This window comes from Vigna unguiculata, chromosome 3 (assembly GCF_004118075.2).
Source record: "Vigna unguiculata cultivar IT97K-499-35 chromosome 3, ASM411807v1, whole genome shotgun sequence".
In the NCBI taxonomy this organism is placed as follows: domain Eukaryota; kingdom Viridiplantae; phylum Streptophyta; class Magnoliopsida; order Fabales; family Fabaceae; genus Vigna; species Vigna unguiculata.
The window spans coordinates 53,541,886-53,657,332 of NC_040281.1; the positions used below are offsets into that span (position 1 = coordinate 53,541,886).

Sequence of the window (115,447 nt, forward strand, 5' to 3'; positions counted from 1 at the left end):
AATACTAAAAGTAAATATGTATAATATTTTAAGTTTTTATTAAAAAAAATTATCCTTTTTAAAATGATTAATTTAAAAAAAATGTTAAATGATAAAATAGTTGAATATAACAAATTTACTTAAAAAGGTAAAAATGATAAAAAATTGTTTAATTTAAAAAAATATATTAAAAGATAAAATTGGAAATAGAAATATAGATACAAAAATAGAGAATCCCTTTTATATGTAAGTATAAATATATAGATATAGATTATACATGTCATTTTATTAACTTAAAAATTCACTATATTTATTATTTATGTCATTTATTTAAAATAAAAGTAATTTTTTATTAAAAACATTTAATTTAATATAAATTTTTAATGTAAAATTCGATCAAATTAACCCATAATTAAAAAATCTGAATCCGATTAATCCAATAAATTAGATAATCAAATATAAATTTTAAATTATTAAATTTAAATTATATTAGATGAATAAGGTCAATTTGAACTGATTTAATTAGGGATGACAAAAATATATATGTCCGTATCTATCTGGAGATAAAATTTATGATGAATAATTGGTATCTACATATATTTATTATTTGTGGGTAACAAGTATTTTAGGATAATGATATTTTAACATATTTTTTTGACCAAATTTTAACCCACTTTTTCAATCACCATTATATAATTTATTTTGATTCTTTTTAGTGATGTGGTGTGAGAATTTAATGGTGATTGAAGTAGTCGGTTAAAAGTAGATAAAAAAAAAAAAGAGATTAAAATGTCATTATTCGATATTTTAATATTTGTTTATAAAGAGGTCGAAATATCATATTACTCATATCCGCGAATATTTGTTACTCACAAAATATTAAAATTAAAATTTAATTTATATTTTATTAATCTAATTAAAATTTTATTTAGATTTTATTTTTAATTTTTTTTAATATTCAAAAATATCCATAAATTTTAAATCTATATATATATATATATATATATATATATATATATATATCTTAATAGGATATAAGAGAATAATCTCTTACTGCAAACCAATTTGATCGATCCGGTTTCCATGTTAGATCGAACTGGACTATTTGAGAATGAGAACATGAAAATTTGTTGTAGCATCCGAGGTTGTGTGAATGTGGTATCTGACAGAGTGACCATAAGGAGAATTGGAGTGGCACTGTGTCCCACACCCATCCCATTTTTTCTTCTTTCCTATATTTATTTCTTTTTATCTCTAATATATTATATACAATCAAAATCAACAAATACTAATACTTCACTTCATTTATTCTATTTTCTTAAAAAAAATCAAAAAATTTGTTTGAAGATTCTTTTTAACATCACTTTAAAAATATATTAACTTGATATATAAACTAATTTAAATTTATAAATATTTTTTTTCTTGTTATCTATAATATTTTATATAGAGTAAAAATCAACAAATACTAATTCTTCACTTAATTTATTCTATCTTCTTAAAAAAAATGTAAAATTTTGTTTGAAGATTCCTTTTTATCAACCTGATGTATAAACTAATTTAAATTTACAAATAATTGTTTTATTGTAAACTTTTTATGAAATAAAATTTTGCTTTTAATATATTATATAGAGAAATAGTCACATAATGTTGGAATAAGGTATCCAGACATAATAATTGTTTTAGTAGATAATTTTTCCCAATATATTCTTTGTGTAGTTTATATAATAATTTACACAATATTATTTGTTGTATTTTATATTTTTTTACTATTATGATATGCAGTAAATTGTATATAACATATAAATAAAAAATATTTTGTCATATAAAATTATTTTACAAATAGCATTTTTGAAAAAAGAGTTAGTTAAATTAAATCAAAATTTTAATGTTATCACGTAGAGAAAGAAAAAAGATAAATGAGATAACGACACGTTGTGGGACACTTCAATTAGATTTTTAACAATTAGTACAATTTTGATAAAAAAAAAAGAAAGAAAGAAGTTTTCTCTCTTTCTTGCCAAATGTCTCGGTACGTTCACCATATAGTATAAAAGCAATGTTTTCTGAATTTTTTATTAACACTTGAAGTGATATCTTTTAATGTTTCAGATTTTATCATAATTTAAATTCAATTAGGCTAAATATATAATTATATCATTCACGTATCATAGTTTAACATATTGAACATTATTGTGATATAATATAGAAGGAGTTCACAAAACTTACTTCCGTGTGGCAGTGCCATCCAAAAGTCCAAAAGGCAAAAATTGATTTCCATTATTGTGATTCTGGTCTTCGCGACCCACTCAGCCTCCAATCATTGTTCTCTCCACAAGAACTTTTTTTTTTTTATTTTTTTCTCATCAACAAATATTCACAAGCCACCGTTATTAATATCTAAACATTTTTAGTTGAAAAATGAAGAAACTGGCTTACCAAACAGAGATTACATAATATTTAATATAAATATTTTTGCAAATGAAATGCAAGAATTCCAAGAATGAAGGGTGATGGGGGAACTACGTGTATGGGATCATGTGGTCACGTGTCGCTATCATGTTTGCTAACCACAATGTTGATTCTTACTATGATTAGATAATGTCAATTATTTCACACCCATGAGGCCACTTAATGGGGTCTTATTATTCATATACTATCCAAATGAAGTAAGTGGAAACATTATAATAATAAAGGTAAATAATTATTTATTTATTTATATTTCAAAATTAATTAAAAAATGTCAATTTAGATCTTAAGAAAAAGTTGTCAAAATATCATTATTAGAAAATAAAAGATGCAACTGGCGAAGAGAAAAATGAGATATCCACGGGTGTAAAAAGCATATATATAATGAAAGTTAATCAAAAGTAGAAGAGTGAAGCAGAGAAAATGATTGCAGTGTGGTGTGGGAGTGAGACATTTGAAAGAATAAGAAATGATGTGGTTAGTTAGTAGATTCCCTTTATGCAAAAATGAAAGTAATAGTAAAAGGGGTGTGATTGAAGAAAGTGATATGGAGGCATGTAATTGGGTTTGAGGAAAAGTGAATGTGAAAAGGAAAAGATGATATAAGTGAGAAGCAGAGCTTGGAGAAATCCAATTGGGACTTCAATTGAAAAGGAAATTGGAGTTTTGTTTGGGAAGGGAATGGTGCCTCATAAGTGGACTCTTTTGGTGTCATTATTCATTACAAAACTTCTAGACGCATATGTGACAATTTTCTTTTGGTAAACTTTCATATGCTTGCATTTCTTCTTAGTCCTCTAAAATAAGGCCAAATATTTCTTTCACCTTCATTACACTACGCCACTCAACTCATAGGGTCAACTCTTAGGGAATTGCTTCCATCCACATCATATGGATATCACTACTATCTCCTCAAACTCTCCATGGGGCCTCGTATTAGTGGGTAAAACTTTGATGGAAAAATTAAAAAGGGAAGGAAATAGTAATTGACTTTGAATTTATTACCAAATATCCAAAGAGCCTACAACCATAGACGTTGTTTTCATTAGTCACACGTGTAAAGAAATAGGAAAGTGGTTTTAGTGAGAGTGATTAGATTTTTGTGAAGAAGTACTAAAGCATTATCCAATATGTGGATAATATGATATTTAATTTCCGTGTGAAAATACGTTGATAATCTCCTCTTTTTACCAAAAATTAAAAAAACGTCGATTAATTGGAACGCAATAAGAAAACAGGCGTGGAAATATATAGAGTTGCTTACTTTATTGGCAATTTCCAAAAGCTTAACTTTTGATCTCTTTGACTTGGATTGGAAATGATTCGAATTTGATAGGATGGAGATGTGCCTCCTAACTTTTGTGTTTTCTCAACCTTTTTGTAAACTCTTGAGATTAAGATATATTCTTCTCTGATAGCGACCTTTTCTGTTGAATTTTATTATTCTCCATTACTCTCCCATTATGGTATGTATGCTTCCACTACCTTCACCCACCAACGTTGAAATCAACAAACACTTTCTAAATGGCCTTTTTGGAAGGCACATAACATTGGGCTTAAAATCAAGCCCAACAACATTAGACAAGTCCAATCTATAAGCATTTCAGTTATATTTTTCGGATGGACTGAAAAAGTTTACACCTTTTTTACAAGAAGCTGCTGGATCATGAATTAAGATCGCAGAGTGTGGTTTATAATTTACAGGTATTGTCTACCAGATGTTTATTGTTGTTGCTTCTCTGAAAACACTTATGAGATTGTAAACCATGAATGGTTTTGTTGCATTTTTTTGGAACAGGAAAATAAACAGACAATTATAGAATACGTTAGAGACTTACATTCGTAGTTTGTTTGTCATACACTAAACATATCAGGTCCGCCAGTTGATATACTAAACTTTCTGAAAGAATATTCAACTTAGAATAGAATGAAAATGGCTAATGTGATAGTTCCGCCAAGAATGATTGATGAAATGAACTCCACAGTGACTTTATAGGGAACATTCCTTTCTTTTTTTCTTTTTCTGCTGTAACTGAGGTCACAACTACCAGAATATCAGTGACTGAAAATTTGAAGTTCTCGTGCCTTGTAAAAGAGTAATATAATTTGAAGTCACAAATAAATGGATATAAGTTTAACTAATAATAAAAGTGCATGGAACGAGAATTAATAACTAATATTTAGCAATGTAAACAAAATTAAGAAAAAGTCATTTCTACGCAGTCAATAGCCCTGAAATAGTAAAGCTAATACCATGATTCTCGGAGAGAACAGTGGATACACAAATCAAAGAAATAACTCAATTCTATTTTACACCAAAATTTGGAACAATACATCATAGCATACATTGTATATGGATGGCCATAACTAGCGATAAGTATCAGTGTCTACAAGCTTAAGGCCCCAGCTCATATCCTCACAGTGCCTCACATACGGAACAAGTTCACCTGTGTCAGTTCCTCTCTTGGCCTTGCAATCATAGAAGGGAGGAGCATGGAAACATGGCTCCATTGACATGGCACGCCGACAGGGAGGATCTGGGGCTGTTCGGTTCTCAGGTTTGTACAGAATCCATGGTTTTAAACCTCCAAGCCCCTGAGCCACATAGCCAAAAGTAGACCAAGAGCTTGTAACCAACACATCAGTTAAGCTTAAGAGATACATTTCTGCCCAAGCTTTTTGGTTGTGCATCTGCTTCTGTGTTTGTTGATATCCTTCATGGCTCGGCTGGTAAACACCAACAACTTCTCCTGTCACCGTAGGGTATTCCCAATACATGTCTCTTACCTTTTCAAAATAACCAGAGCTTAAGGATGCCATCAACACCGCTTTTGACTTGGGACTTCCTGATGAATTGGTAGCATCCTGCTGATTGTTAACATCAGGCAAAAGTTTATGCTTGGAAGTACAAGCTAAGATCTGATCCAATACATGTTGAAATGGACCGGGTTCTGTGTCAAACACTCTAATTTGTATCCCCACTCTTTCATCGGCTTTAGCTAAATAAGCTTGATAGTATCTGGTAACAAGTCCCCACACACTGTTAGTGGGGTGGAACAGATACCTACCCAAGAAATGGAAAACTGTTTCTTTATTTGGGAAGAGATCATTCAGCTCCTGCTCAAATGATGGCATCAAGAATAGAGATGGGACAAAGTAATTATCTGTTTTCATCACTAACCAAGGCACTTCCTGGAGAAAATGTTGCTCTTCATCACAAAAGAAAAGCTTATCATGATCATCATAATCGTGGACTATGTGAAGGTAGACAAAAGAAGGAACATTGGAATTTACAACCAATTTATTTTTCAGCATTTTCCCATGACATTCATCAGATTTCTGACTGAAACTATTAAACTGAGCGGTAAGAGGAAAATCAGCAGGGAGAAACCAGGAAGTATCTGGAAATGGCTCACAAAAAAGATCAGCCATATCCACTCCAGGGTCAACCAGCAGAACACGGTTTGTGAGAAGAGCATAAAGAAATGCAGAAGCTAGGGTCAATATCCTATTCCCTAACCCACTAAATGAAATCCATACAACATATTTACAAGGTGAGGACTCCGTAAATTTACCAGACCTAAGTTGTTCCACTGTTTTGTTATAGAATTCAGTGTAAGGTCCACACTGTTTGTGTTGAGCTTCATATTTTCTTAACCTAGAAATGAGGTAAGAAGAAGGGTTTCCCGACAGCCCTTTGAGATGATACTCGGCTGATTGGTATCTGCTGAGACAGGAATTTTCATCAAATCCATCAACTAAAAGGCCACCGTGCAGTTTATCTCGAAGCAACTGAACAGAATCAGAGGTATCATTGTCCAAATCTACAAGTCATGAGAGGAAAAAGAAAAGAAATGTTACAACTTTAGCAATGCGATGGGATAAAAAGGTGAAAGCAGTTAACCCTTTAGCAAGGAAATGAAAAAGGTACCTTGAGTGATTTGAAAGAGAGGGGTGAGTGATGAGGGTTCGCGAAGTGCCGCATCTGAGGGAGGGTCTCGAAGAACAACGGAGACAGAGAAAATAACAGAGCAGAGAACGAAAGTAGCGACGAAAAAAGCCATCAAACGCATGAGTGAGAAAGTGAAGGCACATTTAGAGTCCAAATCGGAGTGTGAGAGTGGGAACTTCTTCATCACAAAAATTGGTGGTAAAACAGTGAATGAATGCAGCAGAGTACGAGTGAGTGGGTGTCGGAGCAGATAGAGTGATTTGGTTTAGACGCCGCAGACCATGATGCGATCGACATTAATTTGTTTGGTTGGAAAGAATAGTTTAATAACGTTGTAATTCTCTCAAAATTAGGATAATAATCTTACTGTTTCTCAAAATTGGATGAAATTACGGAAATGAACTGTCGGTGACACCTTTTTACGCCCCTTTTTCCCGTTACCGTTACCGACTCTGTTCTTGGAAATTTTCATTTTAAAATTCAAACAAAAACATAAATATGATGTCACGTGTTTTATTTTTTTCGGTCGTGCATATATCATGCGCACGTATTTATGACACCTACATCTTCGTTGTTCAAATAAAAAAAAATTATGCAATTTAAGTTAAATTTGACTTTGAATATTAAGATTAAAAAATGTTTATTCTAATTTTTAAATTTCGGAAAAGTATATTTTTAGTCTCGAGAGTTGAATGGTGTTGTTAAAAATGGTAGTAATGTGATCTTTGAAAATAGACAATATCAAAGGTTGGTAGCCTCGTGTTTTACTTTTAATTTCTTCTATTTGTCATCTTATTTCAGGATTGAAAATGTTTTCTTTAAAATTTAAATACTCAAATATTTTTTAAATTTAACAAGGTAAGAATGAGTTTTTTTCAAAAAAATTTTAAAAAATAACAATTTAAAAATTTGCTGGCGGCTTCTCTTCGTTTTTAGATTATTTTATTTTGGGATTTTTGTCTTGTCTTTTGGTTTCTCTTCTAGGAACTCTCAAGTGTCTCATGTTTTTCTAAACAGACACACTCTTGAGTTTCCTGAAATTGATAAATTTGTGAAACCTGTTTTATGTTATTCTGAGTGCTAGATGACGGCGACAAGAAGAAACACACTCAATAGAAATTTATATTTTTTTTTTGAATTTTTTTGTGTTTTTTTATTCACAATACATTAATTATCATTAATTTTAAAATATATTAAAAAAATATTTAAAATATCAATATAATATATTTTTAATATTTAACCGAAAACAACACCAAAAAGTTCGGTAAAAGTTTTGGACTCCTCAATAGACATTAACAATGGTGGTCGGTGATTGTTGAATAGTGAATTAACAAAATTATTCATCTCTTTTATTGGTATAATAAAGTCTCTATATGACTTGGTGAAGGAGTTTGAGTGTTGTTGACGATGATGATGATAAGAGCACGTGATGAAATAATTTTGGATTCAGCTTCAGGTTTTATTGACTTTATTGTTGTCATATTTTTAATAGGGTTCTATGTTTTTAATTTAACCTGAAATTTTTATCGATGGGATTAAATGGGTGAACAAATGAAATATGACAATTACATAAAAGAATAAAAAATAAAAACTCCATATTCAAGGTTACTTACTTTAGTTTATATTTTTTAATTTATCAAATCTATTGTATCATTCACTAACTTTTACAAATTTTTCTCTTTAATTCATCCAAATCATACAAATTTTCCCTTAATTCAAACAACTTATATTAACTCCAAATCCACGTAAATTCAGTTTCCCAAATTCACTCTTCTATCTAAACAAAGCCAAAAAGTCGTTTTCAATGACGTTTGCAGCTCTTTTTATTCTATGAAAAATCAAACAAAAATGTCAACAAAAAGATTCCAAATTATCTCATGAGATTTTATATCTTACAAATGCATCCCAAAATAACAACTTTTTTTTACTTTCACCATGAACATCAAAATGTTATAGTAAAGAATTTACGGGACCCATCAAGTAAAGCTCCCCCTGTATAATTTATAATTGGTTATTTCTTTTAAGGTCTTAATTAGATTTTCCTATTACTTTCCTCTATTTCTTTAATTAATTGATTTTTTTAGTTATTATGTCGATTCAGTAATAATTAAAATTAAATACACTTAAAAATCCTAATAATAGTAAAAATTCAAGCTTTAATTATGAATTAACAACTTTATTGATTATATTGATATTTTTTAAACCATTAATTTTAACAAGATTGTCACCTGTATAAATAAGGCTTTGCCTTCACAATCTTTGTTATGGTCTCAATATATAAACTATTAATGTGGTTTAAAAAAATGCCTACTATCACATAGTCCCCAATTTAAACATGACTATCAATTTGGTTGAAAAACTATTTAGTAGTACATTATCTCTAATCTTATATGTGAGTGATGAAACTATTAGTGTCAACAAAAATTTCTACACATTTAAATATTACCCAACACTGTTATTGAACAATCTTGTTGAAAAATAAATTAAATATTAAACAACTGTTATTAATTCAAGAATATCATTATTCATTATCCTTTTAGTCAATCTTAATTTATCCGTTTAGTCAAACTTAGTTTATGTTAAATTGTTGACAAATTTTATTAAGTGACATTCATAAAGTTATTTGTTGATTGACATGGGTCAATATAGTTTTTGGTTGATATCAATCACAATTATATAAACTAATATTTATTATGATTATTTTTACAAGATAATTAATTGAAAGTATTTTTTTCTCACGTTTTAATCAATATTAATTCAAAAAAATCTCACAATTGAATTTGACAACAAGAAAATTTAATTAATGTTGAGAGAAAGTTTGTTCGATTTAACAATAAAAAAGTTAAATATGTTTTTTGTTCCTTAACTTTAAGTAAATTTTAAAATTAGTCTATTTTAAAATTTTGAATCAATTTAATCCTTTATCTCTCGGAATACGTGAATTTAATCTTTTTAATCAAATTTTGTTAGGTTTATTTGATGTTTCGTACATATTTTAGGATTGTATTTGAGTTGTTTATATTATTTGACACATTTTTACTTTAATGTTAAGTGAAATACTATTATGAAATACGCTTGAAATGTCAAATAAACTTAACAAAATTTGATTAAAATGACTAAATCCATATATTTCGAAAGATGAAAGATTGAATTTGTTTAAAGTTTTGAAATGAACTATTTTCAAAATTCACTCAAAATTAAGAAATTAAAAACATATTTAACCCACTTAGAAGAAATTATAACAAAATATTAAGAAATAACGACATTGGTTTCGTTATAAAATAAAGTAATCATTACAAAAATATATTTAAAACATGTGGAAAAAATATCATGTAAATGTAAGAATATGTTATAAAAAATTATACCAGATGAAGCAAGAGATTACAATAAAGGAGTAGTGAAATGCATGAATTGCAAAAATGAGAAAAAATGAGTAACTTGCTCGAGATAGTTGATGTAAGAAGTGTTTAATAATTGTTTATGGTATGGTTGAGTGAGAGGTGCGGGAGAGAAGAGCAGCATCAACCAACCGTTGCAGATAAGCACATCTCCACCAAACCAAATGCCACGTGTCATTCATCTGATTTTCCATTTTTCATATTACAAAATCCAATCAATTCACACCACAACACACCTCACACAAACACACGCACTCTTTTGTGGAACCATAGGATTGGTAACGCAAACTTGAATTTAGTTGAAGAAGGAGATGGCTGCAACTTCTTCCTTGTGTTCATCCACCCTCCAATCCCAAATCAATGGTCTCCACCTTCACAAAGTCACTCTTTTTCATCCTCCTTCCCTCACTTTCTCCAGGTATTCCTATTCATACTTCCTACTTTGGTGGATTGGGACACCCAGAGGATGAATTTCTCATGAATTTCACTCCTGTGTTTTTGATTGACAATCAAATCAAATTCACTCACTGGGACCCCTTTATGTGATTGTGGGTATTTGTGGAGATAACTGGACAATACTGTTTGTTCAAATTAAAAGAAAAGAACGACCTTTGGGTAGCTTGCAGTCAGATAATTCAAAAGTTAAATGATTTACTTAATGCCATCGTCTTGCATTGTCTCCTTCCTGGTTTCAATTCGTGTTATTTTTATCCGGGAGGATCGTGACAACTATGCTGTTTTTCAACCTGGATGGTTCTGTTTATTTGTACCCATTTCTTTCATATTTGATCATTTTTTGGTAAGGTTTGGGAATCTCGTCCATTGGCTAAAACATGGTAGCTTCAGAGCTTCGTTTTATTAGCCAGCATTTCGATGTATTTATTTGTGGTCTTGTGTTCATATGGAGTGCTAACAACTTTCTTGTGATCGGTACATATTTATGCAGATTGCAGTGCATGTATAATTTGTTAGATATGGTTTGTGCTTTGGGGTATTTGAAAGAATAATATAGCCTTCTTTAATGTCCCTTTTTAACTTTTTCTACTTTGTGAATTCAGGAGGAAAATTTCAACCATCGTGAAGGCTTCATCTCGTGTTGACAAGTTTTCAAAAAGCGATATCATTGTTTCTCCATCCATTCTTTCTGCTAACTTTTCAAAATTGGGAGAGCAGGTTTGGTAACATACTTTACAATGTACTATATTTGATTCTCATTTTATCAAGTTTTCTAATTGCTAGTGAACCCGTATTTTTGTTTTCTAGGAACTAATCATGAATGTTGGAGTTCGTGTGTTATCTTGTCTAGGTGAAAGCAGTGGAGTTGGCTGGTTGTGATTGGATTCATGTTGATGTAATGGATGGTCGCTTTGTCCCAAATATTACAATTGGACCTCTTGTGGTTGATGCATTGCGCCCTGTGACAGATCTTCCTTTGGATGTGCACCTGGTAGTCTTCTAATCATCTATACACGCATACAAATTTAAGCTGATACTGAATCTAAGTACTTTTCTTACTTTTTTTTAAATACTTTAGATGATTGTGGAGCCTGAACAAAGGGTGCCAGATTTTATCAAGGCAGGAGCTGATATTGTCAGTGTTCATTGTGAACAATCTTCCACCATCCATTTGCACCGTACAGTTAATCAAGTAAGATTTCCTCCTGAACTGTCTAATTCTTGAACAAAGTTGTTCCAACTGAAAACTGATACCAAGGAGGCAACTTTGATCAATTGTAAATGAAATAAAAAGATTATCAAAGGAGCTGTACACATGCAATTTGAGATTTTTGTTGTCAAGGACACAGTACTAGTGACATGATGCTGGGATAAATGTCTGAGATTTTAAGTGACAGTAAAGGGATGTCTTGGTTACTTATATTATTAAGGATATCTATAGAATATACTTCACGATGTGGATAGAGCATTAACAAGGCAGTCTGAGGACAGGATAAAGAAATGACTATAACAAATTCTCGTGGTATTTAAGACATCAATTTCCCTGACCAAATTGTTATATTGAAATTGGAGTACTTTTTCGTGAAGCATTTGAGGACGGGAGTGTTTATAACCCTTTGATGAAGCAGAAAGCCAAATCTTATGTCAAGGAAATTCTTAAACCAGGACTGACCTTAGAATGAATTTTAGTATTTTTAAAACTTTTTCAAAAAAGGTGAAATTCCTTTTGCTGTTACATGTTCTTTCAATATTTTCTTGAGACCTGTGATGCTAATTGGTTGGTTTGCTTTGGTTCACCTGTCTCTTTTATCCCTTTCTTGGTTGGTTTGGGTTCATAATCACCTATTATTTAGGTTATGGTAAAATGCAGTAGAAGGCATTGGTCTCTTTATATAATTGGCCAGTGCTATATGAAGTTGCGTACTTCCTATTCATAATGAGGAATGGTTGGCCTCTTCATGCCAGCTAAGTGTATAAATAAATAAATAGATTTTGGAAGCCTTATACCATCTCATAACCTTTCCTTTGTCTGAATCAATGTTTGCACCATGGTGTGAAATATGAGGCCTTATACTTTTGGGTATATCTATTTCAGAGTTGGTTTCTTTTTTTCAGAACCATAAATTGTTATATGCAGTTGTGTTAAAAGCCAGCTAGGGAACTGGACAGTTGAAATTAATCCTTGGTTACATGGAAATTTTCGCACTCCTGCTTTAAATTTTTCTGCTTAATATACCTGACTTCTTTCTCCTGATTTAGGTTAAAAGTCTGGGAGCCAAAGCTGGAGTTGTATTAAACCCTGGAACTCCCTTAAGCGCAATAGAATATGTCCTTGATGGTGAGCCATTTTTACTCCCTTTATTGTCTCCTTTCTTTTCATTATACAATGTTAGCAGTAGTCGTTCTCTCTAATATTTCTGACTTGGGTTCCCAATATTCTAACTGTGGCTTTCTAAGCTTTAACCATGGACCAATACCAGCCCAGTCTGCATTGAGTTTAGAATAGAAAAGTTAGCAAAGCAGTTAGTTAACTTGGAGTTATGTTTCTTTCCTGCATTATGGGTGCAATCTGGCTTTGTGAAACTGTTTCTGTGTCTTGACAATACTTGTAACAGAAAATTTTAATTTATAAACAGAAGACAGAGATTTAGTCAGCAGGTTTAATAGCAGTGTTAGACATATTAGTCCTATGCTTAAAGTTTTACAGTTTATTCTCAAATCTAAGTTCACACATACTATTCCAGTTTTTTGGTGAGTTGCACTTGACTTTTTTGTTGTTATATAGAGCATGTCTTTGTTTTCTTTATTTTTTTTTTTCATTTCTGTGTCAACTGAATATTCAATGAAAGTCAACGAATTTGAAAGATCAAGAACTTTAGTTTTTTTTTTTGCTTAATCATTAAGTACCTTTTGAACTTTCATTCTGCTAGTAACAGTATAGTTCTATATCATGTTCTACACATTTTTGTAATTAGTTTCTTGTTTTAAAGCTTTAGTTCAAATTATATGTATAAAAAATGTTTTAGTAGTTAAAATTTAAAAACTATTAATCTTGTTATGGTGTTGACAGTGGTTGATTTGGTCTTAATCATGTCTGTAAACCCGGGCTTTGGTGGCCAGAGTTTTATTGAGAGTCAAGTAAAGAAAATTTCTGATTTGAGAAGACTGTGCGCAGAGAAGGTATGGTTTTATATTTGTATTACTGTGTATTACTTTTTGTTTTCTCCCTACTTCTATGTCATACATAATTACATCTGTTTTTTGTCTCCCTCTTTGTCTTCAGGGAGTAAATCCATGGATTGAAGTAGATGGTGGAGTTGGACCAGGAAATGCTTACAAGGTAACGTACACATAATCATATTGTCTTCTACATGGTGAACAGAATCTGATTGTGCTCAATGAACTAACTCATCATAAAATATTGGGAAACAGATGATGTGACAAGTGTATCTAATCAATCTGTTTCCGCAATTCAAGTTTATATGTGTACTTTTTTGGTAAATGCACTTCAAATTTATATATACCTCTGTATTTTGGCTAAGTGCTCCATCTGTTGGACGGAACAAAGATTTGGAGAGAAATAATGACGAGCAAGTTCATAGGATTAGAATGCTTTTAACAAGGCATAGTAATAAGAGTGATCCATTTGAGTTGTAAGATCCAATTTTTAGTATAATCTTTTTTGGCAGGTGATTGAGGCTGGAGCCAATGCACTGGTTGCTGGTTCTGCTGTATTTGGAGCTAAAGATTATGCTGAAGGTACCCAAAATAATATTTTGTGAGTTGAGATATACTGCAACGAGTGTAAATTCATATGATTTTGATGATTTTCCTGGCTTCAACTCCCTTGTAGCTATAAAAGGAATCAAAACCAGCAAAAGACCTGAAGCAGTTGCTGTGTGAATGTGTGCAATATTCCACGCTCCAATGTAAGCTGCATTTTCGCAACATAGAGGTCTCTCAATTAAAGTTTGACATATCAATTTTCTGAATGGATGGTTGAATACAAACAAAATTGGCTGCCAATATGAGAAATAATCAAGTAAAATAATTGCAGACCTTGCTTTACGACTATGAGCCAGCTTCCATGTGAAAAATATTGTATAATAATGTTATACTTCTGACTCAATTATCACATGTATCTGACTGATAATTCTGCAATACTGCTTCAAATGCTCATCCGTAAACACAAAATGATCTCATTTTAAATGTCATTCTCACTGCTGGCTTTGCTCTGTTTGAACCTGGCAGACAATATTCATGAATTGGCGGCCTATAGGGCACTATTATGTTGCCTGGCTTGCTGTCACCACTGCCAATTGCTTTTCTCTGGAATTAACTATAAGAAATCAGTCAAGTAAGGCTGCTGCTGTGATGCATAGTTTGTGTATAATCTTATAGCGACAAGTTTAATTCAAGATAAAGCCCTATTCACTGTAGTCTATATCAGCTTGTAACCTGTCAGTTATATTCCCCATATTGTAAAGCAGTTGTGCTTTCTTTGAATAAAAGTATTGAGAAAAGCAACCAAATAAATTATGTTTATTTTTATATTCCATTTTGTTTTGTTCTAACAATATCAACAGGACACTCCTTGTCTGTTGCTCTTCTATATCCTACTCAAGATACAAAATGTGTCTATACACGCATAGATAGGGGAAAGGCACCCTTGAAAAAGGAATAATTTATCTACATGCAAGGTTAATCGTATGTTGTATCAGTGGCTATTACATACACTACTTTATAGTCTTTTGGCAACCAAAAAACTGGCGTCCCGTGCTCAAAATATCAACGAACCTAATTGCTGGAGACAAATTACACATAGGTGCCTACAATTCTTGACCGATAGGCATGTTGCTTAAGAGAATGGTGGTTTAGCTGGCCTGATGGCGACTTTGAAACCAACCACTTCATAAAGAACAATATCAAGGAAGTAACACGACAAATTCATAGGCCAGCAAAATCAATCAAATTTGTTAAATTCTCATGGGCTGAAATTTCTGCTTTTGCACGTTAGTCTTGGATTCTCGTATTTTAAACTAATACGGAACATTGTACAGTGAATTTAAATTTTTTTTAATATAATTAGAAAAATGTAACATGCTTAAGAAAGTAAGAGTCATTCATTCATTCAAATATTAAAGCAGGCCATTTTCTCAATTTTTTTCTCCCAAAACATTTGTTATTGGGCATTGGCTTTCATACCAAATAATCTTATTAATAATTACATCAGATAAATACTACAAAATGCCAAAGTCAACTGTACAAAACTTAATGCAGTTTATAAAAACAAATTATACAACTTATACATCTTCCCATAAAGATAATCTCAGAATGCCCATGGAACAAGTTACACATTCTGTCTGCAGACAGGACAGGAATCATTCTTGACAAGCCATTTGTCCACACATATCAAGTGAAATGTATGGTGACAGCGTGGTAAGCTTCTTGCAATTTCGCCAACTTCAATATCCTGTAAATTTCACTTCTAGATAGTAAGACCATTATATTAACAGTTCATAAAAAGGAAATCAAATGTGGATTCAATTTAATACCTACCCACTATTCTTTTTAATATTAGTATTTTCGAAACCTTCTTACCTATATTCTTTGTTCTTTTATATGGTTTTCACACAGGTAACAAAAAGGGATTAGGACATTCACATATCTTAAAAAATAATGCTCACCTGCAAACATATTGTACAAGTATTTTCTGCCTTCATATCCTTTGAGATCATATGGTGCGGTAACCTCTTCAGTGAATCTCCTGACAATCCTCTGGGTGCCACTAAGCCATGAACATCATGAATCTCATCATAGCCTGCATTCGCGATGCCAACCTGCTCAAACTAAAACGAATGATCATACGTCAAAAAGTGGTCACTATAAAACAGATCACGAGATAAGATAGTCCCAGTACAGAATTGATAATGGACTTCTTAACGATAATGTACTAAGCAATCAAATCAGAAAACATTTACCCATGTACGTATCAGTTATATGTAAATAAGCTTTAACAACTACGCTTGTTAAAACCAAAGTGGTCTACAGACGGGTTACAAAAATCAACAAGCAGTTGAAAGCAGGTATAAAACTGAAGTTGTGTCATTAAAAGACATTAAAATTTAAAGATAATGATGTGCATATACAGCTACAGTTCCGATGACAGTGATATATTACTATAGATGCATGCACCTGTCATTAGTTGGCGAGGCGAATAATCTCTCTACTATATAAAGCGCATATGATTATCGTGCAAACAACTTTTACTCTGTATTGTAATTTTCCATCAACTGGACGTCATACATAGTTGGCAAAGTTCACAGTGCACCGACACACCTCGTTGCACAAGTGAAACCTTAAAAAGGAATGCATTAAAACGGCATCTGTGTTCATAGTCATGAGTTATCAGAATATGCGCATTCACGATTCAAATCTTGTCCGTGTCTACAGATTTTGATTACTGTGCATGATTTGCACTCTGTATTGAGCAGGAAGTTGATAGCGTCAAACTATGGACTGACAATCTAACAAGGTCACGAGTTATAACTTTATATTGCAAATTTGGATGAAGGTACTAGATATTCCTCAATCTAGAGATAATTATTGATTGAGGAATTCCCTGTCCTGCCTAAAGTTTTCCCCCGTCCAACTTGGCTTAAATTTTCAGATAAATATACAAAATCCCTCAAAAGATTTTGGATTAACCATGGTACCATATCTTGATTTGATTAATGTACCTTTTATGGTTGATTTCCTTTACGAAAACAAACTCTCAGCGGTGAAATCTTTGTTTTGCCTTACAACGTCGAATATTTTAGTAAATTATCAAATATATCAGCAGATCACTCTACCATGATTTGCATTCTAAAAGTTTAGAGGCTTTTTTTACGAAGTGATTAGTGATTGTCCTTCTTTTTCAACCTCAATAGTCAGATTTCAATAGTTAAATAGGTTACATGAATTTGGAAGAAGCTGATCAAACTGAGAGAAACCAGTTTTAGTTGAATTGAAAGAAAAAGAGGTTCGTCTCTAATTCAAGAATAGTGAATATCTTCATAATACTAACCAAAAGGAAGAGGAAAAAGAAACTGTCATTTTGCCTGCTTCCATATTGCAAAGGAAAAATATTTAAAACAAGTGCCGTTACTCACAGGCCTTACAGGATTAAGGTTATAAAAAAATTGGCCATACCCAATAGCTCTCAGTATTGCCAATTTAAACATTGGGTGATGCACCAAGGTTATTATAGCAATCCATGGACATATACAACTATTACTTGCAAAAGGTAAATGTGGTGCGAGAGGGAAAGGAAAATTACCTGTAAATTGTAGGCAGTTAAAATGGCAGGTGTAAGGGATTCCTCAACAAGCCTCCCCCGAACAAGTTCTTCTATGAAATCTGCCTGGATTTAAATGTTAAAACATTGACTTAAAACTACGAATTAAGACCGCCACACATAAGGGCTAACTCGCTCTTAAAATGCTACTTAATGAAGAGGCAAGGCATAAAACTTAAAAAGGGTAACCATTTTGTGCCTCATGTTTTTGAAAGTTACAAATCATTTTACTTAGACCAAGGAAAATCAACAATAAAATGACTACCAACCATAGATGATGCTCCCCGTGAGCCAGTTTGTTCCATACACCAGTATGCACGGGAAGCTTCCAACACCTCCACTGAGAGTATAGACCCGGCAATGGCACCCAAAGAAACTCCCCGGAGAAGACCGCTTCTTGTAGCCTTAGCTGCTAAAGCACCAGCTATAGCTCCTGTCATGGCACCAGCTGCAACCATAAAACAGAACATGAGACTAATATAATCAAACATCACAGCTAGCAACACTAAAATAGTGATTACTGGCCAGGAAAACATTCTCCAATCAGATTTTTTTTCCACCCTTGTAAACAAGAGCACCTTCACCAACAACTTCACACAAACCATAAATTTCATTATCACCAATTCAGATCATAAGATTGGGAAAAAAACTTAAATACAAATACTTACGTGCTTTCAGTATTTTCTTAATCAGATTAGAGTTGTTTCACCTGCAAAAACTATGTTGACCTTGATGCAAACAGATATGATATTGATTATTGAATAAAACTCCAATTTGAAGAGGAAAACATCACTAAAAACACCCAAATAACACCATCCAAGTTTTGCGACATAAAAAATGCAACATAAATTTGATTTATGCATGGTACAATTTAATCTTGTTTTTGTATTTTCTAGTAATTAGCAAGAAGCCTCGAGAATTAGACCTTAATAGTCAAAAGCAATTATAAAAAAGACTCGAACTTTAGGGCGACAAGAAGCATTTTATTGACCCCCCATTAATGAATACAAAGCATTGTTATATCCATGAAGGAAAGCAAACAAAAAGGAAAAAATTACCAATGGCAAAACACACGGTGAGGGCCCCAGAAATGGTGCACAATATGAATTTGGGCAAAGAGCGAAATCCCCAAGGTCCCTGGATTATTTCAGTTTCCATAGTGCCCAACCCAACCCAAACTGGGAATCTGATTATATGTCAGAGAGTTGCAAACTGCACGGCCATGGCTGCTGTTCTTCTTGTTGTTTATTGGTGATAAGATGATGCGATGATGATGATGATTGGGATTTGAAAGGATAGGAAACGAAAAATGAATTGAAAGGTGAGGTAAGGTAAGGTCAATTGAAAGAAAGTGATGAAGATGATGGAATTTGATGGTATGATAGGGCTTGGTAAGGTCAAGGAAAATAGTATTACTAAGAAAAGAAATAAATATTAGAACTACTACTTTCTTATATTATTATTATTATTATTATTATTATTATTATTATTATTTTGATTATAGAATTATGGAGAAGTTAGAAGGTCATGAGATTTGCATGGAGAGAGAAAGGTTAGTTGGTCCCAACCAAAGATCGTATTTATTTGGTAATTAATGCTATAATTAATGATAATCCCCTCATGTTCGCCTATCACATAAGTCTCTCCATCATTAATTAATCATAACCTTTTATTTAACTTATATATATTATGATATAAAAACAAGTAAATAAATTTATAAATATTTCTTTTAAATTAACAAAATTTATTACGTACTTGTTCTTTTCCAAATAACAAAAATTAAAAGTGTATTACTGTATCATCCTCTGGACCAACTGACAAAAATTGTACCCACACTTCACATCTCGGGAGTATTTGCGTAACTAACTTCGTTAACTATTATTTCCCTTACCATTTTGTTTGACCTTTATTAAACATAATTGTTGCAACTAACATTTTTTATTCTAATTATCTATAAAGAAAATTAGTTTTCAATATAATTTTAGATATGAGTTACTTACAGTTAAATAATTACTTATACATTAAGAAAGTTATAAATTGCAGAAAGTTTATTTATATAAATAATTTTATTTCTGTTTAAACAATTTATGTACATGAGATTCACATCAAAATAAAAGTTTTAATTTTAGGTAACTCTTATAAACAATAATTATTTTATTGAAAACCTTTTCTTTATATTTAAGTAACTCATTTATATATATATATATATATATATATATATATATATATATATATATATATATATATATATATATATATATATATACTACAATAATATTTTTATTTATTTGTAAGGAACTACTGTAAGCAACTTTTATTAAACATGTTAAATTTCTTTTAATTTTATTGTAATCACATATTTAAAAGAAATTAATACTTATTTTTTATAATTTTAATTTTATTCTTCTTTCTTATTTCCATTTGTGTTTTGTATTAATGAATACTAGAAAAAGTTAGAAGCCATTAATAATAAAGGTTATTAGACTATATGATTATGTTAGGAGTGTCTTATATTAAGAGAAAATATATACATTTCTTGTATTATTCCGTGAATCCCTGATAAACATTTCAGTAAAAAGGTTAATACTATGATATACTACGGAAGGAGTTTTTAATAGAAATAGAAAGGAAATTAATTTCAGAGATGTCCGAGTCATGAAAAAGTAACTGAGATGCAAAAAATGGTTTTCCTAATATCAATGTTGATGTTACAGGGGTAGCTCCTTCTACTACATTCTCAATTCATAATTTGCGTCAAATCATCTGTTGTTAGCTACATAATAAAAAGGGCTAATTAATGTCTTCAAGCGTTGAAGGTTGAAATTACAATAAATTATTTAGAAATAATAATTAACTGGAGATAAAAAAAATATTTCAAAAGGAATATTTCCAAACTCTTATATCATTCAGTCCTATTAGTTGTTTGTATGATTAGTATCATATTTTCTTATGATTCCGAATATATATTTTTATTTTGAAACAAATATTATGAAGATTTGCATGATGGTACGTTCTGATTTTTTCCTAAAACGGGGCACACAGAACGAGATGCATTAGCTGGATAAATTTTGAGTATATTTGGAATAACCAAATCTTAAAAGTATATAGTTTGTAAAATTAGGTGGACATGTTGAATAGTGTAAATTTATATTATTTTTAGGATTTGAAAAAAAGTAGGTTGTCAAATTTAAATTATTCTAAAAGTTAAATATGTTTTTTTTTCTATGTTTTCATTTTTAATAAAAATTAAATATGTTTTAATTTAAGATTTATTTGAAAATTTTATCTGACCATTCAAACACATTTTTAATTAATATTTAAGTCAAAATGTATTAAATATATATAAAATATATTTAAAATATTAAATAAATTTAATAAATTTAGTTAAAATAACTATATTTATATATTTATAAAATTAAAAAAAATATATTTAATTAAAATTTTGGAAAAAATAATTTTTATTGAAAATTAAGGAATAAAAGTATTTTTTGATAACAAGTACTTTTGTAGAGCATTTATAGAAATAAATAATAATTCCTTTTACGAAAATGTTTTAGGAATAAACAGTGACGGTGATTGATACAATGTACAGGTCCTTGTGTTTTCGGTGACTCCGTCAACTTCTGTGACCAAATAGGATGATTATACGTAGGTCTAAATATAACTCTCTCACACACACCTCACTTCAAGTATTTTTTTTCACACTGATTCTTTATTATTATTTTTTTTTAAATATAAAAATTAATTTTCATTAAGACTATTTTATTTTTATATAAATTATTATTTTTTCTAAACATACTATTTATTTGCATTTGAGTACTTCAGGTAACGAAGGTGACATTTCAAAATTTTGTTGACTTTTTAAGTTTTTCGTTGATTAGACATGGTGACAATGGGTCATGAAAAGATACAACTCTACCCAGAAAAATATGTTAGCAATTGTCTTGTTAACATCATATTAGACGTTTCTTAAATTAAAATTAAAAAATTAATATAAATATATAATAGTAGATAATTTAAATTATTTATCCTTCTAGATTAAATTTTAATTATTAATTATAATAAAATAATTTAATATACAAAGACATTAATTAAACAATTACCGATTAATTTATAAAACATTTATATAATTAAACATATATTATAACATATTTATATAATTAAATATATTTGTAATATGTTTAGAGAGAAAGAAAAAGAATTTCAAACATAAGAATTGTTACTTATAGTATAACCACTTTTCACGAGTCTTTTATTGTATAATATTTTTCAGAAAGGATGTTAATTACTAGATTTTTGGCTTAAACTATTTTGTTTGATTTTGCTTGAAAAGTTACAGGTAGGTTTTCACTTTTATATTTGTTTCAATCAAATTGAAAATCAACTACTTATTCTTGTTTTGTTTTTTCAAATACTTGTGGAGGGTTCATTAATACTTATATTTATGTAAGTGTTTCACAAAGTGATTGGTCCCATAAAATTGTAAATATTTGTATAAGAAATTGGTGGATCGAATATATTGGAAATGGGGATTGTAAAGTGCAATTCCTTTTATAAATTTTACATTATGTTAAGTATGATACAAGGTGCAAACGTTATTAAGATTGATTTATTTATTTTAAGTAAAAATAAAGCTGTTCATTTATTTTAGTCAGACAAATCTAATGAATTAAAAAGAAATATATGAGATATATAAAATAAAAATAAATGTATTTAATGAGATGCAATATTTATTTGTTCTAATAATTTGAAAAGATAAGATCAGTTGGATGGATTTAGAAAAAAATGTGAGAAAATGTGTGAATTCAACTCCCCTAATAAAATCTAACGATTAACAAGGTAGAGTTATTTTGAATTACCTCAAAAATCATCGGATAATTGGATTTTTTTTTTATATTAAAAAGGTTGCATATATTAATATTATACAAAACATTGCAAAATATTAATAATCTCTTAACCATCTCAAACTAATATTCTTTTACTAGTATTATATTCTTCACATTTTTAATCATCCACTCAGTAAATTTCAATCATTTTAAAACATTGATAGTTAAAAAAATTAAATTGTTTATTTTATTGGTTTAAAAATGTTCATTGTTTATGCATAAAAAACATCTATTCTCTATAAAACATAAAAAAATATTTTTTGATAAATGCAGTGGTATTATTTATAAAAAAGCCCAGCAATTATATGCTTTTATAAAAAAAAAAAAAAAAAAAAGCTTATAACTTGATCTCCCTAACTAAAAATGTTGAATTTAACCTCCAATCTTCACTTTTTGATCGCGACGAGGGAACGTAGAAATGGAAACGCAACAGAAGAAGATGAAAGACGTGGTTTAGAATGCGTTGATTATTTGTTGAGGTTCCATGTTGATCAAAGGCTCAGTTCCTGCAAAGGGCAAAAGAGTTGTTCAAGAGCACTTGTTGTTCCTATTAGAGAACTGCAACAGCGTAAACGCCCTCATTCAAATTCACACACAAGTACTTCTCAATGGTCTCTCTCACAAGAACATTATCGTCGCCAAGCTTCTCTCCTTCTACATTGCCTCTGGCCATCTCCGACATGCCCACCACCTTTTCGCCAAAATGGACAACCCAACAACCACCGTTTGGAACCACGTCATCAGAGGTTACGCCCGCAGCCACATGCCTTGGAAATCGATGCAATGTTACAGCCACATGCTCTCTGCTGAGGCTCAGCCGGATGGGTTCACGTACTCGTCTCTCCTCAGTGCATGTGCGCGAGGTGGGTTGGAGAAAGAAGGGGAACAGCTGCATGCCACGGTTTTGGTAAAAGGGTATTGCTCCAATGTCTTTGTGGACACAAGTTTGATCAATTTCTATACGAGGCGTGATTCCGTCCAGCGAGCGCGCCATGTGTTTGACGATATGGCCGAGAGAAGTGTTGTTAGCTGGAATTCTATACTTGCTGGGTATGTCAGGTGTGGCGATTTTGATGGGGCTATGAGGGTTTTTGACATGATGCCATGTAGGAATGTTGTGTCTTGGACCACCATGGTTTCTGGGTGTGCTCAGAATGGGAAGTGCAGGCAGGCTTTGTTGTTGTTTGGTGAGATGAGGAGGGCACGTGTGGAATTGGATCAGGTGGCATTGGTGGCGGCTTTGTCTGCTTGTGCTGAATTAGGGGATCTGAAGTTGGGAAGATGGATCCATTGGTATGTTCAACAGTGGTTTGTTTCTAGGAACAAGCAACCGTCAGTGCGCTTGAACAATGCACTCATACACATGTATGCTAGTTGTGGAATCATTCGTGAAGCTCATAAAGTGTTTGTCAAGATGCCTTGGAAAAGCACTGTGTCTTGGACTAGCATGATCATGGCTTTTGCGAAACAGGGACTGGGGAAGGAAGCCCTTGATGTGTTTAAAACTATGCTTAGTGACGGTGTGGGAGTAAATGGAGTGAGTCCTGATGAAATAACCTTCATCGGAGTTCTTTGTGCTTGTAGCCATGCAGGGTTTGTGGATGAAGGACGTCAAATTTTTGCATCCATGAAGCATACTTGGGGACTCAACCCGAGGATTGAACACTATGGATGCATGGTTGATCTGTTGAGCCGTGCTGGATTCTTAGATGAAGCACGTGGACTAATTGAAACTATGCCCTTAAAGCCTAATGATGCCCTTTGGGGTGCCCTTCTTGGTGGTTGTCATATTCACAAGAATTCAGATCTAGCATCACAAGTGGAAAAGAATTTAGTACCCGAGCTCAGCGTTGATCAAGCTGCAGGCTATCTTGTGCTTTTGTCAAACATATATGCCTTTGGTCAAAGGTGGCAGGATGTCATTACAGTGAGACAGAAAATGATCGAGATGGGTGTGAAAAAGCCTCCAGGCAGAAGTTGGATCCAAATTAATGGAGCTGTCCATAATTTTGTTGCAGGTGACATGACTCATAAGCATTCATATTTTATCTATGAAATCCTGTATGATGTCACAAAGCAAGCCAATTTGGAAGGCTATGAATCAGAGATAAATGTTTTCTTGGATGTTGAATTGTAAGAAGAACGTAGTTCTCTGCTTTGTGCCTTCTACCTCTAGAATTAAATCTGTTAGCATCTCTTTAGAAGACCGGTGCTTATTTTATTGTTTTTTATTCAATTAAATCCCAATTTTTAAGTTTTTGGAATGATTTTTAGGTTAAACTATTTAATTAATTTTTAACTTAAAAATCACATAAAGTATTAAATAGTTTGTGATTGTTAACCTCTTAAAATTTTAAACAAATGATGTTAGTTTTCATTTCTAAAATTTGCATTCTAGTTTTAAACCAACTCTAATTCTAAATTAGGAATAATTTAATAGTGTACATTATACGAGTATGTCCATATACTTGTGAGACAAGTCTAGCAATACATATTATGAGAGTTTGTCGATGCATTGATTAGACAAGTCTAGAAATGCACATTAAACAAGACTTTCCATACACTTATTAAACGAGTATAGCAAAAAGTATTACACAAGTTTAATAATACACATTATAGATACACTAATTAGAAGAGTATAGCAAAAATATATACATTGATTAGATGAGTTTACGAACAAATACTTTGATTAAATGGGTTGTCGATGAATTGATTAAACCAGTATAGCAATACACATTAGACAAGTAGTTCATATATTGATTAGATGAGTCTAACAATATACATTAGACAAGTTTTTTCATACACAAATTTGACGAATTTATTAATACACATTAAACGAGTATGTCTATTCACTAATTAGACTAGATTAATCTTGCAATATATATTGGACGAGTATGTTCATACACTAAATTAGATGAGTTCAGTAATACATATTAGAGGAGTCCATCCAAGCACTAATTACACAATTATTTTGGGCATAAAACATAAAACAAGTCATTTCATGCATTAATTAGATGATTCAAAATACGCATTAGGTGAGTTTGTGCATACATTAATTAAACGAGTCTTGCAACACACATTATATGACTTTGTCCATATATTGATTAAATGAGTCTACCAATATACATTACGAGCTTATTTGCACACACATTATATGAGTCTATTAATACATATTAGACAATTCTATCCATTATCTGATTAAGCGTGTTTTGCAGTATATATTAGACAAGTTTATCTATACACATTAGATGAGTGTAGCAATACACATTAGATGGGTGTATCAATGTATTGATTAGTCGAGTCTAAAATAGGTATTGGATGGATTTGTCAATGCACTGATTATACAAATACACACACAAACATATATATATATATATATATATATATATATATATATATATATATATATATATATATATATATATATATTAACTTTCTAAACTTATGAATAATTTTCACATTAATTTTATTCAAAATTTAATTATAAATTTAAACATTTTTTTCTAAATATCTTTTAATATAATATATTTAAATATTTGTTTAATATAATATATGTTTACTAACATACAAAAACCGTGCAAATGCACAAGTTTAAAACTAGTATTTAAATAAAAATTGTATAACATTTATTTAAAAATTAAATTCAATCTCAATTTAAAAAAGGATAAAATTACTTAATTTTTTATATGAAACTGAATTGAACAAAAATAATAAATCTAATAATCAAATTGACTAGTCATGTGACACAATGATTAAATATTTCTTTTATCGTACACCAAATTAAATAAGTTATAAAATTTTAGATTTAAAATTATAAAGTTATTATTTTACATCGGAGTGACACGATTGTCTATGCTAATAAAAGAATTTATAAATTTATAAATTTATAAATTTTTACATTTGAAATTATAAATTTGTTATGTTTATACTAACTTTAATATTTGTCTAAAAATTATTGATATATAAATATTTAAAACAAATTTTAAATAAAATTAAATTTATAATATAAATTTAAATAAACTTAATTAAAAATAATTATTATAATAAAAATATCATTTAATATTTATATAAAATTAATATTTATATAAAAATTAATTTAATCTTAATTTAAATAGAATGAGATTATTTTAATTTTTAAAAAAATTAAAACTAAATTGAGATAATATAATAAATTAATTAATTAAATTCAGATTTTTCACAATTGACAAGTGACATAACTCTACTTAGTTTTTTAAATTAGAAAATAATTAAAAGTTAAAAAATTAAAAAACCAGATGACACATGTTACTTGAAAATCAATCAAACATAATAATTACTGTTACTAGATCGGCAATACATGTGATGAAGTTGAAGATAAAACAAGTACATAAGAGTAAAACAGTATCAGCATAAGGTTTGTGACATAATTTTAGGATGCGATTGTTCTGAGAAATCCCAATGATGTTAGAAGGCAATGTGATATAAACGAAAAGATGGTTGGTTTGATAAAATTGTTGGAAGAAGCAAAGCATATGAGGAGATGAATTCCATATCCACTAACTATTCATTGCTTGGTGTTTTGGTTTACAGTGCAGGAAAAGATATTCCAAGACTGCACCGCCATTGAACCTCATGGTTGGGTTAGTAATAACTTCAACTCATGGGCCTTTGCCAGCCCAATCACTATATAGCCTCATCTTCACCTCAATCAAACAAAATAAATTCTGAATTCTCACAACACAACACTGTTCGGTTGAATTCTTTGTGAATGGGTTCTACCGCTGAAGACCGATCAGAGATTGTGTTCTTCGACGTGGAGACCAGCGTTCCCACTCGAACAGGCCAGGGTTTTGCCATTCTCGAATTCGGAGCCATTTTGGTTTGCCCCAAGACGCTCACGGAGCTCCGAAACTACTCAACTCTCATCCGACCCGCCGATCTCTCCGTCATCTCCCCCTTGTCCCAGCGCTGCAATGGCATCACCGCCGACGCCGTCGCCACCGCGCCGACTTTTGCCGACATTGCTCACCTCGTCTACGACCTTCTTCATGGTATGTTTTGTTTGTTCGCCTCTCTGCTAAAATGGATTCCTTTTTAGAAAAAAAAAAAAAGGTGTATGGTTACGTTTTTTATGTTTGAGTGGTGAATTTTGTGTAGGGAGGATTTGGGCGGGTCATAATATCATAAGGTTTGACTGTGTTCGGATTAGAGATGCTTTTGCTGAGATTAATCAGCCGCCACCTGAACCTAAGGGAACCATTGACTCTCTAGTTTTGTTGACTCAGAAGTTTGGAAGAAGAGCTGGTGACATGAAGGTATTATATAATTTGTAATCATAATAATGTTGGCATGTCACTGTTCCTTTCATGCATTTCTTTCTTTGCGCTCTACTACTTAAATTTGCTCTTTCAGCTGGCTTCTTTGCGCTCTACCATGTCATAACTTTCACCTTTTATGTAACACGCAGATGGCTACTCTTGCTACTTATTTTGGACTTGGACGCCAGACACATAGGTAACATGCTAATTCAATTTTGTCGTATGCCACCTTCGCAATGTATTGAGTTTATCTTTTCTGATATCTGCTGTTTCTGGAGTGCAGGAGCTTAGATGATGTTCGGATGAATCTTGAAGTCCTCAAATACTGTGCAACTGTTCTATTCTTGGTAATTTGCAATTCAAAGTCTTTTTTTTTTCTTGTTTGGCAACACAGCTCAGTTGTTGATGTAACAACAACTTTTGTTATGGTTAAGGTGTTTCAAATCTACCTACAGTTCATCAGCTCTCTGATTGATGTCATCCGGAAAATACTTGTGGTTACTTGAGTCTCTTGGCATACAGCACATTGTTAGAATATAGTATCATTTTTTCTCATTTTGGTCTTGTGACATTTTTTTTGGAGTTGGTGATGCCAATAGAACTTGGCTAGCATGGGTTTGCACATTTTGACCATGATATTTTTTTTCCTTAGTTTACCTGTGATGATTCTTTGCCTTGGTTTTTTCTTGTCTAGTTCTTAAATTATAATTCTTCAAACACCTGGAGGCGGGATGTATTTTCTGGCTTTGAATAATTTATCTCTAACTTACTACTTGACATCAGTAGAACATTCTCCTGTTTGTGTTTTTTAAGGTTGAATCACTGTACGGTCTCCACAAAAAATTCATATACATCACTTAGTCACATTCATTAAAATATTCATGCTGTCTCTGTTTGGAAACGGGGGTATATAATCTATCGTTAGTCTACAATTTACATAGGCAAGATTACCCTACACGTGCCCTAATGTGGGTGGAATCAGGTTTTACTGTGTAGCTTCAGTAGATTACTTGGGTCATTTCCATTGTAAGAGGCATTAGATGAGCTTTTAGTTTATTTTTGCGGGCTTCACTGTGCTACATCACTCTTATGAACTCCTTGCAACTTTTATTCCAATACAAGTAAGACTCACATTTTTAATTAATATTTTCGTTTAATTTTCAGCAAAAATAAATGTTTTTATATTTTTATGACCCAGGGTTTAATTTAAAACACAGGATCTTAAATTTTATACCATGACAGCATACTCCAATAGGAAGTTCTTATGAGATACAAGTCTTAAACATATAGTCCTGAGTATGACTCTTGCAATGGATATATCCTTAGAAAATGTTTGATCGAGGAACCTTAATACTAGCAATGCGTATGCCTCTGAATCAAGAAGGCGTTTTAAGAAATATTTTTTTTCTTATTCTATATAATCTTTTGTATATATGTGATATATTTTGCAGCAGTGGTTGAGAACTTGGTCATAAAACTAATGATAATCTCTGTCCTTACAGGAGTCAAGTCTCCCGGATATATTCACTGCAAACAGTTGGGTTTCACCGAATACTATGACAAGAAGCCGCAGTAACGGGAAATCTCCATCACAGGGGGCCTTATCAAACATTAATGAGGGTTCTGTATTATCATCTCCTGCTGTTGAATCCAAAGACAAAAGTCATCCTATAATTTCTTTAGCAATGAGCGGCCCAAAAGGGGATGCCCTTAATAATGCAGATCCTAATATAGTTCAATCGGATCCTTTTAATTTGAGTGCTCTGGAGGAAGAAATAAAGAGAGAACCCATTAAGTCAGATGTTTCCATGGTGGAAAAACCCATGCAAGAGTCACCTGATTGGGCTTCCTCGTCTTCTGTGTTTCAGCCTTGCAGCACCTCTATTCTTGTTTTAGAACCTGATGGAATATGTGTGCCTTCTATTGATGCATCTCTTGTTCCATCTTTTCAAGGCAGTCAGAGAATAGAATTACTGCATGAAGGTTTCCCATTCCAACTTCATTGTACTGATTTGAAAGTGCGGTTTGGAATAAGCACAAAGTTTTTTGATACTGCTGGCCGGCCACGATTGAATTTTGTGGTTGATTCATCACCAAGTCTATGTAATGTTCTTGATGCATGTGACCACGTTGCTCAGAAGTTGACAGTGGATTCTGGCAGCAGCTCTGATTGGAGGCCTGTTGTCATTAGAAAAGAAGGTTTCTTCAACTATCCTACTGTCAGATTGCAGTAAGTTCTTGAACTTGTTATTTTATTTTATCAACATTAATCACTGCCTCACTTCACATGTAAAATGGTGGACAACTCTAATCTCAAAACCGGGCATTCAGTTTAACATGACCACCGTGTCAGATGGGGTTTATGTCCATTTTCCTGGTTTTTTTAAATCATTAGATTATGCTTTTATTGTTTTTGTGCTGGGAACCTTATGTACTGGGTACCTTTTTTGTTTTCATACTTTATACCATTAATGAAGGGATGACATTAAGTTCTTAAAATCATGAAGTAGGGATAACTTCGAGAATGCCATCAACTGTGAACAGAGAAATCTTTAATCCAAAGCTTTTGCTTTGATGCTCCTAATTGCCAAACAATTAGGATTTCTCTCCATTAGAATTTATCTGATTTCTGTACCATTTATTTTACAGCATACCTACAGCAGTAGTCGCAGACGTTGCCTTTTATGCCACAGAAATATACCAGAAAGAGTCTTCTGGAGCAGTGCAAAGACTTCTCTTCAGTAAGTTTGATGCTGCAGAACTTGGTTCCTTGTTCATGCCTGGGACATTTGTTGATGCCTTCTTCTCTTTAGATCCCTATGACTATCAGCAGAATGCAGGGATTAAATTAGTTGCCAAAAAATTGATCATTCATTGCAAATAGAAGGGAGTTTAAACTCAAGTATAGGTTAATTATTACACGCCAAGGTTGATAGATTAAATATTGGTTATGCTGTAAAGTTGGTTCATTTCATCATACTTGTAGTTCAACTGATATTCACACCTTTGAATTTTCTGGTTACTTTAATTCCATCTAGAATTGCAGGTTGAATATCCTCTCCTGTGGCAAAAGATAGAAATAACTAAGAAAAGAATACGGGATTATTGATTCAAAAAATGAGCCTTTTGTAAAGTGAATGGCTATTCTTTTTCACAAAAATAATGATTAATATTATTTCAATTTTTTAAAAATCGTTTATCATTAATAAATATATTTCATTTTTCACAATGGTTGTGGTTTATAGGCGTAGGCTTTTGATTTATTATTAAATAAGTAAAAGATAAATATAAATTTACATCTCTATTCTTACCTCACTCTTACAATAGAAATGACCCAAGTAACCTCACTCTTACATCAGAGTAAACTTATTATAAAATATATGAAAAAAGGAGTGTACATACAGTAGAAACAAGACTCTATGATCTAGCTTTTACATCCTTCCGGTGTAGACCAAAATTTATTATTGAGTTTGCTTACGGACAATAAATTCTTAAAGTTAAAACAAATAATAAATAAAAAGATCGCTTTCCATCATCTGTACACTAAAAACAACAAGATATTTTTTTTCATTTTTTTTAACGACAATTGTTAGTATTTTGTTGATAAATGAGTTCAACTTAGAATCTCTCATTCTCCTTTCAAACCCTTCAAACTAATTTTACAACTCTCATAATGTTAGTAGGAGAGTTAAAACCACACCCTCGCACATACTTCTTTCAACTTTACTACTAAATCACCTTTTTAAAAATATATCCATTGACATCTTTCAAAATATCCATATCAAATAAGTTCTATTAAAAGCTAATAAATTCTTTGTATTATTATTTTTTTATACTATATAATTATTTCATCTCAACAAAAAGGAAGACCAAAAATATAAGTTCCGATTTAGGTGTTAAATAACAGTTAGTTGAACTAAATATTATTTAATATATTTTTTAATACACTTAATTAGGGATAGCAAAGCGAATAAACTCGGTTCATTTTGGCCCGCCACGCGTTTTGACCCGTAAAGTATGGGTCCCGCAGTTTAATATCAGATTCACTTTTCTAGTCCATCCTGCCTCGTAAATTGGTCCGTAAGTCTGCGGGCTGTCCTGCATTTGTAATGAGTGAAATATTTTTTCTTTTGTGTTGAGAAAAAATAATTTTTTTTTTTATTTTTTTATAATAATTGATATTCATTTTCTATCGAAATAATTGTAATTAGTTTACCTAATCAAAGACAAGGAAAATAACAAGGAAAATTATAACTAAAGTATAATAGCAATATGTCACCTTACAAGACATGTACCTAAAAATACATAAAAAGATATTTTATATTCAAGAATAAAATATTATCTTATATACAATAATTATACATAAACATAATAATAAAAATAAAAATAAAATAAAAGGAACTTAAAGAAACAACAAAATGAATGATGTGAGAACTAAAATAATAATAACATATAATTTTGTAAGCAGGCCAGCGGGCCAGCCCGCCCTGTCCTGCCTTTAGGCTGCACGGGCTACAGGCCTATGTGGGGCGGGCCATTGCAGGCCAGCGGATTCAACATCCCAGCCCGCCCCACGTTTTTTTGTGCGGGCCTATAGGTCAGCCCGCCTGGCCCACCCCAAATTGTCATCCCTACACCTGATGGAATATGCCTTCACTCGTCATGTCTCCTTTACTTCACTTGTTGCAATGTAAAATAAACAAATCATTAAAAAAAATCAATAATTAAAAAATAACCAAACATATCTGTGGTTATATATGAATTTTATAGGGATAATATGGACTTGACATATATGATCGTTATATCTTATAGGGTTAAATATGTTTTTGTCCCTCAATTTCTAGTAAAAATTGGAATTAGTTCCTATTCAAAACTTTTACTCAATTTAGTCTCTCAACTTTAAAACTATGTCGCTTTAGTCTTTTTAAGCAAATTTGTTAAGTTTAGTTAACGTTTCAAACGCGTTTTATAATAGTTTTTTAGTTAACATTGAGGTAAAAATATGTTAGACGGTGCAAACAACTCAAATGATATCATAAAATGCGTTTGAAACGTCAATAAAACTTAACAAAATTTGGTTAAAAAGATTAAACCGATATGTTTTTTAAGTTAGAAAACTAAATCGAGTCAAATTTAGAAGAGAGACTAATTTCAATTTTCACTAAAAATTAAGAGATCGAAAATATATTTAATCTTATCTTATATTTATCCAACAATTGAAAAAAAATAAATTCATATGAAGGGTGTCAAAAAACATATTAAAAACACTTTTTTTAACATACTATTTTGTTAATTAAAATTTATTAATAATATTATTGATAAATATTGTCCAAAGTACAATATATTCGACTTGTTACCATCTCCTTTAGTACTCAGACATTCTAACATAAAAATGTTGTGGCCAAATGAGAGCAAATCTAAAGACCAATATATTATCGCATTTGAATCAGTTCATTGATAAGTTGTTCTTGATGGAAGTTCATTGTATACTCCTCAGCAACTTCACCAACTTAGACGACAAAACTCAACTATGTGCTCTTTCATCACTGTACTCCATTTCTTATTACTAAAATGAATATATAAATTGGATAAGAAGTTTCTTAAATATTATAAAATAAAATGAGAAATTTTTAAATAAGTATAAACTTATTATGTTATGAGAAATTTTTATAACTTTAAATAAATAGTAATTGATTTTAACATTTGTTAATTCATATTTGACAAGTCATTTTACCAACTTAATACGTTACCTTCGAATTCACATTTTTCAACCAAGGTTGATGAAAAATAATAAACACTTAATACCAAAACGTCAAAATGTATTTATGACAGCACTCTATTACCTCCGAATATTTGATTTGTCACTTACTTTCCCTTTCTTAATTCCACGTTGTTGGTTTCACTTGGTTATGGTAAGTATATAGGCGATGAAGAAACAAAAAGGCATCATAATATAACGTTTTGAAAAAAAGAAGAAGAAAAGGAACACGAGTTCTTGATCTTGTAAATTAAGATGTAAAAAACGAATTTAACATGCAAAGGTATAAAATGATATTCTGAATCTTAGATAAATTGAACTACAAACATAGATAAGTGTAAACCATACAAAAGCATAATTCAACACATGGCCATTCTATTTTGAAGCAACTTACAAGTTAAAAATAGTTTTACTAGGAACAATGATACATGAACATGTTTTATTTTTAAACATTTAAATAACATATAATTTCTTTCCTTTCCTTTTCTTTTTCAATCAATCATATAACTTTTGATACCTACATTTTTTTTTTCTCATTAAATATCATTTAGTATTTGTTAATCTATATTTTTCTTGTACTAATGAAAAAGATGACAGTGAGTATTATTTGATTAGGTATCAATAATCTGTCTGTATTTTTAGATATTATTTTTTCATATACTCCCCCATTTATTGAATTGAAAAGGACTTGACATTTAAATAAAATTTTCGTTAATTTTAGAACAGCTCGACATAAATCCTAGATAAGTTCCATACGATGAAACATATAATCACATTTATTTATTCATAATATTGTGGCTGATTTAACAAGAACACCATAAGTGGCTTGAAGAAGAAAAAAACGAACACAATGAGCTATTTTGGTTCCTGGAATGAGTGAATCTGAAAACTGGTTATGTATCAAAAAAGAGAAGAAAAATAGAGGTAGGGAAGATTTGGGATATTTTGGTGAGATTGTGGCTGCATAAAATGAGAGAGATTTGGGAGTGACGTGGCTTTCTCTCTATCTCAAACTAACTATCCATACCCTAACCCACTCATATCTATTTCTTTTTCACTTTTTCAACTCTCTTCTCTCCCTGCTTTCCACGTCATCCCCTACCCTTTTTGCTACCCTACGCCCCCTTCTCTCCCACCTCATCGGGCGCACTTTAGCTCCTACCACCATCTAGTTTTTTTTCTTCCTCGGATTGAAAATCCCATTCCCAGGCACAAAATACTCTCATGGTTGATCTTTTCTCACTACAGAGCCAGAAAAAAATTGGGTTTTTTTTTGTGTGTGAATTGCTAACGTGCGCCGCTTCTCCTGGGCTTTGAATTTTGCTGGTGCTGCAACGATCAGCTGATATGAACAAATGGGCTTTGAATATCATGTGTCTTGATTGGGGTTGTCGTTGCAAGATTTGATTTTGAGGGAGGGTTTAGTGTTGAGTTGTTGTTTTTTCTAGTACAGGGAAGAGGAGTTACGATGGATGCTGAAACTGAGACCGAGGAACTTATTAATTTGAACTACAGAGCAAGTAACTGTGGTGGGAATAATAGTAAGAGTGGCGATGGATTTATTGACAGAAGCAAAATGAGGATTTTGTTGTGTGACAACGATTCCAAGAGTTCTGAAGAGGTTTTTACTCTTCTTTTGAGGTGTTCTTATCAGGGTATGAATTAAACCCCCTTTACTTTCTTTTTTGGTGTCAATTGTTGTCATGATTAAGGGTGATATGTAGTAACAATTGGAAAGATGTATCGGTTTGCTGTTGTTTTGTTAGAAAAAGTTGAATTGAAAGTTTTCTTTGTAGAATGTTTAGTGTTGTCAGAAATATGAAAGGGGTGATTTTGAATTGTTGTATTATATGTATTATTGAGTTACATGCTTTCATTTTGAAAATCAATTTGTGTAATTGGTCCAACTATTTGTATTCACTGGCTGATCTAAATTTTGCTTTTCAACGCTTGTGGACCTTATCCATTTGTTCAAGGTGTACATGAAAGATGATTCTTAGAGGAATATTTAGCTTCCCTTAAGCCTGTTCAAGAGAGTTTCTTGCTGCAACTTTTGAAAATATAACTAGCGTGGATATTTTATGCTCAACAGTTACTACAGTAAAATCAGCTAGGCAAGTAATTGATGCACTGAATGCGGAGGGGCAATATATAGACATGATACTGGTTGAAGTTGACCTTCCGGTGAAGAAAGGCATGAAGTTGTTGAAGTACATAGCAAGGGATAAAGAATTATGCCGAATCCCTGTTATAAGTAAGTCTCGAGTCTTTATTTTCATAAGGAAATTTTTATCACTCTTTATGTTTGGCAAACTATATCCTGTTTCTCATCAATGTTTTCTATTTTAATTTTTTGGGTGGGGGGTTAAGTGATGTCTGCACAAGATGAGGTATCCATTGTTGTAAAGTGCTTGAGGCTTGGAGCAGCAGATTACCTAGTAAAGCCTTTACGCACAAATGAACTATTAAATTTGTGGACACACATGTGGAGAAGGAGACGCATGGTATGTATTTCCCAACTGAGCATAATGGCAATTCACATGAACATGCTTTTAGCTTCTGTTTGCTTCAGAAAAGCATTAGTGTTTAAGATTCAGATATTTTACATAATATTTATAGTATATGTAAACGTGTAAAGTATATGTTTAGTATTTCCTTAGGGTTTTATGGAAAGCTTGGAGAGTATGAATTTGTGATCAGCATTTTAAGGTAAGTTGAAATTGAATCACAGCTGTATCTTACTTGATTATTAGTTGAATTCCTGGTGAAAATATGTCATATGGCTTCATCATATGTGAATAAATGTGGAAAACATTGATTTAGTAGTCATGAATGAGCACAACGTTTCATGGAATAATCATAATGGAATATGGAATGTTGGTGCAGGCTCTCCCCTTCCTCTTGCTTGCTTCCTCATTGTTTATGTGCATTTGCGTATCCCCATTGCATAGGACATTTTTGTTTACTAAATTTCCAATGTTCAACTTAGATCTTCTCAACTTGAAATTGAAATGGATATTTTTCTTCTGGCAGCTTGGACTTGTGGAGAACAACATCTTGAATTATGAGTTTGAACTGGTAGCATCAGATCCAAGTGATGCCAATACAAACAGTACCACTTTGTTCTCTGATGACACAGATGACAAGTCCAAAAGAAGCACTAATCCAGAGACCGTAGTATCAATCCAACAAGAACAAGAGGTAAATGCTAGCAAACAGTATTTAAACAATAAAAGAAAGAATGTAGGGGATTTTACAGAATTGGAAATTGATGACTTTTGTCACCTTGAAATTAAATCTATTATATAAGAAATGGTGTTTTTCTCTAACAACATTGATTACTTTGCAAATTATTCAACTTTTCGAAGTTTTTTTTTTCCGTATTGCTGTGCTTCTATCTGTTTATGAAAGTGAGAAGCAGGCTTGTTCTTGACAGAACCCCTCCTAAACTAACACAAGTTTTTTTCTGAAAACTATTTCTCAGTGATGAAATTTCAATCTAGTCTACCCTGTAATACTAAGATATCCCTAAGAACTCTCCTAATTGATACAATTAAAATAAATAATTTCCTACTCGATAGAATCATCACTAACAATTATCCTATTCGATCAAATAAAAATAAATATATCAGTAATTGATAGGATCTTATATAAAAATTATCCTAATTAATAAAACAATGATCCGAAGATCAAGATCTTGTTAAGATAGGAAAAATTAAAGAAACAAGATAAACTGAAATAAGTCAAGATTTAAATAAAAAGTTATGGTAATCCTAGTTGCTGGTCCACAACACTGTTTTTCTCACTGCTTTCCACCTGAAAAGGGATATTAATTCTGATGCTAGTATTAAAAGTTGAATTGTATTCCATAAATTGATAATCTAAATGAATCATATTGCATTTTTATTTGGTACGGTGAAAATTGAAAATGTAAATGAATCATATTGCATTTTTAAATAAAATCTTATACACCATTTCAGATGTAAGTCTTAATTAGTATCATAAATAAACAGCAGTGCTGAAAACCAAAAATATAACTCTAAGGAAGTTACTAAAATTTGAAAAACATTTTCTTTTTTCATTTACTAAAGACTAGACAACTCACAACTATGTATAGAGCCATTTGATTATGTATTTATGCATGTAGAAAGTGTTGATACGACCCTTGCATAGACCCAGTAATGCTGAAAAGGAGGCATTGCTCAAATGTCTGTTGAGCCAGCTACTGGCGTTTAAGTATGATCTGTGTGATTTACTTCTAATAACTGTAGATCAGAGATGTGGTTACGTGATATATTATAACATTTGTATAAAATTTATCTTTTCAGGTCAGTATTGCCGCCATCACCAATGTTGTGGTGGAGCTTCCCAGTCCTGATGTGCCTGGAATAAGTGATCGCCGAACAGGTATGCTTCTCATTTTCCTTTAACCACTGTTTTCAAAATACAAAATTGTATAATACTTTTGTGCATTATGTTTATTGAATACAATGTATAGGACAATAGTTTGAATGCCATAAAATAACACATAAAACTTCAGTTTTTCCTATCTCTGTGCCCTTGTAGCCAATTTTGGTCCATGTATCTACTGTTCGATTTCTCAAAGAAATACATTTGTTCTTGCCTAATTGTGATCTATGATTACTCACATAGGTACTCCAATACAGCATCCATCATGCAGCAGAATTAATACTGGTAGTTTTCACTTGCACATCTTATTTTGCCTTCTACATTTATAATTTCAAAAATGGGAACGGTTTAAAATGGATCCTAAAGTTGAATAAAATTTGACTGAAGTGAGTAATGGCTTGTTATTTTTACTGGTTTCGCTCTGATTTTCCATCATTTTGCAGGACATTTTTCATCTGGTCCAAAGAAGAGTGAACTGAAGATTGGAGAGTCATCAGCCTTTTTCACCTATGTTAAAGCAACAGCACTGAAGAGCAACATTGAAGAGACTGCTCGTGTTGAAAATACTACTACTGAAGTTAGGGTGGAACATGTGAATCAAGCATGTGGTGAACAGGAGGGTAATGACCTTAATACACATGAAAATGGAGAAATGTTTGAACATCATTCACAAGATGACTTACCCAGCAGCAGCAGTATCCCTGATTCTTTTTCTATTGAGAGATCTTGTACTCCACCTGCATCTATGGAAGTTTCTCAGCAAAAGCATTACAGGGAAGAACATTCTCGGGGAGTAGTGCATCCAATAAATGGAAGTCATGGTTCCGATCCTGCTCAGCATGCTTATCCATATTATATTTCAAGAGTTGTTAATCATGTTATGATGCCATCATCAGCACAAATGTATCAAAAGAATATCCAGGACCTGCAAAGTCATTCTGCACAGTACAATCGTCTTCCCCAATGTCCTCCTCATGCAAGTGGGATGACATCCTTCCCATATTATCCAATGAGCATTTGCTTACAACCTGGTCAGATTTCTACAACTCATTCTTGGCCATCATTAGGAAGTTCAAGTTCATGTGAAGTGAAATCAAGCAAGGTTGATAGGAGAGAAGCAGCACTGATGAAATTTAGACAGAAAAGGAAAGAACGCTGTTTTGATAAGAAAATTAGGTATGTCAACAGAAAACGGCTTGCAGAAAGGCGGCCTCGTGTGAGGGGACAGTTTGTCAGAAAGTTGAATGGTGTTAATGTGGATCTTAATGGACAACCTACTTCCACTGATTATGATGAAGAAGATGATGAAGAGGAGGAAGACAACCATGTAGCAAGAGATTTCTCTCCTCAGGATGCTTGAGAATCTCAAATTGTAACTTTTACCAAAAGGGTGAAGGACCATTGAATTTCTTTCTGCAGTGAAATTGTCCTGTTGAGGACTTGATGCTGTTCCTATTGCACTCTGCATCATCCTCATCAAAACTAGTTCAAACAAACTCTTGCTGGGGTCTCAAATTTCACTTTCTCAAATGGAAGTTCCATATATCTTCCTCAAGGTGTACCTGCGCAGGTCTTGCCCAAGTGGTCGAAAGTATTATTACACTTGTTTAATCAAAACTTTTGGAACCATTATCTTAAATTTACTGTCAAACAAATTTTGCAACCAGCTCTAGCATATTCCTCTTCGTAATATTACTATGTACAAAGTGTTGTGTTATTAAGCTAGTTTATAGCGGAAAAATCCAAGTGTGAATGTAGCTGATGCTGGTTAGTTGTAGTTATTTACCCACTCGAGGGGAGAGTTGGAGGTATAACAAAACCTCTGGATAATGTTACTATTGAAGACTATTTCACTACAAAGAGACCTTCCTACCATGATGTTCTTAGCTGTTACAACATCGACGACTATTACTATCACTTTAACGACTTTAATGTGTTTTTATTTGTCAAGACGTGTTTGATTTTGTCTTGTAGTTCATAGATTTTTTCCTCGACTTTTAATTTCTGAAATTTTATCTTTTATACTTTATCCTTATTATAGTAACTTTGTTAACTTAACATATAAATACACAAAAAGATAAACCTTTTCCGGAAGAAGAAAGTATGATTAAATTTTTCGCTAAATTACTTTTTGATCTTTATTTTTGCAAGAAATATCACAATTGTTCTTTTTTATTTGTCTTAATTTGGTCCTAATTTTATTACGAGTAACTTAATTTGGTTATTGTGATGAGTTTTTTATAAATGGTGTAAAATTTAATGTCACGTGTTAATTTGTAATTTGTTTAAATTTAACATTATTTGTGAAAAAGTTATAGACAAAGACCAAATTGAATTATTCTTACACAAATTAAGATTAAATTGAACATAAAAAAATAATTAGAAAACCAATTTTATATTTAACAAATATAAAAACTAAATGAGTAATTATCCTTAATTTTTTTTACAACATTTCATCTTTCACTTAACAGAATAAAAAAAATCCAAAATTGAAATACAGAATATTTGTTTTAGGAACTGGAAGCCAAATCAAATTAATTTCGGAAAGCAAAAACATATTTAAGACTCCTTTAATTTTTGAAAGGAGTAATTCCATGACAGATTAATCTTTTCGTATTTTGGAATTATTAAGAATATAATAAAAAAATGAGAAACATATTTATAAATAAATAGAAATTTTAGGATGTAGTATAATTAATATAATTAAATTTTACTGAAAATATTTTAATATTCTTCTAAACTCGTGTAGTTCCATTTTTCAACCAGTCTGACAGGACAGCCCTGGTAATTTAAATCTTCGGCCCGACGTTAGAATTCATGTCCGAACCCAAAGTTTAAGACACAAGGGGTTTAACTGCTGTCTCTAAAGTTTGGATTTTGTGGATGGGAGCATCGTATCTTCCTGGGTTAACGTACAGCTGTGGTTGATCATCACTTCACACTGCACTGTGTCTGAAGATTTAGGGTTACAGTACTGCACATAACATGTTTGATGAATTTCAAGGATGAGATTCATGACGCACGTTTTGTTCAAACCTGCATGGAAACGTTCTTGGTCTAAAGCTACGAGTACCCAGAATTTGCAAATACTTTCATTTTCCCAGTACCCCACATTGCCGTCGATATCTGTCTCTCCCCAGTTGCAAGAGCTCTCCAGCATTGTCATGAGCACTGTTGGCGGGCTAGATGATCTGGAGTTGAGCCTAAATAAGTTCAAAGATTCTTTAACTTCGCCTCTTGTAACTCAGGCTATTGATTCTAGTAAGCACGAGGCACACACTAGAAGATTGCTCAGGTTCTTTTTATGGTCTAGTAAGAATCTGAATCGTAGTTTGGAAGACAAGGATTACAATCATGCTCTTCGAGTTTTTGCTGAAAAGAAAGACTACACAGCAATGGATATTTTGATGGGAGATCTCAAGAAGGAGGGTCGAGTCATGGATGCAGAGACTTTTGGTCTTGTAGCTGATACTTTGGTTAAACTGGGAAAAGAAGATGAGGCATTGGGTGTTTTCAAGAACTTAGACAAGTATAATTGTCCTATAGATGAATTTACTGTCACTGCTATCATTAATGCCCTTTGCTCCAAAGGGCATGCCAAGAGGGCTGAAGGGGTAGTTTGGCATCACAGAGACAAGATTACAAGCGCAAAACCTTGCATATATAGAAGTCTCCTTTACGGGTGGTCTGTGCAGAGGAATGTGAAGGAAGCTAGGAGAATTATTAAAGAGATGAAAACGAATGGGTTTATTCCAGATTTGCTGTGCTACAACACATTCCTCAGGTGCCTTTGTGAACGGAATCTTAGACATAATCCTTCAGGACTTGTGCCTGAAGTTTTAAATGTCATGATGGAGATGAGGTCTTATAGGGTTTTCCCAACCTCTATCAGTTACAACATTCTGCTTTCTTGTCTAGGGAAGACCCGAAGAGTTAAGGAATCTTGTCAAATACTCGAAACAATGAAAAATTCTGGTTGTGAGCCTGATTGGGTCAGCTATTATCTTGTGGCAAAGGTGTTATTTCTGAGCGGCAGGTTTGGTAAGGGGAAAGAGATAGTGGATCAAATGATTGGAAAAGGTTTGACGTCAAATCATAAGTTTTACTATAGTTTAATTGGTATTCTGTGTGGAGTTGAAAGGGTAAATCACGCTCTTGAACTGTTTGAGAAAATGAAGAAAAGTTCAATGGGAGGTTATGGACCGGTTTATGACGTGCTCATTCCAAAGCTTTGTAGAGGAGGAAATTTTGAGAAGGGAAGAGAGCTCTGGGATGAAGCTACATCTATGGGCATCATTCTTCAGTGTTCAGAAGATGTTTTGGATCCTTCAATAACACAAGTTTACAAACCTACGAAGCCAGAAAAAATCAGTCTTGCGGACAGCTCAAAAGCCAAGTCTCCACACAAAGTTAAAAAATTTGTTGGAAAAATGAAGATGAGAAAAAAATATGATGCAACGAAGAAGAAGAAAAAAGTTAAAAAGTTTACTTCAAATTAATTTGACAGTTTTACAGTTCTAGTTCCCGCTTTCTTCTTCCATTTTTCTCCAAAGAACAACTAACTTATTATTGTTGCTTGCTTATAATAGATTAATATCGTATTAGTACTACTGCAGGTTTGTGGTTATGAACTACATGCTTTGTTTTTGGATCGAACATCTTGCATGAAAATCTTTATGATCTCAGTTAAACTGCATCTTATTCTATTAGTTCATTAGCGACTCTTTTTTCCTTGGAGCATTGACAATATTTCATACAATAAACCTGGTCAGCTTAGCATCGGAAATGTGCTTCTGGCATCTTGATTAAATTTCAGGGGAAAGTTGAATTCTTATAAAGCTTGTATTTTTCCTTCTGCTTCTACTCTTTACATTTAGAATTGCACTTGTAGCTGGCCAACATATTATTTTAATATTTACAATTTATTTGACATCAGAAACTGGTTCCTCTAGTTTTATCTAATGCCCTGTGTAGTTTAAAATTGGGCAATTGGCATTCAACAGTGAGATTGTAGGTTTAGTTATATTTCACATTATGAAGCATAAGTCTAAATTACAAAGACATTACAGGCATATGTATCCAAAAGGATAATTTAAATACGTATTTATGAGTATGAAAATATTTATCAAATATTATCTTTTTACTTTATAAGAATGCTAGATGGACATGTTGGAGTGTGAACAACAATATCATTGGTCAGATGCGGACATGTACTCATTTTTCTGGTCGTTAAACCTTATAGTCGCATTCAGTTTAAACAAAATCTCTAAGTCTCCCTGATGAAGTATAGGTATGACTGAGTATCAATCCAAGGAGATGACTAAAAAGTGAATCTAATGTTTGTATAGGTCCAGATCAAAACAGATGGGGGAAAAGATTCGAAGAATTCATGTAAACTAAAATGATTTGTAGCAGAATAGGATGATTATTATGCACTATGCAAAGAGCTAATGGATGATGGAATGCTACTAGAATGAGTAAAAAGTGAGAAAGATCAATTAAAACTATTATGAAGATGCAATGGAATATGCCTAGCCACTTAAAATGCAGAAAATGCATGAGAATGATTTTTAAACCTGTTCGATGAAATGCCTCAGAGAACTCAGAATGAGGATTTTATAAATTTGATGAATGAGAGACATGTAAGCTATGTTCTAATAAGTACAAATATGCAATTGGAATGCAAAGAAGGATGCTAAAAATTAAAATCATGCATGAAAATCAAAGCTGGCAGTTTTGACACAAGTTTAAGACCAAATCTGCCTTCCTTGATTACTAATGCAGAAAATGCACATGCAGTGATTGGAACAAGTTGAAAATGATGTTTATGAATGGAAGATGCAAGCTATATTCAAGGAACACATGCAGGGCTAAAAGTCACGTTTGGAACTGAGTTTGACCGATTTACACATATCAAGATCTTTCTAAATGCTGAAACTATATGTTCTACTAACCTATAATGCAGTTGGTGTAGAGACAACGTATTCAACACGTCTGGAATGATGAGGAAAGATGACCAAAACTATTTAATCAGATAAAATGCATACACAACCAAAAATCACACTTGAAACTGGGTTTGGTAGCAACAGGCGTGACAGCGTTCTAAAGTCTGAACTGTTAAATTGGTTTCTATGCTTTACAATGACTTAACTAAGCTACTGATTAGGCAAACATGATCTAAGCTATGTGAATTGACCTAAGAGCAGTTAAATGAACAAAAAGACTAGTGAAATAAAAAATCCCCAATTGGGTAAAATTGCTAAAACAAAACTGAACTGGATTCCTAATCTATTATGCAGAAACTAAATTTACACCAAGCATGCTCAAATGCCAAATACAAATTCAGAGTTAAAATCAGTAACCGAAGAACCATTTGCCTAATCTACACTAACACATCAGATGATCTAACTAGTGGACAATGAATTGCAGTGAATTTTAAAGAAAGCTGTAAAAACTACTAACATAGCAACGCAGGAAAAATAAAGGATTGAAAACAAGGAAATTAAAGAAGATTAGAGAGCAAATTGAAAAGTAATTTCTGAATCAAGATGTGCTCCTAATTGGTGAATTGAACGTTAGAAGACATCTTGTGAATAAGGTCCACTTTGGATCCTTGGATTCTGAAACAGAATTCAAAGATTACAAGTTCAAAAGAAAAGCAATTCTGAATTCAATAAGGAAAAAATTGCACAAACAGATTAAAATGTTATACTCTGAAATTCTAAATCAAATTCAGTAAACTTGCTTTTAGGCAGGTAAAGTTAAGTGCAACAATTAAAAGGGCAATGACAGAATCGAACTATAACTAGACAAGAACATTAAAATCAAAGCAAGAAAGCAACAGGACATAAAAGCTAGAGAGTGAATTTGCAAGAAAAGAAAGGTCTGGTGCAGGAGACGTAACTGGTGCAAGAAAGATTTAAAGAAACTCATACATTGCATTGAGTTTAAAATGTACATAAAATGGAGAGTTATCAGTGTACTTCCCTCAAAGTTCATACCTTTCACGGGAATTTGAGAGAATAACTAATATAAAGTGCATCTCTCCGATACTTCACCCTTGTCAATGACACGACTTGATTATTGTCTTCTGTAGTGTGGTTCTTCCAAGGACAAGGTTCTTATCAGTCAACATTTTGTCTCGATCGCTTGCACATATTTTCAAATTACTTATCTTCTTTATGTTTTTGAGACCCAACTTTAGAAATAATTTTTGAACCTCCTTGTAATATAGTTTGAGAAAGTTATGTTTATGCTTGTAGAAGCTTCCGTATCAAAAGCATCTAGATTCAAAAATCAGTTATTGTAGGAATTAATGGCACTTGCACACCCCATCGCACAATCTCATGTTTCTTTTTTGTCTGTGTTTTTGAGCTTTACTTATGATAGAAGTAAAATGCTCTTTTTTTCCATTTAGGAGGTGAATGTGCTATTTTTGAAACTACATCGCTCATAACACAGTGTTACAAAATGGAGGGAGCAAGCAGAAGATCAAGATCTGAGAACCCCTCACATGGGTCCATGGCACATGTAAGTTAAGCAGAGCGTCAATATGGGGATGTTGTGGGGCCCATTTAGGTCTCACCCACGTTTCCAGTTTCCGCTCTTCAATCCAACATTCCATGACAATGGAAGTGGAATCCACGCGCTTCCCAGAAGATGAGAATAAGCTAAGGACGCGTTGACAGTATGAAGATGATGTCGTAAAGAGGTGCGTAACAACAGTGAAGGGACAAGATGGTCCAATGCCAGAATGTCCTAAGCTGGATTCGGCTCCATCTCGATGCATACTTACGTGCGGTGATTAATTGGTTTCCCCTTTCCTCTATAAATATCCTTAATTATAACATGTTCCTTTTTAGCTTTGGTTTGGCACATAATAATTTTTTGTTTTGGTTGAATCTTTTTTTTCTAGTGAAATTTAAGATTAATATATTTTTTAAAACTTTGGTTTAATAGTCTCTTAATCTAAGAAATGTATAGATTTAGTCTTTTTAATAAATTCAAACACATTTTATGATATTATTTGAGTTGTTTTCACTATATATGTTCGTTCGAATGTTAGTTGATAGTAAAACATATTTGAAACAGGATTAAAAACATATTTAACTTTTTTTAGGCTTAATTATACATTTGATTATTGTATTTGTTTGGTCGTTTCAATTTCGTCTCCTCTTTCCTTCTTTATCAATTTAGTCTTTTAATTTTTTAAAATGGTCCAATTTGTTCAATTTCATCAAGCTCACATTAACGTCATGTTCGTACGTGTCAAGTGTTAATTTGTGTATTTTTTAATAATTTTTTTTAATTTAAATAAGGAAATACATAATCTATCACATGTTAGGTCATGATCATGTCATGTGGGGGTGGGAGTGCCACATATCATTGTAATTGGCACATGGTAATAGTTGTTTTCCATTTAATCCAAATATTTAAAATTTTGATTCAATTTAGTCTTGAAATATTTTAAGAGAATATAATTTTATTCTCTCTAAACTGATACCAAATCAATAATTAATCTTAATTACAATATATATATATATATATATATATATATATGAAAATATTTGTTTAGAATTTATATATTAAATCACTCCACCTAAATACTTAATTTTTTTTTTTACATTTTTACATTGTAATTATTTATACTTGTAAAAAATGATATAATTTGAATATTTAGGTAAAGTAATTTGATATATAAATTTTAAAACATTTATTTTAACATGTATATATGAATTTAATTATTAATTTGATATCAAATTAGACAAATTAAATTGTTTTAGAAAAATAGAAGGATTAAATTAAATTAAAAATTTTAAATATAGAGATTAAATTAAAAAAACTACAGTCATATTATATTAATAATAATGATATAATGACACGTGACACCTGACAATTTATGTTTATTTTTTAAATTAAAAAAAAAACTAAACAAAAAATTATAAAGTTAACACCGATATGTACAAAGATACTGTATTAAATAGGATCAAATTAGATTATTTTTAAAAATTAAAAAATCAAATTAAACAAAAATAAATAAATAAATAAATAAATAATTCAACTGAAACGAACAAATACGAAAATTAAAACAAATGTGTAATTAAGATTTTTTCAAAATTTGTTTTCATAATTTAATTAGTTAAGATTATCTTCTCTTTTGTTGGAGTTAGTTCTTGGACAATATTACGGTGATACTTAACAAATTTTTATATATCCTTTACATATATTATTTTATTCTTTAATTATTTTTAAAATTAATTTTTTAATGATAAAAATATCCTAAAACTAATTTGTCAATTACTTATAAAAAATAAAATAAAAACACTTTCCTTCAACTCTTTAACTACATTCATGCCTTTTGGCCTTTTGTCTCTTTTTAACTTGTCGGATTGGGGAATTAGTTGACTTCTTTTTTCTGTCCAACCAAATCTTATTCATACACAAAACTAAAATACGCTTTTGACATTACAAAATTGTGATGTGTTATAGGGCACCCAATTGCCCAATCTCCTTCCCTCATACTTTTTTATCTACATTCCAACAACTGAAAAATAAATTCTTCATTTCTAGGGACATTAATGGAAATAGTTTTACAAGATCAAGTCATCACTTATAATTGGCGTAGCTTTTTAAATGAATTCAATATTTTGTTATTCTCTCCAAAGCTACCAACTTTTGATTTTGTTTTGTACAACTCTTTTCGAAAATTATCTTTTTTAATTCTTGTAAAATGTTCAATTTTTGGGTTTACTCTTTGTAATATTTTTATTTGGTTTTCATCCCTCCAAAATTTAAATAGTTCTTTTTAGTCTCTGATATTCATTTTAAAATAAATAACTAACGTTTCATGGATAATACGCACCTATACATAGTGTGTCACATGAGATGGTTATTCAACTCATAAGTAGTTAAATAGGACCATGTAATAGTATGGACTAAAAGTTATAATATTTAATTTTAAGAGGACAAAAAATAAAATTTTTAATAGGGACCGAAATAAAAAGCACATTCATTTTACATTGAGTATATATATATATATATATATATATATATATATATATATATATATATATATATATATATAATGTATTTATCCTGCATAAATTGTATGTGAAAATGAAATAAATTATTTACATTGCAAATATATGCAGCATTGTCTAAAATTATTATCTTAAAATGAAATTTTTGAATAATTTTTATAAATTACTAGTTCAAAACCAATTTGACTAGATACATTAATAAAAATACCCCGAGTAGGTATTGTGATTATATAATGTCAATTTACTCTTTACATGGATTGTATTACATATCTAATGAATTACACAAAGAAATATTCATTGATGATACGTGATTTACTTAATATTAATATAAAATTTAGTGTGTATTTGGTTCTTCATCAAATTAGTTATAATTAATTTTCTAACGTAAAATTAATATATGTTTAATTTTCAAAATCAATTGAAAAATAAAAAATTTACATTAAATAAAAAACAACTAATGCTCACTTTTGCGTTGAAAATCAATTTTGAATGCTGAACTAAACACACTTTTAATTTTATTAGCATGTCTACTTTCACATGTTTCATAGTACTTAACTGAATATATATAATTTTAGTTGTTTAAATTTGATAATTATGAGATAGTAATCTAGTTTGGTGTGCTGACTTGTTGATAGATATATATTAAAAAAAAAATACAGTATTGCATCATGAGTATTACTTCAATGATATAATAGTATACTTGTGATATATATTATTAGTTCACCACTACAAACGAATGAATGAATTAAATTAAGTTTAATATTCTATTTATAATAATTTACTGATTTTATAATCTAAACTATATATAAATTAATAAATATAATTTATTAATCATATTCATTTTCAACATGGACTATCATATGAGTTGGTAAATGAAAATTATTGTCTTCATGTTATCATAAGAAAAATTATTTTTGTGAGAAAAAATAATCAGTTAATATAGTGAATAATTTAGATACTAATTTATAAATTAAGAATTATTGATAATTAAAATAAATTTTGTTATAAATAAAAAATTATAATTAGTCTCTAAATTTGTAATTAAAATAGTTCTTCCTATAAATTGATTTCTAAATCGTTTCTAAATTAGCTACCAAGATTTTGAATATCAAATAAATTGTTCTCTAAATTTGATCTATATTTAGTCATTTGGAGATTAAATTAGAGACCGATTATTTTGGTGGTCAAAACCTTATAGTTAGTGTTAGTGACTAATTTATATATCAATTCATAATAAAAAAATAGTTGCCAATTTAAAAACAAATTATTTATATTAAGAACTATTTTAATTATCAATAATTTTTAGTTTATAAATTGATATCTGAATTAGTCACAATAATTAATTATTTTTTATCACTCAAATTTATCATTATTTAAAAAATTTGTTATAAATGTATTATCTGTTGGGTCTTTCGAGGAAGAATCAGTGAGGAGATATAACACTAATCAAATACGAACCCCCTCCATATATAAGAGATTGTCACCATTTTTTAACCTAAAAGTCTTAAGACAATGAGTGTATAAATCTTTATTCTTATAAGATATTCAACTTTCTCATCTTTAATCAATATGAAACTTAAGCTCACACTTGAATTCCAATATTATAATCTATATTAAAAGGACTTACATGTTATTATTCGGTTATTGTCTACCAGAACAAAAATTAACTTCATACGTATTATAAAATCATTTAACTCATTTAACTATGTTAAATTTCAATAATTTCTTAATATTTTTTGTAAAATGAAAATGTACATTGTAATAATTTAACATAATACTAGATATTAATTAAAGTGATAATATTTTTAAATAAAATAGAAGTAGATAAAAGTATTTATAAAAAATATTATTATTTTTCTTATAAATAAAACGAAATACTAAACGTTTTGGTAGATGTAAAAGAAAAGAACAAGATATATTTGATGCAAAACATGATGGTTACCTTATATAAAACATCCGTCTTTTGGAGAGATAAGCATATAAAAAAAATGAAAAAAATCCTTATGTATATTTGAATAAGCCTAAAATAGTGTAGAAATTAATAAATAAAAGGTTAAATACGTTTTCGGTCTCTCAAGTTTCAGTGAATTTTGGAATTAGTCCATATTCAAAACTTTATAGCAATTTAGTCATTCATCTTTAGAAATGTGTGAATTTAGTCATTCTTACCAAATTTTGTTAAGTTTATTTGATATTTTAAACACATTTAATGATAATATTTGAGTTAACATTGAAGTAAAAATGTGTCAAACGGTGTAAATAATTCAAATACTAGTATAAGATGTGCTTGAAACGTTAGATAAACTTAACAAAAATTGGTTAAAAGGACTAAATTCACGCATTTTGAAAAATGAAGGACTAAATTGGTCAAAAATTTTGAAGATGGACTAATTCCAAATTTTACTTGAACTTGAGGACTAAAAACGTATTTAGTTATAAATAAATAATGTGAATATTTTATATCATTCAAAAAATTATTTTTAATACTTTTTAACGATAAAATATTTATTAATTTTTTGTTTCTATATTTAATTTTTAAGTACTTTCTCGTGTATGCATTTTGCACCTGTTTTCTACTTCATATATACATTTTCTATGTAAAGTCATAACGAAAGTGACATCTTTTAAAATAATTATTACAAAAATAATGATTTAACATACAAGATAATATATAATTAAATAACAATATAAAAACTTTACAATAATAGTTTTGTATATTAAGTATATTTTAGGGTTTAGCAGAATAAAGTTTGCTTTTCATTGTTAAAAAAATAATAATATTCTTTATTCAGTTGAAAATTTGAATTGTTGGTATATAATAGTATTTCCATAAACGATAAAAAAAATTGTTTTTTCCGAATTGGAAGTTGCTATTATCCGATTGATAAGTTAATATTTCTCTTATCATATTTAACCGTATAATTTATTTTAAGCGTTTTTAGTTTTGTCCATTTTACCTCTGAGCGTGTCGGAGGCAGGAACTCAACTAAACTGCTGTAAACAGCAATGATGTTAGAAAAGAAAAAAAAAATGTATTAAATATAAATATAAATTAGCAGAAAGAGGGGAAAATATATTTTATTATGATTATTTATAAGTGTTAAAGATCTATCTATCTAAGACTAAGGAAAAGGAAAAACACGTCTTTCTTAGTTTCTGTGTTCCTGCAACCCACCTTCACTTTCATCTCCTTAAAAACAAACCAATGATTTTGTTTGTAAACCTCGATCCGAGGAGACAAACACCCTCCACACTCTAGCCTTCATCCTCTGTTTATGCAGCATTTCGCAAACAACACTTTTTGCTGATTCGTTTCAGGTGAAATTCCCCAAATCTCGTGCCGACATGGGGCAAGATAATCACCACAAGCGCAGCACCAGCAACGCTTTACCCACCTCCAACGCTCGAGGACGCGCCACCGGGCTCCCACGCGGCCGCCAGATCCAGAAGACCTTCAACAACATCAAGATCACTATTCTATGCGGCTTTGTCACCATCCTCGTCCTCCGCGGCACCATCGGCGTTAATCTTGGCTCCTCCGATGCCGACGCCGTCAACCAGAACCTTATCGAGGAGACCAACCGCATCCTCGCCGAGATCCGATCCGACGCCGACCCCTCCGATCCCGACGACCAGCAACCCTTCAACCCCAACGCTACCTTCACCCTCGGCCCCAAAATCAATAATTGGGACCAAGAGCGCCAAAATTGGCTCACTCAAAACCCTGAATACCCTAATTTCATCAGAGGTAAACCTCGCATCTTACTCCTCACTGGTTCCCCTCCCAAACCCTGTGATAACCCTATTGGAGATCATTACCTCTTGAAGTCCATTAAGAACAAGATTGACTACTGTAGATTACACGGGATTGAAATTGTGTACAATTTGGCTCATTTGGATGTGGAACTTGCTGGCTACTGGGCTAAGTTGCCTATGATTCGGAGGTTGATGTTGTCACATCCCGAGGTTGAGTGGATTTGGTGGATGGACAGTGATGCGTTTTTTACTGATATGGTGTTTGAGCTTCCCATGTCTAAGTACGATGCGTATAATTTGGTTCTTCATGGATACCCTGATTTGTTGTTTGACCAGAAGTCTTGGATTGCGGTGAATACTGGGAGTTTTCTGTTTAGGAACTGTCAGTGGTCTTTGGATTTGCTTGATGAATGGGCTCCCATGGGACCTAAGGGGCCGGTTCGCGAGGAGGCCGGCAAGATCTTGACGGCCAATCTCAAGGGGAGGCCGGCTTTTGAGGCCGACGATCAGTCTGCATTGATATACTTGCTGCTGTCCAAGAAGGAGAAGTGGATGGATAAGGTGTTTCTTGAGAATTCCTTCTATTTGCACGGTTACTGGGCAGGGTTGGTTGATCGGTACGAGGAGATGATTGAGAAGTATCACCCCGGGTTGGGGGATGAGAGATGGCCGTTTGTGACACATTTTGTCGGCTGTAAGCCCTGTGGGAGCTATGGAGATTATCCTGTGGAGAGGTGCCTCAGTAGCATGGAGAGGGCTTACAATTTTGCTGATAATCAGGTGCTTAAACTCTATGGGTTCAGGCATCGTGGTCTGTTGAGCCCCAAGATCAAGAGGATCAGAAATGAGACTGTTACTCCTTTGGAGTTTGTAGACCAATTTGATATTCGAAGGCATTCTACGGAAAGCAAGGGATTGAAGAGCTAGTAAGAAATGCTGTTCAATGCTGGTGGTATTATAGACAGAAATTATTTAGAAGTGAAATTTCATTTGGGGACAGTTCACATGTAACTTCTGCTTTTTCTGTTGTCTTGGTACTTCTTTTGAGAATGTTAGGATATAATTCTTTCGTAATTTATCTTATGAGTTTGAGCAATCAGCAAACAAATTTTATTTACTCATCTGCTGTATACTGAGCTTCCTTTGTATTTGGGCTTTTGTGACATTAAATCAATTCACGAACTTAATATACTTCCGTGTCCTCTTTCTGTTTTGTAACATGAGGTAACCACCACTTTCTGTTTCTGATATATTTGATCTGCAGATCTCAAATGTGTTTCCAAATTCCAAGAGAAAGCAAAGAAAATAAAGGTATGATCTTCAACAATGGAAGTTTGTGATAGTTTGTCTGAATTATGATTCGAAGCAAATTTTTATGATACATTTGGACAATGTTTTGGATTCATAACCTTAGTGGTAACAGAGAATCCAGAATGTGAGGAGTGTTCTTTGACATGTAACAACAGAATAAATATCTTATACCAGACACACCAACATCTTTTAACTGCAACACTGTTTTGTCTTGGAGCCAAAAAGGTGTCATTCATTGTAACCGATAGAGCGGCTTTATATGTGATTATCGTGTCTCACTAGGCGCTGCTTTCTTGCACGTTAATGTTATCGTATTTCTTTGTCAGATGCTACAGCTTTCGTTCCGATTATACATTCAGTGCACTGTAGGTACAGAAATAAAACCTTGTATTTTCTTGACGAGTTGTTTTCACCTTCCAATAATTTTTTTCTCTTCCCATTTGCGAGTACCACAGAGCTGAAGAAAACAAATACTTCGGACAGGTTATCATTTATGACTGATGAGCAAAGAATAGGAACATAGTATGGTTATTAATATGCTGTAGAAGTTTTAGTATTAGGCTATTGCCACTTTCTTTGGCACTACTTTTTCTAATAACCTCATTGTCATTTTGTGGAAATGGGTTAATGAGATTTACATAAATTTTCACTTAACAATAAAGCATCAAAAGAAGTATGAAAGTACTCTCGCTGGTCTGACGGTGATGGTAATTCAACACACTCTCGATTTAGTTGGATGCTTTTAAGAGACTCCTAACACCACATCACTTATCTCTGTATCCCTATCGTTATCTCTTGCAAGTTATAATTGCAAAATGAGTCAATTCAATATTTAAGGTGTCGCCTTCATTGTACTAACAAATAATTGCACAGTTGTGGTTTGATTAAAATTCAACTCCTTTTATAGAGTAGAGTAGAGATCGCAATGAGACGCGTAGAGGTTGTTTGATTATATTTGTCCCATTTTATAAATAAAAACTTATACTTATCGTTATTATTATTATCAAATAATGTATATTTCTGATGTGTATCTGTCTTAATTTTTATTAAATAATTTAAAAATAAATGAAAATTGAAACAAATAAAATATAATATTATGAAAATTTTAATTTTGAAAAAGATATAAACTTTTTTCTCATAAATAATAAATAACAATTAAAAAATTGTATTTAGGTACATTTTAAAATAAAGTATCAGATTAACTAAAGTATTTAATAATTAAAAATGATGACCAGTGTAAAAATTCAAGGATTATATAAACACGTTCCATCCGAATATTTTAGTTAACATTGGGATTTCCATTAATTCTCGATACCAATGAATATGGATTTACTTATCAGAAGACAAAGAAGGGAAAGGAAAATACTATAGGTTGCTTGATGTTGGGGAGAAGGGAGGAGCAAAATGTTAGAAGCAAATCTACTATTTCACATCCTTATTTTCAGTGAAATTACTTATCTTTCTAACCATGTCCTATGTGTCTCATTTATTTCTACTCCAACAAACAACTACACATTTAATTTTATTTCTTACTCCTTTTTTTCAACTTATTTCTTCATTGTTTTCTCCGAATTAAGCACACCTAAGTGATCTCACCCTTTTTCCTTATGTTATGTATATTGTATATGCACAACACAAGGTAGTCCTGGTTTCATGTATATTCTATTTGGTATCAGACTATCAGTCCTTTCGATCCAGCTTCATCATTGTTAACCAAGAGGATGCGCTACAAAATTTTCTACATATGATTAACAGTTCAAATGTTTTATTGCATGGCTTTTATTTTGAATAAAAGTATAGGAAGTCAAATGAAAAACCGTAATTCAGCCTGAAAATATATTAAACCATGTAGAATGACACGTTCTATGGCTTGCATCTCAAATATATTAAATAAAAAAAATGGGATTTTCCAAAAAGCTCACCAAATATGGTGGGAGTCATTTAGTTAACATCAAGGGCCTGCACAAATGAAACATGCGCTGAAGATCTATAGCACAAAGAACTTAGCTGAATAACCATTAGTACAGTTAAGAGAATTCAGCCATTTCCTTGCTGATCTAGTCATTGACGAATCATGAGGAGTGGAGAACTTCCTTCTTCAACGTTGGCACTTCAATTCGTCAGCCATTTGCTTTGCAGATGCCAGTTCTGAGTACATGTTAAATCACTCAGCTGTAGCAGGAACATGTGCGAAGAATCACAATTAGTTCTTTTGTCAATTACAACCTAACTCTCACATGCAGAATACAAACAAGTTGAGAAAATGCACACGTAAGCAGTGATATTTAAAAATAGAAAGACAAAAGCGGCATCACTGTTTGGTGAAACTCTTGTTCACCGTTCTTTGTGAATGTGAGCTACCAACCATTTTCACAACCTATAGGCAATCATTAGTCCACTTTCGCAGCCAGAGCCTTGTGACGATCGATAAGTATTTCGTTCATTTGTGCAATCTGGTTCAATAGTTGGGCAATTTTCTGTAAACAGAAGTAACCAGCAATTACAAACGAAGGCCAAAACAAATGAGTACTAGCTAGCATAGTAGTAAAAAGTGTACATATTCAAGAGAATGAATACAAAGAAATGAGAGAAAACATAAATGCATTTGCATAGAAAATCAGTCATTCATGCGCACATACACATCCAATTTTTGGGTAAACAAGGTGAGGTCATTCTTAATTGTAAATTTCCTCCACTCCATTTGCTATATGACTCCTGAACCTTTCTTATCTTGTCACTGTAAAAATTGTTCTGACCTTAAATTTCTTAACCTTAGGTTCACTTCAATCCAAATATTGTTCGTTTTAACTCCCATGGGATGTCATAGTTCTATTCATTAAAAGGAAGATAAAGGTGTTCACAAATTTCTCTTTTAACCTTGATTCCTAACCAATTTGAGGCTTTTTAGTGAATGAAACAAAGCAATCACACGATTAATACAACATTATCACATGCCACACAACAAACAGGTTGTTGTCTCTTTCCGTTTTTATAGGCTTAACTATCCTATGGTTAACTAGTACACCCAGAAAAGCTAACATGAGCTAAAACCCATAAAAATGGGAAATTTTATGAAAGAAAAGAAAAATACCGAACCTGTTCTTTTTGCTTGACGATGGAGATGAGACGAGCTTCATTGGGTGTGAGGGTTCTCTTCTTCTTCGCGGCGGTGATGATCCAGCAGAACATTAAGAGCGCCGCAGCGGGAACCCCAATTGACCAAATTGCCCCTTTGTTCCTGAAAGAGGAAAGCTTGGAACGAAAGATCTGGAGGGCGATAGTGGTCCAGCCGCGAATCCGAGAATGGAAGGGTGAGGGAGAAGGAGGTGATTGGGGGGTGTGGTGGTCTGAATGTGGTGAGAGAATTTGGAGGTTTTCGTGGTGAATTGGGGGAAATACCAAATCGTCTTTGTTATCGTGGATTGACCAATCATTTGGATTTGGAAGTGGTGGAAGTTGAGGATCCACATTCCCCATGCTTCTTCATTCAACTCAGGAATCACAATTGTTTTTTTTCTTCTTTTTCTTACTTTCTCATTTTCTTTAATTCATTTCATAAGCTCTCCATTGCACTCCACTGTCAGCTTCTTCGCAAAATTTTGAATGTAAACAAACACACACAATTATTCTTTATTTTTTCGCATGTTTAATGCCGCAAATTTTGTTTATAATAAATTGGTGATATTTGATAATTCAATCATAATAATGCAATTTAAATAAATAAGGATTCAAGGTTGTATCAAATTAATGATAAAGATAGTTTAATCCACTTTTTTTTATCCACTTTTAACTCACTTTTTCAATCACTATTAAATAATTTATTTTGATTTTTTTAAATGATGTGATGTAATTAATCTAATGGTGATTAAAGTGATGGGTTAAAAGTGGATAAAGTATCATTGTCTTTAAAAAAATTCTCTTTCTGAAACCTATGTCGTTTATTACGATACAAATGTAATGAAAAAGATAAAAAAAACCTGAGTTATAATATATATATATATATATATATATATATATATAATTAAATATGGTTCCAAATTTGAATAAATTGATTTAAACAAATATTAAAAATTTAGTTTTTATTTATTCATCTAGATCAATACATTCATCTGATAATACAAGACATGCATATACGTCTATTTTAAAAATAATATAATATAATATATATATATATATATATATATTAAAAAATATAAATTTTTTTTTAAAATTATGATAAGTATATGATCATTAATGTATGAATATAAATTAAAATTATATATATTAAAAGTTGTCAAAATAAAAAATTATATCATTATTAATTTATAAATTAAATATTTTATTAATATTTATTAAAATATTTTATAATATCAAACACAAGTGAACCAAATCGAAGAATTGATATATCATATATAATTCAATCAATTTATATTATAATACTAAAAATAACAAAAAATAGAATGGTCATATTAATCATTCAATGTAATAATAATATATTAATGTGAAGATAGATAATTTGTTTGAGCGGTAGTGATATTTTGACGTAATAACTTAAAATACACAAACATAAAAACTTAACATAATAATATTTTTTTTTTAAATTAAGATCCTAATATGTATTATTATTTATTGATGCAGATTGTTGAGTTAATATATTTTTTAGAAAAATTATCTTTTGACTAAGTTTTTACGATGTTTGACATGATAACACTTTAACACTTTAGATGAAAAAAATGTTTAGTGTCATTTGAAAAGAGAGGAGAAATGTTTTGTATAACTTAAAAAAGAAAACTTTGTAAAATTTTGTCAATTTTTTTTTTTTATCAAAGTATCATAGTCATATTTTATAAGGGGTAAAAAAGTATTATATAAAAAAGTATTATATTCCTTTTGTTATTTTGTTTGGGTCGGAAAAATGGAAATACATCTTCCTACCAAGTTTGAAGTCAAATGTCAAACTACCATGCCTCTGGAAGAATATTACAAACCCAGTAATTAACAGTGTCAAATTACAATGTTCTTTTAAGATATTTTTAAATTTTGTAAAAATTGTAAAATGCATATTATATTATATGATTATATATAATAACACAATTAATTTTTTATTTCTCAACTTTGTAGAAATGTTGACGTTGTTGAGGACTACTCCCTCTCATACTCAAAATGAGAAATTTATGCAGATTTAAATATAAGCAAATTTTAATTTTCTAAACTTTATCTAATGTTACTATTTGAAAAATACATCTATTTTTAAATTTAAACATTGTTATCAATAAACATAACTTCAAGAAAATTTAGAAAAGTAATAATACTACTAGTATAAAAATAGATAATTTTGTTTACGGTTGAGTGCAAAGGTATTGCCAAATACAACAATGACTACATATTACGACTCATGCATCAAGTGTCCAATAATTACCTAAATGGACCGCGAAAGCCCAAGATCCCAAGAGGTGTGAGCCCAATTTAGGAAATTTAGAGTCTTTCAACACGGAATCATTCTTAAAACGAGTGACGGTAAATCAATTTGTGATTAGGATGACAAAGCAAACTAGGCCATAGATCAAATTTTTATTTTTGAATATAAAATATAATTTGTAAGTTAAAAATACTTATTTATCATAAATTTGAATCATAATATAATTATATATTTAAAAATATGATTTTACTATAAATTTTAATCACACAAAATAAATATTCATGTTGTGGAATGTCAATCTAAATGGTAGTATTTCTTAAGAGCAATTATCTCTTGATCATCATGCGAAAACATTATTTTTTGTTTGTAAACAGATTCCAATTTGGATGTTACTCGGTTTGTATTTGCTGATTGATGAAATCTGAAAGTATTTTAGGAGAAACGTCCATGGTTAAGTCCAACGTTCTACGGATTCTAACAACCTTTCTAACATGCAACCAAACCTTCTTCTTCTTCCTCTCTTCTGTTTCTGCAACTGTTGCATGCACCCTCTCCATACATAAAACCATCTTCAATGTCTTCCTCCTTTTTCATGTTTTATCTCCACCCCTTCCATCACCCTCACTGTCCAACCTTAGCAATGGGTGTAGAGAACAAAGGAACGAGATTGAAACCTACGTTTATATTATTCCTTGTCATTCTTCACCTTTTCCTTTCCACCCTCACCAAATGTTCTTTCACACCCCATGTTAACTATCTCCTTGATTGTGGCTCCTCCCACCCCACTCAGCTCACAGATGGAAGAACCTTCAAATCTGATCGTGAAACCATTTCTCTCCTAGCCACAGATGAAGATGTGCAAATATCACTTCACTCAAATATCTCCCCTTTCGTTCCTTCTTCATTTCTTCCTTTGTATCAAACTGCAAGGGTTTTCCAAGAGGAACCCACCTACTCCTTTTACATATCAAAAACTGGTAGACTTTGGGTTCGTCTTTACTTCTTCCCTCTCTCTAACCCTTCGTATAACCTAACAAGTGCTGTTTTCTCTGTCCAAACTACTCACCATGTGCTCCTGCATGAGTTCTCTGCCAGGAACAATGACTCACCTGTTTTCAAGGAATACCTTGTTAATATTTCTGATAATAGTTTTTCCCTCAAATTCAAGCCCAAGAAAAACTCCTTTGCGTTCATCAATGCAATTGAGGTTGTCTCAGCCCCTGACACTCTTATCTCGGATTCAGCAACTGCACTTTCCCCACTTGATAAATTCAAAGGCTTGTTCAATTCTGCTCTTGAAGTATCCTACAGAATAAATGTTGGTGGTCCCACCATAACTCCTGACGACGACACTTTGGCAAGAACATGGGAAACAGATGGTTCATACAACATCTTCCCACAGGGTTCTGAGACTATTTCTGTCTCCAAACAAGGCATAAAGTATCCTCATACTAGGGTTACACCTTTGATTGCTCCCAACTTGGTTTATGCAAGTGCTGTACACGTGAAGAACGCTACAGCCACACGACCGAATTTCAATCTCAGTTGGATGGTGAGTGTGGATAGGAGCAACTCTTATTTGATAAGAATGCATTTATGTGACATTATTTTGAGCAAGAGTCTTAATCATTTATACTTGAATGTGTACATCAACGGGATTGAGGGTGTGTCAGTTTTGAATCTATCATCGCAAACCAAAGCTCTAGCCACTGCTTTTTACCAGGACTTTGTGTTAAATAAACGAGATATCACAAACGGTTCCATTTTGGTTCAGGTGGGACCGACCCATCTTCCACAAGGCACGACCGATGCAATTCTGAATGGATTTGAGGTGATGAAGATTAGCAACATCGCAGACAGCTTGGATGGTTTATACTCTGTTGATGGGAAATACAAAGGGCCATGTTCAACATCCATGGAAATAAAAATTTTGGCTTATGTTGGACTTGCATTGGCTGTGACAACAATAATGTTGCTAGTAATAACTTGCATAAGGTGGAAAAAGAGGCCGCAAGGTGTACTCCTTCCTATCCATTCCCCTATATCGTGTTCAAGAAAAAGCAGTTGTGGAGGGTCAACAACATCCAGTTCCCGCAAGAGCAATAAACATGGTCATCGTGTCACCCCACAAGGGCCTAAAAGGTTCTTCCCCTTCGGTGAAATGCAACAAGCCACTAATAATTTCGACGAGAATAAAGTAATTGGTGTTGGAGGCTTCGGGAAAGTGTATCTTGGAACGTTGAAAGATGGGACAAAGGTGGCCATAAGACGAGGAAGTGGTAATTCAGAACAAGGCATCAATGAATTCAGAACAGAATTGGAAATGTTGTCAAAGCTACGCCATCGCCACCTTGTTTCATTGATAGGTTTCTGTGATGAAAACTCAGAGATGGTTCTTGTGTATATGAGTACATGGCTAATGGCCCTTTTCGTTCTCACATCTATGGCTTCGACCTCCCTTATTTGTCATGGCAAAAGAGGCTTGAAATATGCATTGGTGCAGCTCGTGGGTTGTACTACCTCCACACCGGCGCAGCTCAAAGCATCACACACCGTGATGTGAAGACAACAAACATACTCTTAGATGAGAATTACATTGCCAAGGTTTCTGACTTTGGTTTGTCAAAAGTTGTCCCAGATGAAGCTCAAGTTAGCACAGCCGTGAAGGGTAGTTTTGGGTACCTTGATCCCGAGTACTATAGGAGTCAACAACTAACTCAGAAATCTGATATATACTCTTTTGGGGTAGTCGTATTTGAGGTATTATGTGCTAGGCCAGTTATTTGCCTAACACATCCAGCAGAAGAGATTAACTTGGCTGAATGGGCAAAGAAACAACATAGAAGAGGAGTGGTCAATGAAATAATTGATCCACGTATTGTTGTTACTATCAATCCTCAATCGCTTAGTGTTTTTGTGGAAATTGCTGAGAGATGTTTAGCAGATCGTGGTGTTGATAGGCCTAGCATGGGGGATGTGTTGTGGCATTTGGAATACGCGTTGCGCCTACAAGAAGCTGCCTCACGAATTGATCAAGTTGAAGATAAAGACGCAAGTATAGACACAAACGAGGATAATTCTGTTTCGTTTTCTGAGATAGACAACTTAGAGGAGAGGTAGAGTTAGATACCTAGGAAATAAAAAGAGGATCAAATCCAAAGTGACTACTATGGTCATGCAAAATAATGCAGGCCCCAATTGGATTTAGAGTCGGGAATTTTAGTTTCACTATAAGAGCCTACTCTTTTATTTTCTACCTACTTTCTTGATTGATCGTGGTGCAAAAAAATATCAAGAATATGAAAAATTTTGTATCTCCATTGTATTTACAAAATAAATACAACCCTAACCCTAGCCAACTTCCCATCATTTAATCCCTACGATCTCCGGTTATATACTAGTTATTTTATTCATTTTTTAACCTGATATAGGATTTCAGACTCAATGAGTCATAATGATGTTTTCCTCATAAAGTTTTTGGGTTATTTTTATTTACATATTAATCTTCTTATTTCCTGAGCAACTAATTGTCTTACTCATTTTTAATTGATATGGAACTTCGTACCAACATTGTTTATGAGGTCTCTCTACTTGTATATACTAGTCATCTTACTCGATTTTACCTATGTGAAACTTAATACAAACTTTGAATATGCTTAAATGTTATTCATCTTACTCATTTTTAACTTAAACCCTAGTACTACCCCCTTCTACTTATATATTTATCGTACTAATTTTTAGTACGAACAACACAAAAGACTACAATATGCAATGGAAGATATTGACATCTTAATTATTACACAACAACTTGATACAAAGGTTATCAAATTTTACATATAGTATAGGAGAAATTGTTACATATATTTCATAATATCTAGTTTTATTTAACTATTCACATAAAACATAATTGATATTATTATACTTTTTTATAAATTAGAAAAAACAATCGTCTAAATTTATGTTTAAGATTAAGAAGATTATTGTATTAAGCTATGTAATTTTCATAAATTACTTTTCAAAATAATCAAATTAATGACTACACTGATTTTTTTTTAATTGAAATTAAGCTAATTAAAATATAATTTGTCATTTTTAATAGTTGTAAGATTAAGTGTGATACAAATCATCGTTTTCAAATTGAAATTATTTCAATTACAAATAAATAATAATTTATAATACTATTATCCAATCTTACATAAATTATGATATCAACTTGTATTATATATAATTAATTCTATTACCACTAAAAGGCAACTTATATTGTCATTAAAGTAACTCATATCACAGTAAATTTAATTACTATTAAAATCGTATCATAATTAATTTAATTCCAGCTAAACCGTGAACTTTTTAAGAAAGTAAGTTGTATATAATTAAGTACACAACAAAAATAAGTTTTTGATAAACTAAACTTTTACCAAAAAAAAAAAAAACTAACATAATGAAACATGCTTATGTTGTGAAGCTGTGACACAATATACCATATAAATGTGCTTTTAGAGTAATGCCCTTTCATATAGTTGAAACACACTTCGGATAATTTAAAAAAAAAAATGAGAAAAATGGAGATAATCTTAGAAAAAAAAAACATGGAGTGAAAATAGCAAAGCCCTAAAGACCCATGAGGCCATAGGAGAGAACACTATTTCGTTTTGCAGGTGGAATATTTGCACTTAAAACTGTTTAACATATTTCGATGTTAAGACTTATTTCATTTTGCATCCAACATATTTTGTTGCTACTTTTAATAAACATTTTACATTTCCAAAAAATCTATTAAAAAATAATTGAGGAATGAGCTTTACATCTTAAAAAGAAAATCACGTTTTTCCGTAAGTATTACAAAGAAACATTTAATTGAGAGATATTTTGAAAAAGTAGGGGTGTCGAAGTGAGCTAATCCAACTCACACGGATTGGTTCACCGCGAGTTGAGTTAAAAATGAGTGAGTCAATTCGGTTCACTTTATGGTGAGTCAGAAATTTTACAATCGAGCTTAACCTACTATAGGTTGGTGAATTAAGTGAGTTGACTCATTAACCTATATTAAAATAAAAAAATATTTCTGTAATCATTTTTAAATATTTAAATTTATAGGATGGAAACAATTGTCTTTTTTTGCATATTGAAATTTGTAGAGAAATACCTATAAATACAATAAAATCAAGGTTTCTTTTTCTGGTTCAAAGATAAAAAACAGATTTTTCTAAAAATAAGTGGATTACGAAATAATTAAACACAATCCATCTCAAACCTGTATAAGCCGTGAGTTAAGTTAAGGTTAAAATACTTCATTCGTCCATGTTTTGGTTGAAAAATCTCAAATAGGTCCTAAGATTTTTTTTAGTCTCAATTAGGTCCATATTTTTGAAAATGTGTAACAATTAGGCCCATTCCGTTAGTATAGAGTTAACAGTGTTAAGGATATGCCACGTGTCAGCTTCTCATTTTTTTGAATTTTTTATTTTTTTTTCAATTTTTTTTTCAATTTTTTTAAATTTTTTTTTAAAATTTTTTAATTTTTTTTTGAAAATTATTCATGCCACGTGTCACATCAATATTGTGCCACGTGTCAAGTCAGTAAGTCAGTAAGGTGACACGTGTCAAGTTATTGTTTGAATCTCAATTTGGTCCATATATTTGTTATTTTAATTATATTTCAGTCTATTTTTTTTTAATTTTCAATTTCATCATTTCCAAATTGAGATCAAATTTAACTTTTATATAAATTTTATAATGATATTTTTATTAAACATTTCAATAATATTAAGTTTATTTTATATTTTGTTTTAAAATTTTAAAATATTTATTTTAACTTGTTACAAAATTGTTTTAAATAATTTATATACAAATGTTAGAGTTGGTTTAAAATTAACAATTTTATAAATTTAAATATAAAATTTTAAAACAATTTTGTAAAAAGTTAAAATAAATATATTTAAAAAAATTTAAAAAAATGGACTGAAATGTAACAAAAATAACAAATATATGGACTAAATTGAGATTCAGACAATGATTTGACACGTGTCATCTTATTGACTTGACACGTGGCACAATACTGACGTGACACGTGTCATGAATAATTTTCAAAAAAAAATTCAAAAAATTCAAAAAAAAATTAAATTTTTTTAAAAAAATTCAAAAAAATTCAAAAAAATGTGGAGCTGACACGTGGCACATCTTTAACACCGTTAACTCTATACTAACGGAATGGGCCTAATTGTTACACATTTTCAAAAATATGGACCTAATTGAGACTAAAAAAAATCTTAGGACCTATTTGAGATTTTTCAACAAAAACATGGATCAAATGAGTATTTTAACCTTAAGTTAACTTAACCTATTTTTGTTAATAATCAGAAAATTTTGCAATTTCTCAAAACATATCTGACCCATGTTAGGTTTACAGAAGTGATTTTACTGTGAAGATACAAACACTAATGAGACCCAAAACAGATTAATTTATAGAGTCTAACCCATGTTAGGTTTATAGAAAGGGTTTCACTAGAGAGATACAAACACCAAACAACAATGAGACATGAGCTCAACCACATAAGACATTAACATCACTTTCAACAAAAAACCTTAAGACAATTAATTTATGTGTCTACACACTTACTTGAACCCCTTGCCAAGAAGACCAATTTTAACCATAGACTCTGATACCACTTGTTAGGTCTATAGATGGCGTACCCCTTGTCAAGAAGACTAGTTTTAACCATAGACTCTGATACCACTTGTTAGGTCTATAGATGGGGTTTCACTGGGAGATACAATATCAATTAGATATGAGTCCAACCACATAAGACATTGAGATCACTTTCAACCCAAGACCTTAAGACAATTATTTTTATCCTTATATAATGTTCTATTTTCTCATTTCTAACCAATATAAAATTTATATTTACACTTAAATTCTTACCAACTCATCATATCTCTACTACAAATTTCAATATTAATCAAATATAGCCAAAACTCATTTAAAAGATTATGGTATCATCTTCCATTCGAGACGTTCAAATCTTTGGATATTCGATCATACATCGTGGGAATGCGTGTTCACAGTACCTCCCAGAAACAAATACAATAAAGTAGTCATAAAGTTTTTGTTGGGTTAAAAAATTATAATATTTTTCAAAATTAATTCATAGATAAAAGTTTTTAACTAGGTCAATGAAAATTTTAACATTAATGCTTTATTTAGGGAAGAGGAGAAAAACAGGCACAATGAAAATAAAGTAGTAATGCAAAATAGAATAAAAAAATATAGTATAAGTGAAAAATGTTTGTTTGCTAAGAAATAGAAATAAAATGAGAAGAAAGAAAGCTAGAAATAAGTAAAAATATAAATAATATATTGTTTTAAAAGTAAATTATTCTATCTCTGTTTTTCTCCTCCCTTTACCTCATACTGTTTTTAAAAGATTCTTTTTTTCACTTATAATCTTTACCTCATACTAAATCAAATAACATAATTAAACTTTAACTGAAATTAATTAAAAGGGTTATAATTGAAACAAAACCTTCCTAACCACTAATTAAAGTTATAATTAAAATAATATCTAACTGTAACCTAATTTATAATAAAAAATAATAAATAGTAAAATAAATAATACTGATTGCTAAGAAATTATGAGAGAAGAAATGATGATGAGTTCACTATTTAACCTAAGATTGGATGTTTAACTTATCAAGTGAGTATCAAATCAATCACAAGTACTTATTCTTACATTGAAATATTTAGTCTTAGGTATAGTAAATATTCTGTATCGACTAAATATATAATTAAATCATATTATAGATAATTATACACAGTTATGTATAATAATGAAACAATATATACTTTTTGTGCGTATAATGCTTTGTTAACGAAAGAATAGACATAAAGTAAAACACACCTTACACAAACAAAAAATTTGCCAAAATTTTTCAATTCAATTTAATATTTTGCAATCTTATAAAAGTTAAATTTCAATGACATTACACTATATTATTCCTGAATGCATGCGATATATGTAAATTAGTTTGTGTATATTATTATCTATTAAAAATGAATAATTAACAATAATAAATAATTAAAATATTTGTGCTGAAGTCAACAATAGGTTAGTATAAATGAATTAATTTGTGAATGAGCTTCAATTAAAAAATTGGCAAGAGTTGAATGTAACTCAAGTGCAATAAATGGTACATTCCAGTGCCGCTACGCATCACTTTTTCTAACACTTTAACCATACATATATTAACACCACTCAAAAATATGTTCAAATGTCCCAAACACCATCTCAAAAAGGCTAATTATATATTTTTCTTCACCATCACGAAAACTTGCTAGATTATACATTTCAAGCATTATTTAGTGTGATTAGTAGCTCTAAAATTGAATAAATTAGCATAGAAAATTCAAAATTTGAAGCCACAGGACCCAACCAAGGAATACATTACTACATAATAGAACAGAAATTCTTTAAAAAAAAATAGCATTCGCTAATTATGTCAACTTCGACCCTTTATGTTTGTCAATATTGTTTAGATTGGTTTTTAGACAAACATGATATATAAAATAGACCGATTAAATTAATTTTTAACTATAAATAAAAGGAACCGACACTTTGTTTGGCGTAAATATAGAGGTATTATTATAATGCTAATTAAGTCTAAAATATTTTTTGTCTTCTTAACGTTTCCCTTTTCTTTTTCCTCTACATAATAAGAGAAAGAGGTCCCAAGCCAAATGTCTATTACTTTATATTCAACCACCTAATTGCAATTAAATTTCAGTTGAAATGTCAACAAATATGTTGACATCTTAACAAGGAAAGAAAGTATAACTAAAATACTTAATCTGATTTAATGAGATAATATTCTTACGTACAATAACATATATTACGTCCATCAAACAACTTGTACCAAAAATTAAGGTCAAACTAGTTTCGCTCACCAACTAAATTGTTCCTACTCACTCCATATTCACTATTCATTCTTTTCATTGTTCATCAATGGCCTCAACTATGATACAAAGGTTTAACCCAACCCTACCCCACAATCGCTGATATCCTAATTCCATAGCCTTTCCCTCACATCCAATTTGTGTGGCATTTTAATTTGTCACGAATCATTATGCATGTGATTTGACGTTAAATTGTTCGTTTAGATTTATAGATGTATCATATTGCTATAGGGTCCCTTTCCTCTAATAATTCTTGATTTTTTTTTGTCATTTATTAATATTATGGTATGGCTTACAAGCTACGTATTGCTCACTTATTATAAAATGTGAAAAAGGACCAAAAGTCGAAAATTGGGTGATGGTCCTACCTTGAGTGGCATGCCTCAAATCACTGGTTTATATCAATTTTCGTTGTATGCATGTTACGGCAACTTGGGTTAAATTTTATACTCCTTCTCCATCAAGTAATGGATTTTACTTTATATTTTCCACTCATGTCATAAATTGCTCTTGAAAAGTTTTAATGACGCTTTAATTACAAGGATAATGGTAGGGCCAAGATCGAGTGTTTCATAATTCAGTCTGTGATCATTTCTATTATATTTGTAGGAGTCGGAAAGGGGTTGTGGCCAGAATGATAATATACCAAATAATGTGCAATTTAAGCAATCTAGAAAGAAAGAAAGAAAGAGAAGTAGCTGCTCTCATCATGAAGACAAAAACAAAAGACCTTTCATACCAAATAATGTCCATTTTGGCTTATTGGAAAATGCTAATAAATTAAATGTTGACACCCTCTTAAACCAGAGGGTGAGATTTCGAAGAACACAAAGCAAAAACCAGAATGTGTCCAAAGGCTGTGGTAAAAACAAAGTCCAAACAGTTCCACCTTATGGCAGTGGTTAGATTGTTCTTGTTGGCCTATCTATTCATTCAAAACACCAACCCTTAAACTCTCTATCTAACCTACCATTGCCAAAAGAAAAGGCAAAACTCATTTAAGAAAAGATAGGACAGAAAAAGAAACACCAACACCTGGCTCTTAGCACTTTTGATGAGTAATATAGACTCCATTTTGGTGAGAACTGAGAAGCCACCCAAATCCTCTTCCATTCCCTCTCCCTCTAGTGGCAACCTTCCAAACGAACAACTCCAAATGGAAGTTTCATGCAAGATTCTCAGAACATCAATCCACAGTTTTCTCCGAAACTATCATTACTTCACCTCAACAGCAGCTTTTCTAGCATTTCCTTTCTCAGCTTCCATACTCCTCTCCCAAGCTTTAGTCCCCACCCCTTCATCTCTTTTGCCTCAAATCTACACTCGCTTAAGGATTCTCTTTGATGCTGCTGGCTTCCCTTCCTCTTCACAATTCTTCACCATTCTCAACCTCAAGGTTTCTCAAACAATCACTTCTTCATGTCAAGTTTTACAGAGGGGGTTTCACCGGGGAGAACAACACCAATGAGACCTGAGCCCAACCACATAAGACATTGACACCACTCTCAACCCAAAACCTTAAGGCAATGGGTTTATGGGTCTTTATTCTTATATAGTGCTCTACTTTCTCATTTCTGGTCAATGTGGGACTTAGACTCACACTTGAATTCCTAACAATCTCCCCCTCAAGGGTGAGTCCCTTCAACCACATTGGTACACTCCCCCTCCAGCGGAAGCTGCCCAACCACGAGTACTCCTTTTCTGCCCTTTTCAGTACCGCCGTTCTTTTTAACGGGACACGCTTACCTGGAACCCTTATCTGGGACCCTTACCAGGAAGACTTTCGATACTAGGACCATACTGGTACTGCACTCGTCTGAGCCGGTATTAACCATCGGCTCTGATACCACTTGTCAAGTTTTATTAACGTGGTTCGGCTACAATGTGTATGCCTACGTCCACGACTACACTAGGAAGTATTTGTATTTTTGGTGTATCTAAAAGCTTTACATAGAGTCTCTTATATAGTAAAATAGAGAACCACATCTCACTATTCTAAGCGATGTGGGACTAAATCAAGCACCATAATTCTAACAATTCTCCCACTTGGGGTTTGATTTACATTACCACCTAGTGTAGTGCCTTCATCATCAATCTTCTCGAAGGCCAGTTGAGGCAATGCAAAGCCTCAACTTAGTTGTTGTGACAGTCTTGGTCAACATATCAGCTGGATTCTCTGCACCTGGAATCTTCAATAAAATCAAATCTCCATCATTTATCAAGTTTCTGATAAAATGATACTTCAATTCAATGTGTTTGCATCTAGAGTGAAGAATTGGATTTTTAGCAAGACAAATGGCACTTTGACTGTCACTGAACAATGAAGGTTCATCTTGCCCTTTTCCTAATTCTTTTAGAAGATTCTTCAACCATATCATCTCTTTTGCTGTTTCTGAGATAGCTATATATTCTGCTTCAGTGGTTGAAAGGGAGACTCTTCCTTGAAGTTTGGACTTCCAACTGATAGCCGTGCCACCCAACGTAAAAATATAACCTGTTGTGCTCTTTCTACCATCCAAATCACCTCCCAAATCTGCATCAGAAAACCCCTGTAAAGTGAGATTACTTTTTTTAAAGGACAAATGCATCTTTGAAGTGCCCTTCAAATATCTCAATATCCACTTCACGCCTTCCCAATGCTCCTTTCCGGGATTGGATAGAAACCTGCTCACAACTCCCACTGCATGTGCTATATCAGGTCTGGTGCAAACCATAGCATACATCAAACTCCCTACTGCAGATGCATATGGCACTTTAGACATGTGATTTTCTTCTTCCTCTGTCTGAGAAGATTGCCTTTTCGAGAACTTTAAGTGAGTTCCCAAAGGTGTATTCCTGGTTTTAGCATTTCCAACATTGAACCTGCTAAGCAATTTTTCAATATATTTTTCCTGAGATAAATTTAGAATACCTTTAGATCTATCCCTGGAAATTCTCATACCAAGAATTTGCTTGGCTGGACCAAGATCCTTCATTTCAAAATTTTCTGACAATTGTTTCTTCAACCTGTCAATTTCTGCCATATTAGCACCAGCAATCAACATGTCATCAACATACAAGGCAAGAATGATATAACTATCAACATATTTCTTCACATAACAACAATGATCTTCTTCACATCTGTGAAATCCTGAGTTTCTCATAAACTCATTAAACTTCTTATACCATTGTCGCGGTGCTTGTTTCAACCCATACAAACTTTTATGAAGCTTGCATACAAGATTCTCTTTGCCTTGTACTTCAAAACCTTTTGGTTGTGCCATAAAGATTTCTTCCTCAAGATCTCCATGTAGGAATGCAGTTTTCACATCTAACTGCTCCAGATGAAGATTTTCTGCAGCTACTATACTCAAGATAACTCTGATGGTAGTCATCTTGACAACAGGAGAGAAAATTTCTGTGAAGTCAATTCCTTGTCTCTGTTGGAACCCTTTCACTACGAGTCTGGCCTTATATCGTTTGCTGCCATCTGGTTCTTCTTTTAACCGATAGACCCACCTGTTTTGCAAAACCTTCTTTCCTTCTGGAAGCTTGGTTAAAGACCATGTCTTATTCTTCTGAAGAGACTTTATCTCATCTTCCATTGCTAGCTCCCACTTAATAGATTCACCTCCCTGCATAGCCTCAGCAAAATGCTCTGGCTCACCAGCATCAGTCAACAACAAGTAATGCAATGAAGGGGAGTACCTTTGTGGTGCTACAATGGTTCTGCTAGACCTTCTAGTCGGTAATTCAGGAGTTACTGACTCTACTATCTGTTCAGGTTCTGACCCAAACTCTGACTCGGGCTCTGACTCAGGCTCTACATCTATATTCTGCCTTCTGTTGGCTACATCACTTTCTGAAACTTCTTCTAATGATACCTGCTCTGGCTTTTTATTTGCATCTGCAAATTCTGCAGTCCTGTCCTTATAGAACATGTTTTCATTAAAAGTAACATTTCTACTTCTGATAATTTTCTTGTTTTGGTCATCCCAAAACCTGTAGCCATACATGTCAGATCCATAGCCAATGAAATAGCATCGCTTTGCCTTAGGGTCCAATTTATCTCTACTATTAGAGTTCAACAAAATATATGAAGCACAACCAAAAACTTTCAGATGTGAAAGGTTTACCTCATTTCCAGACCATACTTCTTCAGGTAACTGATAGCCTAAAGGAACTGATGGTCCTCTGTTTATGAGATAGGCTGCTGTGCTTATTGCATCTGCCCAAAATACCTTGGGTAATCCTGACTGGATTCTCATACATCTTGCTCTCTCATTCAAGGTTCTGTTCATTCTTTCTGCCACACCGTTTTGTTCTGGTGTTCCTGGAATCGTCTTGATCATTCTGATCCCATTCTCTGAACAAAACTCCTTGAATTGATTACTGTCATATTCTCCACCATTATCAGACTTCAAACATTTAATCTTTAAACCTGTTTGAGTCTCAACCTCCTGTTTCCACCTTTTAAACACAGAAAACACATCAGATTTATTTTTAAGAAAATAAACCCATACCTTTCTTGTAGAGTCATCAATGAAGGTTACGTAATACTGTGAACCTCCAAGAGATTTCACTGGAGCTGGCCCCCAAACATCTGTATGCACTAGTGCAAGTCTTTCAACTTTAGATGACTTACTTGTTTTGGAGAAGCTAACCTTTTTCTGCTTTCCAAAGATACAATGTTCGCAAGGTCCAACGTCAACATGCTTCAAGTTAGGTATTTTACCTTTTGAGACCATGAGCTTCATTCCTTTCTCACTCATATGCCCAAGTCTCTGATGCCACAAAGAGGAACTGTTGCCAACTTCTGCAACTGATATCATATCCTCATCTGCAATCATGTAAAGAGATCCTCGCTTCTTTCCACGAGCAACAACAAGATTACCTTTCATTACTTTCCAGTGTCCATCTCCAAAGGTGGTGTAATGCCCCTCATCATCCAACTGCCCTATAGATATTAAGTTTCTCTTTAAGGCTGGAATATGTCTGACATTCTTCAAAGTCCACACACTTCCATTAGAGGTTCTGATATTGATATCACCTCTTCCTATAATATCAAGAGATTTTCCATCTGCAAGGTAGACCTTCCCAATCTTTCCTGGAACATAGTTAGATAATAGTTCTAAAGAAGGTGTAGTATGAAATGACGCACCTGAATCCATAATCCATGAATCAATAGAACTATCTAGACTACATAATAGTGCATCTTCAATTTCATCAGTTGCTGCATTTGCTGATTGATCATCATCTTGCCTCTTGTTGTTGTTCTTCCTTGGAGCCCTACATTGACTTGTAAAGTGACCCCTTTTCTGACAATTCCAACAAGTGATATCCTTCCGGAATTTTGGTTTTGATTTCTCTCTAGACTTTGATCTGCCTCGGCCTTGGTTTTGACCTTTCTGGCTACTTCTTCCTCTAGTTTCAGTACTCAATGCTGAACCGGAACTAGAACTGGAAGATTCCCCTGAACTTTTCCTGCGAACATCTTCGCTTAAGATCAGGTCACGAATGTTATCAAGCTTCAACTTACTATTACTTGCAGAATTGCTAACTGCAGTAACAGTTGCACTCCAACTTTCCGGAAGAGATGATAATAAAATTAATGCTTTCACCTCATCATCAAATGTTATCTGCACTGATGTCAACTGCGCAATAATTGTATTGAATTCACTAATATGATTAGTAATCGAGTTACCTTCACCCATTTTTAGGTTGACTAGCCTGCGAATCAAATACACTTTATTGGCTGCAGATGGCTTCTCATACATATTTGACAATGCCTTCATCAAATCTACGGTTGTGTTCTCGTTCATGATGTTGAACGCAACATTCTTGGCTAATGTCAACCGGATCACACCGAGTGTCTGCCGATCTAACAAATCCCATTCCGCCTGCTCCATGTCAGTTGGCTTCTGCCCTGTTAAGGGTAGATACAACTTCTTCTGATACAGGTAGTCCTCTATCTGCATCTTCCAGAACCCGAAGTCACTGCCATCAAACTTCTCAATCCTCACCTTCCCTTCTTCCAATGCCATTGCTCTTGCTGCTTTGACGAAAGCTCCTGCTGCTTTTGACCAAAGCTCCTGCTGCGGCTTTTGACCAAAGCTCCTGCTGCGGCTTTTGACCAAAGCTCCTGCGGCTTTTGACCAAAGCTCCTGCGGCTTTTGACCAAAGCTCCTGCTGCCTTTGACCAAAGCTCCTGCTGCCTTTGACCAAAGCTTCTGCTGCCTTTGACCAAAGCTTCTGCTGCCTTTGACCAAAGCTTCTGCTGCCTTTGACCAAAGCTCCCACTACTTCTCTAAACTGAGATCCCCAAGAAGAAAAATAGAAACCAAATCTTTTCTGATGTGGAAGATCAGACAATGCTGCAACCACAGAGCATACTAAGAAAAATGGCTCTGATACCAATTGTTAGGAACAAGGCAATAAAGGAAAGAATAAAGGAGAGAAAAATAGACACAGAGAATTTAACGTGGTTCGGCTACAATGTGTATGCCTACGTCCACGACTACACTAGGAAGTATTTGTATTTTTGGTGTATCTAAAAGCTTTACATAGAGTCTCTTATATAGTAAAATAGAGAACCACATCTCACTATTCTAAGCGATGTGGGACTAAATCAAGCACCATAATTCTAACACTTCAATCCTCACCCTTCCTTTCTCCCTCACCTTTCTCCTCATTGCAAAAGCATTCATAATCCAGGCTCTCAATCACCACAAACCAACTTTGCACCCTTCCTTCAATTCACTTCTATCCCTTTACAAGCCCCTCCTCCATACCTTCTTCTGCAACTGTTTCTTGATTCTCTCAGCAAATGCAACATCTTTTGGTCTCATGTTTTTGGCCTTCAGCTTCATTGAAAGCTTTAGCTACTTTTCTTCCCCCGGTAACCTCATCCTCTTCGTGTCAGTATCTGGGGCTGTTCTCTTTTCTGTGATTCTGGCCAATGCTCTTGTCATATGCAACATGGCGCTGGCTCTATCTGGCATGGAGGGACATGGTGGCTACTTTGCAATTCTGAAAGCTTGTCTTCTCTTAAGGGGAAGGACATCAATGGCTTTGTTCCTGGCACTTCCTGTTAATGTGGCACTTGCAGCCATTGAGGCCTTGTTCCAATTCCGGATTGTGAGGCCCTATCATGTTGCTGGAATAGCAGGGCCTTGTGTGGCTTTGGAGGGGATTTTCATTGCTTACCTCTACTCAATCTTCATCATCCTTGACACAATTGTGAGCTGCATATTCTACAAAAGCGTTAAGACAGGATTGTGGATCCATCAGGAGGACAAATATTTGTTCAGGATTGGATTCCCAGATGAGGACCAGTATGGTTACATGAGCACCGAGGAACTACCTTAAGTAGCATATGGTGGAAAGTTATTAGTTTGGTTAAGGTTTTTCTTCGCATTTCATGAAGGAGAAGGATCAACCAGTTATTTTAAACGAGTACAGAAGGAATTTACAATTCATTGATGTTGCTTGAAGGAAATCAAGCAACATTGAAGACATAAAGATTTTCAATTGAGCGACCTCAGCTCAACTATGTGCAAAGCCAAAGAAGTTAGAATCTCAGACACCATTTGATATAAATGCATTGCAATTATGTTATATTCACAGACCCTATCTTTTGTTTTAATCTCTTTTACATTGTAGATTAGCAACTAGCAATCTCTTACAGTGTGAATAATACAAATGCTTCTCTTTAATTGCTGTGCAAATGTCTCCGGTTTTCTAGTGTTTATTCATCAAATGAGAAATCAACAATGGTTTCTCGGACCTTTGTAAACAACAGTGGCCTCTGCTCCTCTTATGTTAGAGTAACAATCACACTTTCTAGAGTTTTACGATGCACAACTGCATAATTTCATAATCTTGGTCTGGTCCACGATTCCTATCATGTGACGAATCACCTCAAAATTTGAATCTTGTGATACATGCATGGATTGAAGGGAGATGTTCCATATATGGAATAACACTCAGATGATTCATTGTTAATAGTTTTTTTTTTTAATTTGCTTCTGCCATTTCAAGACAAGGAATTTGAGCTTTTTTCGAGGATAGGAACTTGAAACATTTTATAAGCACTAATGTTAAATTAAAAAGAATTGGAAGAGCATAACTAAACACGCATTATAAGGATTTCAAACTGCCACATCCTCATTTCATTTACTCTATTTGATTATTTGATTATTATATTTTGTTCTTTAAAAATATTAATTAATATACACGTTAAGAGTTTATCAAAGATAAAAAATATTACTATAGTTTTTTATGCTATCGATTAATATATACATATATAATCAATATACAAAAAATTTGTAATTAAATGCCAGTATAAGTTGTTACAGCATATACTCTTTAATTTTAAAACAAATGTTTCACATTAATGACTTCTGATCTTGTTTTGCAGACTTTAAAGTCGTTTTCCACTTGAAGATAATTACAAGGAGCATTATATATAATTTATACAACATATTTGAAGCTAATTTCATTTGGTCAAAATCTTTTCGTTGAATATGATTCATGATTCACAATTAAAAAATTAGCCTCGTGATTCACAATTAAGAATAATATTGGTTACAATACAGGGACCTGATTTCTATTTTCTCTCTTAACCTGACAGCTATACAACATTTTCTCGAGGGGGTACCTATCAAAATCTCTATGAAAAAGGGAGCTAATTTCTATGTTACAGGAGAAAGAATTGAATCCTAAAGGAGAGGGATAGAGCTTTATACAAGGTGTCAAGGTACTACGGTTGGGGTTGGACTATGGTGCTTCGCAAATCCAAAAGGCCTCTGCTGTGGTGCCACAAAAAATATGCATGCCAATGGCTGTTCTACTGCCATAACATAAGACATGCCCTGCTACAAAACTTGTTCTTCAACCAACATAGAAGGGACTGGAACCATCACATTTACAGTATACACTGGACGCATACAATCACAGCAAGCATCCACTCTGCATCTAAATCTGGGAATTTGCAGGGTTTTCTCACAAAAATTATCAGTTGGCCACATAAATCCCATTTGAACAGCATGCCATCAAAGAATCAACTCTCCTAAGCCTGTTGTATGTTCAATTCCACAGGATGCAGGCGTTCATCATTCCAAGCCAATGTATCAGCTTGAAAGGCAAATTGCCACATCATCATCATCATCATCATTCAAAGGGAGAGGCTTCTTTACTGATCTCGGAAGCACTCCCCTTGCTCGGGTACATTCCTGCTCTTTGGCAAGACTGTGATGTTTGATGCAAAGGAGCAGAAAATCCAGTCGTCAACTATCTTTTGCACCCTTTTTTGTCAAGTTAACGCCCTTAGCCTTTTCCATTTCAGCCTCTTTCTCAGCTTTCTTCTTCTCTAACTCTGCTTGTTTGCCATTTTCTTCATGTGCTTTCCGGAACAACCTTATAAAATTTAGCAGGGTTGTGGTAACTGCAATTGTTAAACCACCGCCAATTACAAGTTAGCTTGAGTATAACAGAAAACGCGAGAATGTATTTCTGTAATGTTTGAAAATACATATGGATGATGGAACTCCTTTACATTTAGATTTTCCCTCTATTTAGCTAGTTCTGTTCTGTAGCAGTGCTTACACATAGATCCAATGAGGAAAGGAATTTCTATTACTTTAGCAACTCATTACCACACCTTTCATTTTACAGAAGGATTTGAAATAGTTCAGTACATTTTCATTAGAAACTCTTAGAAGTTGGGTTTAGCCTATGTCAACCTTACAAGGATTACATTGCTAATATTTCAAATTGATATGGAATATAAGAACACTTCCTCACACCAAACACCGAACATCTATAGTGTTAACAAATGCAGTTAATTCAACAACTCCCCCTAGTGCCTAGGAATAGACATCTACAGTGTAAGGTGACACAATAATATATCTAGGATAGACTCTAATACTATCTTAGAACTTGGATTTAAGCTTAACCTCATCCCAGAAACTAGTTCATAAGGTTGCTATCCGAGTCAAACTGGACAACATTGTGATATCTCTACTCTAGTTAATGTGAGACTCGATAGAAAACATTAACAAATAAATACAAGCATGCTTCCTTAACCCTAGACAAGAAAATCACATTTCTAAAACATCCTAATTTCTACAAAATACATACTTGTCTCAACCACAAATGCAACAGGTCATGAATACTTTCACAAGAAACATTACAGGTTAACACTCTATAATTTCATATGAAAAAAGGATGCGTTTGGAAGAGCTTATTTGGATTTATCTGATATAAGATTTTGTCTACATATTTGGGAGAGCTTATGATATATCATGAATTGTTTTAGCTTTGTATCAATAAGATCTTTAGAATAGCTGAAAATTCTTGCAACTTATTTGAAAACAGTTTAAGCCTATTTTCCATTCCGCTACAGAAATGACTTATTCATAAGTTCTTACATGATATAAACAATTTTAGTAAGCACTTAATGAAGTTGTTTACCAAACACACCCTAAGTAACCAGTGAAAAAGACCAGTGCCTTCGTATAGTACCAACAACATAACCATGTCAGTCACCAACTTACCTTGCTCAAAAGGGCAACGAGCAGGATCCTCACCAAAATATAGGGCAAGTGCATCAGCATTTCTACCCTGTCCATAGGCAAATTATACAATCTTTATATTTCTTCATATTGGTGCGTAATGTACAAAGAAGATAGTTAAGCATATTACCACTATAGCATATAGGTTTGTTAGAGATGCTACCTCTGACTCAGATACACCAATAAATTCTTTCAATTTCTGAACAGAACATTAAGAAAAAGTCAAAGGTACTGAAAATAAAAAGTGGATAATAAGCCATACAAAGTAGAATTATACTCATCCATGTAAATATGAAGGAAAATGTGGCCACTGATTAAAAAAATTAAAGTTCCACTTAACTTCAGCTTGACACAAATGTTTATTCAAGGCTAAAGCAACAATTGGAAATTTATAATTTGCTCATCACAACAAGGAGCTAATAGAATTAAGAAGAATCTGACAAGTAGCAATGCTGGCAAGCAAAATGTTCAGACATAGAATAAAGTGAAAATCGGTAAAGAAAAGCATTTGGAATTGTTGAGAAATAGAATGCATGGTGTAATTAGGAAAGTTCATCGTGTATATAGTTTATGTCAACTATATACAACTTTCAAAAGCATTAAAATCAAGAAACAATGAGCATACAAAAATTCCCGAAACACCAAAGCTTATCTTTCTCTCTCCATATCAGAAATCGTGACTTGTTTGAAATAGCCATGAGCAGAACACCAACAAGAAGCAAAGAACACAATCCTATCCAAACTAGCTCAGGGAATGAGCCACTCCTAAACATATGAGTAAAAAGTTCTAACTGAATAAAATAAATATCATATAAGCACCCTAACAACTGCACCCCAAAACATGGAAGGACACAACTGTTTTGACACCAAGTGAACAGCTGCGTTTCCTTTTAAAATACAAGTTTGGAATTTTGAGCTTCTTCTGGCTTTCTGTAGTTCAATTCTAACACCAGGTATGCTATCACCCTCGATATTTGAGGCAAAGTCAGTTCCCATTGTTAGCTGTTTTCCTTACAAATCAAAGGAAAAAACATTTGCCAGCTTCTGAAAACTGTTGTTTAAATCCACAATAAATTCCCTTACAAGTTGTATCAGAGGTATTTTACTTTTCTAGAATAAGCGACCAATAAGCACTTTGGGACCTCAAAGCAACAATATTACCTCTTAAATAAAGAGGAAAAGCATTACAAACTGTCAGCACAAAAATTGTATAGCGTAAAACACGATTAAATGTACATTTATATCTGATGCTAAAAATCAATGGCTGTGATAAGTAATCTAACAAAAGACTGTCACACACAATGAACAAAACAAGATGAGAAAAAATATGCAAGAGTCTGCAAATCTTCACATCTAACATGAACAACCCATGCACAGTCATAAACTTTCATAATTGCATGAACAACCACTACTTTGAATTCACTTTAAAAATTGAACTTTTCCCTTTTATTATTATTATTATCCTGATATAATGAAGAATCAAGAGACTGACATAAAAATTCTTAACACCTCATGGAAAACTGCAGAAACAGGTCCATCATTTGCACATGCAGCAAATTCTTGTTTAACTTTTTCTAATCCCTTGACGATTGCCTGCATCTCTTCTGCTAATGACTTCAATTGTATCTGAAAGAAGTGGTGCGCCCAGTCAATACATTGTAATATTATTACCCAAAACAGGTAGTTAAATTGTTCCATTGCAACAGCTTTTTCTTTCATCCATAAATGTAAATATAACTTTAACTTTGATCCATGAGTAAATGAAGGGTGTAATCATCCTACTTTTGCTGCATCAAGCAAATAGCAGCTTGTAAGCCTTGTACACATTAAGAAATGAAACCAAGAGATGCGGAGTAAATAAAAGGGATTCTGCAGGAACATCAATCAACATGTGAGCTCGTCAATGATATTTCACTTGATTGTGATTACAGGTAATTGCATATTTCACTAAGGTTTCTGTGTGTGCACACTTGGAAATTTAAAGAAAATTTCCTTTTGTAGAAGCCACAACAAATGTTTAAAAAAAAAGTTTGGACCAGCCAATAGGACTGGTTTGTTGGAAACCAGACATATCAATGAGTTGATTCAATTATTGGATAAAAATGCTATTAAACAATATATATATATATATATATATATATATATATATATATATATATATATATTTTCTTATTATGTTGTTTAGAAATTTTTTTAATACTATTATTATTTAATTTATCTTATATATTACGTTAATTAGTTTTCCACTCTAACTATGTAATCATTATATCACACAATATGCTTTATTAGTTTATTATATTATATATTAATGTTGAAACAAATTTTATATTTTATATTAAATTTTTATTATTATTCTTTAATTTCATTATATCATTACTACTATGAGTTGATTATATTATGTTATTTTTACATAAAAAACAAAGAAAGAGTTGTGGACTCAAAATGGGGCCAACAATTCAAAACAGGCAGGCAAGAGATATAGAAAACACAAAACCCTAGTTTTGGCCCAACCTTTCAGCAGCTTATGAAAACACCGATACTTAATGTGCATCATATATATCGATATGTACCTAATACTGATACAATATGACTCTGCACAGATACATAATGATATGAAGAATGAAAACCTACGAAGCAGCAATACTTTTATCTGTTTCACGTATCTAGACAGCAATACTTTTGGATACTTCACCGGTAAGTGTTGGTGAAGTATCGAAGCTTTTAAAGCATTTATATCCAATAAAACTACAAGAAACATACAAATGTGTGATCTAGAAACAGTCTCTTCGTAAACCAAAGAGGGAATTGTTCTCTTTATGAACAATTTCAAAAAGTAATGAGATTGATAGCGGTACTCCAATATGTAAATGCTAGAAAGTAACTTACAATGATAACCACTTATATTTTTTAATTCAGCAATGTCTAAATTTGGTTTTTAGATTTGCACAATTGCAGTTATATATTTATGTTCTATAAACTTTAACACTTTTAAATATGTATATTGCATGCATTATATAATGTTATTTTAGAATAATTGTATGGCTGTATTGGATACACATCATATCTGATACATGTATGGAATCACTGCATCATAGTCAATTGCTATTAGCTAGGTTTGGCCCAAACAGACAACAGAATGCAAAGGAGTGGCAGGTTGCAATATTGTCAACAGCGAATGTAGTGGTGTCATGCTCAATGACAACAAATGCCACAGCCATGCCCAGGGACATAGAAGGTCACATAGCCTTGTTTGTCGATGGTGCAATTTTACACCACAACATCACAATTTTACACAATTTACCTTGTGAGTGGTGTTGTGATAGCCACAACATCCATGTGCTTTGTGATGAATGCATCAGGAGCAATAGGGGCCAATATGCTCCACCTCCTCAAACTCAAGACCTTGGTTTGGCTGGAACAATCAGACACATGTTGATGTTGGGTCTTTCAAGGGAGATTCGATATCAATGAAGTGTGATCAACCTATATAAGAGATTATAGCACTACCTCTTGTCCAGAACCTCAAGACAATGGATTTGTGGATCTTTTTCCTTACTTGTTCAACTTTCTCATTTTTACTAAATGATGGATTTAAACTCACATAGATTCCTAACAATCTACCCCTCAAGTGAGTCCCTTCTATGTTAGCACACTCCCCCTCAATTCTAACCTTTACTTGTATTGTTGTTTATCTTAATTGGTCATCTTACCTTAAACACCTGCTATGAAGACTTCGGATATAAAGAATCCACAAACCTAGGATTCTTCACTGACTCTCTGAATCCATCACCAAGATGAACCATAGATTCTAATAACCAATTGGGTCTTTCAAGAAAGGATTCACTAGAGATATTCGATATTAATGAGCTGTGAGTAACCCATATAAGAGATTATGACATCATCTCTTACTTAACCTTAAGGCAATGAATTTGTGGGTCTTCTTCCTTGTATGTTGTTCAACTTTCTTATTTCTTATTAATGTGGGACTCAAACTCACTTGGATTTCTAAGATTCATTCATGTTCTCAGTGGTTTCTTTTACACACACACACATACATGCTGATTCAAGGAGGTAAATTGTTTTTTTAGTCACTTCCTAGCTCACCAGCCTCCAAAACCAAGCCTATTGGAGTTATAAACTTATTTATAAAAGCTAGAAGGAATGTGCTCACTTTTACAAATAATGGGGAAAAGTGAAACTAAACCAACAAATCGGGAAAGTAATGCTAACAAATTGATCATCACCTTAGTGGAATCTTCCAGGCTAACAAGGTCTAGGTGGAAATCAAGGAGTTTGGGTGACTTTTCAGCTAGGACCTAGTGCCAAATAGAGGAGGAAAAAAGGTTAGCAACCAAATAATATCTTCATTTGTTGCAATTGACACTTATACCTTGCAGAGATAATGCATCAGTGTCATTTTACTGTTAGAAGCACGAGTGTCAGTGAGCTTTAAAAGGCTATCTAACTTGAATCCAACTGCAGATCCTGGAAAAAAGAAATCATTTTATATTAATGCTTATCCATAAACTGGACATTCTACACTAGATAATAAGATCAAACAGAATCGTGTAAACCATTGACTGCTAACAAATAGATTTTGGCACCTTCTGTCAGTACATCCAGCAACAAATAATGACAATGAAATTGCCTTTAGTATAAAAAACTTACAGACTTACCCCTTGCTGTTCCTTGATTCAATGTATTACCCAAATAGAGTATTTTCTTCATTATCTCCTTCAGTTTAGCAGAATGTCGGACCTGTTACCAAGAAAAAAGTGCATATAGTCAAAGAAACTCAAACAAAACAACATTCATCGGTAGGAAATGTAAAGTACCTCTTCACAGGCAGAGTTAACAGTGTTTAAACTCTTCTTAAATTCCGTAAGCTGCATAACGTGCAAAGTATGATATCGGAAGGGAAAAGGCCAAATTCACTGAACATTCAGAAGTCAAAAATATATTACAGAAATCATCAGACCTGGGCGCCAAACTGAATCTTGAAGGCAAATACTCTTAATTTTGACTCCACCCTTGGCACCTTCATCAACTCTATAAAAAACTGAAACATCACAAAATATATTATATGTAATATATAATATATAATATACATAAATAATATATAATATACAATAGGAACTTAAATGGAAAAAAAATCTCCAAAAGAATTTATTTACTTCCCAAAAATCACTTTTCTAACACAAAAAACAAGGCAGCATCAACAAACTGTCATTTCATTACATAAATAAATTTTGAATTTATATACATTGACTTTTTAATAAACCAAACTGCTTACTAACATTTTCTTTTCTATTGGATGTGGACCACAGATTAGGATCATCATGTCTTTCTATTTAAATATTTATTTAATTCCATTTATTGTTTCTTTATCTTCCCAGATCTTGATGAGATTTTCGTATCAGAATCAGATTTCATGTCCTTTACATTAATATTTTTAGTAGGATAATTGTTACTTGCGAGGATACTTCATTTTTTATGTTATCAATTAGGACAATTGTTAGATATAACACAATCCTATTAATTAAAGATATCTCCGTAACCTATTAAAAGGGCAGGCTCGAGTAGAATATTATCAATGAGAAATAATTTGTAAAAGAAACTTGAATTAGTTTAGGAGGAGCTTTGTAAAAGACAAGTGTGCCTTCCCCTTTAACGAAAAGATTGCAAGAAAAAGTCTCCCATGACCTGATCCTATGCAAAGGTTCATGACAAACAATTGCCAACCATTAAAGATTCTAGTATTTCATCCCAACCAAAATATGAAAAACCCTAGAGCCAAATACTCTAAACTTAACACACAATAATTGGTCAAAGATCTTCAGGGAACCCAATCTCCACCAAAATAAAACAGAACACATTACTGGCTACAAAGAAATGCAAGAACAAATGAGAACCAATTTCAGAACAATGATCAGCTCTTATCACCAAATAAACACTTTTATTTGAATAAGTATGAAAATAAAAGACTACTTCACTTCATTTTGCACGATAAAACTTGGATTGTTTAAGCCCATAGAAAGATCTTTGTAGTTTGTTAAATAATCCAAACTATCCTGAGTAACGAGTATGGGAGGTTGTTTCATGTAAAATTCTTCAAGTTCTCTATGAAGATAAACATTTGTTTATATCTATTTGGAAAAACTCAAGTCTCACATCAACTAAAGGCAAGTTAAAAATTATACAACACTCTTTCATGAAGAATAACCCAAGTGCCATTGGAGAATTCTTCAATAAAAGTAACAAAATATAAGAAAAACTAAAGAAAGACACAACTAGTTCCCTGTACATTTGAATAGATAATTAATAAAGGAAAAACAACACATCCTTAAACTAGCTTTGGAAGGAAGAATGGACATATTGACCAACTGACATGACTCAATTCAAAGTTATCTTTACACGATTCCAAACCATTTGCTTCATTCTTGACAAACTTGGGAGACCTAATAGTTCATAAAGAAGGTTTGGAGAGTTGTAATTCAAGTTATAGAAGTATTTGATTAAAGGTAATAAAAACCACATGATTCTTGCCCTACACCAATTACTCATCCTAGACCAGGTTTTGGCATAGTAAAAGAATCAACACCAAAGGTTACTATACAATTTAGAGAGCAAGTTGACAAAGGGAGATCAACCTAAAAGGAAAGAGAAAAAACAAAACAAGCACCATGTTGGTAATCTATGCCCTTCTTCTGAGATGTTTAATATTACAGAGTTCAGTACTCTCGAGAATCTTTGTATCTCTATTTAGTAGGGTATTGTTCCTTCGATCATTCCTGTTTTTTGGTTATCTCCTCCTTGTCATTGTATGACGTGCAATATTGATGGTGCTGCTCATGGCGCACCTGGTCTTGCTGCGTGTAGGGGGTTGTTTAGGGATAAATCTGCTACTTCTCTTGGATATTTTACTAACTATGCTACTGTGAAAACAGCTATATATGCAGAAATTTTTGGTGTTACTCGTACTGTTGGAATAGCAGCTGAGAAAAAATACCATAGCCTACGGCTAGAATGTGATTCTATGTTGGTGATGCAAGTTTTCTCCAATCATCAGAAGCTTAAGGGTACGAGATTTCATGTGTCTGACAAACTCGTTTATTTTGGGGTGACACACAGATGTACTAGGTGATGGGATTTTATTCCTAATTTTATTTAGTTTGATTTCTGTAGGAATAGACTGAATCTACCTAGTTATGTTTCTTGAGTAGGTTTTGGTATAGTCCCCCATTCGATTTGTATTTTTTATATTCTTTATGATATGTGAATTTAAGTATGCTGCAAATGACAAAATAATTCGGGATGTCAAACTAGTTGGCGTAGAAACTAATAATTTTTTGTATAGCTTCTTTGCTTTTGTTCTTAAAAAAATAAAAAAACTTATGATATTTTTCCTTATTTAAACAATCGAGAGAAATAATTTTGGCCCCTTGATGAACAAAGACATGTGACCAGTAATGAATAGTGAATAGTTCGGGGGTAAATGATGACAGCTGTTATTAACAGTGCACAAATGAACAATACAGGTGGGTCAGATCAGAACCAATGATTCAACCTCCAAGACTTTATAGGATCTGATTTTCTCAAGGCACTTGCTTGCAAGATCTGATTCAAAAGTTAAATACATTTCAGTGCTAGTCATAAGACTTTAAAAGCTAGTCATTAGACTCATTCCAAAATTTACAACTGGTGTTCTACCAATCAATCTTATGATAAACCCATTAATCACAAACCAAAGAAAATCCTTCATAATCTTCTCAATCCTATAAGCAACTACCACGGAATGCAAAAGAAATAGATAATACAGTGGATGCTATCCAGCTATACCATATGGCGGTCAATGTTATGCTTTAAAGGGACACATGTGAGAAAGGTCGGATTAGAAAAAAAGAGAATTAAAATGGATGTGTATTGTGCAAAGGAGAGGAAGACCAGAAAAGATATGGGGGGAAGTAGTCAAGGGAGATCTCAAGGTAATAATATTTCTGAAATTTTGTTTTTATCCGTGCTAAATGGGCATCTTGTGGTCCACGCAGTTAACCTTACCTAGAAGGATAAGGCTGTTATTATAAAGGTAATTGAGTTCCAAAATATAAGTACAACCACTCAATAAAGGAAGCACCCCTCCAACATTTGAACCACTTGAAAATCTTTTTGATGACAAATTCATAAATGGAATGAAAAATTCATAAAATAGGTGAAGGACTGTCAGAATTTGGCGACACAACAAAAAAGAAAAAGACATGGCTAAAATCTAAAAATCTATGTAAAAGCACAATAAAAAGCACTTTCTGAAAGGTTCATCTTTAACCCAAAAAAATAATTCAAAACATCCAAGAATCGAAAGAGAATCAGTAAAGAAATTGACATTGACATTCAAATCCTTGCCGGCGAATTTAATTGTTTTGTAGTGCTTTAATCTCAAGATTTGACTATTTATACCAAGAGTCCTGCAATTACTAAATTTGAATAGACTACACATCAATTCTTTTATGCAATCATTCCTCCCACCTCCCTCTCAGATTTTGTTGCAGACAATACTGGCCAAACAAACTGGCTAATACTAGATAGTTTTATCAATATTACAAGTTTAATTTTTCCCTAAACTTAAATTGTGAGAATTTCATCCCATCACCAATATTCTAAAGGAAATTTTACTTTCAAATAGCTCATTCACCGTTCATGAAACCTGACGATACCACATGGCATGAGTCAAATACATATAACAGTAAAAGGAAGCATGTATAATTCTATTACCCACGATCTCTGCTCATAACCAACATATATATTGTTATGACTGAAATAAACTATTGCACACCTGTTCACACTTCCCCAAAAGTTCCTTGTCACCGGTGTATCCCTAAACAACCATAAACAAAAGGAATCAAAATTGGAAATCAAACAAATCAAAGCAAAAGGAACAAAGTAATAGAAGATACCACAAAATAGAAACTTTAGGGTACGTTCGGCAGGGTTGCAAGTTTTCAGCTTTTTGTTTAAAGATGCAATTTCAAAATCAAAACAAAGCATGTTTTACAAAAATGAATTTGAAATGGCTTTTAACTCATTTTCAAAACCAAAAACAAAAATATTTATGAATTTAGTTTTCAGTTTTAGAAAACCACATCTCAGTAGCTTTGACTATGGTCCTTCCCATCATCATCACAGCCACTTGCACCACCTTTATCACCACCATCATTGCTACCACCATTGTCTCTACTCCTACCACCATTACTACCTAAACTGCCACCACCACCACCACCACCATCAGCATCATCACTATTAACATTGTTGTCACCACTTTTACTGTCACAAACATCACTACCACCTCTACATGCACCACCATTATGAATGTTGTTATTACTTCGACAACCATCAATAATAACACTACTACTTCCACCACTATTGTTATTTTTACTACCACTTCTAACATGGTCAAGGCTAAAACATATCTTTAAACTAATTTTAACCAAATAGGGAAGTTTTAATCTAATTTATTTTGAAACTAGAAATTAGAAAAAAGATACTAATTTTCAAAACTAAAAACTAATTTTTACAACTAAAATGGTTGTAGTTTCTAAAACCTTTTGAAATTTATAACTCAGAACCACCCTAAACGAACCCTTGATTATTAAAACAAGATGTAAGGAGGGATAAATTTATTAAACTTCACCTTTATAAGATCCATCTCCTCTTTTGTAGGACAAAACTTAATAAGATTTTCCACTTGATCAACATCTAATACTGACTCGTCCAAAGCCAGTACTGCAGCCTGAAATATCCCGTCAGAATGTGTTATAAAAGATAATACCTACCACTGATAGATACAGGTTGAGATTTAGAAGTTAGAAAAGTTTGAAGCAGATATGGAGTCCAAAAGATTGTTTATCTACTATCAGCAGTTCAGTACTAATATTCATCTTCCACATATTTTAAGAACCAGTCTTAATGAAAGCAAAAAAGAATTAGTTCACCATAGTGCTTCATGAAAAAGAAAAAACAGTTCTTTTCATAAAAAAAAAGAAAAATACTTATCTTAAATAACTATTCCTAGATGATTGTAAAAATATTCCCACATCAAAGTATCAGCTTACCATCATATCGGGAAGTGGCATCTTAACCTTAGTGAGCATAATTTCAGTATTATTAGCCCTCCTTAGATCAACCTAAAATCAATAATACAAACACACAAGTTATTGACAGGTTAACAGGGAATCAAATGAAAATCAATTCAATGATAGCTTTAAGGTTTATATCAAAAATCAAGTTTTGAAATATTCATGTTTGTGTGTAGAATAATACCAAGGTGACTCTGTCAGTTTTAGATCCAGCAGATTTGCCCTTCCCTCCAGATTTTCCAGCATCAGCAGGTTTTGGAACATTTAAGGAGAAAAGCTTCTCTAGCTCTGAAAAATCGAACTCTGGTGCACTAAGAACATAAAACCAGTCATAACAAAATATAGGGAGATAAATAAGATAGAGAAAATCATACAATTATACATAATTGAAAAGGCAAACATGTTCAACAGTAGAAAAGACACATTACATTTGTGGTTCTCCATGTCTTTGTAATTCTTCCCATAAACTTCCTTGTAGTGCCCTTGTAACCTTGCTCCAATGTAAAGGCTTTAAAGAGGATTTACGGGCTGCAGGCCCTGTAGGGCGCCCAATCCCACGTCCTCCCCCTCTTGGATCAACTCTAGCATTTGCACCTTTTGCACCAAATGGCGGAGGTGGCGGAGGTCCACCCCCAGGAGGTGCAGGAGCACCAGGAACACCTGGGGGAGGTGGAGGACCTCGACCACCAGGAGGAGGTGGAGGAGGTGGTCCTCTACCACCAGGAGGTGGAGGTGGTGCTCCAAACATTGGGGGGGGAGGAGGAGGTGGTCCTCTACCACCAGGAGGTGGAGGTGGTGCTCCAAACATTGGGGGAGGAGGAGGAGGTGGTCCTCGACCACCAGGAGGTGGTGGTGCTCCATACGATGGAGGGGGTGGAGGAGCGGGTGTTCCATACATGGGAGGAGGTGGAGGAGGTGGTGCTCCATACATTGGAGGAGGTGGAGGAGGTGGTGCTCCATACATTGGAGGAGGTGGGGGAGGTGGTCCTTGACCGCCTGGAGGAGGAGGTGGGGGAGGTGGTCCTTGACCGCCTGGAGGAGGAGGTGGTGGAGGTGGTGTGCCATACATCGGTGGAGGTGGTGGTGGAGGTGGTGCTCCATACATTGGAGGTGGAGGGGGTGGTGGGGCTCCACTTGATGGAGGAAGAGGTGGTGGAGGTGGCGGTGGAGGTGGGGCTCCATTTGATGGAGGAAGAGGTGGTGGTGGAGGAGGTGGGGCTCCATTTGATGGAGGAAGAGGTGGTGGCGGGGGAGGTGCGGCTTTATACATTGGAGGAGGTGGAGGCGGGGCCACACTTGATAGAGGAGGAGGTGTGGGTGGAGGTGGTGGTGGTGGAGCTTGACTAAAAGGAGGTGGTGGTGGTGGTGGAGGAGGACTATTGAAAGGAGGTGGAGAGGGAGGTAATGAAGTTGTACCAAAAGGAGGAGGAGGTGGTGGCGGAGGTATAGGTGGTGAAGTTGAATATATGTGTGAATTAGCTAAAGGTGGTGGAGGGGGAGGTATAGGTGGTGTAGCTGAATATATATGTGAATTGGCTAGGGGAGGGGGAGGGGGAGGGGGAGGCGGAGAAAGGGGTTGAGTTGGAGGTGGGGTTGCTGGTGGAGGTGAACCTTTATATGATGCAAATGGGGGTGTTGGGGGAGGAGGGGGTGGAGGAGGTGGAGGAGGTGGAGCCCTATTTGTTGAAGCTGTAGGAAACATGGGAGGAGGGGGAACCGACGGAATTTCATTCTTTGGAAGAGGTGATGCTAATGGTGTCAAAGGAGGAATGGATGAAACTTCATACCTTGGAGGTGGTGGCGGTGGAGGAGGCTGTGAAGGGATCACTGCAGTAACCACTTGAGAAACATCCAGTGTAACATCGATGCTTGCAAATGGAAGAGGGGTTGTAGGAAGTGTTAAAGATACACTAGTCTCTTCAACTATTGATGAAGCCACAGATTTCCTAGGGGATGGGAAAGGTACTAAGCTCCCTACATTTTCCCCAAAAAAGGGGGGCGGGGGTGGTGGTGGGGGTGGAGAGAAAGGAAGAGAAGTTTCAGGTGGTCTCATAAATGTTGTTAAAGTTGAAGGTTGAAATGGTGGTGGTGGAGGAGGTGGTGGTGGTGGTGGCATGAGGGGCCCTTTCCCACCCAAAGAAGATGGTGATACTACAGGAGATGGAGAGCCTTGAGCTGATACACCGTCCTTTAATGATGAGGATTCAAAAACTTGAGAAGAGACTCTACTGTGAGCTGGAGGGGGAAGGGGAGGAGGTGAGGAAGGATGTAGCAGTTGTTCTGAGCTCTGCTCTTGCGCTGGAGTATCTGACTGAAAAGATGTCTCTTTAATTGATGACAATGGTGATGGTAGACCTTTTTCATCTATTTCTGCTGCTATATAGCCAGAAGATTTTGAAGAGGCCACCTTCCGGCTTTTTAGGTCATTTGTTTTGTCAATAGAAGCAACAACTGCAGAAACAACAGGAGCAGATAAGGATCTTGTTTTGGCATCTTCCATTTTCTCTTTTGTGGAAGACAAATTTATCAGTGCAGCTGGTGCACTATTATTCCTTGATGGTGGATAATAGACGTGCATTGAATTTGTATAAGAACCCTTGTTAGAAGGAATCCATCTAGTTACTGCATTTGGCTTAGCTTGTTTTGCCTGAAAACCATGGGTTTCTTGCTGTTTAGTCTTTTGCTTTGCTGCAACTGTATCTCCAACTGGCTTCGAGTTGGATGGAGGTTGTTTCTTGGCAGTAGATGGAAGTACTTTCCCATATTTTTGTTCAGCCAAATCAGGCATCTGGTTCCCAGCCTTGGAGTCTGGCTCCTTCTCTGTTACCTCCTTATCTTCATCATATTCATTTTCAGTGACTGCAAATTCCTGTTGCACATGCATGGTAACTTCCTTTGTTTCCAGAGGAGGTTTCATCATATCAGAAACAACTGCAGTGGAAGGTGACTTAATTTCTCCATCATCCACAGCAATGTCCTTCACTGCATGAGGGTCTGAATCTACGCTCCCATCAAATTTATAGTTATAGTGAGCATCATCAATAGAGATGTCTTTCACAGTATTGATACCAGGATCCATCTTGTAAACCTGCTTGGTGATCTTGTCATCTGGTGGACAATCCTCAAAATTATTAGGATCAGACTTATGCCTCCAGACCTCTTTATGAGTTTCATCATTCACAGCATTTTCATGGAAAGCCTGAGAATAATACTCTGTCTTACCTTCTTGTGCATCAATTACACTGCTGAAGATCTCTTCTACTTCATAGAACTCATCAGGTGAAGCACTTTCTGTCTCAGCACTCTCAATCTCATTTGCATCTTCACTCACCGTGACTGTGGTTAGATCAGGTATAACAGCATCAGCGTCCAAAAAAAGCACCTGATACAGATATGAGTACGTGTTCAACTCCTACAGCTCCAGAAAATGGCCTTTGTGGAAGAATAACAATAACTTACCTCTGCTTTGAAGTCCTTGGGAAATAGGTCCTTTGCCTCCCACAAAATATCAATTTCATCACGGTTCAGCATCAAAATATTTGACCGCACAAATGCAGTATGAAACATAACTCTAAACATCAATTCCTCACGAACAAAATCATCACTTAAATGTATGCACTCAAGAACCACATCCCCTTGAACACGACAACGCAAGTCAATTTTCACGAGCATACACTCTGCCTGTGATTAAAATTTAATAAGAGGACGCTCTATCTAATCAATTCACAATTCAGTATCAATAGTGGAAATTTATATGGCACCTGTAGGTAGTGGCGAACATGTTTTTTGGATTGTGAAGTTGAAAAAAGAAGCTTTGAACTTCTAGTGGCAGAAATTGAAGGGTCTTGACCATAAACACGTACAACGGGCCTGCAACCTTTTCCATCGTCAAATATTGGAAGGACTCTAAGAATCAGACAATCCAAAAATAAGGGTGTTTCCGATGGTGGCCATTCAGCGCCCAAACTTCTCCTGGAAATATACTGAAGATATCTTAAATGGGAAGCTTGTGGATTCAAAGGACACAAAATGTGTAGTAGTTCTTTTGGAGCTTGCTTGTAGACCATTTCAAGAGTCTTTTGCTCCCCGCTGTACTGTTTCCGGTATAACAGAAGACCTGCTAGCATAAATGCCAGCACGGGCCAACCTCCCCTTTCACAATGCATCAAAAGCACATTTTGTTGCCCCTCCAGAGACAACCAGCTTTCACTTGATCGAAGGAAGTGATGGATCATCTCTAACGGCAGAACAGGACAACCCTCATACTGCCGAGGGTACTCCATAACTGTCATGTCATACTGAGAAAGTATGTCTGAGATTTGGCCGCGTCTCTCCCCTTCTCTGAAGTTGAATACCATGAAAGAAGCATCTGGAAAGTAATCCTGTAGCTGAGCCACAATCCCCCCCATATAAACTCTATATTCATCTTCTTCCAAGACATCCGGGGAGAAGCAACAATCAAAAACTGCAAAAAATGGGTATGGAATAGTCAGATACTACCAATTCGGTAACTAGGGTACTTATTTACAACTTTAAAAATCATGTTTTCATTTCAATATCAAGTTAGAAAACCCAAAGGCAATAAGCAAAGAAGAAAGAATTTCTTAACAGAGAACACTGTTTCATTTTGCCAGTATACATCTTTGCAACAAGGAAAAAAAAAGGGAATTGTTGCAAGCCATAAAAAAATGTCTTAAAGGACACACTAAATGGCCTCAGTTTAAAATCTTCCAGAGCTCATCAAACAGCAACCTAATTGATAACTGACCACCATGAATCACATAATGCTTTATTTTTACTTCTCCAGAGTAATTAGTGTCCTACAATAAAGCAAGAGAGGAAACTAAGAAGTCCAAATTAAAAAAAAAAAAAAAAAAAAGGTCCACCCTGTTGTAGCTCCACCGAAGGCATTGGTTTGAAATGACATTAATGAAATTTAACTAAATTAGCTTCTAAACATTAAAACGAGTCCTAAAAGCTACAAAATCAGCTGCCCCTTAACTTGGAGAGTTGAAAAAGTAACGGATGAACGCTTCCGGTGCATTCATGAGCTGAATTGTGCAGAGAAAACAGAACAATCAATGAAGAAATAGAAAATGGGGAAAGTAAAAACCAGAGGGAAATGGAGAGAAAGCAAACCATAAACTCTCTCGGAAATCTCCAGAAGCCGATCCGGCGGCTTCCGGTAGAAGAACCTTCTGAACAGCGCCATCTGATGGCGCTGTTTCTACCCCGATCGGATCCAAACCGGTAATTGGGTTGGTCCACCACCAAGATCAAAACTTTTTGCCCCCAACAATTGAAGCCGCAGATCTTGCAAATACCCAATTCGATCAGAGGACAATAGAAGTCGGAAATGCTCAATTTAGAGGCAGAAGAGAGCAAAAGCAAAGGTGGGTGACGTGATCCAATGGAAAGCTGAATTGAAGAAAAACAATAGTCAAAGAATTGAATTCTAAAATGAAAATAATAAATTAAAAAAACCGAATTGAAGGGGATAGAGGGGTAGAAGAAAAATTGAAGTGAAGTAGAAGTGGAATGCAAAAAAGGTAATAAACCTTTATCTTGTTTCTTCTTTCTTTCTCTTTTTTTGGTAAAGCGGGGTGAGAAAATGTGATTACAATGTGAATGGGGGAAGGGGTAACGGAGAAGAGGGAAAGGGAAGAAGGAAGCGTAGTGAACTGAAAAGAAGAATATGAACACTCGTTGGAAGTTAGACCCGTCTCTCTTTCTCTTTCTCTTTCTCCTTCTCTCTCTTTGCCTGTGTGTTGTGTTGTGTTATGTTGCGTCTCTCTGCAACTGCATACAGACAACATATTTTGCCCAAGCTGGGCTTGATGCCACCCTTGTCTACGTGGTTGCTGACGTGGCACCTTACTTCGACATCTTTAACTCCAACACATCCAAAATTTAACAGTTCACTTTTTAACGTAGTTTTCTTCTACGTTTCAATCTAATTTTTAACCTCTTATTATTTCATTCATATTTTTATTAACTTTTTTGTACTGATAATTATGTAAATTTCATATAATTTCTTATTCATTAATATCATAAAAATAATCAATAATGGAAAACTAAACTCTTTAATATATGTATATATATATATAAAAAGAACATTTAATAGAAATTAATTAAACAAATGTATTGTATATTGTTAAATTATTTGAATATATATATATATATATATATATATATATATATATATATATTAATTAATGTTAAGATAAATAATATAACTACAATGTAATGTTCTAAAAAATGTTATCAAATTGGAACAATTAAAATATAACTTGAAATTCAAGACTCTTTATTACTCGTTAAAAATTTTATATATACAATTAAAATCTTGAACTTAGAAAAAAATCATTACTCTAACAATTTCACTTAGATTCACAATTAGGGATTAATTAATACATACAAATCTATCCGAACAACAATTTAGATTATATATCGTTTTGATTTTGGTTCATTTGGATTAACCTAATCATAGTCGGATCCCTTAACTAGTAGATAAATTCTCACACTAATTAACTCAGCTTATATTTAATGTCAATAATATCAATATAAAATAAACAACATCGTATATGTATGAAAAAATAATTTTTTGACTACTAAATTTTTTGACAATTTTTTTTTATAATTTTAAGTGTCATTTTTAATTAATTATTGTTTTTTAATTTTTTTTCTCAAAATTTTAAAATTACTTAAAAAATAACATCTCCACTTATGTATGAGACAGCTTTCGTTATCCACTTAGCACTGATTTCGTATACTTTTATATCTCCAAAAAGGCAAAATACTTGCATAGTAAATATGTATATCTTTAAAAAGCATTGAATGTCCCTTAAATTTATAAAAAAATAAAAAATAACAATAACACCACTTTTAGCTCTTAAAAAACTCTCACTTCGTTATATTTTTAATAAAACGACATCTGCTATCTTTATACTTTTAATGAAATGTCAGTTGTTTCTATTATTTAATCTAAAAATAATGTATTGACTAAAATTTTATTAAAGATAAAAATTTTAGAAAAATGAAATTTAAAATTATAAAAACTAAATATTTTTTTATGGATGAATATTAAATGGCTTCATTCAATTTTCCTTCAAATGTCATTCATATTTTTTATTGTTTTAAAATAAAATTTTTATCTCTTATATTAACAATATTAATGTTTGCATTTATTTTTTATTTTTTTACAAAACATTTATACTTGTCTTGGACTTGAAGAGAGCACTCCAATGGAATTATGCTTCGGTATTTCCTTCCAAATCTAATTTTGTCCTAGAAAAATCAAGGTAGGGAAAGTTATATTCTATTATAGATTTTGATTAGAGGTAATTTAGATTGAAGTTGGTGATTTGATTGAAGATAGATTACGGAAATGGTTTTGACAAAAAGAAAGAAAAAAGTAAGTCCATGGTATTGTTTTGTGGTGTATCGGTGTATTAAAATTTTGAAAAATATACTTCAACAAAAAAAATCTAACAAATTTTGACAAATTATTTATTTAGGTAAAAAGAAAGTAAAACTTTATTACTTCATCTTGATTAAAAAATAAAAAATATATTTATTTTAATTATATTTATGAAAATTTTGTCAGATTTATAAAAACACATTTGTCAAAATATAATTTTTCTAAATTTTTATAACTTATTGAATACTAAAAGAAATTATAATTTTTAATTAAATTTTTGTCGTTTAATTTTTTGGTTGTTAAATGGATAGCATATTATTATTTTGTTTTATTATTTTACTTAGTTTGACATGTAAATTTATAATTTTATAATTTTAAATATTTTATTATCATCAAATTATACAATTAAACTACAAAGTCAATAATTTATTTATACTCAAGTAAAATTAATATAATCATCTTCATTAAAAATGACAGCTTTCATTCACCATGTCAAAAGTAACTTTTCTGTTAGGAATATAGATATTACGTGATACCATTAATATCTTTTTTATTGGAGATAATAAACACCGATAAGACTTGAATTTAATCACATAAAGCATTGAGACCACTATCAACCAAAAACTTTAAAGCAATGGGTTTATGGGTCTTTTATCCTTATATAGTACTTCACTTTCTCATTTTTAGCTAATGTGGAACTTATACTCACACTTGAATTCCTAACACAGTGCTAGTAGCTCATTATCTAACACAATCTCCACATCAACTCACCATATCCTCAAAACTACTTAAGTGTTTAGTCACTAGAAAATCATCATTGTATTTAAAGTTTACTAACTTCCTACTAAATAATGTTTTGTTCAAGAAATTTTAGACTCAAACAACTTTTTTAATCTCTTTCATAAGTTATAAGTTAAAGTTTCACCAAATACATAATGATAAACATATTGATCTATCCATTATGTGATCACGCTAATAGTTTTCATATTTAACTTTTTCCGATTTCCATCATTTATTTGTTGGTTTAACACTTGTTCCTAAAAAAGATTATATAGATATTTGCAAAATAACAAATCTTTCATACATGAATTTCATATTGAATAATTGGTAGAATCCAATTTAATCATGGTTCGAGTATTATCACCATCTCTCATCTTCAGAGCACATACTAAAGATTCTAACTAAAATCTCTGGTACTAGTTATTAGAAAGACAAGACAAATAACAAGTGAAATCAACACTCAAATGAATTATTCCCTATGTAAATAATATGTAAAATAATTAAATGCACAAAACATAGAAGAAAAAAAATCAATAAACACCAAAAAAATTTAATGTGAAAAAAGTCCAATACAAAAGAAAAACTCTCATATATAATCTAGAAAAAACTCTCACCAAGCCATCATCTATATTCAAAAAGTCAATCCATATCAACTTTAAAAATAGACAAGGAAATTATAATTCACATATGATGGGCTTTTGTGATGTTATTAGGGATAACAACGGATTGAGTCGGATACGAATAGTGCTTACTCGCAACCTAATTCGAAAAAAAAAAATTAATCTTTTACTCGCCCTTTTATTTGTTGAGTACTATTTAAAAAATATTCGTGGATTTTTTAAAATCCATGTGTATCCGCATACCCACCAATATTTTAAAAAGATATATATTTTAAATTTTTTTAAAATAAAATTATAAAAAATATAAATTAAATTAAATATAAATTAATTTTGATTTTAATTAAATTTAATATAATAAAATATAATTTTAATTTTAAGTAAATTATCTTAATAAAATTTAAAATAAATTTTAACTTTTATTTGTTGCAGATAATATATTTACATCCGATCCATTTATAAACGGATATTAATATATTTGATATTGAGTAATAACTATCAGAAATACTATCCATAGTAAATTTTATAAAAAAAACTCACAAACACATATTTTTATCTTCCCTAAATGTTACTACGAAGACGTCCACAATCACGACAATAGAAACGTAAAATGTAAAATGTTTGAGAAATGAAATAAAAGAGGTATTCGTCGTGGTTTAGGTGTGGCAATCCAAAAAAAGTGTAAAATGGAAAGATGGAGATTGGGATTGGGATTGGGTCCTTGGCACAGTGGATGAGACACGAGACACGCCCCATTCATTCCAATCAACTTCAACTTTTTCTCACCTTCTTTTTTATTTCAAACAACCATCATCTTTTCTACAACATTTTTCTTTCTCTCACTTTTTTATTCTATTTATTAATTTCACTTTTAATGCTTAACACAAATCTGTTCTAATAAGATTCAAGAATGTTGCATTCCGATCACACTTTGCCGTTGTTTCTTTTATTAAATTTAAACGGTGAGTTAAACCAAAATCACACTACTAAAATAGTGGGAGACTAATCATAAATAAAGAGATGAATTTGCATAAACACAAGCTGAAAACTTAACGTGCAATTAAGTTTATAAGAAGTAATATCAGGAAAACATGTTGCAAATGCGTGTAAATTTAAAATGTGTAATTATTCGTAGACTATATTTGATTACTCGTTTTTTAAAGGATGTTTTAGTTATTTGTAATAAATAAAAATGCTTTATTAATGCAAATGTTTGATAATTTTTTAGTGTAATTATTTATATTAGAGTATTAGGTAAGAATGTTTTAAAAGTTAAATGAAAACAAAAATAGTATGCTTAATTTCAAAATTATAAATGGAACATAGATATATATTATTATTTTATTTTATTGTTTTAAAAATCTCTTTAAGTCTATTTTAGAAATTTGCCTAATTTCTTTTTATTTTCATGGAATTTATGTTTTAGATAAATTCTCCTTAACTCGTAACAAAGTATTGTGAGTTTTTCTTTTTTAATTGTATAGAATATTTTACATCGATTATAAATAAATAAGTGAACATAAATCTTATTTTATAAATTAATTTTTATGAAATTAAATTATGTTTTAACTTCATTTATTAACATAATATTAGAATTAAAATTATAAATTAAAATCTATTTTAGTAAAATTTGTTGTTTATTAAATTTATAATATATATATATATATATGTGGAGGTTTGATTAAGTAGATTAAAAAATTAATGGTGAAATAAGAAAGCTTATGTGCAATGTTACTATAAAAAAAGTTCATAAACCCACTTTAAATAAAGAATATAAAGATGAATTTCATAGAGACTTTGAATGAGTTAGTAATAGTCTCTAGTAGAACATATTTAATATAAAAAGATCGGTATATTAAATTATACAATTTAATTAGAATTTGTAATTGTAATTTATCATATAAAGTATTTATTATTTTGCTTATATATATATATATATATATATATATATATATATATATTGATATATTATTTTGTACATTCGATTATTTTTATAAGTTCTTAATATTTTCATTATTTATTAATGGAAACGTTTTAATTTAAAAAAAAATCATTGGTAATGTTACATTCCTTAATTAATACATACTTGGATTTTAGTTTAGAGGCTGTGGATGAGTGTAAACTTGTGACATAACATCATTGTTTCAAGGAAATTAAACTAGATGTGGTTTGAATGTGATGATATTACATTAGTATTATATCTTCTTGAAAAAAAAAAATGTATGGAAAATTAGTTTATGTACTGATAACATGAAAGAGTGTGATATTGGCATTTAATGATGAGATGCGTTTTCTTTGAACCGTTGGATTTTGAGAGCACATCTGCATCATTGGCCACACACGTGAGTGATCCTGTACATACCACACGTAAGTTGCTTTGGTGGACCACGCACCAAACCAAACATAATGGCACAGCCCAAGCCAATTATTTTGGTCGGTTTAGTTATCAACGAAGAGGTTGCAACAATCAATATCAATTAATGTTATTTACCGTGTCTCAACACTATTCTTTGGCAGATAAAACAAAAATGAGAAAGAATTAAAACATAAATAATAAATATATATATTTATTCAAAATATTTTATTAAAATTTTATTATAATGTTAAATATTCAAAATTTATATTTTTAATTGAGTATTTATTGGTTAAATTTTTGTAAGTAGTGTGAAAGTTATGAGGAAGTACGATAACATGCGTTGTTAAAGCATGGTTTATTGTGGGAGGAGTTTTGACCTCCTAACTTCTTCTTTTTACACATATAAATTAATATACAAATAAAATTATATTTTTCAATTTTAATATATTTGATATTTTTAATATTTTTGTATATCTATTTTGACACCTTAAAATATTTCTGAAAATCTAACATTTAGTAATCTTACCACCTTACATATTTTGGATGAAAATAATAAAAATCAAATGAATTTTTTTTTATATTAATGATATAATCTCATATTTTTCAGTATATAAAAATAATCATGAAAAGAGTAAATAATAAAGACTCAAGTAAAAAAAATTGAAATACTTAATACATGTACAATTTGTAATAAAAATTCAATTAAAAATATTAAAATTTGTAAATGACTTGAAATTTAATTAAATGAAAGTAAGATATAAATTTAACAAGTTTTATGGAAGATAAATAAAAGATGAGTAAAAGTACATAAAGTTGTAATATTATCAAGAGAAAGAGAAAGAAATAAATGCAAAAAAATAAAATAAATGAGAGTGAGTAGAAATAAATTGTGTAAGAGATTAAAATTGAATATACGGAGACTATTTGCTGAGTTAGTGGAAAAATAAAAATATGTAAACCATGGTGAAGTTCAAATTAACGTGTCACTTCTATTAACGGATATAAATGATTAACAGTGTTATCGGTAAAGTGACACTTTAAATCTATAATTATATATAAAAAATATTTTTTTTTCTAATTTTATCCTTTATAATTGGTATTTGTAAAATTTAAATAATTATTTATAATAAAAAATATTTTTCAATTTTACTATTTTAAATAATTATTATAGTTTTTGAATTCAAATAATTATCATTATAAAAAAAAACTATCTACTCTTGTCTCTTTTTTGTTCGTATAAATATCACTTGAGTGCATGGGAAAAGATACAACAAACATTGATTTCTCTTAAAAGTGTTCTCCTTTTCTTTTCTAGACTATCTCTTAAAACAATGGTGTTCATAAGATTTAGAAATCTTTCGTTGCACTTAATCGATCTGACGGGTTGCTGTATCTTGGGAGAGAAACACATATGATTTTGTTTTGTCCTGTGCAATAGGGATGTTTTCTCTGTAAGGATAACACTTTGCGTGTCTCAGTCCAGGATATTTCTATTTATCTTCTCATTTAATTTTTTTATCAATTATTGATATAAGAATTGTTGGGTCTGATTAATATTCGTCGATTTGTGTGTGTGTGTATGTGTGTGCGCGTGCGTGTGTGTCTTGGTGTTATTATTGCTCTAATAATTGTTATTATATTATTTTTATTTGTTTAATCATTTTCTAATAGCTTAAGCCCTAAGAAAGGTGGTTTGGAAAGATTTAAAGTGACACCTTTACGACTCAAACACCAAAGTTAGAGTTGAAGCTGCACACTATTTTTTTGTAAAAACAATGCATGCCTTTGTTATTTGTATGTTAATTTTAGGAACTGATATAGTAGTTCAGTTCTGGATTCTTAAGCACTAATTCTAATATCCTAGTAGAGAACCGTAGGAGGAAGGAAGGGGCTCATTGCGCTTGTTGTATACATCATTATGAACACTAATTTCTTTCTAGTTGGGATTGGATGTAACTTCTAAACTCTCTATAATGCACTTAGTTTGATATATATTATTTCTTATCTTACATGTTGGTTATTTCATTTGCTTTCATTAGTTTGATGACTTGATCACTCATCATACTTCATCAACATTAGATGCAGAGACATCTGGTTTGGCGTTTAGATCCAATCAAATTATCTAATGCTTGAGATATACCAAACATGGATATGCGACTTTAGTTGGTTTAAAGAGTATTGTTTTTAATGCAAAGTTCTTCCACCTAGATGGGGACATCTGCATCTGACACCCTTAGGTTCTAATGTTCAAACATACGTTAAAATTACAAGTAAGTGTACTTACAGAAACACTAAGATAAAGAATATAACTTATAGAGGACAGTACAATTGAATGAAGGAAGCTAAGTTCAATCTCAACGCCTTAATCAACATCACTTAATCAACCTTGTTGTACTACAATTAACCCAATGCACTTGTTGGACAAATTTATGACTTGATGATAGTTTCACTCTTCCCACATTTCAAACTCCCTCGCTCCTGATTTTTTTTTTTATTTTTCTGTTTCATCTTCTTTTCGCGAGTTTTGGATCTCTTTATTGTAGACATTTGTTGCCTTTCATTAAATAACCTATTAATGATATTATTTTACTTTAATTGATGGTTTCTTGAGTTTTAATGATGTTTGAATCCATTTCTACATTTAGTTGCCTTGCATGCATTACTATAATCCTAGTTCACATAACCTTTATTTGATAGTGATTGTGCGCCTACTTGACACAGAATTCCTATTCTTTAGTGTGAGTTCAAATTCACACATTAATTTAAGAACTTGAAAATTGCACAGAATAGTAATTATAAGTTATCTGATCCTCTAATCTTTTTGTCATAAAACAAAATAATTTTATGCAAGTCAAATAGGAGTTTTTCACAGAAGAAAAATACGAAAGTATTAAAATGTGCATAAGAACTTAGATGATTAAGATAAATAGTCTTTGAATGTTAGTTTAGACTTATTTATAACTAGGGGTGGCAATGCGGGCCGGCTCGGTCCGTTTAGGTCCAGTCTGCATAAGGTTCGCACAACGTGGACTGGTCCGTCCCATCCCACATACTTTATGTGGGCTAAAAACATTGGTCCGCCCTGCATACTCCTTGGCCCGCGGGTCCGCGGGTCGACCCACTTTTTTTTAATTTTTATGATAAAACTTTTAATGTTTAAAAATTTGAAAAATTTAAGAAGTTCACAAAATTAAGTAAAGACTTTGGGAAATTAGATGATAAATTAATAATTCAACATTTTCATCATATTCATACTATGACATACACAATGTATTCTTTAATTTTTAGCACATTAAAAATTACATAATACTTATTTTTTCCAATTATACAAGAATTTGAAACATTAATGCAAGAATTCATAAAAAAATAATTAATATACACAAATACAAGTTTTTTTTTTAATTTTATGCGGGTCGCGGGTCTATACGGGCCTACGGACTCACTATCCTGATCCGTTCCACGTTTTTTCTGCAGACTGATCCAACGGACCAGGCCTTAATTGCCACCCCTTATTTATAACCACAAAATCTACCGAGTCTGTATTGTTAAAGATATTTTCCTAATGTTACTTTTGCAAACAAAAACAATTTTTTAACAAACAAAACTTATAAAACATTATCAACTCAAGCTTCAACTTTGACACTGGAAGTGGCGTTTTATAATAGAAAGTCGAAGACTTCACAATAGCTCAACAATATAAATATTATCAATGTATATGTTTAATAGTCATTTGTAATAGAAATTTAACTATTTAACGTATAAATTGTTCATAAAATTTTAATTTAGGATTTTTGAATTTTTATTTAAGTAGGTTTATGGGTACAGAAAATATGAACGAAATTTTGTAACTTATTTAATATTATTTATCATCAAACATTTTTCATTCAATAATTTGATGGATACGTGTTGGTCACTAGTTTACTTAAGATGGTTTTCACTTTGAATATCTCTCTATAATTAGTGACAGACATATATAATTGATTGATAGTTTTATCAACGATTAAATTATTAACAAAATCTATTATTACTAGAAATATGACAGAAAACGCTTATTACTAACTGCTTGTCGAAAATTTTCTTATAATGTAATGATTTTAGTAAAAGAAGTCACTAGATTCTACCATAAAATAATCAATCAAACAATCATAGCATTCAGTATATAATTGTTGTTTTGAAATTCTTTCCACTTTTTATCCCGCAACATTCTAAATTCTAGACTGGGCAAAATAAACTAAACTGCACTGCATTACCAAAAATTGCACTGAACTAAAAAATTGTTCACATGAACTACACTGAACTGAAAAACAGTTCAGATGAACTGAAGTGTTATTCTAAAAAACAAACTGGACTGAATTGCACTGCACTGAATTGTACTGCACTATGATATAAACTGAATTGTTTTATGAACTGCACTACGTCAGAACTGAACTGCACTACTATTTTTGAATTGAACCGCACTAATTTTTAACTTAATTACACTGTTTTTGAACCGAATTGCACTGATTTTGAATAAACTTCACTATTTTTGAACTGAATTGTACTATTTTTGAACCGGATTGCATTGATTTTTAATTGAATTACACTATTTTTGAACTTAATTACACTACTTTGAATCAAATTGCACTAATTACATATGATTGTACTACGCAATAATAATCTAAAGTCTATATTTTGAAAGTACTTAGGAAATAATACTTCAAATATGCATCATACTTTAATACACCAATTAACATTTTTATAATTTTTTTATTTATATTAAAGTTTTTCATAACTTAAAATGTAATTAAAATATTAAAATTAATATAATAAATATAAATATCGGTATTAACTTATTTTTTATATTTTAAAATCTTATGTAATATTACTTTTTAGTTTTACGATATTTATTATGTTGCGTCAAATTTTTTTAAAAGGATTTATTTTAGAAAATTTTCAAAATATTTTTTTTAACATTTGTATTCATTAATATTTGTGTGAAAAATGTTTTAGAAATTTTATGAAGTTCTAAAATATATTTCGTGAAGCAAAGAATCAATAAATTTTTATATTTTTTTTAATTTTTTTAAAATAAATTCTCTTTAAAAAAGTTGACGCCACATAAGAAATATTTTAAAACTAAAAAATAATATTACATAAGATTTTAAAATAAAAAATACGTTACTACCGATATTTATATTTATTATACTAATTTCAATATTTAAGAATATAAATAAAAAATTATAAAAATGTTAGCTGTCACAAAATATAATTTTTAAAAATAACTTATGTAAAATCATAACATAAAAATAACATTACATAGTAAAATTCATTCAAAATAAAATAAGATCTTGAATTAATTTATAATTTTTTTTAATAAATTAATTATAAATATTTTATATTTTTCTCAAAGAAAGAGTAAAGAAAAAAATTAAGACAAAATAAAATAAATATTTCAATATGAAAAAGAAAGAATAAAACATAAGACACAAAATACATAAGTCCAATTCTTATCTTAATACCAATATTTTATTTGAGGTATTTTGTTATTTCAATTTACTATAGTTCAATAGTTAACTTAATTAACTTAACATTAATTTAGTTTCTTAAAACTGAACTATTTTATAATACAGTTCAATTATTATTATTATGAACAGTTTAGCATATTTTAGTTTAATATAGTTATAGTAAATTATGTCCGGTCCTACTAAATTCATCCTCTCTATCATCTTATAGTTTAATATTAAACCAGAAGTATACAGAATTTATTATTAAAGTTAAAAAAGTATTAACTATATGCATTTTTCATAAAAGTTGGAGAAATATCTTTTCTTACGACAAACAAATGGAAAGTGATGGACTGTGAGGGAACATTATCGCCGCGAGACAAGGAGGACTCATCCTCGTCGTACAGACCAGAGGGAATCACAATCTTCCATAACTTCAAATTTCATCATACAATACAACACCACAAACCTTTTTCTTTTCCTTCTTCTAATAAAATACAAACCTATTTAACCTAAACAAATTATCTGTTCCTTCTTCTAATAAAATACAAACCTATTTAACCTAAACAAATTATCTGATTTTTTTTATTATCATATAACTTTTGAATTAATTATCATAAAATAATAATGATATAAGAGTTTTTTTAATTACGTTATATATAAATTTTCAACACCAGCGTAAACTTTATTTGTATGAGTTTTATTTTTAAGAAAAATAATAAGAAGATTCAATGTTGTGTAGTGAATAATATAAGAAATCAACATATTACATTTAAATCCAAAATCTAGAAAATATGTTTATCAATATTTGTCCGAACTATCGTCGAAGACAAGTCAACTAAAAACTTTAAGATGATGAATTATTTTATTTATATATTATCATCATGTTACTCACTTTTAAATGAATTACTCATTTTTAAATGAACTTTCAACTAATTTCTTAATGCAAATGCACTTCCAACTTGAATTTCTAAGTGTTTTTATTTGTAAAGAATAATAAAAATAAAAAGTAAGTTGTGCAATGATAATCTCATAGACATGAGGGCGAAGTTTGGAATATACATAGGGTGAAAACCCATGCATATAATGAAACGTGGGAATGAAAAGCTACTCATTTTAGTAACGGAATAAAATTATGATTGAGTTGTGAAGATAGAAAATAGGTTAGAAGATTTGCACCACTAATGATCTATGAGACCCCACTAGTGTACCCAAAAGAACTAAAAAGAATAAAATTAATTCTTTTTACTTTTTTACACTACAAAATTAATGATTGCATTGCATCTCAGACAGGAAAAAGGAGGCACCAATCGCTGCGTGATATTCCTCACTTAGTTGTGTTTTTAATGGTCATTAATTTTAAAATTTTAAAATATATTAAAATTATTTTTAAAATATTAAATAACGTGTTTTTAATGTTCAACAAAAAATAAAAAAGGAAAAAAACTGAACAGAGAAATTCGACTCCGAAAGATAGTTTATAAGAAAAAAGGTTAATATTAATTTCCTACTTATATTATTTGTTTCTCATTATTTAAATCATTATATTGTTTAGTCTTTTACGAATCTTCAATGATTACCTAGTTTTTGGTCTATTATCTTCCCTGCAAACAAAAGCTCTTGGTATATTTTCTGGGGTTAAAGGTCAACTCCTTTGAGGATTGACGATTGAAGCATAATATTGGGTTTATTAAAAGAATACCATTTAGAAGTTTAAAAATAAAATAAAAAAAAATTTTTTTTGGAAAACATTTAGAATTTTATGCATTATAATTGGTTAGAGAAGTTGAAGAAGTGGGTATTTTACTTTTAACATGATTTATACTATATCTAATGTGATATAACTGTGTAACTTATATTTTCACTGATTATACAATACAGAGTTTCCAATAAAGTTTAATTTTTATAAATTATTATTAGGTAAAAATATTTTCACTGATGACTTTAAAGTAACTATGCCAAAGATTTATAAAAGTACATGGTAAGAATATTTGATTAAGTGGAAAGGTAAATAGTATTTTCGCAGCTAATGTATAAACTAATGACTTTATGAATAAACAGAAATTTATCTTAAATAGATGTTTAATTGCGTCTTTAGTCTTAAAATGTTATTCAATTTTAGGTTTTCAAATTGAAAAAAATAATCAACTAGTTCCTGATTAAATTCTTTTTTGTTATATTATTTTTTTCTTGATAAATAATACTAGAGTTGTCAAAGCGGAATTATTGGGTCAACCTGGTCCATCACGAGTTCGAGTCAATTGTTACAAATTTTAGTACGGATTAATTTTTGATCCGGTTCACCAAGAACCCGACTCATCCAGGTTGAGTCTGTAGTGAACTAGGTTGACTCACCAGCCTACCCGCAGATAAAGAGTCACATAATTTTTTTGTATTTGGGTTGGGTTTATCTATTTTTTTTTTAGCCAACATATTGGGTTGACAAATACAAAAATAATATTTTTGTGATTTTAGTTTGTATTTGGGATTAAACATTATTTTGGATTATATTTAAGTTTATTTATATTTTAATCACAATCATAATTTAGTTTTTTTTTTTAGACGGAAGAAAAAAGAATCATATTTTTTTTTAATTAAGTCAGTAAGCTAATCCGTTTAACTCAACAATCGATGAACTAAACTGAGTTTCAATTTTTGTTTGTTAATAAGTGAGTCGGGTTGAGTTCATTTATTAAATGACTAACTCATGACCAATTTGTGGTTGACAACTCTAAATAATACTAATTTACATACCCAAGTTTAAAAAGTTAAATTTCACTCTTATTTTTTATACGGACAATTTGATTAGTTGGTCCAAATTCGTTTTCCGGCGAAGTTTTTGTAATGAAATAAGAAGAATTAAGATTAAGCACCACAATGTAATATTTTATATCAACCTCTCTCTTCTATTTATTTATTTCAGTTTCATTGTAAAATAAAAATGGAGGGGTAAATAGCTCTTAGTAGGAACAAAATATGTAAAAAATAGTAATAGAATGTTTGGTTATTATACCTCTACATATTTTTCACCTATGTATAAACTTAATGAATGAAAAAAAGAGAGCATAATGATTCGATTAGGAATGCAAAAAAATTTACATTCACAAATATCCGTAAATAAAATATGGGACTAATACTAAATTAATATTTCTAAGATCATGTTAATTGGTGTCCTTAAGATATTAACTAACAGAAAAATATTTATCAAATTTTATAAGAGTTCATAATTAATTATAATTAATTATGATATTAAATGAATTTAGACATGATAATCCCTAATATAATTTTATTTTATTTAGAAAATAAAAATATTTACAAATATTATATAAGTGTGTTTAATATTTTATTTGATACACACCTATAAAAAATTAAAAAAAAATTATATTTTAATATTGTTAAAAATTAAAATATATTTAAATGTAAATAAGTTTAAATTAATAGAAAACCAACAAAAAACGTAGTTAAACATCTGAAAAATTAAAAAAATATAAATATAAATTAAATAACAATTGAAGTCTTTACCTTTAAAACTTTTACCGAGAGATAAAGAGATATTTTCTTTTGCTTTTGAATAGATATCTTAAAAATTCTATAAGTGCTTAATCTTTGTAAAAAATATATTGTTTAGAGAATTCCAGAAGTGCTTAATTTTTGTAAAAAATATATTGTTTAAAATTTTAAAGGATACTTTTATTTTTGTAAAATCTATTATATGAATTTATAATATAATTAATTATTAGAGTTAATTATTTTTCTTTTGAATATAAAAATATAAAATCAAAGATAATTAATTATATCTTAACCTACACTGATTAGCATTCTTCATATTTTTAATAGATATTCACATATATAATGAGTTGAGTATTTAATTAACTATTTGGTAATAAGACGGGTACGAAGATGTTCATAGAAATATGCTTACTAATAATTATTACTAAATTTTATTAATTTAAGTATTTTTAAATTAAAGTGATCAAAATAAAATATCAATGTAAGAGATATTAATCACGGTGGAGTTTAAAACTTTATATATTTCAATTTTTGTTATTTTGACTTATGAAATTAAATTTATTTTATTAAAAAATATTTTTTTAAAATTTATATTTTAACACAACTCATTTAAATTTACTCTTTAATAATACTGAATTTATTTATAATAGTTTATTGATTAATTTAATTCGAATTGAATTTAAAAATTATTTATTTAAAATTTTAAAATATAAAATATAAAAATATCTGCATAAATCTATGGGTATTCACATATATAAAAGAAATCACAAATATTCTTTAAGAGATATCCAACAAATAATGTTACAAATCACAAGATAAACTTTCTGAGAATAAATAAACAACCAATAGACACTAAACTAACTAACCACACAAAGACCGACCCCAGTTTATTTTTTATATTTATGTAAATTAATATATAATTTATTTATTCTTTAAAAGTTTAATATTATTTATATATTTGACCTCTAAATTTTTTTATAATTCTATATAAAGATTTCTACATTCCTAAAACTTCTGGAACCATATATGATCGAACTTGTTATCTCTAAATGTTTCCATTCCAACATTCAAAAATATACACCCTCTTTCTAACTTATTCATAAAATTCCTTTTATAAGAAAATACGATTATTTTTTCTAGAGATGCAAGTTCAAAATGGAAATATATCCTTTAAAAGAATATATTCAAATTCTTAAAAATTCTTTAATGTATTATTATTATTATTATAATGGCTTGATATTAAATTTATTTTTAATTAATAAGTTCTTAAAATAAATTATCTCGTAACTTATTCATCAAGTAGGCGTAGTATCTAAGCTTAGGTAGACAGTAGAGTAGGTTACGTCAGGGTTTTTAATGAGTAAACTCTTAACATTTTTAACTACACCTTCCTCGTAACTTTTATCGTACACTACAAACGTTAAAGCAAAACTAATTACATATAAAAAATTACGAGTCTTATTTCTTCAATTATAATTATTAGTTTAGAGTTGTTAAAATAAGTTGGAATTCGCGAGTCAATATGATTTATCACAGATTCGGGTTGGGTTAATTTTTTTTTATAAATTTAAATACGGGTTGATTTCTAATTCGGTTCACCCATAATTCAGCTCACCCGGGTTGAACCCATGGTGAGTCGGATTAGCTCACTAACCCGCAAATAAAGAGTCGCACAAGTGTTTTTTTGTTAAGTTGGGTTTTGTATTTGGGTCATATTAGATTATTTTTTTAGTTAACACATAAATAATTTGTATTTTTATGATTTTGGTTTGTATTTGGATTCTATTAAAGTTTATTTAGATTTTAATTAGAATTATAATTTAATTTTGACTGAAAAATAAATAAATAAATTATATTTTTTTAATTAAGTGAACTCGTGAGCCGACCCGTTTAATCTACCAATCCGCGTTAGGCCGAGCTGAGTTCCAATATTTTTAACTTGCTAATAAGTGAGCCCAGTTGCGAATCTTGACCAACATTATTGGGGAAGCCAAAATAATACGTCAAAAATTTATACATTTAATTATTGTCATTAATATAATAAAAATGAATACATAATTTAGTATAACGATAACTAAAAAAAATAAGGCTACAAATGAATATATGGAAGAGTTAAATTTGTATACCTATTTAAAAAAAAAAAGACTAAAAAATAATTTATCATAATCTAATAAAAAATTGAGAGACGTAAATACCAAAAGAAAATTCGATGATGATCAAACCACACTTAGGATCCAGTTATAAAAAACACACAGTACAATATTTGTTCTTCTATATTCATAAAATAAAAAATTAATATACAAGCTCATTAAATAAATTATTAAACTAATATTTCACTATCATTTGATACAAGAGAGAATTATCTTTTTCTTTATTTCTTGAGAATGGAAGACAACAACTTATATATGAGAGCAAAAATATAGATCTTTTTCTCTTAAGAAACAGAAGAAAATATGTGAGAATGGGAGATGAGAACAATTCGTGAGAAACTCAAGTCATATAATGGAACCACATTTAAAATCCGGTTATAAAAAAACACTCAGTAAGATACTTTTACTTCTATGTTCATAAAATAAAAATTAATATAAAAAAGACTTATTAAATAAATTTTTAAACTAATATTTCACTATCAAGTAAGATGAAAGAATTACCTCATTCTTTTCCTCCTCGTGGATGAAAGAGAACGAAGTGAAATAAGAGCAAAAAAAATATATTTTTCTCTTCAAAAACAAAAAGAAATATGTGAGAATAAGAAATGAGAACGATATATAAGAAGCTCAAACCATAATGAAAAATAATAATAAAAACATATGGATAAATATTTTTATTCTTTATTCTTTATTATGTTTGATTTTATATTTACTATTTATTAATATTAATTATTATATTTATAAAAGAAATAAAATATTTAATTTAATTATCATTAATTTATAATATATTATCTAATATTTATAATATATTATTTAATATCTATAATATAAAAAAATTTAAAATACTTAAAATATAAAAAAAAATCAAAATTTTTGGGGGACCATGGCCCCTCCCTGCCACCACAAACATCCTGTCACTGAGTGAGCCGGATTGGATTAGCTCACTAAGTAATCAATCCATGGTGGATCGAGCCGAGTTGGACAAAATTATCCGTTTTGACAACTCTACATTAGATAAATCTCTAAAAATAATTAAATTATAGTCATGATCATGCATAAATGTAACATTTTTTTAATTAAACTTTTATGTATCCTACCCATCCTTCACTTCCTTTTATATTTGCTGTTAAATTTAATTTTCTATTATGAGTTAGATGCGTCCCACACATCATTCCACAACTCCAATTAAAAATAAAACGTATTGTGAGTATAATCGTGAATGTCATTTTTTTAATCAGATAACTATATATTTATCTCAGTACATAAATAGAACAGAAAAAATAACCTGTATATTACGTGTGAGAAGTGTAACAAAAATAATGTTCAATAAGAAAAGAAAAAAGTGGAAGAAAGACGTGTGAATTGATTCGCATCAAACTCCTACAAACCGATATAAGTAATTGACTTCTAAGAAATTACATAATTAAGTTGAATTATATGTAAATATTCATTTAAGTTTGTATACTGTATAAATTTATATTTATAAAATAAAATATTCTGATCAATAATTTTGTAATTTTATTTAAAAAAAAAATCATATAAATTCATTTAATGATTATTTTCGATTCATTCACTTGATTGACTATTTTGTATGATACAACTAAGGATAAATAACGCACCTTTAATTTGATTTAAATAATGATAAATAAGAAAAATATTTCAACTCACTCACATTAACATAAAAGTTGATAACACTTTTTTATAATTTAAAAATAACATCACATTATTCAAATTTAACTTTGTGGAGAGCAATTACTTATATTCTAATTTATATTCTATTACATATCGTTATATATAAAGAATACATGAATAGAATAAAATAAAATATCAAATTTCTTGTCTAATATATCATATATATATATATATATATTATTTTGTTTTTCATAATTTCTAAAAATTTTCAATTCTCATTATATTTTATATTACACTTACTTACGATATTTTATATTATAATATAACTATTAAAATTTTATAAATTTCCCTACCAGTTAAGTCTGTGTTAAATTTTAAAATCATAAGGATTGAAGCCAATGTATATCGTGTACTTTAAAGTCTATTTTGTAGATTAAGCCCCTACTTTTTCCGATGTCACCTTATTTGTTTGTCCAAATTTGCAAGCATTTAACTCCATTTATTTCTCTGAATATTTTATTAACTGCCCTAACTTTTCATTTCGTTTTACCTTAATTTTACTCGATGAGAACAATCACATTTCTAACTTTACTACAATGATGTACTATTCACACCATCCACATATATGTCGTGCATTAGGGAATAAGAAAGCTAAGAAAACAAATTAATTAATAAAAAAAATGGATGTGAAAAAGGTGTTGATTACATAGGGTTGGTTGTTTAGCGATCTGCGTTGATTGTCTCTTGCAATCAAAGGTAAGGTCCGAGGAATCAGACGTGCGAGGCCTGTCGCTGTTCCTCTGTGGCTCCTTCTGCACTGCCACATGATTGTTCGTCAACAGTAGAGAAAAGTCAACTATATCAACGTGCGATGTGAATTGGTCCACGAAATGATTGTAACCACTCTGTGCTGCCTAACATTTTGTGGGTAAGAAACGTGATCGGATGAGATGATGGGAGTAACGAAGGATTGTTTGAGATTCTGCATTCACGTGTAAAAGCTGGAAAATTTTTTTCCAGCACTTTCTCAGAAACTGCAGAGAATTCCCGGCACTTTCTTTTCTCCTCCAAAGCCTTACTAATTAATCACAATAAATGAGTGTCTATTTGTTTGGAATAGTGTAAAGTATAAATTAAAAATCTCACATAAGACAGAACAGATAAAATTAAATATTATATAAAAATAAAAATTTATAATATTACTGTCTTAAAATTTTAAATTAAAATAATATTAAATATATTATATTTGTAAAACCAATGTTATATATATATAGAGAAATATATTCATACGAAAAAAAATAAAAATAAGAAACTCACCCATATGATCTTCATTTTTTATTTTTTGATGTATTTAATATAGATTATTAACTAATATATTATTATTTTGTTTAAACATTCAATAACTTACCATAAGTTATATAAAAAAAAAAGATGGAAGTAAAAAAAAATCAAATTATAATTTTCCTTTACGGAAATCCAGTGACGTAGGTACATTCTTCCTTTTTGCGCATATTTGAATGGAAGAAAGGGATCCACGTGAATGGAAAAGGCCCTTTTAATTGTTTTTGTTTTATATTTTTGTTCTGCAGTGTCTTTTATTTTGTTCGAACAAAGATATAATATTTTATGTCCACTAAAATTAAAATCAATTTATAATTTGTCAATAAGAAAACATTTTAAAAGTTAATTTTGTGATAAAGAGTAATATTTAAAGGTAGTTAAATTTGTAATACAATGTTAGAGTAGAATCCATGAGTTTAGTGATAACGGAGCAGGTAGTGGTCCAATCTCAAAGGTGCATATGAATGACCCTTTTATTTTGATGTGGAGAAACCAAGCAAGAGTTGTGTAAAAAATTGACATGATTGTAAGCGCAATGGTCCCTCTTTCACTTTCATCATCGCGTCCTCTTTAAAACTGACAACTAAAACAAACACAATCATATCCACGATGTTCACAGTACCCTTTATCTCTAATACCTTTCTTAAAACATCACTAACTTCTCAGAAACTGCATATAAACAAATCAATCCATGTTGTGTTTCATTGATGCTGACCAAGTTTGGAAGCAACCCCTTGCAAATATTTCACCTCAATTATTTTACGAGCTTTGCATTGCATGCATGCACGCGTCACTCTTTTTCTTTTTCTTAACAACAAGACAATACCCTAAAACAAGTGTTTCCAGGTTTCTCTGTTCCAGGTCTAGTCTCTAGGTTTAGCTACCAATTATTACAATTTCATTCTATTTTTAGCACTAATTTATGCATTACACCCACTTTTGTTTATCTTGCTTTCAATTAAACAACACAGAATGGTGATTCTATTTTTGGGACGCATTATAATGCGTTGATTGCACCAATCAAACCCTAAATTTTATCATTAAATTAAATGCATATCATACACTGTCTTTTTGACATATATAAATGACTTTGTCATCATTATTATTTAAATTGTTATCTATTTTAAATAAATTTATGTTGATTTTTTTTCTTTAAATGTAGTCATTTTTCTATATAATTTTTTTAAAAAAGCATGTGTTTTCTTGTTTTGAGTTTCATTTATATTTAAATTTTGAATACATTTATTAATTTCCTTCTAATTTTGAGTACTTATATTTTCAATTATTTAAGCTTGTATAAATTTAAAAAAATCTTCCTAATTATTATTTTGAAATTTGAACCTGTTAGATAAACACACAAGCTAAATAAATGACACACAGTTTTCCAAGTGCAGATTTTGGACATTGAATAATTTTGAGTTTTCTAAGTACTGAAGTTAGTTAACTTTTTCTTTTGAGAAGTCGTGGAGGTGATACTACTTTTTGAGTTATTTATAGATTGTGCGGTCTGAAAATCTTCTGGATTAAGTTCCATTATAGCATTTTGAATCATAAAAATCTTAGTTATAATGAAATTTGAAATTTAAAATTATAATCTTAACTTCTTAACTGTAGAACCAAGAACTATTTTTAGAACACTTAATAGTAGAACTACAATTTTAGATTATACAATCTAAAAATATATAAATATATTTTGAATTGAAGAATCTAAAATTTGTAATTATATAATATAAAATATATTTTAAATTACACAAACTAAAAAATATATTATATAAACAGTTCAGACTTTTTCTACAGAAACAAATAATTAGATGAAAAAGATGGAAATGTGAAGAAGTGCTGCGGAGTTAAGTCCCCTCTTATCTTTTCCGGGTGCGTCTAGGGCCAAAGCCCAATAAACAAAAGGAGCGAAACCACAAAATGAAAAGAAAAAGAAAGCCCAAGAAGTCCGGTAGTAAAAGGAACCGGGAGCAATTTTATTTGCAAACTTAAATATATTTTTGTCCCTTAACTTTTAGTAAATTTTGGAATTAGTTTATTTTAAAATTTTAGGTCAATTTAGTCATTTACTTTTTGAAA

The 115,447-nt window shown here is 31.5% G+C and overlaps 12 protein-coding genes across 23 annotated transcripts; 8 read left to right on the forward strand and 4 right to left on the reverse strand.

Moving 5' to 3' along the window:
• Positions 1 to 4,602: 4,602 nt before the first annotated feature.
• Positions 4,603 to 6,728, reverse strand: LOC114179859 (galactoside 2-alpha-L-fucosyltransferase-like). Its single transcript, XM_028066337.1, has 2 exons — positions 6,377 to 6,728; positions 4,603 to 6,269 (listed from the first exon to the last, which is right to left on the reverse strand). Exons 1-2 carry the CDS (start codon positions 6,579 to 6,581, stop codon positions 4,813 to 4,815), a joined length of 1,662 nt encoding a protein of 553 aa, XP_027922138.1. The 5' UTR covers positions 6,582 to 6,728; the 3' UTR covers positions 4,603 to 4,812.
• A 3,274-nt stretch (positions 6,729 to 10,002) lies between these two features.
• LOC114177136 (ribulose-phosphate 3-epimerase, chloroplastic) lies at positions 10,003 to 14,796 on the forward strand. Of its 2 annotated transcripts, XM_028062389.1 has the most exons (10): positions 10,003 to 10,213; positions 10,854 to 10,968; positions 11,102 to 11,242; positions 11,330 to 11,443; positions 12,511 to 12,589; positions 13,322 to 13,431; positions 13,535 to 13,591; positions 13,941 to 14,010; positions 14,105 to 14,180; positions 14,503 to 14,796. In XM_028062389.1, exons 1-9 carry the CDS (start codon positions 10,107 to 10,109, stop codon positions 14,152 to 14,154), a joined length of 843 nt encoding a protein of 280 aa, XP_027918190.1. In that variant the 5' UTR covers positions 10,003 to 10,106; the 3' UTR covers positions 14,155 to 14,180; positions 14,503 to 14,796. The 2 variants fall into 2 exon arrangements, with proteins under 2 accessions (XP_027918190.1, XP_027918189.1); XM_028062388.1 differs by lacking the exon at positions 14,503 to 14,796 and having other exon boundaries at positions 14,105 to 14,465.
• A 585-nt stretch (positions 14,797 to 15,381) lies between these two features.
• Positions 15,382 to 19,000, reverse strand: LOC114177137 (NEP1-interacting protein-like 2). Of its 2 annotated transcripts, none has more exons than XM_028062391.1 (5): positions 18,649 to 19,000; positions 17,860 to 18,038; positions 17,573 to 17,656; positions 15,939 to 16,091; positions 15,382 to 15,724 (listed from the first exon to the last, which is right to left on the reverse strand). In XM_028062391.1, the coding sequence occupies exons 1-5, from the start codon at positions 18,746 to 18,748 to the stop codon at positions 15,602 to 15,604; spliced, it is 639 nt and encodes a 212-aa protein (XP_027918192.1). In that variant the 5' UTR covers positions 18,749 to 19,000; the 3' UTR covers positions 15,382 to 15,601. The 2 variants fall into 2 exon arrangements, with proteins under 2 accessions (XP_027918192.1, XP_027918191.1); XM_028062390.1 differs by having other exon boundaries at positions 15,939 to 16,100.
• Positions 19,001 to 22,960: 3,960 nt separating this feature from the next.
• LOC114175528 (pentatricopeptide repeat-containing protein At5g66520-like) lies at positions 22,961 to 24,613 on the forward strand. The gene has a single exon (XM_028060283.1). It carries the CDS (start codon positions 22,961 to 22,963, stop codon positions 24,611 to 24,613), a length of 1,653 nt encoding a protein of 550 aa, XP_027916084.1.
• Positions 24,614 to 26,963: 2,350 nt separating this feature from the next.
• LOC114179063 (protein NEN1-like) lies at positions 26,964 to 30,825 on the forward strand. Its single transcript, XM_028065267.1, has 6 exons — positions 26,964 to 27,506; positions 27,613 to 27,770; positions 27,923 to 27,969; positions 28,057 to 28,120; positions 29,276 to 30,003; positions 30,423 to 30,825. Exons 1-6 carry the CDS (start codon positions 27,224 to 27,226, stop codon positions 30,655 to 30,657), a joined length of 1,515 nt encoding a protein of 504 aa, XP_027921068.1. The 5' UTR covers positions 26,964 to 27,223; the 3' UTR covers positions 30,658 to 30,825.
• Positions 30,826 to 34,579: 3,754 nt separating this feature from the next.
• LOC114178324 (two-component response regulator-like APRR1) lies at positions 34,580 to 39,837 on the forward strand. Of its 2 annotated transcripts, XM_028064161.1 has the most exons (7): positions 34,582 to 35,186; positions 35,624 to 35,785; positions 35,902 to 36,035; positions 36,565 to 36,732; positions 37,860 to 37,938; positions 38,185 to 38,226; positions 38,385 to 39,837. In XM_028064161.1, exons 1-7 carry the CDS (start codon positions 35,000 to 35,002, stop codon positions 39,299 to 39,301), a joined length of 1,689 nt encoding a protein of 562 aa, XP_027919962.1. In that variant the 5' UTR covers positions 34,582 to 34,999; the 3' UTR covers positions 39,302 to 39,837. The 2 variants fall into 2 exon arrangements, with proteins under 2 accessions (XP_027919963.1, XP_027919962.1); XM_028064162.1 differs by lacking the exon at positions 38,185 to 38,226 and having other exon boundaries at positions 34,580 to 35,186.
• Positions 39,838 to 40,718: 881 nt separating this feature from the next.
• On the forward strand, positions 40,719 to 42,955 carry LOC114177428 (pentatricopeptide repeat-containing protein At5g61370, mitochondrial). Its single transcript, XM_028062761.1, has one exon. The coding sequence runs from the start codon at positions 40,947 to 40,949 to the stop codon at positions 42,438 to 42,440; it is 1,494 nt and encodes a 497-aa protein (XP_027918562.1). The 5' UTR covers positions 40,719 to 40,946; the 3' UTR covers positions 42,441 to 42,955.
• Positions 42,956 to 51,083: 8,128 nt separating this feature from the next.
• On the forward strand, positions 51,084 to 52,955 carry LOC114177961 (probable xyloglucan 6-xylosyltransferase 5). Its single transcript, XM_028063586.1, has one exon. It carries the CDS (start codon positions 51,327 to 51,329, stop codon positions 52,662 to 52,664), a length of 1,338 nt encoding a protein of 445 aa, XP_027919387.1. The 5' UTR covers positions 51,084 to 51,326; the 3' UTR covers positions 52,665 to 52,955.
• Positions 52,956 to 54,857: 1,902 nt separating this feature from the next.
• Positions 54,858 to 56,644, reverse strand: LOC114176464. Of its 2 annotated transcripts, none has more exons than XM_028061512.1 (3): positions 56,145 to 56,644; positions 55,426 to 55,525; positions 54,858 to 55,220 (listed from the first exon to the last, which is right to left on the reverse strand). In XM_028061512.1, exons 1-2 carry the CDS (start codon positions 56,523 to 56,525, stop codon positions 55,439 to 55,441), a joined length of 468 nt encoding a protein of 155 aa, XP_027917313.1. In that variant the 5' UTR covers positions 56,526 to 56,644; the 3' UTR covers positions 54,858 to 55,220; positions 55,426 to 55,438. The 2 variants fall into 2 exon arrangements, with proteins under 2 accessions (XP_027917313.1, XP_027917312.1); XM_028061511.1 differs by having other exon boundaries at positions 55,414 to 55,525; positions 56,145 to 56,643.
• Positions 56,645 to 59,086: 2,442 nt separating this feature from the next.
• On the forward strand, positions 59,087 to 61,705 carry LOC114175529 (probable receptor-like protein kinase At5g61350). Its single transcript, XM_028060285.1, is given in 2 exon segments — positions 59,087 to 60,844; positions 60,847 to 61,705. Coding segments are annotated over 2 exon segments (2,478 nt in total). The 3' UTR covers positions 61,567 to 61,705.
• Positions 61,706 to 68,220: 6,515 nt separating this feature from the next.
• Positions 68,221 to 75,090, forward strand: LOC114176984. The gene is made up of 2 exons (XM_028062190.1): positions 68,221 to 68,812; positions 74,026 to 75,090. Exons 1-2 carry the CDS (start codon positions 68,451 to 68,453, stop codon positions 74,741 to 74,743), a joined length of 1,080 nt encoding a protein of 359 aa, XP_027917991.1. The 5' UTR covers positions 68,221 to 68,450; the 3' UTR covers positions 74,744 to 75,090.
• A 798-nt stretch (positions 75,091 to 75,888) lies between these two features.
• On the reverse strand, positions 75,889 to 93,919 carry LOC114178199 (formin-like protein 20). 8 transcript variants are annotated; one of them, XM_028063964.1, is made up of 20 exons: positions 93,638 to 93,919; positions 93,219 to 93,497; positions 91,841 to 92,544; positions 91,539 to 91,760; positions 91,302 to 91,461; positions 88,508 to 91,187; positions 88,264 to 88,390; positions 88,056 to 88,127; positions 87,635 to 87,733; positions 86,780 to 86,821; positions 82,928 to 83,008; positions 82,785 to 82,835; positions 82,626 to 82,707; positions 82,340 to 82,434; positions 82,194 to 82,265; positions 79,732 to 79,818; positions 79,459 to 79,575; positions 78,080 to 78,148; positions 77,932 to 77,998; positions 75,889 to 76,820 (listed from the first exon to the last, which is right to left on the reverse strand). In XM_028063964.1, the coding sequence occupies exons 2-20, from the start codon at positions 93,289 to 93,291 to the stop codon at positions 76,663 to 76,665; spliced, it is 5,058 nt and encodes a 1,685-aa protein (XP_027919765.1). In that variant the 5' UTR covers positions 93,292 to 93,497; positions 93,638 to 93,919; the 3' UTR covers positions 75,889 to 76,662. The 8 variants fall into 8 exon arrangements, 5 of the variants coding, with proteins under 5 accessions (XP_027919765.1, XP_027919763.1, XP_027919764.1 ...); XM_028063962.1 differs by having other exon boundaries at positions 88,508 to 91,461; XR_003603305.1 differs by having other exon boundaries at positions 76,659 to 76,820; positions 79,442 to 79,575; positions 88,508 to 91,461.
• Positions 93,920 to 115,447: the final 21,528 nt, after the last annotated feature.

What these genes read in the sequence shown, in the direction of transcription:
- LOC114177137 (XM_028062390.1), bottom strand. Translation starts at nt 18,748, where the DNA reads ATGGAAACTGAAATAATCCAGGGACCTTGGGGATTTCGCTCTTTGCCC. An exon ending in TAACTGCCTACAATTTACAG is followed by an intron (nt 16,101 to 17,572) that starts GTAATTTTCCTT and finishes CATTCGTTTTAG; the next exon opens with TTTGAGCAGGTTGGCATCGC. An exon ending in CTTGTACAATATGTTTGCAG is followed by an intron (nt 15,725 to 15,938) that starts GTGAGCATTATT and finishes TGAAATTTACAG; the next exon opens with GATATTGAAGTTGGCGAAAT.
- LOC114177961 (XM_028063586.1), top strand. Translation starts at nt 51,327, where the DNA reads ATGGGGCAAGATAATCACCACAAGCGCAGCACCAGCAACGCTTTACCC.
- LOC114175528 (XM_028060283.1), top strand. Translation starts at nt 22,961, where the DNA reads ATGTTGATCAAAGGCTCAGTTCCTGCAAAGGGCAAAAGAGTTGTTCAA.
- LOC114176984 (XM_028062190.1), top strand. Translation starts at nt 68,451, where the DNA reads ATGAGTAATATAGACTCCATTTTGGTGAGAACTGAGAAGCCACCCAAA. An exon ending in GTTTCTCAAACAATCACTTC is followed by an intron (nt 68,813 to 74,025) that starts TTCATGTCAAGT and finishes TAATTCTAACAC; the next exon opens with TTCAATCCTCACCCTTCCTT.
- LOC114178199 (XM_028063962.1), bottom strand. Translation starts at nt 93,291, where the DNA reads ATGGCGCTGTTCAGAAGGTTCTTCTACCGGAAGCCGCCGGATCGGCTT. An exon ending in AAACTGACAGAGTCACCTTG is followed by an intron (nt 88,128 to 88,263) that starts GTATTATTCTAC and finishes TATTGATTTTAG; the next exon opens with GTTGATCTAAGGAGGGCTAA. An exon ending in AGATTCAGTTTGGCGCCCAG is followed by an intron (nt 82,836 to 82,927) that starts GTCTGATGATTT and finishes CACGTTATGCAG; the next exon opens with CTTACGGAATTTAAGAAGAG.
- LOC114179063 (XM_028065267.1), top strand. Translation starts at nt 27,224, where the DNA reads ATGGGTTCTACCGCTGAAGACCGATCAGAGATTGTGTTCTTCGACGTG. An exon ending in CTTGGACGCCAGACACATAG is followed by an intron (nt 27,970 to 28,056) that starts GTAACATGCTAA and finishes TCTGGAGTGCAG; the next exon opens with GAGCTTAGATGATGTTCGGA. An exon ending in TATCCTACTGTCAGATTGCA is followed by an intron (nt 30,004 to 30,422) that starts GTAAGTTCTTGA and finishes TTTATTTTACAG; the next exon opens with CATACCTACAGCAGTAGTCG.
- LOC114177136 (XM_028062389.1), top strand. Translation starts at nt 10,107, where the DNA reads ATGGCTGCAACTTCTTCCTTGTGTTCATCCACCCTCCAATCCCAAATC. An exon ending in GAAGACTGTGCGCAGAGAAG is followed by an intron (nt 13,432 to 13,534) that starts GTATGGTTTTAT and finishes CTTTGTCTTCAG; the next exon opens with GGAGTAAATCCATGGATTGA. An exon ending in AGCTAAAGATTATGCTGAAG is followed by an intron (nt 14,011 to 14,104) that starts GTACCCAAAATA and finishes ACTCCCTTGTAG; the next exon opens with CTATAAAAGGAATCAAAACC.
- LOC114178324 (XM_028064161.1), top strand. Translation starts at nt 35,000, where the DNA reads ATGGATGCTGAAACTGAGACCGAGGAACTTATTAATTTGAACTACAGA. An exon ending in TTTGAGGTGTTCTTATCAGG is followed by an intron (nt 35,187 to 35,623) that starts GTATGAATTAAA and finishes TATGCTCAACAG; the next exon opens with TTACTACAGTAAAATCAGCT. An exon ending in AATAAGTGATCGCCGAACAG is followed by an intron (nt 37,939 to 38,184) that starts GTATGCTTCTCA and finishes TTACTCACATAG; the next exon opens with GTACTCCAATACAGCATCCA.
- LOC114176464 (XM_028061512.1), bottom strand. Translation starts at nt 56,525, where the DNA reads ATGGGGAATGTGGATCCTCAACTTCCACCACTTCCAAATCCAAATGAT. An exon ending in TCGTCAAGCAAAAAGAACAG is followed by an intron (nt 55,526 to 56,144) that starts GTTCGGTATTTT and finishes TTCTGTTTACAG; the next exon opens with AAAATTGCCCAACTATTGAA.
- LOC114177428 (XM_028062761.1), top strand. Translation starts at nt 40,947, where the DNA reads ATGAGATTCATGACGCACGTTTTGTTCAAACCTGCATGGAAACGTTCT.
- LOC114179859 (XM_028066337.1), bottom strand. Translation starts at nt 6,581, where the DNA reads ATGAAGAAGTTCCCACTCTCACACTCCGATTTGGACTCTAAATGTGCC. An exon ending in TCTCTTTCAAATCACTCAAG is followed by an intron (nt 6,270 to 6,376) that starts GTACCTTTTTCA and finishes CATGACTTGTAG; the next exon opens with ATTTGGACAATGATACCTCT.